Source organism: Triturus cristatus, chromosome 2_2 (assembly GCF_964204655.1).
Source record: "Triturus cristatus chromosome 2_2, aTriCri1.1, whole genome shotgun sequence".
NCBI classification, from domain to species: Eukaryota; Metazoa; Chordata; class Amphibia; order Caudata; family Salamandridae; genus Triturus; species Triturus cristatus.
This window is the reverse complement of record NC_140582.1, coordinates 304,420,221-304,564,399: the sequence shown is the minus strand read 5'-3', so window position 1 is coordinate 304,564,399 and position 144,179 is coordinate 304,420,221.

Below are 144,179 nucleotides of genomic sequence, written 5' to 3'. Positions count from 1 at the left end.
TGAGTGTGCATTTTACAAGGAATGGGGATTGTATAGCCCCAATAGAGGTGGCCAGAGGGGTGAAGCAGGGCTGCATATTAGCCCCTTCCTCTTTTTATTCTACATTAACTCCCTAGACCCTGATCTAGGGCATGCAGCGAAGACGTCCCTAGGATTGGTATGCAGGCAGTCCCTGTGTTGCTTTATGTGAATAATGTGGTCTTTTTAGCTTTTACAGCAAATGCCCTCCAAACCTTTTAAATGGCTTTATTGAATTCATGCTCACACTAAAACCTAAGGTAAATCAGTCAAAATCTTTTATTAGGAATTGTGATCCCAAACCTACTAAATCTAAAGAATTTTATATTGTGGCACCTATTGAAAAGGTTTCCTCCTTTAACTATTTAGGAATTTTGCTCAATGAAAATGGGGCATGGCATAGGTTAATAACTCAGAAATCACAAACAATGTGGGCAGCAGGTGATGCAATATTTAGATCTGCAAAAAGGCTAGACCACAAGCTGGTCCAGGAAATGGTTCAACTTTATAAAAGCAAGTGCCTATCGGTGGGCACATATGGATCCGGAGTTTGGGGCTGTGCTGACTGTACGAAAGTTCAAGTATTCGAGAATAGATTCTTGTGTAGGCCTCTGGCCATTCTCAGAACCTATTCGAGTCTTAGTGCACACCTGGAATTGGGTGTAGGGTTCATGGAGGATCAAATTTCCATGGCACCACTTTTACTGTTGTAAAAGCTATTAAGCTCCCAAAGGCAGACTTTTCAAGGAAGGTGTGATTGTTTAAAATTAGATAATATGACTGCTATCACATGGCTGGCCTATGTGCTAAACACCTTTTACAGCCTGGGGTTTAGTCATCTTTTTGAGTGACCTCAAAGTATCGGCCCTAACATTAAAATGAAAGTCAAAGGGAGCTTTGAATCATGTAAATAAGGAATTATGTATGAAAAGTCCCTAGATATGCCCTTAGTCATCAGGTATATGCAGATTTTACATCCTCCGATATGGAACCCTACTTAAAATGGATACTAGATCCTGAGCATCGATTTTATCTTACTAGGCTGAGATTGAATGCAGTTCACTTTTTAGAGGCCTTCCCCTTCAGAGGGTACTTGGTTCACTTCCCTCCCATATTGCCCATGTGATTCTGTCACCGCCCAATCAACATTACTACTTCATGCTTTTTTGCACTTTATATGATTCTCTTAGAGTGCGCTTTAAATGCCCAGTTCTTTTGAATAAGCATTTCAATTCTTATAAAGAGGGGTTGAATTACTTCCAAAGATTATCATCATTTGATGTTTGTACTGCTGTACTTAGCTATGTTGCCCTTGCGATCAAATTGAGAAGAACTTATGCATTTTAATAATTAATTTTATATGGCATCTTTTTAGAAATAATGTGATATATGTGTTTTAAAAGATGTAAAAGATTTTATCCTTGAGTTGATTTGACACAATAAGGTCATTAATGTTATGTTTTCTTAAGTTAATGCTTATTTATAGAATGCACGTATGCATAGCTTGTTGCCATTGGCTATAAGTAAGATAACATTCGACCAAAATAAAAACAGAGTCAAAAAGAATTGCATATATTAAAACGAAACGGGCAAAAACAGAGCAGTGTGACCTTACTGCTATGGCTTGATGGGGCTCTAATTTTTACTGGCACGGGGAAAGGCTTGGTTTTGACCTTGGGGCTGAAGGCAGTAAGATTTATTTCTGCCAGCGATATATAATAACTTCACTGGGGGAGTCCATTTTGACCTATGCAAAACCTGCCTACATTGGGCATACATGCATTGCGCCTTCCACAGCTGCTGCAGAATTCAGCAGTAAAACTCGTCTTGCATTGTCTCAAATAATGGCCGCATACCACTCCTTCTCCGAAGGCTGTCAATGGTTTACAAGTTTGTCAGGAAGTGAAATTAAAATCTTTGTGCATGGTATATTAAGACCTTCTGAAACGCGGCCTTCATTTGCTTCAGGTAACATGCACAACTTATTAGCCCTGTTGAATACTATAGTAAGCATTGATATTGGTTCCCGAGGATAAGTAGTCTCTTGTGGGTGGCCACTCCTTTTCTATGCCATAATTAGGTCCATGGAGTGCTCTAACGCTGCTCAATAAAGCTGAGCACAAATATGTAGCCTTGCAATATGTTTTCAAAACCCACCTTTTCTGGTATAATTTTCTTCTGTTCAGCAGGACTATCTCATTCATTCATTCAAAATTACTTTATTCGGCATAAAACAATACCATAAAAGTACAGTATTAAAAAGGTATCTCAAACATTTTCTTTTTTTTAAACCATGCTAAAAATCTTTTTACAAATAATATATAAAGTATAATTGATTCCACACAAGGTTCATCTCATGGAGCAACCATAAAATGTCCTAAAATAAAAATAATTCCTCCACAATATAATACAATGAGCAATTACAGAATAAAGACACCGATAAACCATTTTCAATAACTGAGGGATACCCTTCCTTTCTCAAAATGGCATATAGTAAATACACAGACCTTTATTCCTCCCCTCTGCTGGTTCTAAATCTCATTGCCAATCTTAGAAAATTAATTGTACAGAAAAGCGTTAGAGGCTCTGCAGACAATTTCAAGAACAATAGGGCCACCTTAGCTTGTTTGAACTTAGCGTTTCTTAAAATATCTTTTAAAAATAATCGCCTGGGGTGAGCATAAAAAGGACAAAATGAAGCGTGTCCTGCGGAGACCGTTGGTCGCAACCGCAAGGACCCTTCGACTCCAGGAACGTTATATACCCTGCTGGAACTGTCAACTTATAATGTAACAAGTTTAGCCTGAAGCGGGTCATAAGAAATCTGTCCTAGGGATTATAAATAAGGTACATATAAGGTTCAAAGCCCAAACATGACTTCGTTAGCTGGTGTGTTCTCACTGATAACTTAATCAACTCCCTATCTTCCCTATTAGATTTTACTCTATTTAAAAATTCTAACTTAATGGGGCCCTTGTCCTTAGATAACAATATTGTTGGGTGCATAAAATGTTCAACATGACCCATGGCCACCAGGTTTTCCTTAACATATTTGAGCCACGGAATATTATGGCCCTGGGCCCGGGACATGCAGTCCAATATTATCTGCTGGCTTAACATCGCCTCTGGGTTTGTCCATATTTTGATCCAGCATGCAAGAGGTTTCCACTGCAACCTGTCGCACAGATGGGCTATGCCCAGTTCCTCATGAACAACATAAGAAGAGGTACTCTGGGGGACCTTCAATACCCGACTCAGGTATTTATTTTCCTCTATTTGTAACTTATGTAGATCTATAAAGCCCCAAACCTCACTACCATATAGGATTTTGGCACAACTTACAGAACTGTAAAGGTTCAGGATTTGCTCAGGGGACCATCGACCTAACCTCTTTGCGAAATTCATAGTTGCCCCTGTGGAGTTAATTAGTGTATGACATTTCTCCTCCACAAGGGCTTTAAAGCTAAGTCGACTATCAAATAAGATCCCCAAATATGAAAATGACTTGACCTTCTCCAGTCCATGTGTGCCTATTGTGTTCTTAGTTTTCCTAGTTGGTCCTTTCCCTATCTCCATAACATATGATTTAGTAAGGTTCGGTGACAAATCTAGATTATCCATAAACTGGACAAAGCCGTCTATAAAACGCTGCAATCCGCGCGCAGTGCGAGCCAAAAGCACAGCGTCGTCCGCATACAATAACACGGGAATCCCTCTCCTTCCTATCTGTGGGCAGTCCACCCCTAAGGCTACCAGCGCCTGTGCTAAGCCATTTATATATAGAGTAAATAGGAAGGGGGCCAGAATACACCCCTGTCTCACTCCTTTTGAACACGGGAATCGGTCAGTAACATTTCCCTCCTCATCATATCTGACCTGTGCAGAGGTATTCTGGTGCAGTGCTCTTAGTATATTTACCAGTCCTGGGTCGACTCCCAAAGCCCCCAATAATTCCAACAATTTCTTCCGATTTACCCGATCAAATTTCGCCGTGAGATCCATGAAAGCCAAGTACACTGTCCCCTCACTGGCCACAGTGTACTTGGCTGCCAGGACATATAAATTGAGACATTGATCTGTAGTCGAGCGGCCATGCCTAAACCCATACTGGGTATCCGTGATAATCTCACGTTCCTCCGCCCAGTCCAGCAATCGGTTAAGAATGGCCCTACCTAAAACTTTCATGGTAACATCGATAAGTGAAATGGGCCGATAACAATGTGGGCTATTTCTATTCCCTTTCTTAAATATGGGGACTATTGTGGCCGTAGACCAGGACGCTGGCATCGTTGTCTCCACTGCGGTGTCTATTACCCTGGTCAATATGGGCGCCCAAAGTTCTTTCTGGCTCAGGAAGAGGTCTGGGGGAATCCCGTCAGGGCCCAGCGCCTTATAACGTGTCAGCCCATCGATCCCCGCCTTTATCTCTCCTAGGGAAAAGATAATCTGCGATGGACTCACACTTCCCGATTCTGCTGTAATCAAATCAGCAGTAGAACCACAGTTGTAAGGGCCCTGATAGTGCTCAAGCCAGGTTTCTGGAAGAATATGACAGGCCAACTTGGGTTTATTTAAATCCTGAAAACATGGTTCATTGATGACTTTCCAAAAGGCAGTCGAGTCCTTTGTCTCGGCTGCTTCTCTCAGGTTTTCCCATGCCTGATTCTGCAGTGCGGTCTTACGGCATTTCAGTGTCTTATTATACCGTGCCCTGCACCTCGACACCTTCATCCCATCTTTGGGTACACAGTTCAGCGCTAACTTCAATTCCCTCAGGGCGAGGGTGGAATCATGGTCATACCACCCGGGGTTACTATGGTCCCTTTTAATCTTCCTACCCCTAAGTAAACCATCAATTTGTGGGGCAACGCCCTCAAATGCCCTGATCAGGTCAATCCCCTCGACTTCTAGGTCCAGACACTTCCAGACATCGGATTCATCCTGTGTTAGTAAGGTTCTGTAAAATACTTCACTGTCAATGTTGACCCACCTTAATCTCCTACCCTGGTCAATGGCTTTCATTATGCCTCCGGCCTCCCTTCGGGATAATTGGTTTACCGAGTTTGGGTCTCTAATACATAAGAGCAGCGGGTTGTGGTCGCTAAAAATACTGACCTCTATTTTGAACCTTATGACTTGACACTTTAACGTGATTGTGACAAAAATAAAATCAATTATAGAATCCTTTCCCCTACCTTTAAAGGTTGGGGTAACCAAGGTTGGGGTAACCATACTGTTTCCCTCCCCACCAATCAAACCCATGGTGTGTGTGAGTGCGTGCCTGCCTAAGACCTTGTTCAGCGCTCCTCTATCCCTTGTATGATTCAAATGCCACCCCTCTACCATCGGGCAGGCCGGCCAGTTCCCCCCCTTCATTCTTAAAAAGGGGCACTGGTGACAATTAAAGTCCCCCGCTAATACTAGCTGGGGACTTGATGCCCCTTGCTCCTCCATTCCTGCCAGCCGGACCCCCAATTTAGTTAAACAAAGGAGGGGTTGTCCAGGGATAATAGCATTATAGAAGTTAATGAGGGTTAGATTAAGACCCTTATTGCGGTACGTAACCCCCAGTATACAATCCGAAGCCCAGCTTAATTCATCCCATCTTCCTGGCAATCTTAGGTCGACATAAATAGTCAGCCCACCTTTTGCCCGCCCCGAAGTTGACCTACGTGCTGGGACAAAGAACATTTTATATCCTTCTATTGCCCGGACATTACTTTGTACCTCCCATGTTTCTTGTAGGAGGATTATCTGGTGTTTCCTTATATAAGTTAGCCAATTATGGTTTTTGATTTTTGACAATAGACCCGCAATGTTCCAGGATATTATCTTAATCTCTCCCCCTGTTTGGCTACCTGCAATATCAATTGTGGACCTAGTATGCATTGCAGAAAGTTCACCCAGTATGCCCTCATTTTGCCCTGGGCCCCTTCCGCTGTGCTCTCTACCTCTCACATTAGAGTTGGAATTATCCAGCTGTATGTCACCCTCCTCATCATTTCCTCCTAGATGAAACAGCCCCTCCTGAATGACTTCTTTCCCATATAACAGCCTCCCTGTCAGTCATTCTATTTCGTTCAGGGCTGAGGCACAATTAAGAGGAGCATATCGGTTAGTTAGTGGGGCTATCCAATCCTCCCCTTGTGGTGCAACCCACTTCCGCCTATGGTCACCTTGCGTATTCCTATGCACCGTATTCCTATAAAAAAAGGCCAGGGGGAGGATTCTGATACTAGACCCTCCCTCCCCTCGGTATTGACCCCTCGATTGGTTATAGAGGAGGTCTCTAACTAGCTCTGGGTGTCTGAGATTTAAAATCACACAGTCACCCGCAAAGCTCTTCCTACTGGTTCCAATCCAGGCCACCCTCCTTGGCATCAGGATATGCCTGTGTTGTGTGATATTAAAACCTATATTTGTAGCTAACCAATGTGCTGTCTTATTAATTAGGGTACGCTGGGTTTCTTTCCTATCATCCCGCAAATCGGGACCCCTACTAAGACAACCGTATAGGGGCATGAGGCTGGCGGGATATCCAGTGTTGGTAGGCCCCGGGTACTCTGCACAGGGTCGGCCAATATTGGCCCTATATCACTTTCTGTTGCCCTTCTTCCCTCAGTGGCCCTCTGGGCTGTGTCAAGGTGAGACATATAGGTTGGCCCAGTTCTACTTATGCCTTGATTAATCCCACTCGATGTTCCCGGCAAAGGGCCCTTGTTGTTGACCTCACTAACTTTAACAGACTGCCCACATTCACTTATACCCCCTCCCTGGCTGTCATTACTTATGACTAGCTTTGGATGTGGTGCGGCCTCTACTACCCCTTCTTCTAGCCCCATGATTCTACTAGGCACATTTCTGTTCTGATCACAAAACAAGGAAAGTTTTTCCTCAATTGCCTTAATTTTCTCCAACACCGGCCCCAAGTGAGTGACAAAGAGCAACTCTAGCTTAGGCCATAATTGGTGTTCCGCTCCCTGATCAACCTCTCTCTTCCTACAGTTTGAACAATGTGCACTATCTGTGGGTCCCACTGAGGTTTTGGCCCCACTCTTCTTTACCACACCCCTCTGTTCTGGCTTAGGTCTTGGTGGGTTCTGCCCCCTCCCCCCCGATCGTGTACCCCGATTCCTTATGTCAGCTGACGGTGATACCAACTGTGGGTTGCCTACAGCTTTTATAGCTCCCTTTTATCTTGTGACCACCTCTCCACCCTCCCTGGCCGTGGTCCCTGTACCTAATTTGGCCCTGGGTACTGCCAACTCTGCTCCCCCCAGTTCTCCCCCATCAGTCAATTGTGCGGTTGGGTTAGAATACCCCTCCGCCTCTTCGACGATAATCTGGGACTGATCTAAATCAGAGATGGGCATATCAACAGGAAAAGTAGGTGAGCCAACCTCCTGTGCCATGAAGGGCACGTGAACTATGGCACTAGCACAGTTACTACAGTCTTCTTTCGCTTGGCATTGATGAATACTTTTATTTGGGGATTTAGACCTGGCTATAGCACCCATAGATGATCGCTTATGATCTAGAAGTGTGTCTAGCGACAATCTTTTTTCTGTGAGTTGGATTTCATGAACTAGCAGTGATTCCGCTCTCAGCAGAAATGCATCAAGAGTCCCCTTTACCCCCCTCCCTACCCCTGCAGGTGTCACCTTCCGCTTACTCATACTGGTAATTGTTTAAATTAAACAACAACCTAAATATACTTTAGAACCTAGCCTAGCCCAATCAGACACTGCACAGAGCACTAACGACTAGGCTGAAATCTACAAAGGCACTGACTCCGGGTCGGTTAATCGACTGGTGTTTTCTAACTCCAAGCCCCGGACAGTCCTCCTATCAAGACGGGGCTCGACCACAATATACACAAATCAGTCCGCTTTTACCTCTCAGAGTCTTCCATTCGTCCCTTTTAAATTGTCCCAAATATGAATACACGGGGGTGGCCCTGCCCGGCCTCCTCCGGCCTTTGACGGGTGCACACGGGCACGCCCGCGCACGGCCCGCGCTGCGAGAGCCCTGGGCGACCTTTAAGCACCTCCTGGTGCGAAACACGGCATCAGCGGCCGCAAAGGATGCTGGGTATTGTGGTCTTGCTCCCCCGGCATTAGTACAGGAATGGTGCGCAGTCCTCCGTCCTCTGTGGGCAAAAACAGCAGACAGCACACCAGGTAATTGGCAGAAAAGGACTATCTCAATACAGTGTGACCTCAAGTAACAAGGAGCCACCAGAATTTTGTATATTGTGCTTTTTACGCACTCATAACGTCACGTTATCAGGCAAAAAACAGGTTTCAGAATCATAAACTGAAGAAATCAGACTTTTGAATCTGCTGTGACTAGATGATTGTGAAGATGAAAAACATTTTTGTAAGAAAATCTGACCATTTTTCATAAATGTTTTAAAATATATAGATAAAATAGGCACCATGGTGATTATTAAATTCTGGTACTCCGCTAAAAATTGCCCCCTCAGACAGCGGAAAACCCACACATAATTCTGAGAATATTAGGAGTTAGATAAATATTTGAAATAACAAGATAAAAATAAAGGGAAGAGATGTTTCAGAATACAAAATAAAAAAGTATGGGTCCAGCAATTCTGCTTTTTTTAATGTGGTTTTATATATCACAAACTCAAACCAAAGGCATTGGTGCGCTTTATATGAGCACCAGCTACATTACATCACGGACACATTCATTAGGTCTCGCCTAGCGACGCAGCGCATGAGCTGCTTGCCTTGGCGAGATCTATTGTTGTCGTTTTTTTCGTTGGAAGGGGGACAGGAGATGCTCACGCGCCCGGACAGGTAAGGGGAACATCTCGTTGTGTACGGCTCGCGGAGTTTCAGCACGCTTGCGTGCATGACGCGAATATCCTGTTCGCCGGGCATCTCTTTTCATCACTGCGTTTTTATCACAGCGCCTGCCTCCTCCTTTCTCCCTCTTTCCTACCCTCGGCCACCTTTTTTCTGTCATCATATCTCTCCCCACTTGTTTCACACTTAATCCCCCATTTCTTTATCTCTTACACATCTCTCTCCTCCCTGGATCTTCTTTTACTTTCCTGCCTCTGCATCTTTATTATTCATCCCTCTGCCCCTCTTATAAGTTGAAAATATTTTGCAAATAAACATGTTTTTCACTGCACGAGTATGTCATTTTCTGCACTTCACGACCTGTAAAAAGTTAAAGCTACCGGTATGGGAGATAGAGAGGGTATTTCTGCAGAAGGCATTAGGCTGTGCTTTTGCCGATTAAACTTGGGACATCTCACTCCCTACAAGACTGTACAGAACTATATCTAATTAAAAAAAAAAACATGTGTATTGCATTGGCTCTTTTGTATTTGTAATCACCCCTTATCTTGCAGCCAAAAGTGCTTTAATTTAATAATAAATTAGGGATGGGTCCCTGTGCTCACAGATTAAATAATTAGGAAAATAACGGTAGAGACTTTGATTACATGTCTTGGTGCCTTTCCATTAAACACAATACTAACTTGACTTTTATATATGGTATGCTTTCACATACCTCGACTCGGAAGGATGAAAGACTGAGCCAGCCCTCCTAGGATTTCACCCATGACCTGCAGGCTACAAAATGATTCCTCCAGTTGTACGTGGTTTCACCTGATCAAATACTTAAAGCATAGCGAAGGCACTTTGATATACAGGACTTTCGGGCGGAGAGTTGTTTGACCCTGCTTTTTGGTACCTAATAACATTCTTGCTGCGCTAATAATTGTTTCCCTTGATACAGGGCTCACTCCTGAATAACAGTGGGTCTTAATCATTAAACCAGTGACTCAACACTCGATTAGGCTAGAATGGAGAGGGAGGGAGAGGTAACAGGAATGTCTCAAAATATGAGAGAAATAATAAAAGCTAAATATATCGGAATAAACATAAACTGGAAACAAGCCCTTGTGAAACACATCAGGAAAAACATATTTAAGGATTTGGAAAGATTGTATTGTCATTGCATTTATAAAGTGCCCGAGGAGGCAAAGAAGCACTTTACATGAGCATCAGATTACATTACAGAAGGTCAGATTACTTCTTTGTTTATGCACGGGGAGTTTAAGTAATTTTCCCAGAACGACAGGATATTGAGCAGATGACGGGACCCCTACCTGGTTCCCCACTTCCAAAGTTGGCAGCTCTGGTTGTTAGGCCACATCTCTACTTTCAATATAATAGTTAAAACATGTCTTCATCCTGTGCCTTATCCAAGTCGTTTTTCGAAAGGTCGATCCGGAAGTTCTCTTGTAAAAGGAATAGCAACTGTCTCCCACAGTGGCGGCTCCTCCATAGGGGCGTGGGGGCATTGCCTCACTGCTTTCTCGCAGTGCGAGAAGACAGAAACATAAAATGGTAAAACTATTTTACCATTTTATGTTTCTTCTTCTAACACTGCGAGAAAGCAGAAGTGCCTGGTTGGCTGGTCCTGCTCGAGGGCAGGAAGGGAGTGGCTTTGCCCACTGTTGTGGGTAGTGACTGTTTGGTCGGCCGCAGGGCCGAACAAAGCAGTCATGCGCACTCCCTCTTTTTCTCTACGTAGGCTGCTGCATGCAGCCTACGTAGAGAAAATGGCCCGGCTGGGGCGCTCTCCGCTGCTCCTTACCAATCACAACGCTGCCATTGCAGCGTTGTGATTGGCTTAGGGGAGGGGAGGGAGGCTTCTGAGGCAAAACGCGGCCAGGATCAGCGGCAGGCAGGAGCTGAGGCGGCGGCGCTGCTGAGCCCGAGGTCGAGAAGGTACGTTTTTTATTTTAATTACTGTCCCTCACCCCCGCTCGACCTTTCTCCCCCCCTTGCTTGCCGGCCGTGACTGCGTGGAAGGGTGGTGAAAACGTGGGATGTGACAAGCGGCTTATTATTAATGGGGAAGGGCTCTTGAAACCGAGAATTCTGAAGAAGCCCTGGGCCCAGTCTGCTTGTCAAGAGCACAAAATTAATAGCCAGATTTAGTTTGACCACAGGATGGGATTAGGAGATTGTCATTTCTTGCTTCTGAACTATTATACTGCTCAAACGAAAAGAAAACCGTTATACTTCAAATAACTTTGGATGCCAAAATCCACAACAACGTAATTTAAAAAAACAAAAACGGATGCACAGAGATTCACTTTAAAGAGGGAGGCTGCGTTAGGAGTTCGGAGACATTGTGAGTAGGAGTGCTCCATGCACAGGGGCTCTAACCTCAAATACCTCTAGTTTTCAAAACAGGGCCAAGGAAAAAACGTTTCAGATACGCAGTTAAAGTGCCGAGATAATTCCGTCAGATCTGCTTCCCTCGGACCCTGGCTCCTAGCTGGCAGGGGGTCCAATCTCAGTGCGGCTCTGGCAAGCTCAGAGACTAGGATGCTGATTGGGCCAAGTGCATATTTCTGTCCTTTTGCACGTGACTAGCACTGTGGAACCGCTTTTCTCCATATTCCGAACCGGAGGTAACAGCAGGGCGCAGCATCTAAAAAGGTGTGTAGCTGAATAGAGGTTAGACAGCGACTGGAGCAGGTAAGAATAGCCCACCTGAAAGTGCAGATGAAAACCAAGGCCTGCCACGTCCTGCTATATAAAACAAAAGCGGCACTCTGCCATGGCATTCATCATAGTGTAATGTGGGAGCCTTCAAGTAGCACACCACAAGAGGGGGATCCCAGGGGCGCATTACATGAAGCTGTGAGGGGATTTATCTGCACTATGGCGGACAGAATTAAACTCCAGGAATTATATTTGCCGCCTGTGTCCGAATGGGCCAGCAGTGTATGATAGCGTAGCTGTGTACTACTCCTAAAATAAGTGGTCTGGCCTCAAGGTGCAGCTATAGCTTTTGGTGCCACATTACAACACAGTGTTCCTCAAAGTAGATCACTGTGACAATCTTTGACTGAATGTAGACCAACCTAACCTGAATGTGCAAGGCAGACTTTACAGGTAGGAAACACTGTGTGCTTGTTTGTGTAGGTTTGAGCTTGACTTGGAGTTTGGTGGGCATTTCGGAGATTGGGGATTATGGTGAAGGCATGTTTTGTCTGTAAAATGCACCATTTGAACTCCTTATATTTAATTTCCTATTACGTTTTCTAGAAATGCATGCTGTGAAATGCACCTTTCCCCACTCTGCACACCACACCCTCTTCTTTCAGTTAGTTCCTGCTCGTTCGCATGTTCTACTTTGGTTGTTCTTTCCGTCTCACCATTTTTCCTATCCACCAGCCGCCACTGGTCTTCCACCACCCACCTCTCACGCCTCCTCTCATATTCCTTTGTCTGTAGCTCATATCTCGCCATTTATTGTCACTTTCTTTTTTAACAAAGCCACGTTGGATTATGGGCAGGAATTTATTTGACAATCCCTGCTCTATCCCCTCACGTGTCTAGCAAAATAACTCGAACCAAAGGTATCAGAGCGCTTTACACGAGCACCAGTAGAATTACATGAAAGGACAAAAGTGGCTATGCCATTCAACCACATACATATATATGTTAGCGAAGTACTGTAGCGACAATACAGTCGGTAAGAACATAGAAACCTTTTTCTTTGTATGTGGTGCTTGCTCAGTTTACAACCCTGCCCCTTGGAGTATAATGGCCAAAACACAGGAAATCTGGTTGACAAAATTCAATTGAAAAAGCGAAGCTCACACACAGTCCATTATTTGAAGTATATGTTCAATATAATAATCTTCTTGTTTCTGAATTGTGGTGTAAACAGTGCTTTATTTCTGTACAAGCATGTGGCAGTTCAGTAGTGGTACATTCTTCTTTGCATATAGGCAGCCGACAAGTGTTTCTTCCGAAGACTTCCTCAAGGCTGCAAAGTGATATTAACAAATGATATTTGTACATATGTACATCTTGTAAGGGACACAAGTAAAAACTTGATGTGGTGTCCATCACCATGGTTGCTCAATGTGATGGCATAGTAATTTAAATCATTAGTCGTGGAGAGTCCATGAGATGGTTGGTATAAGAAGAATTAAATTGTGAGTAATCCATAGAGAATTCCCAGTAGTTTGAGATAGGTAACAGAAAGAATTTTACTGCAAACTAGCATGCAGTGAGGCGGTGGCAGATTGGCTGCCCTAATTGCATGCCAAGTGGAGACAAGATTCAAGTGAGGTCAATCCGAGAGTGCCATGTGAGAAATAAAGCTGGTGCACATGGTTTGCAACATCTGTGATATGACTGTAAAAAGTGTACTAATCCAAAATTATGCCTGTTAAGAGTAAAAATATTGGACCAAATGTTGTATTTGGCATGAGAGTCATGAGGTTTTAAGCTGTAGAAGAAACCAAGAAAAAAGGAGGGAAACAGGTTAATTGTGGGATCAAACATAAAAATTAATAAAAAGTTTTTTTTAAATAAAAAAAAAACAATTGTTGAACAAAGGAGGGTAAGTGAGATTGCCAGATTGTGGGGCAAGCGTAAAAGCGTAAAAAAGGGGGATTGAACAAGGTTATATTCACCAGGTCACTAAAGATGGGCTAACCTAGCAGGCCAGAAAAAAATAAAAATTAAATCCATGGGGTATGGGTAATCCCTGGATAAAACAAGCATTAAAAATGCAATAAGTCTCGCCTTTCATTAAGTTAAAGCCATTTGCTTTGCTATACAATACCATTAGCAAAGCAAATGGCTTTAACTTAATCAAAGGTGAGACCTATTGCATTTTCAATGCTTGTTTTTGATAGGCATGGGGATATTTAGGGCCTGATTACGAGTTTGGCGGTGCGGGAGCGGGCCCGCCCCACCGCTGCACCGTGAAACCTGTGTGTGCACTGCATGACATATTATGACTTTTTTATTCACTGGCGGGCGGTTCTTTGGCATTCCCCCGGTGGTGCCTATGAAATAGACACTGCAATGGGAATGTCAAAGGCAGTACCTGTACAGCATGGACTGGTGCAGTCCAAGCCGTACAGGTACTGGGGTGCATGCTCACAGGGGGGCACAACATGTGCCCCCTGCATGCACCCCAGGCCCAGAGGCACATTTACTTCCTCTCAGCCACAGTTTTTGTGGAGGATGAACCGTGAAAGCTGGTGGAGATGAAACTAGTAATATGCTTGGCAGGACCGTGGTGATCCCGCCTAGCTTAATGCGGCATCAAAACCACCAAGCCACCCTGGTGACTGCAGCAATGCAATGGCAGTAAGACCACCCTAGTCGTAAGAGGGTGATCGGAAGACCGCTGTCACCACACCCCACAAGTCAGGCAGTGTGTAGACCACCAAACTCATAATCAGACCATAAGTGATTTGCCCAGAATCACAGGATGCTGAGCCTACACCAAGACTCGAACCTGGTTCCCCAGCTCCAAAGTCAGCAGCTCTGGCCATAAACCAATTAGATTGCACGGATGAAAATTCTTAAATTCCCTAGCTCAATAGGAAAGACAGCTGAACAGAACAAATGGTGTACAGCACTGACCTGACCCAAGCCCCTTTATGTAGGAATATGTGTATGTATTTATTATTGACGCGTTTTTATTACATGAGGCTGACGAAACAGATAAAGGCATCTTTAGGTCAAACACATAAAGGTTACATAAAAAACAGTTCGTACTTTTTATAAGTTGGCGCGAGAAGTCAGAAATTCAGCATTTGTTTGCACCGTTTTTCATTTAATAGAGCCTCGAGTAAGAACTGGTATAGCGCACAAAAGGTAATCTCGGGCCACGAGGTAGTAATAGTTGTCAGTTTGGGGCATATAATAGCAAAACACTTCCAGTAAAGGCGCCACTCAGTTCTAATCGTATGGTTGGATACCAACGCTGTAAATAAAGTAAAAAAGCGATTATAGAAGCACTCGAAGTGAGACGAAAGAGAGCAGTTTTTGTAAGAGTTAATTTCATGTGTCTCCCTGCTGAGAGGAGCCACGAGCTGAGCGCGCCTCCATCTTTCTTCTAACAGCACCTTTCGTGTACCATGGAAACCGCCTTTGTTTGCAAAGGACACGCTGTTCAAGCCCGTCTTCATTTTATATCGGTTTGTTGTTTGTTATTGTGCTATTTCGGTTCTCTTTCACAGTCTGCCTTGCAGTTGCTGACTCAGACAGACCTCAGAGCGACTTCTCCAGCTGCCTAAGGCTGAGAAATGGCATCTCGACTCTTATGCATTTCACTTGGAATGTAAGGCAACCTCTCAAGCTGGAATCACATCTGGCTCTCTTAGGGTCACACAACTCTTTAGCTAACCCTCGCCCTCATATCATGACTAAAATGTCAGGAGTGACGTCTTTCATAGGGTTAGAGCGGCACGTTTATGGACAATGGGCAGACTAAATATGAACACATGGACTCGAGGTCTCCATAAAATTGGTATTTTCAGGCAGTGAAGTGTTCTATTCAGAGGTTACGATCGTAGAATACTTTATTGCGCTATGGTCACCAAGAAGGGTATACATTGAGAAAAGTGTCATGACTAGCGGAAGTGACATCACGTCATTGACCCTCGAAGCCATCACGAGTTGTGGTGTTACTGTCCACGGACCGTTGACTCCGATGACACCACCAGAAACATCATATTACATTAACTGTTGATAACATCATAAGAAGAGCCATCACTAACAAATGTCTACAGTAAGTAAAAAATTATTCAAATAGGAAGTTTTAGATTTTTAAAGATAATACTAGGCAGCTGTGGCCCTCGCCATTTTGAACAGGTGCAATACCGAGGCTGGGATAGTACAGCGCCTGGTGCACACACATTTAAATCCTCTTCGAAGTGTTTCTGTCTAGGGCATAGTTTCTAAGGGTGTGGGTAGCTTCTCTAAACAACATAAACATGCTAGGTCAGGGCTATTTCTCAACACATGCAAAACAAAAGAATCAACGCAAAGTCAAGCAATTTGCAAATGGCCCCAGACCCTCATTTTGCTTCATTTTCATAACCTTGTTTAATCTTAAAATCATCACTGCATTGATTTAAATCAACAATACTGCATAGGATTTTCTCTAAGGAGATGTTTCCTAATTGTAGAACACAGGTTTGTTTTCACCAGCTTGCGATGCAATAGGTCTCGCTTTTGTTGGAGTTGGAGCTATTGGCACTGTAAATGGCATTTTTTTGTTTTGTTTGATTTAATACAAATAAATAAATCAAACATACAATGCTTCTAGTAATGAAATGTTTGCTTAACGTAGAACTAAAAACCTCAAGTTAGAAAAACACCACAAAGAACCTCTCTGTCACACATGCACGAGGTACAAGTAGCACTCTCAGTCAGTTCCATACAGAAAGCTTCTTCATCACACCACACTGTCTCACACACACACACACACACATCCTGGCTCTAAAATGGAAAGGTGAGATAGTGAATGAATAGGAAGGTAAATTGAAAAGTTAGGTTATTAGAGTGAGAAGTGGGGTAATAAAAAAAAGAGAAGATGCTGAGAGAGATTTAAGAGAGATAAGGGAGTGAGGTCTGAGAGAGGTAGAAAGGTGAGGTAAAGTGGCTGAGACAGAGAGACAGAGAAGGGGTAAATAAGCAGCGTTTTAGAGGTTACAGAGAGAGTGACAGTGATGGAGACATAAGTTTGCAGGAAAAGGTGAGAGTTGAGCTGCACAAAGAGGAGATGGAGAGAGTTGAGAGAGTAGATAAGAGGGTCCTATTCACGCAGGTAAATATAAAGATAAACATGAGTTTACCATTGAAGTTCCCTGTTTTATGCCTGCCAGGCATTCACAAAGGGATTCCTGCTAGGTGTAAACCCATCATACATGACAAGTTCTCTGCTTCAAGTGTGGAGTTCTCTGCACATGTAAATCCCATTCCAGGGGTAGGAAAATGGGCGACAAAAGCATGGCTAAAATACGAAGCTTGTGAACACTCACAAACAGGGACCTTTGTTGACATTCAGTTTTTCCTTATTACAGTTTCCACCCTGGAAAGGCTCAGATTTCACTAATGACAAGGGCTGGCATAAGTTCTTTTATACAGTGGGAATGGGAATGAATAAACCCCAGATTTGTCGTGGGTGTTTGGAAGAGGTTTCTCCATGGAGAAATACATTTTCCCTTTGAAGGAAAAAAAGTGTGCATTTGCACAGGGAATCCAATTCACGGTGAGTGGAGCTCTCCGCTGTGGTGAACTCTGCATAGCGGGAATATGATCCCAATGGGAAAGTCACATGACCTTTGGTGGACTATGCATAGAAACCTCCAGCTGGTGCTGCTTTCCATTTATATTTCAAGGAATGTTGGTGAACCTCAGAAAGTTGTAAATGTGCAATCACAAGTTGGTGTAAATCTGAGAGTGCATATTTACAACTTTCCTTTTAGGATCGTGCCAATTAGGTGTAGCAGTTGTTAGAAACAGATGTAAACAGAGAGGGTTCAGAAAGAATAAGCGGGGATGAAGTAAGGCAAAAGAGACAGGAAGATTATTTTGTAACGTAATTGCCATCAACTGGGCGAGAACACAGGGCTAAATTTAGGCATATAATATAAATACAAAGACCTGTTCATCCAAGGCTCCTCTTCTTGAGATTATTCATATAAGTAGAGGCAGGGATTCCATCACTCTTTTCCCTATCACTCCTCACTTTTATCAGAGGTAGTGTCCTTCCACTTTACTGCCTAATTTTTCTAAAACAAAAATATCTTGCAAATGACAGTCAATACCAACGTACCCCCTATATATAAAGGGGTGTACCTTTAATAGTAAATCAAACACAGGTTACACCAAGCTATGTGTTACCCATTCACAAAAAATGTGTGAAAAGACACGATGGCACCTCACGTGCGCACCACCAGTCGAGCTTGCTGATTGGTACTCACCAGCTATGCTCACTTTTCTCGTCATTGGAAACCATCGTGTCTCGAAAAATAAAGATGTTTCCCAAAAATTAGTGCCAAAAAATTATAATGCCACTGTGATGTATATATCACGACTACCACAAAAACAAGACCCCGTGAAGATTAAAATTGAAATAAGTAGCACAATTATCAACTTTATTCTTCACTTGTGCACCTATTCAAACTTTTAAAACGGTTGCTTTTATGCAGACCACTTTATTACTCAGCCGACATGTTTCATTGCCAACATTTCTTCAAGGCAATTTAGTCAGGGCAGGGTCATCAATCACCAATCTTGGGCACTGGTGTCGTTCTATAAAATGACTGTCAAATGCAAAAAATAAGACTTGGTTACTAAAAACAAAACTCTCACTCTCCAGAATTTAACACACATAATTATCTAGTTCCGCAAGAGTAATTACCATGCGGGGACCCAAGTCACTCATACCAGGTCTCCTCTCCGTCACAATCAGGAAGCCTCCAAACGTGAGTCCCTCCTTTTGGGCAAGTACGCAACTGTAGTACAGGTTCTAGATACAAAGGCAAAACGGATAGTTATTCACACCCCTATATTTTCAATTCATAGTCATGACGGTGACTGCCTCCACATCTTAACTTCACCGTCTTTACCATTAATTATTAAGTCATTGCATCTCCTTTGAATTGTATTACCGACAAACCTCGCCATAGCGATTACTCACTTTGAGCCCCACGCATACTGATAACAACCTTACCGCCTTCTTCACAAGGAGCGCTTCACATCATCCCTCGCTCCCGGCGGAAACGTGCCGCAGTTTTAAAGAACACATCTGGCTGCGTCTCGCGTTACGATCAGCCTGTCATGTGACTCTTATCCCTCACATGGGGGCCATCTTGGACTTAGGGGAGACCAACCCAAATGTCATTGTAATCGGGTGTACTCTCTATTATTTTATGTCAAAAGCAAAAACTTTAACACCTGTAAAAAATTTCTTTTTTTTAAATAACGCTCACGGAGCTAGTTCCATCATCATTCACTCCCGGTGTGAACGAGTTGTGACATAAGAACACATTCAACTCCTTCTGCCTCCCCTTGTCGTATAACAAATCTCCCGCTGTTCCTTTATAACATTATGTCACCCGACACAAATGTCAACAGAATCGGGTAAACGGATTTAGAAATCTGGTATTTTCTACCTTATTTTCTTTCTAAAGAATCCATGGAGTTTTTTACAAACATCTCAATAAAGGACACACATCATTTGCGCTTCTCTCTCAGGTTTCAATTATGAGATCAACATATCACACAACCCATTCCTTCCCTCAGTGGCTATACAGGAAGGAGAATAAATCCTCAACCAACTTTCTTGTGCAAGTGTATTCATCACAACCTCTCTCAATCGCCATTTTACATTGGGAGTTAGCTCTCAACAAACTTTATTATACCAATCAATTCAGCACATAGTTTCTTGTAATGTGCTGTGGCTACCCTGAACATCACAGCCGAAAGGCACTAAAACAAGTGCTCATAAAAAGGTATCACCCTCTTGGACACCAATAGAACTGTAACTTTTCAAACATGGATAACAAAAGATGTTTCATTTCTGACTTTATTCCATTCAATAAAATCATTTAATCCAATTTGATCACATTTTTCTTGGAAAATCCAACGTGCATCTTTAGTGGCCAAAACCTTATCTATACTGTAAGGATGAACAGGTCTTTGTATTTATATTATATGTTGAGAGGAGGGTGACCTGTTTATTTATTTCCCTCTATAGCTCCTTATTGATTGAGTACTAAACGTAGGCATGAAATAAGACATGAGCAGCTGGCAAATTGAAAACAAATATGCTAGATAAAAACATACAATTATCACTTAACCCTCTCTTTGTTTCCTGCTCTCTCGACAGGAGCGTTGGCGTCTTGCAGTAGCAGGCAGCACCAATCGGGAGTGGCGGGTGGGGGCAGGGGTGAGAGGGGGTGTAAAATAATAACAGCTTACCTTATTGCCACCCGCATCTCTCTTCGTGTCAGGACCCCGCTAGCGCCGAACAGAAACCAGGAAGCACTTAGGCTCCCCTGACCAATAACAATGCTGCAATGCAGCATTGTGATTGGTTTAACCCCTTGTGTGCCACGCCCTTTCCCCGCCCTGTGCCGGGCGTTGCATTAGCGGGCGGGGTTCATGACGAGCTGGACTCGTCATGGGCACAGCGCAACCGCGGCCCATGACGAGTCCAGCTCGTCATGGGCACAGAAGGGGTTAAGCACCATGGTTTGGCACTCAGACAGAGACTGGGAACCTGGGCATGTTCTTCACACAGGCGCTAATACAGAGGGCCCGCCAAACAGTCATTGCAGAGTTGGAGTGGGCTAACCACTCCTCCCCTGCCTGGCTCTGAGAGCAGGACAGACCGCCTGCTCGCAAAACAGCACAGAAACATAAAATGATTATAACTTTGTTATTATCATTTATGTTTCCTTTATTTACACTGCTTAAAAGCAGTGGGGCAATGCTCCTTCCGCCTTAGCGGAGGAGCTGCCAAAGTGTAGACAACCCTTATAGTCTTCAAGCAGGTAGCCTGGGCCTTCTAAGGCTTATCCTGAGACAACGTTTGGGTTTCTTAGACCACAAATGGGTTTCAGTGAATGAAGCTCCGTTCAGTAGAACTACTGGAGGATGAACGTTAATGCTAAGGTAATTTATGGTATGTTATGTTACAGGAACTTATAAAGCGCACGTATACCCGGGGGTGTCTTGGCGCTAGACATAACAGTGACACAATACTGCCTTGCCCCTAATGCTGAAAGAGCCAAGTTTTCAGTTGTTTCCTGAAAATCGTCAGGGAGCTGGCATTCCTGAGAGAAAAGGGAAGGGTGTTCCACAGTTTAGACGCTCCGTAAAAGAAACTGCGTCCACCCCAGTGGGCTTTGAAGATTCTTGGGACAGCAAGTAATCGAGCTCCAGTGGACCGCAGCTGTCTGGTGGGACAATACCAAGAAAAATGATCCCGCAGGAAGGACCGACCAATGCCATGCAAGGCCTTAAAAACGATGCACAAGGCTTTGAAATCGATGCGCTGGGGTACAGGAAGCCAGTGAAGATTACGGATTTCATTGGCGACTGAGTGATGTTTAGGGATATCCAGTATGAGACGAGCTGCTGAGTTCTGAATCATCTGTAGTTTGCGCAGGTGTTGCCTCTGGGCGTTAAGGAACAAACCATTGCAATAGTCCAGCCTGGATGAGATAAGGCAAGAGACTACTGTTCTCTTGGTGTGATGGGGGATGTAAGGAAAGATTTTCCTAATTTTTTTAATGAGGAAATGCGATGCCGACACTACCGCATTGGTGTGGTGATGGAAAGTGAGTTTAGCATCCATAAGCACACCCAGGTTCTTTACCTTAACCACCGGATTGGGCGGGGAGCCCAACTCGACAGGCCACCACAGATCATTCCAGGGGGGCTGCACACTGCCGAAGATCAAGACTTCCGTTTTACTGGAGTTGAGTCTCAGGCATTGTGCTGTCATCCACTTATTAATTGCACTCATGCAACTCCTGAACTGCACGGCCGGAGATTGTTGGGATTTGGAAGCTGCCACCACAATCTGGGTGTCATCAGCATAGGTGGTCAGGCTGAAACCAAATTCCCAAATAAGGGGCGCTAGTTCAGAGACGTATATATTGAATAGAGTAGGGGTGTGTGAAATTCAAATTACTTGCTGCTGCATAATTCAGTGAAAATTCTGTAAAATTATGCATAATTACGTGAACTGCAGATATATATCCATATCAATTCCAAAACAATAAATACATTTCCAAGCAAATTAAATGAAAAAAACCTTAAACCCCCCCCCCCCAAAAACAGTAAAAAAAATTAAAAACTAAATAGCAACAAGGTATAGACAAGTTAAATTATAAACAAACAGTCATAATCAATATATGTAATACATATTAGGAAAGGTGGTGAAGTCTGGGAATAATCGATATACTATTCCCACTCCAGTGAAAGTGTAGGACTTTGAAGGAGGTACATTTATTATTCCCACGCCAAACAGCGCAACAGTAGGGTTAGTGTTGGATATCGGAGCGGTAAAATGTAAAGGTCCCACTCCAGTCTGTGCAAAAGTAGGGAAAGCATTGGACTTCTGAGGGGTAAGACTTATTATTCCCACTCCAGTCTCTGCAACAGTACAGTAAGCATTGGACTATGGAGGGGTAATATTTACTATTCCCACTCAAGTCAGTGCAACAATAGGTAAAGCGTTGGACTTCAGTGAGGTACGACTTACTAGTAGGGAAAGGGTTGGACTATGGAGCAGTTAACTTTACAATTCCCACTCCAGTCTAAGCAACAGTAGGAAAAGCATTAGATTTTGGAGAGGCTACATATACTATTCACAGTGGTTATATTTACTATTCCCACTCCAAACAACAAGATATTAAGGAGCCGATTCCGATCTCGCTGGGAGAAGGCTCAGTCCGACTTGGATCCGGAGGGCTTTCTGACCAACTCGTGCTCCGGGGCTCCGAGCGCCTGAGCATGATGCGAACAAGCGCTGACGGCCACGGGTTGCTCGGAGACCCATTGAAGTCAAAGGGAGCCTGTTGTACGACACGTATATAGGCTCCCATTGACGAAAAAGGTATGTTGCGCAGAAGGGAGCCCCCTGTAGTGGAGATGTGTCTGTGCCACCCACACCGTACATGCATGTGTAGGGGGGACCCTTGGGTCCCCCCTGTGATCAACTCGTAAGACTACGGGTGAAGGGGGGTCCGGCGCGGACCCCCGAAGTCTGCTTCCCGGAGCGTTTACGTGTCAGAGGCTCCAACTCGATCCGGCTGTCCGAATCGTGCATCGTACTTGCTCGGTCGGAAACCACCTCCATTGCACGGCACGGTTTGCTTATGGCCAAGAGGCACGGAGCAGTTCGGACCCAGAAACGATTCGGACGGCGATTTTGCATTTCTCGCATCATACTTGTTCGCTCGTACAGCTGTACGAGTCGGTCAGAAAACACGCGTACGGCTCGTACTTTTTCCGGCCGGATCATGTTTGGAGCCCTTCCAAGCGAGATCGGAATCGGCCGCTAAGTGTTGGACTTCAGAGGAGTAAGATTTGCTATCCCCTCTCCGGTCTGTGCAATCGTAAACTAAAGTCTTGTACTTTGAAGGGAAAAGAGTTACTAGTCCCACTCTAGTCTGTGCAACAATAGAGAAAGCGTTAGATTTCAAAGTGGTTAACTTTACTATTTCCACACCAGACCGTGCAAGAGTAGCGAAAGCATTGGACTTCGGAGGAGTAAGATTTACTATTCCTACTCCAGTCTGTGCAACCATGGGGAAAGCATTGTACTTCGGAGGGGTTACATTTACTATTCCCAATCTGGTCTAAGCAACAGTAGGTAAACAACTTCACTTCAAATACATCACATATTTAAATAACCATATTAATTTTGAAAAAATGCAAAGCTCTTAATATAAAAATTATTACTTAACATAATATATATATTTGTGGTGTGTGTTTGTAAATGAAAAAAAAAACTAAACAATTCTCAAAATTCATAAATTATGGAATAATTCATTTGTAATTAAAAATGAATTGTTATTTAATTATTACTTAATGAACTTGCCACCCTATACCCAACAAACCTAGCAGCCCATACCTAAAATATAACTAAAATAAATTAACACAATTTACATAATTGATAATCAATTAAATAATTAAGTAACTATTACTAGTTTGTTGTTAAATAATTATTACTTTATTAACTTCCCACCCTATAACCCCACAAACTCAGCAGCCTACACTTAAAATATAATTAAAATGTATTAGACAATTTATATAATTAACCAATTAAATATGTAGTTATACATTCATAAATATTAATATTTAATTATTAATCAATTAACTCCCCACCCTATACCCCTACAAACCTAGCAAACAACAGCTAAAATGTAACTAAAATAAATTAGGGTTACTTAATGTATATAATGCATAATCAATTCTATAATTTATGATACATTAATAATTACTTGTTAATTATGTATTACTTGATTAACTTCCCACGTTATACCCCTAGAAACCCAGCAGCCTGCACATAAAATATAACTAAAATATATAATTATTCCATAATTGGCACACTTAATAATTGATTAAATAACTAGTAATACATTAATAATTCATTGTGGATAAATTATTACCAAATTAACTTCTCACCCTATACCCCTACAATCTCAACAACCTGCTACAACACTATAAATTACTATTAGCAATTAAATTAAACATTCTAAAGCACTTAAACTTACAAACTATATTTTAAAAACGTAATAACAATTGTGCAAATAATAGTAAAAGCAAAAATCAATATATAAACTAAGACACATTAAAATATTTTAAAAACTATATTTTTTGCAACTATATTATCAAAAACTACATTGACAACGATATTCTTAACAACAATATTACCTAAAAAACCCAATATCCTTGCCAATGATATTTCTGCATCACAATATTTTTGCATCATAATAGTTTTTCTGATATTTCTGTCTATCTATACTTGCAACTCAATATTTTGTCAAATTGCCCCAAAAGATAGTGACCTACAGCAGAGATCAATGGCGGCATATAGGTGATATAAAAAAACACTGTAAATAGAGAAGAACCACATACATAACTTATTTCGGGAGCCATTTCTGCAATTGGATACGTAGCATTATAGATTTATTGGTTTGAAAGTGACACGTTATTTCGAAAATCACTTTGAAAATGCTCATTTGTGAATTTAAGATTATTGTCTCCAGGAGTAAATTAGAGTCATATTAGGAAAAATGGGTGAAGCTCGTCATTTACATGTTATTGCTTTTTCACAACCATTTCAAGATTTTGCCATTTTGAGCAATTAATTATAGAACTGACAGAAGCTGTGAAGTTGATACAATAACAATGTTTTATTTTGTTTCATTTTGAATGAAATTGTGTTTTTTGTGATAAAAGCTTCTGCATGAGCAAGGCACTGAGAGCTGATGCACTATTAAGATTCATACCAGCTGATCGCTGTATCTTTTTGCTCTGTATTTGAATACATCTTCTATAAAGTCACTACTATGTAGTCTTGTTTGATTGAACATGCCTCTTAGTATTCAGCAGAATGTCTTAATAGTAATATTTTAGCCCACACCTTTAAGTATAAATAGCAGCAGGAAATCTTTGCCTGCTGATAGAGAACAAAATAAAGTAAACGTGTCAGTCAGCTTAACAGATGAATAAGCAAGAAAAAAGTAAGACAGGAGAGAAAAGGTATTGAATATAAAGCCAAAGCAGAGATGAAAAATGTGTATTTGAGTAGGGTGATAAAGGAAAATAGGTAGTTTTGTGGTGAAACTTTGAGCCTTATGCATAAATTAGGTCAGATTACTCAAATAAGCACAGTTAAAGCCATTAGGTTTAGATTTTTCTTAGGGAAGTGATTGTTAATGTGATGTTCACAGCTGTCATAATAAGAAAATTCCACAATAAGGCAAATTTTGAGGTACAAACATATGAAAGCTGGTAGTAGGGTTTCTTTGTAGAGAAGACTGCATTAGCAGAGTTAAGCTGTACCCCCAAAAAGAGTGTTATGAAAAGGGGTAAAGATGTAATTAGTGAAGAGAACAAGCGAAGGCGTCCAAACAGCATGCAATTCCTAAACAAAAAAACATAAACCAGTGATTAAAATGGCATTGGGCCAACAAAGTAAATACATCAGAGAACACACACTGGGTCTCAATTACAAGCATCTGTCGAAAGGTCACTTTCTCCTTGTAATTCTTACAGGATTTTTCTTTTCAAAGAATTGATGATGTGATGTATTCCAGTCAACTAACTATGTGTTTAGCCTTATCTGAAAAATCTACATTTTATAGTAAAAAATGATTTTTTACAATTACAAAAAATGTACAAATATTTTAAAATGGGACATCACAATACATGGTCACAATAGATTATTAAATTCTTTATACATAGATACTTTCGTACATATTCCTGATCTTGAACAAGCTTGCAACATTTATAGCAAACATTGTTTGACACCAATTCATTTCACTTGATTAGTCACAGTACGGCTCTCATACTATCCTTGTCTTGGAGTTTTCCAAAATCATCTCACATTTAATTAGTCCATTAATTTGCTTATGGTAGACACATTCATAATAGAGCGCTGTTTTAAATGTAATTAACACTCCGCCCCGGTTAGAGAATCAACATTTTCCGTTCGTGCAAGAAAATTTACAATAATAGGTCATTTTAGCACTTCTCAGAGCCATTGCAAGCCAAATCCAAAATTCCTAGCAATGCGGTTTTACAGTTTAACTCAATGCTCCAATTTCTTCTTGAAACATGAACCACCAATGAGGCTTCAAAAGGGGCAGCTTCAGGGCCTATTATATCGATGGCGTGTTTGTGACCCAACACACCACGGGCACTCGCAAAAAATATTTGAGTTGAATTTATGCAGCTTTGCTGGGTTATGATACAAGATCCAAGGGCTATGCAATTGCAAATGTGAGAAATAAAACCGATTCTGAAAAAGCAATTGATTGAAATGTTTTTGCGGAATTTGTGCAATGAAATCTTTAACCACACCAATTCATTTTCACTTGCCCATCGATCTAAGATGAGTACATGGGTGTATCCTCATACAATATAAAAGTGTAGACTGACGGAGTGAATATGTGGAACTTTAGGAAGCATAAGGCCGTTGCACTGTTTTATCAAATAACTGACGGAAACCTTGTAAACTGGGGTAATTTGGGGATATATCTCGTTCATGCAAGATAAGTAATACTTCCAAGCTGGAAGATTGCCTGGAATTAGGAATTGTAGAAATGTGTACTAGTATTATCTGAAACAAATGGGGCAGCTAGTGAACTACCATATAAGTCTGGAAGTGCCAGACCCCCCTTCCTGCCTAGCTGAACGAAGACAACGGAGGCTAAATCGTGATGGCTTAACTAGCTGAAACAATTCTGTCAGCATTTGATCAAGCAATTGATAATATGCAGTTGACAAAAAGCATGGAACCTTCTTGAGGAACAACAAAAATAGAGGTAAATTTGACATTTTACCGTTTTAATTGGAATCTCTGATAATTGCTGGAAGGCTACAAAGGTGCATCAATGGTCACCTCAGGGCCTGGCTGGGCCCTAATCCCTAAATAATTGTTTGGTCCACATAAATGCAACTGGCCGCATGCAGGATGTGGTTTCACAATTATTTTCAAGTTATCCTCTCTAAAACAGTCAACAATCTGGTTTCATTTTATTGAATCATCAGAGCTTTTCTCCATTGTTAGCCACAGTCCTCATGACTCTTCTATCCCTGATGGGCTTCAAAGTGGTCTTAAAATGGTGTCGGAAGCTCATATGAAGACAATGACAGTACACTGACCAGTCACAAACACATATGCTGTGCCACTGGTTTTGGCAGTTTTATTAGGACACCAGGACAAGAGGTTGCCACCACTAAGCTAGTTACACTGGGACACAATGCTAGAGCAGTGACCCAAAACATAAGCATACTAACAAGAGGCTATTTCCAGGTGGGTGGTGACATAAGGTCACTGACATGGGTATACTGCCACTGGAACACTGCCAGTGGGCACAGATTTCTGAGCACTGTCACATGGGTATCAACACTGACCAGGGGATTTTGACCACGGGATAGTAACACTGGAACATTGACATGTGTCACAAACATTGGCACTATTACACTAACACAGGCACTAAGGGCCAGATGTATCAAGAATTGATTTTGCTATTCCATAATAGCAAAATTTACCGATTTAGTTATTATGGAATCGCAAAATGCAATGTATTTTTTAGGTTTCGCAATAATATTTGCGATTCCTACATATTCCTTATTTGCGATTCGCAAATTGCGAGTTGCAAATAAGGAATAGCTTCCCATTCATTCCTATGGGCCTAGAGGCCCGTAGAAATAAATGGGAATTGCATGCGCAATTTGCGAGTACCCAATAGGGATGCAGACAGTTCACACAAGTAGGTATGGAATTCAATTGGAGAACCTACATCTTTGTGTAAGAGTTGTGTAAGGACATTTAATTTGACAGAGATAAGTAAGAGGGCCAAGCAGAGGATAGTAGGTGTTCGCTCATTCTTGTTGTATGTTCAGTTTTTCGAAGCTAGCAAATCAAAGTGATCAAGATGGCAAGTTTGGAATAACTTGCTCTTAACCATTATTCTAAAATCCAGATGGTTAAGAGTTGCATTTATTTTTGCTGGGAATTAATTTCATAGTCTGCAAGCCTGTACAGAGAAACTAGAGCTGCCCATGGTTTTCTTTTTGCAAGATGGAATGACCAGTCTTGATACCACTGTTGAACACAAGATCCTGGATTAGAGGTTGTAAGAAAATGAATTATCAATTAGGGTAGATGGTAGTCCACAACAAATAGTAAGGTCACTAGCCTGTTAGGTCCAGGCAAAGGTTCAATAATGTAAACCTGAGCTCAACCCGTTGTAGCTAAAGCGGAACTCTAATGCAAATTTGGGGTCCACCTGCAGGATTATCACTGATATTTGCCTTTCTTTGCTGAACCAATTTTTCTTGGCTTTTAGGACTCTGTGTACTTTAATCCTGCTAATGAGTGGTAAAGTGCTAGTTCTCTCCTTGAAAATATGGCAATATTGGCCTAAACCTGATTGGTACATCTATTTTACCTTTAAGGTCTTAGTAAAGTTTACTTCATGTAGCCAGGGTTTGTAAATTAAATGCATGAAGGAACATTGGAACTGCTTGCTTGGAACTGCTTGCCTTCACCCCACTAATCAGAGCGACTACAAAGGTTAGTTGGCTGACCTCCTGAGTGAGCTACAATGACACAACAAGCTTCAGAGGCCTCCCTTCAACTGCCTGGCTGACCTGCTGCAACTAGACCTGACTGGGCCTGCAACTAGACCTGCTTGAGCCCTTCTGCTAGCCTCTGCTGGAGTGAGTCCCGAAGAGGTGTCCACAAGGGCCAGTACTCTTGACTGGTGTTGGAAAGTGGATTATTAGGATAGGTAAGTCTGCACCTACCACTAGAACTAAGGCCACCAGTGCACTATAAGGTCCGACAAGGTCTTAAATAATTATTTCCTTGTTCAACCCTTGGTAGCTGGCAACAGCAGGCAGGTGTAACCTATGAGACAGGTATGTAAAGCATTTAAAAATACCAATACATTAAATAAGTAAGACACAACACAAATATAAATCCCACATCAATTTATAAAAATAGAAAATATTTTTCTCTTTAAATGAAAGCAAAACAAAGGAAATCCAATGCAGGGAACCGGAGATATGAATTTTTAAAGATGATACTTTTTCTACTGCTTAAACACATATAGCGACAAAAAAACGATTGTAGTTCCCTGAGCAAACTGAATATATAAGAAACTTCAATTACAATTCATAGGAGTTATTTTCGAATCACAGATTAGTGTGTTTATGAGGCCTTATCCGATCTTCATCTTCCTTTATAGTCTCTAATTACGGCTTTGGCATTATCTTTAGGAGACTTGTTTAAACAGTAGGCGCCTTATTGTCCAGATCAAAAGTAATCCAAGTCCATTTATGACTTTTACAGAACAAATTGTTTATTTCATCAGGTCATAAAAGAACAGCCTTCATTAGATCATAAAAAGAGAAGCCAACACGTGTTTCGTCTAAGGATGATATTCCACAAGACTTCCTCAGGGCCTAGTTCCAAAATATCATTAGCTTTAACTGGAAATAGCAGTTCGGGTGGCCGCAGTCATACCAGCCAACCCAACTAGACAATATTTACCAAAAACTTCCGTTGCCTCTAAATTCGAAGCACCTAGTAGGGTCGTATCCTGCCATACTCAATTGGCGTCTTGGCTAGTTGGGTTGGCTGGTATGACTGCGGCCACCCGAACTGCACATTTCAAATTTATGATCAACAGCCCACACAAACAACTTGCACCAAGCCGCGCACCTGGCCAATCACACACGCTGGAGCCAGTCACTACATCATCTCAGGTCATGGAAACAGAATTCTCCTACCTCACACCAGAGGATTGGGAAGAACTGGTAGCTTCCTACACTCTAGCCCCCCAAGATGAACCATTAGGATTAAATATTAGTGCCCCAAGTCCAATTTTGGCAAGGAAAAACCACAAGTAAAAGAAGACATCTGGACCTCTTTGCTGAACACAATGCAAATGTCCATAAATGCCATCCAATACCAATTGGACAAGATGGATCTCCAACTGTCTCTCAATTTTCGTCGCTAACATCGACAACAAGCTATCAGAGCTTAATAATCGGATCAGATGGGTGCAAGCAGAGACTCAATTCACACAGACCAACTGTACCTGCACAACAATTGTGGATAAGCTGGCAACACTGCCAACGGTAATGGATAACCTTCTCTCTGACATAAGGGAGGCTGTAAAAAACAAACCAACTAGTGGACCTGCCCAGACTAGAAATGAAGCTCGACCGACACTGGAAGTAGAAACTCCAAAGTCGATAAAAGAAGCAAAGCAGCACAGGGAGGCCACTGATATATAAAAAAGTCAGGACTAAATAACATCTCATTGAACCTAGGATGCCAACTGCCATTAAATAGCAACACAACATCACCTGGAAAGTCTCAGCAAAAAATCGACCTGACTGAAAGCATTTGTCCTACAATACAGCAGAGAAAGCAGAGGAGGAAGGGTCGCAACCAAAAGATAACATACACCACGCTATTCAGAAGGGGAATGAACAACAGCACTGGGAATGCGACATTGGAACCCACACAAGATTTGCCAGCTCAGATGAGCGAAAAGGCAGACACGGATCATGACTTAAGAAAAACGCCAACCCAGGAAGAGAGACCAAAAATCAAAAGATGTACCCCTCTTAACAAAAAACACACCAACAGCGCCGCCCCTAAAAATGAACCTGGATGCCACTCTGGGAACCCACAAGAGGCCACAATAGCAGCAAGTACTACTGGCCCAGAGACTGTTCAGGTAAAGGAAATGAGCTCCCAGGGAGAGAGATCATCAGCCGAGGATTCCCATTGACCAGGGGACGACCCAATAGAGCAGACCAACTCACAAGAACGGGCCTGCAGGCAGCTCCACAATCATGTTCCACCCGGAGTACAAATCAAAGGGAACGGTAGATGGATTAAACAGGGGAAACATCTTATGCTTACTAAGCTCCATCAACAGTCTAAAAAATCCAAAGTCCAGCGATCTGTGGTCAGTCGGATTCATTGAATCATCCGAGCATTCAGGAACAGAAGCAACAAAAACAGTATGGACCACAGCAGAATTAGCCGAGAAGGTGCTAAAAGAACAAGCTAAATTCAACACCTGGGGCATAAAGATTCGACCGATATCCAAACCTAGATACCCAGGGCCTCATTTATGAGAAGTGACACATCGCTGCATGAAAGCAGCGATGCGTCACTTCTCAGTGCGCCCTCCTTGCGACACCAATGATGCGTCATATTTATAATATGACGCATCATGTCGCAAGGAAGGACAGATACGTCAGTATAACTGACGTATCTGTCGGCGCAAAAAGTTGCGCATTGCTGGAGTTGTGTCGGAAGCCTGACGCAACTCCATCAATGTTCCTTTCACATGGAGCAAGCCCAATGTGAAAGGGCCTGCGTCACCCTTACGCCTGCCATGAGGCAGGCGTAAGGTTTTGACGCATTGGCGTCCTAGTAGTGGCGCAGCGAAATCTCATAGATTTCGCTGCGCCACTCCTACGACCCTTTCTTGCGGGTGTACGCCCACCCTGCATACATTATACCTGGCACAGGTGTAATGTAGCACAGGGGTTTACGAAGTGACGCATCTACCTAGATGTGTCACTTCGTAAATATGGCGCAACATGGCGCATGTTTTACCCCACTGGTGCATCACAAAAAGTGACGCTCCGCTGGTGCAAAAGTTACGCTGGGGCTCATAAATGAGCCCCCCTGACCCTCTAATAATTGACAGAGAACATCGAAAAGAGCACGGACAGGCCCATCCAACCTCACGATTATTCTCTGTGCTACGAGGGGCTCACAGTAATACCCCTGAGAACTCAGATCCCAGAGAGCTGTACAACAAGAGACCAATCACAACGAAAAGTTCAATTTCTCAAGACTGGAGCTAGCTCTCTAGGACCATAAACACTAAAACCGAAAATCTGTGACAAACCAAGCCCAGCGCCATGAATACCATAAACACCCTTAATCTGTGCTCTTGGAACATCACTGGTTTAGGAGACAAGCTCACGGACCCAGAACCACAAATTTATTTGCAAAGATTGGACATCGCACTCCAAGAAACGTGGCCTGACTCTTCGACAGCACTCCAGGGATACAACCTGCACTTCCTTCCTGCTATAAAGAGTGCAATATTTGACCACAGCAAGGGTGGCCTCGCTACATACAGCTCGATATGGAGCATCTACGCAGCAGAGCCCCTGGCATATAAGCTAGCTCCGCCAAATGCAATGCAAGCTTTACGAATCTCCACCCAGGAGCTGGATGAAAAGGAGAACACAATCTTGATAAATCTCTATTTACACCCGCGAGACAAAACCAGAGGAAGTCAGCAGCTGAAAGAAGAGCTCGTAAAAAAATTAAAGGCTGAGAAAAAAAATAGCCTGATTATCAGTGGGGACTTCAACCTAAATATGCTTGGTAATTCAATCACAGACACCAATCACGAGGAGGACCCATTTGTATGGGAAACAAGCTCTCAAGATAACACCGCCGGAGGCAGACACACAAAAACAGCACAGATGCTTCTTACAATATTGGAAGAGCTGGACTTTTGAGCACTTAATGGCAGATTCCCAAGAGACCACCCTCAGGCAGCAACATTCCTCAATGCAATGGCCAGCTCTACAATAGACTTCACATTCTTCTTGTGTGGTTTGTACCCATAGGCAAGGGACTTTGATATTCGCTCGCTAGATTACAGCGACCACTTGCCCCAGGAAGTCACGATTGAGGCTCTCTCAATATCTCACCCACCGTTAGCTCATGCACACAGTGTTGAATACACCGCCAACGAGAGACGGATAAAATGTAGAACGGACGACCCAAAAATTCTCCTCTTTTATGAAAAGCAGGCACTGGGTGAAATATAAGCAGCAGAACCAGACATAATTGAGAGTTGGGCGGCGGCCACAAAAACACTACAAAACAACACTGGAACAAAGAAGGGAAACCAGCGACCTAAAGGAGCGGCCCAAGCTCAGAAGCACAGCAACTATCCAAATTTCAGAAACAACGCTCAACTAAAAAAGTTAAAAGTCTCGATAAATCGAGCTCTTCAAAGAATGAGGAAAGATCCCGCTGGCAACAGGAGCTGAGACAGCTAAAGGATGACCGCAGAAAGCTGACATGGCTACTCAAAAAAGAAGCAGACAAGACTCTACAGGCTAAACTTCTACATGAGGCTAAAACCAACAACAGCTCACAGTTCTGACAAAAGATTAACAATTTGACCAACGAGCAGTGTCAGGGCTTCGAATCCCACGTCACAGAAGAGGCCTGGATAACCTTCCTCGACTCACATTTCAACAAAGCTCAAGAAATCTGACCTGGGACCAACAATCTTTAGCATGATCCTGAAGCCCGACTACTGCATGTCAACGATAATCAAGCAGCAGAACAGGAAATTACAATCATGAATGCACAAAGCTGTAGAAGAATTGCAACGGGCAGACGTGAGGGCGCGCCAGGTCCAAACGGGAACCCCCCCATACTGCTTAAACAAGATCCGGAATTCTGGGCCTCTGGATTCAAACCAATGTTTATAAAAATCTTGCAACGGTCAACAATACCATCATCTTGGAGGGGTGCAATTATTTCCCCAATTTACAAAAAGGAAACCGGAATGATCCAAGAAGCTACCGACCAGGAGCCTTACTCGACAACGAGGCCAAATATTTAGCGGGCCTATTACTTCAGGAGCTAACTTCTGCTTTCGATCATGTTAATAGAAACCTTTTGTGGCAAACATTTAAAAAGCTGAACATTCCACTGCTGCTTTTAAACCAACTAATTTTCTTGCATAGTGACACCTGGGTGCAAGTAAATCTAGGTGCAGGAGAATATTGAACAAGGAAGATCCCAACAAGTATAGGGGTAAAACAAGGCTGTGTGCTTTATGGCAGAGCTATCAGCCTTGTTGAATGAAAGCAATTCGCACGCACCCTAGCTAGGGGATTTCCAGCTATCCAACCTATTTTACGCGGACGACTTGGTGCTTATTAGCAGGACTCCCGTAGGCCTACAGCGTTTGCTGGATATCACGTTGCGATACTCGGAAACCAACATGCTCAGTTTCAACCAAAAAAACAAACAAAGTTATGTGTGTTAACATCCACAAAAGAAAAACAACAAATAACTCGTACTTGGCAATGCACAAGCTGGACACCATACTAGAATCCAAATACTTGGGGGTCTTCATTGACAATTAAGGCAACTACAAGCCCCAATGCGAGGCTATAAAAAGGAGAGCAATAATGACAGCAGTGACATTAATGAATCTAAAAAACAAGATCACTGGCCCAAGCTTCCTCCCTCTAACAAGGGTGATCCAGGAAAAAACTTAATCTATCACCTATGGTAGCGAAGCTATGAGAGGGAGGGATGCTGATACATTAGATGGCACTGTAGCGAGAGCACTGAGAATGTTCTACAAGCCAAAGAGGCCTGCCTTGCCAGACTATACTCGGAAGATGCTCTTAATCAGCTGGGGCTACGGCAACTATGGGAACAACCAGGGACTCTTGCAAGTTAAAAAAAAGTAGTAAAAAACATAGTAAAGAAAGAATCTCTCTTGCAAGATAATGCTCCCTGGCAGAGCGTGCTGATGGCTGGCTCACCGTACAATCTTACACCAAAACCATCGCCCCAAGCATTTCTCCACACCAGCTTCTCCAGAAATAAGAAAGAGAAGTTCTTGAAATTTCGTCTAGGGCTGCTGCCCTCCGCAAACTACTTGCCGCCGTGGCTCGCCCTCCGCTGCAAGCAATTCATCGACTCTGTGGGGATGGCAAAGAGAACATAGTACACCTCATCACCGTATGCGGGGAGCTACTGCAGGAACGCCAGCCCCTCCTGAGACCACTTTTCAACAAAAAACATATACGGTCCTGTAGGCAAGTGGTGCTGGCAAGCTTCCTTGGCGACGATGTCCAACTGAGCTGCCATTTGGTAAAAGTCCTTGTAGCCATGGGAGTCCACCTCAACAAACGGAAAGAAGGTCTAGAAGACAATAGCATTCCTTGATGCAGTGCGGAACCTAGCTCCACGATCCTCACCGAGAAGGTCCACGCTCACTCCATCAGTCCAGCTTGGAAGTCGGTCCCTACTGTTAATCTCTGGACCAAGGACTGAAAGCTCTTGCACTAACCACTTTTCCTGGTAGACCTGCACACTGTTACTGGCTACTCTCAATGCTGCTCTTGCACTAAGCACTTTTCCCGGTACAACTGCACACTGTTACCGGCTGCCTGAACCAAACCGCTGCTAAGCACACGATTAAGAAGCTGAATGGCCAGGCCATGCTGCTAATCGCAGGCCTGTAATAGTTGCCAGTCATTATCTTTGACTTATTTTATGCTTAATCTGGCATGAACCTTAGCTTTGACAAATAATTGCACACTAAGCACATCATGCACTTTTCCGTATTTACTAAGTAATAATTTTAACAAGCACCCAGACTCTATTGATTATAGATCTTGAGGCATTTTTGTGCATACAGACCCCGCTACTTGCTCCTAAGGTCAGCACAACATTACATGTGCCTCACCCAAGCATATAGTCTTGAGTAACAAAACTGTCTGCCTAATGCTTTCCTGGCAGCCCTACCTTTGGCCTCAAGTCACCCGCACACATGGCACTTTATTTTTTTGGTTTCTGCAGGCCTAAGATACCCTGCTGCGAAATTTTGCACTTACAGACGGGGACCAGGTCAGGGCTCAGGCTAATTTTACGCCCATAAATCATTAGCCGCATTTAATAGCTTTTATCTCTCTTATTTAATATTGTTTTGTTTTTTATCCCTGAATTGCCACAATGTGTCACGACATGTACTTTTTATTATGAAATCATGTAAATTGACAGAAGTTTGTAAAAGTTTTAATTAACTGTACAATAAAAAACTGTACTTACTTGAGATTTATTTACATGACTGATCTCGAAACTAAGTTGTACTTGAAAATATAATTTAAAAACATGAGCTGACATTCATTTTGGGAATAATTGTGATCTTTTTTACTGCATGCACAATAGAAAAATATTTTAGAACATGTCATTTCTCTAAAGTGGGTTCTTTGCTCTTTCCTAAACCTCTATGATAATAGGAAATCTTGATACATGCAGCACTGAATTTAATGCTTTTTAATTACTTCACACATAACAGATTGAAGTGCTGACCAACGGCCCACGCGCTCGGGGCTTGGCAACCAGTCACTAAGCATTTGAGATAAGTTTTAATGGGATTTAATGCCATCTACCCAGAAAAAATCACATAAATATCTTCTAGTGTTTAATCTGTGTAGGTGTTCATGCCATGCTGGAGAGAATTAATTGACCTCCGTAAATAATGAATTTTGGAAAGCATGTGAAAACAATTCTGCCCACAGTTGTACCTTATAAAGTCTATGTGGAACTAGCCAAGTTAAACAATACATGCAAAAGGAAAAAGTAGTATCCCTGTCTCTCCTTCGTTCTTTGTCTCTTCCTCTCTCCATCTTTCACTGTTTTCGTCCTTTTTCTATTTCTCTATCTTTCTTTGTATTCGCTCTCTTGCGCGCGCGCTCGCATGTGAGTGAGGAAGGGTTTAAATTAATCATCTGTGTGTCTTTAGCATTCCTTCAATCAATAGTGAAATAAATGGTACAATTATTTTGCTCTCAAACAAGAAAGGGGAAAGGGGGGGCTTTTACAATAATAAACTAACTTAATACTATTGTAGGTCCAGCATACATGCCCAACAATCAATACTAGCAAACGGGGTATGCAGTTCCTAATAATAACGCAAAGTGTGTTAGAATCACTAGGTCCCAAGGTGATGGTGTGAAAACGGTCTGATTAAGCGGAGTAGAAGATACTCCTTCTGGAAAAGAAGACCCTCACACACCCAACAAGCGGGTGTCTTGCTTCATCACCGGGTCTTTGCTCCTTATCGGGCCGGCAGTGCAATGCCCGATCAGGCACCCCGAGGGGGCCTTCCTGTCGGAGATCTTTATTTCCAAACGCCGGTGAGTAAGGTGTGTGGGGAAAACGGTTAATTGGGAAAACTGGTGTCGGTGCAAGTGGAGTGAAAGGTAAGTGTACTAAAACAGGGTAGGTGATCCACTTCAAACAAATTTAATAAAGTATGGTCAACACCCTGATTAAAAACAAACCGCACATCTCTCACCATTAGGTGTAAGAGTGATATGTGCTACAAAAATCAAAGAGGTCAACATGTTTCTTGCCTGGGTTTTAATTAAATGGCAATTCTTCAGGACCAATGTATACGGCTACCTGCACCTTTTTGGTGGTGGCCACAACCTCTAAGAGGTGTCAATGGTGGCCACACGTACAGCACCCTAAAAACGTGTGGTGCCGTGTAAACCAAGAACACACAACCTGTGAAGAAAAACACACAATTAAAAACATTGTTATTATAGACCTGGTTCGAGGCATCTGGTTCTGTTAAGGCAACAAGTGATGTCAAACATGAAACCGTGGCATGCGTCGAATGTGAGCAGATATTAAAAGGACTTTATCGAGGCAAACAGCAGAATCTTATCGGAGGACTTAAACTGCACTACTTAGTAAGCATGATACTATTGGTTATATACAAAACTCACCCCATTGGGCTGTGGAGACAATGTGGACAGGGTAGGAACACACTAATTGCTAGTGTCCTAAAAGGGAGGAAAATAGATAAAAACAAGGAAGATAGATAAAAACGAACATCAAATGAGTCAGAACAAACCGCATCAAGTGCACTCAAAATACGGTGGAGAACCCATGTGGTGGGATATCCCATGGGGAACAACAGCATATAGAGTTGTTTGATGTGTATAAAAATATATATAAGACAAACTGCCGGTAGCAAACGGCCGGAAGCTTGCCACAGTCATCACATAAATTTGGAGATGTTAACTGACATTAGATGTTGAGGCGTTGTATACCAACATACCCCAACAAGCGACCCTCCAAGTTATCGAGGATGCACTAAGCAGCAGTGAGATTAGCTCCAATACACCAGTTTCATTCATTATGGAATGTGCAAGCCTGGCTTTGACACAAAACTTCTTTGAGTATAACACACAACTGTACCACCAAACCCAGGGCACTTCCATGGGCAGTACATTCGCGCCGAGTCTGGCATGTATGTACATGTCAGCATTCGAGAGTAGGGTGATACACCATCCCTCCAACCCCTACTCTGCGAATGTACTGCTCTGGAAAAGGTTCATCGACGACATCCTGGTTTTGTGGAAGGGAGACTATATGAAGTGCACAGAATTCTGCACGTGGATCAACACTCTCAATCCCTATCTGAGATTCACCCATACCATCTCTGATACAGAAGTACCTTTCTTGGATCTACTCATCCGCCTGGAAGGGGGTACAATTTCCACTAGTCTGTATCGCAAGCCCACAGACAGGAACAGCCTTCTCTTATTCAGCAGTTACCACCCTAAAGCGTTAAGGGAAAATTTACCCTTTGGTCAGTTTTTACGAATCAGAAGGAACTGCAGTTCTGTGGCTGATTATCAGAAAGAGTCCTTAACGCTTATGAATGACTTAATTCAGCGCGACTACCCCTCACAGGTTGTGTCTCGTGCTCGCAAACGAGCGAGAAATAACAACAGAGAGAGTCTTTTGGACGTTAACACTAAGGAACTTGATCAATCCCTAACCTGTGTTACCACCTTCACCCCTGATTCTAACAGGATTAAGGCGATCATTAAAAAGCACTGGGGTATTCTCAACACTGGAGATCTAGAATTGGAAGTCCCCAGATTTGCGTTCAAACGCACGAGCAACCTTAAGGACCTTCTAATACACACTAGGCCTAAGAAACCAGCCATTGGGTCCCAGAGACTTCTTTGGAACCTACCTCCAGTTAAGGGTCATTACCCCTGTGGGATGTGCTCGATGTGTCCACAGACACAAACCAGTAAAGAGTTGGTACTCCCTAATGACGTTACATGGCAGATCAATAAGCATACAAATTGCAACTCAACAAATTGCATTTATTTGATGACGTGCCCGTGTGGCTTACCATACATAGGTATGACCACGCGTGCTGTTAAAACTCGTATGCTGGAACATAAAAGTAATTTCAGATGCGCCAAGACCAACACTAAAATGACGACCCACTATAACTTGGAACGTCATGCGCCCACCTCATTTAAATGGGTTGTTCTGGAATCTCACCCCTACATGTCAAAAAACGCCCTCTTCAGACTCGAACAACGTTGGGTCCTGAGATTGACAGCTGATACCACTGGCCTGAATGAGGACATTCCGTGGAGTAGTCTAACTTGACTTAGACTAGTTTTCTTGACATGGTATTACATATATCCTTACTCGATGAGCCTTTCTTCTGCATAATATAATGCACACTCTTTAAGACCTTTTATGATACTTTTAACAACCATTCTGGTCTTGCCCTTGTTTCTGGTTGTTCATGATGTTTTTAAGTCTGGTAGTGGTCATACAATAAAGAATGATATTACTACTCATACTTAGGGGCCGCGAGCTCTTTCCCGAGCATTATGGTTGCCAACACTGGGTGCGGGCATCCATTTTACGTTCCATCAGATTACGTTGCGCTTAGCACTCGCTGAGCTCCGCAACGCACAGTTAGACACCAACAAACTTTTCTAATAGGTGTAACGTCTGTTTGTCGTTAGCACGCGTCATCCATATGCTCCCATGACAACTTTACATTAATTAATATTTTTTTGACAATCCTCTCGAGGGGATCACTGTATTGGTTAAAGGAGTCCCCGCCCTTTCTTCTCATGTTCGCGTGTGAATGGAATTCCCTTTTTGTAAACAAAATCCCCAGAGTATCGCGTTCAGCGTCCAATACCATCTGATTAGGCGCAACGGGTGGCGGTCTAGTTGTTGGGACGTAGCCACGCCCCTTGCACCGGTGACCGCCCTTGACGTAGTGACGCCACACGCTGACCGGCTCGCATTTCTGTGAGCCTTTCGACCGGACCTTCACCAGACTTGAGCGGCTGGCGGGGTCCTAGGTTTACGGTAACGTTACTTCAACGCAACCGTGAGTACATTTTATTTTATTCTTTCCACTCGTCAAATGCTGCATGATTGGGAGAGTTGGTTTGCGGCTCTTCGAGCCGGAGTTGGTACCACGCTTCATAGGAGATACTGATCGCACTCAGCATCTACACTCTCTGTTGACGGTGGCCTCACTAGTGCTCTCGTGTCTCACGCTGAGATTAGTCCAGCTTTACTTTCTAACCACCATTTCCTTGTATTAGTTTGTTGAATAAACTGGCTGCTACAACCGCTGTGTGACTCGTTGACACACGCTTAGACCAGTTCTGCTACTTTTTAGTGCCACACACGGGGGATGTTATACAGGTACCACTGACAGCGACTTCCCCCACGCGACTAGTACTTGGTTGGCACTGATTTAACATCTCCAAATTTATGTGATGACTGTGGCAAGCTTCCGGCCGTTTGCTACCGGCAGTTTGTCTTATATATATTTTTATACACATCAAACAACTCTATATGCTGTTGTTCCCCATGGGATATCCCACCACATGGGTTCTCCACCGTATTTTGAGTGCACTTGATGCGGTTTGTTCTGACTCATTTGATGTTCGTTTTTGTCTATCTTCCTTGTTTTTATCTATTTTCCTCCCTTTTAGGACACTAGCAATTAGTGTGTTCCTACCCTGTCCACATTGTCTCCACAGCCCAATGGGGTGAGTTTTGTATATAACCAATAGTATCATGCTTACTAAGTAGTGCAGTTTAAGTCCTCCGATAAGATTCTGCTGTTTGCCTCGATAAAGTCCTTTTAATATCTGCTCACATTCGACGCATGCCACGGTTTCATGTTTGACATCACTTGTTGCCTTAACAGAACCAGATGCCTCGAACCAGGTCTATAATAACAATGTTTTTAATTGTGTGTTTTTCTTCACAGGTTGTGTGTTCTTGGTTTACACGGCACCACACGTTTTTAGGGTGCTGTACGTGTGGCCACCATTGACACCTCTTAGAGGTTGTGGCCACCACCAAAAAGGTGCAGGTAGCCGTATACATTGGTCCTGAAGAATTGCCATTTAATTAAAACCCAGGCAAGAAACATGTTGACCTCTTTGATTTTTGTAGCACATATCACTCTTACACCTAATGGTGAGAGATGTGCGGTTTGTTTTTAATCAGGGTGTTGACCATACTTTATTAAATTTGTTTGAAGTGGATCACCTACCCTGTTTTAGTACACTTACCTTTCACTCCACTTGCACCGACACCAGTTTTCCCAATTAACCGTTTTCCCCACACACCTTACTCACCGGCGTTTGGAAATAAAGATCTCCGACAGGAAGGCCCCCTCGGGGTGCCTGATCGGGCATTGCACTGCCGGCCCGATAAGGAGCAAAGACCCGGTGATGAAGCAAGACACCCGCTTGTTGGGTGTGTGAGGGTCTTCTTTTCCAGAAGGAGTATCTTCTACTCCGCTTAATCAGACCGTTTTCACACCATCACCTTGGGACCTAGTGATTCTAACACACTTTGCGTTATTATTAGGAACTGCATACCCCGTTTGCTAGTAACAATTATTTTGCTCCCTGGTGTGCATGTGTTGTCTTCTGCAATGTAGGGCCCAATTCACAGAACTAACTTAAGACAAAATCCTAAACTTACTACCATTTTCGTATTCACAGAAGGCACTTACTCATTTTGGTATTCACAGAAGACACTTACTCACTTCGGTATTCACAGAAGTTAGGAGTCCTAACCTTAGGACTCCTAAATGCCTTCTGTGAATACCGAAAGTCTTAAAATTAGGATTTTTCTCAGTTTAGGAGTCCTAACATTTGGACTCCTAACTTTACTACTACTAAACTGAGAAAAATCCTAATTTTAAGGCTTTCGGCATTCACAGAAGTCATTTAGGAGTCCTAAAGTTAGGAGTCCTAACTTTACTACTACTAAATTGAGAAACATCCTAATTTTAAGACTTTCGGTATTCACAGAAGGCATTTAGGAGTCCTAAAGTTAGGAGTCCTAACTATACTACTACTAAACTGAGAAAAATCCTAATTTTAAGGCTTTCGGTATTCACAGAAGGCATTTAGGAGTCCTAAAGTTAGGAGTCCTAACTATACTACTACTAAACTGAGAAAAATCCTAATTTTAAGACTTTCGAAATCACACAGAAGGCATTTAGGAGTCCTAAAGTTAGGACTCCTAACTTCTGTGAATACCGAAATGAGTAAGTGCCTTCTGTGAATACCAAAATGAGTAAGTGCCTTCTGTGAATACCAAAATGGTAGTAAGTTTAGGATTTTGTCTTAAGTTAGTTCTGTGAATCGGGCCCTATGTGTTTTATTTGCCTGATGAGTTAGAAAACATATCAACAAACAATCCAGTGCAGATGGAGCAGATGTATTGAGCGTTCGCATCATAGGCACAACCACGTAACTGCTGTAATATACCTTGCGAATTTGCAGTTATTTGATAACTACGGTTGCAACTGTGCAGACACAAAAGACAAGACTATAGTGTCCTGCTGGACAGAGAGGTTTTAAGCCATAGTCAAAGTGGGCCCTGGCCCAGGCCCCCAAACTTTCAGGGCACCCCCTGATAGAGCCAGCTCTGTTCTGGGGAGTATTGCCCTGATGACCGTGAATAATCCTTACACAGATTGTTTTAAATACTGTTTTCCTTTGCTTTATTTTCAATGTGGGTGACATGAGTGTCTGTTACCGACATATTGTAGAGGAATGGTGTGTTTATGTTACATGCAACAGCCATAAAAAAGTTTCTTTAAGATAAAATCATAACCTCAAATATGAGAAATGGGAGGGTGTCACAGAGATTATTTGCAATAATATGAGTGAGCAGCTGCTGTGTTACAATATGGAAAACACACATCACTATCCCTGAATATTACATGTAAACATAATGAGAATTTGGACGAGTGTGCCTGCGTACTGTCAGTGACCTGGCCAAAGAGGAAATGAAAGAGCTGAAATTGGGTCATAAGTTCAAAACTGTTCCTAACAGGGGCCCCCAAAATCTGCTTGACTCAGGGCCCCGAAACCTTTAAGATGTCTCTGCTGCTGAACACGTCCTACTGTTCAGGCATATATAGTTACCAGCCACTCCTGTACAAAGACCCCCTCTGGAGCACCAATGCATATCGACTTTACAAAGACCACCTCTTGAGCACCAATGCATATCGACTTTACAAAGACCACCTCTAGAGCACCAATATATATTGACTTTACAAAGACCACCTCTAGAACAACAATGCATATCAACTTTACAAAGACCACCTCTAGAGCACCAATGCATATCGACTTTACAAAGACCGCTGCTAGAGCACCAATGCATATGCAGCAGGTTTCATCACATGTATCATAAACCTATATTATCTTTTCTAAACCGTAGGAATTAAATGTCACAGAACATGTTCTCAGAAAAGGAGATGGTGTTGTGCATATAAACTGCTAGGGGAGGGGGACTCGCCTTCTCACATCAGTAAGGATCAGCGACTTTAGGCTTTTTAAGTGCTTCCCAGAGTCAACTTTGGACGTTTGTCAAAGCTTTTGAGTTCAAGAAAAAGAAAAGAAAAAAATATACACTCAGAAGAGCATGTTGTGTATTCTCTTTGACGCTTTTGCATTGCTAATATGTGTGCTAGCCGAAATATTTCTTATTGTGCACTGGGTGGAATGTGAAGAGTCTGTGCTGTGGAGGAACGTAGTTTACATTTTAGCAGCAGTGTCTTTTGTGTTTGTTTGCTGCCGAGCAAAGGACAGAGCCACCTGTCATATACCTTGTCAACTAGTGCGCTCCACTTAATATCAGGAACTAATCTGGGAAGATTAACGTTGGAACGCGTTCTTCTCTCTGCTGGACACGCAGAGGCAGCTGGACCCCAACAATCCCCAGGAATCATCCGATGAACACTGAACCAGAAACACCAGTGCTCATCCGATAATTTCAAAGGAAGGGGGTTTGGGAACAAACAATAAACTAAAATAATTATTAAAACAAAAAGCTAAATTAAAGAAAGGAACAACTGGTGCGCGTTTGTGCCGGTGGAAAAGCAAACTGTGGGTCACAGAACAATCTGAGACATCTGTCCTAAAGCTAGGAATGAGTATGGAAACCAACTAAAAGACATCACTAAGAACACAAATAATCAATGGCATATATCATGCATAAACTTCTGCACTGGATCACGATAAAAGAGGTCTTTTAGAATGATTAGAATAAATCAGAACTGCACTTACACCATATGGCGCCAAAGATAAATACTCACTCACACAATATTGTGCCGAAGATAAATGCACACTCACACAATATTGTGCCAACGAAGATTGCACATAAGCACACATACATTCTTATTTCAATGAGATAAGACATAATCTATATCCTTCAGCTGAAGTATGTCCAAGGCTTGAGAGCGTTACCAAGACCTTCTTTCAATGAGAAAAAACAGAGACGTAACAGGATAACAATAAACACTGCAATCATAATATACACTTCTATCAACAAGGATTATGCACGAATTACATAAATGATATGAGGAGGAAATGACCAAAATCCAGGCAAGTAGCGTAAAGTAAGCTGAGTAGGAACGAGATGGAACTGTGATATAGGAAACAAAGTCAGGAAGTCTCTGTCTGCGAAGAGTTTCATGCGCAGTTACCCAAAATCTCCCCGATAACCAGAAATGAGCCGGGAGTCAATACAATGGAATTCCACTGAGCACAAGAGTTAAATGTAGCCCAAAAAGGATTTAGACGTATATGCAAGTAGCAGCAGCAAGGATGGAACAGGACTCGTCCAACCAGCACCTGCAGAGAAGAGCCGTCACGCCGCAGGATCTTCAACAGGAAACTCAAAGCGAAGCACTGAAGATGAGCCTGGGTGAGAGTTAAATACCTTTTGCCAGGCTGATGAGTCATGGAGGTTGCTGAGTCACGAAGGCTTGTTGAGTCACGGAGACTGCTGAGTCATAGAGGTTGCTGAGTCATGGAGGCTGCTGAGTCTTGGAGGCTTGTTGAGTCACGGAGGCTGCTGAGTCATGGAGGCTGCTGAGTCATGGAGGTTGCTGAGTCAAGGAGGCTGCTGAGTCATTGAGGTTGTTGAGTCATGGAGGCTGCTGAGTCATGGGGGTTGCTGAGTCACGGAGGCTTGTTGAGTCACGGAGGCTGCCGAGTCATGGAGGTTGCTGAGTCGAGCTCTGGTGTGGTCTGGAAACAAAGATAAGGAAAACACCACCACATACCGGAGCAGAGAATTAAAGAAGTATGTCAGATTTTCTTCCTCAGGGAACATGGGGAGTAAAAGAGGGGACGAGCAGAGGGCGAGAGGCATGTGTTGAGAACCTGCTAGGAGCCCCCATCCGACAGGCAGTCTTCCCAGGTAGGATGTAAGTGAGTGAAATGCACCTAGCACCCTGGGGTTCACCCTGAATAGTTCCCCCACTACTGCTGGAGTGCCAAAGGTGGTGGGCAGTCCGATGAATCCTGACAGTTCTTCCCTTCCAAGGCCCAGTGACAGGGCCAAGTTTGTGAGGGTTACACTGATGGAATATACGCAACAGTCAGGGAGCATGGACATGAGATAGTGGTTCCCAGGTGCGTTCCTGTGGGCCATACCCTTTCCAAGCTACCAGGTAATATAAAGTGCCCCTGGTTCTGCGAGGATCTTAAATAGAACTTACTTCTTGTTCCAAGTGACCCTCCACACCTACTGGAGGTGGTGGAGCGAGGTGACAAGTGTTTGGATCAGTGGGTTTTAAAAGGGACACATGAAAGGTAGGGTGAATTTTTAAGTGAGCCGGTAAGGCCAGGCGTACTACTGATTTCTGATATAGTTTCAGAATGGGGAATGGACCGATGTATTGTGGTTGAAATTTACGAGGCCCTTTTAAGCGTAAGTGTTTGTTGGATAACCACACTTGCTGGCCCACTTGGTAAGGAGGAGCTAAACGTCGCTTTCTGTCCGCGTACTGTTTGTACAATAGTTTTGCATCTGTCACGTTCTTTTTCAATTCTTTGAGAACCTGATGTTGTAAGGTGTGTTTTTGAGCTAAAGGTTTAGGAGAGAGTGCATGCTGTGTTAGTAACGGGGAAGATCTGGGATGATGCCCATACAGAGCGTAGAAGAGTGAGAATCCGCTAGATGTATTTACTACATTGTTATGGGCGAATTCTGCTAACCAAAGGTGATCAACCCATGCTCTTGTTCGGTAACATAATTTTGTAATAATTGTTCAATCTCCTGGTTGGTTCTTTTCGTCTGCCCATCAGACTCTGGGTGATAGGCAGAAGAGAGGTCCACCGAAATGTTAAGTAATTTGCTAAATGCTACCCAGAAGTACGAAACAAATTGTGGCCAAGGTCGGAAATGAAACGTGATGGTAAACCATGGAGCCATACCATGTGTTGTAAAAACAGATTAGCTAGATGGGGGACATCAGGTATCCCTTTAGTTGGGAAGCAATGACACATTTTAGTTAACAGGTCGACTACCAACACGATCAATGTAAATCCTTGGTCTTGAGGTAGATCAACTATTAAATCTATAGATACTGAATGCCAAGGTGATGGTGGTGTTGGAAGAGGATTAAGCAACCCCGCTGGTTTTTGACGTTCTGATTTAGTTCGAGCGCAAGTGTTGCATGTTTTCACGTACTGATGGCAATCAAAATGCATGTTCGGCCACCCCTTTGCAGTATTTCAAGTGTTTTCATGATTTCAAGTGGAGTGTCATGACACCACCCCAAGGCTTCGTGTTGAAGAGCTGGTTTGGATAGAAACAAGTGTTTTTGATGGTATAATATACCCTCTACCACGTCTCTGTCGGGGTGTTCCTTTATCCATTTTTCTTGATCGAACTGAGCAGAGGCTTGTTGTATTTGTTCCAACCATGAAACATCTGTGATGTTGATGTTGTTCACAAAGTTTGTTTTATCCAATAAAAAAGGAGGTTCTTTCAGTTGTTCCACCTCTAGAATTGGTCGGGAGAGAGAGTTAGCCTTTCCGTTCTTTCGCCTGGGTCAAAATGTGATTACAAAGGAGAAATATGCGAAAAACAACGACCAGCGTAATTGCAGGGGCGTGAGCGCTTTCACTGATTTCAAGAACTTTAAGTTCCTGTGGTCCGTGTACACAGTGACTGGATGTTTTGTGCCCATAAGAAAATGTCTACACTCCTGAAAAGCGGCCTTGACAGCCATAGTTCTTTATCAAAGATGGTATTATTCTTTTCAGCCTCTGCAAGTTTTTGGGAGAAAAAAGCCCCTGGGTGGAGCTGCCCTGTGTCTGGGTGTCTTTGAGATAATATAGCACCAAGAGCAATATTCGAGGCATCGGCTTCCAGATAGAAGGGTTGTTTTGAGTCAGGGTGCAAAAGAATAGGTGCAGACGTAAAGGCCTCTTTGAGATGTTGAAAAGCCTGCTCCGCTTCCAGGCTCCACCAACATTTTTGACCTTTACGAAGGAGAGTGGTGATGGGGACAACCACTTTTGAGAAGTTTGTGATGAAGCACCGATAGAAATTGGCGAAGCCAAGAAAGCGTCGGATATTTTTCACGCAACTGGGTGCTGGCCATTGGAGGATGGCTTGTACCTTGGCGGAATCCATAGCCAAACCTTCAGGTGAAATAACAAATCCCCAAAAGTGCACTGTAGTGACATGAAAGGCACATTGTTCCATCTTGGTGAATAGTTGGTTTTCGCGTAATGCCTGTAATACTTTTTGCACATGTTCAATATGTTCGGAAAGGGAGTGTGGAAAGATCAAAATGCCATCAATGTACCCTAGTATAAAAATATCAAAAAACTTCTGTTGAACGCTGTTCACCAAGTGCTGGAAGCTGCATAGACCAAATGGCATCACCTGGTACTCAAAACTTGGTGCGAAAGGCTGTCTTCCACTCGTCACCTTTTCTCATCCGTACCAGATGATATGTATCACGTAAATCCAGTTTGGTTTAGATGGTGGCGGATTGTACTTGATCCATCATGGAGGCGATGAGTGGTAAGGGGTACCGGTTCTTAATGGTCACCTGGTTTAAGGTTTGATAGTCGATGCAAGTGCGGAGGTCCCCTTCTTTCTTATGGACGAGGAAAAGGGGAGAGGAGGCCGGTGATTTAGAATGGGGGATAAATCCATTAGCCAGATATTTGTCTAGGTATATTTTTAAGAAGTTGTTCTCCTTTTCCGTTAAGGCATAAATACGGCTACAAGGAACCCGCGCCCCTGGTTCTAGATCGATTTGACAGTCAAATTCCCGATGAGGTGGAAGAGTTTCTGCTTTTTGTTCATCGAAAACATCGGCAAAGTCTTGATATTCATTTGGCAGACCAGTAATGGTTGTGGCAATTACTTGCTTTTGAGATGATAAAGAGGTGGTGGTACTGGGTGCAGAAACATGTCCTATACGAAACTTAGAGAATTACTCGGACAGAAAGGTGACGGTTCGCTTACACCAGTCTATGGTGGGGTTATGTTTTACCAAAAATAGTCAACCGGGGGTAGTAGGGTCCGTGGGAAAGTTCAAAGACCAGCACAGATATATTCCCTATGAGAACTGCAAAACAGACTAAATTATCTGTGGGTCTAACCAGTCACTTGGCACCCTAGGGTGTCCTATACACAAGTAGAAATATATTGAACCTCTCGCTGGGACGCCCTATTTTAAGGACGGAATCCCATCACTCACCAAAAGGTGACATGCTTCATCATCTGGGATCTCCTCCCGGCTGTAAATCCTAGTACAGCCGAAGGCTACAACCCCCTCACTGTGAGGGAGGAGCTTAGGGATGTTTTCAAAGTACAACAGGATGTACTAAAATCCACCAAATGAAGAGCTACAGTTCGTTACTAGGTGATGGGTGCAGTGCTCAGTGAAAAAACGGAAAGTTTACTAAAACTAACTACCAGAAGAAAAAAGAGTTTAATATGTATCTCGTGGTGTCAAGGTTAAAACTTTGCTAGTGCAGTTTTAAAAAATAACTGCCACTATCAAGTTAGAGGGTGAGTCTCCATGTTTCTTCTATCATGACCTACAGAGTGTCTAGCATTCCTCAGGACCTTAAAGTGTAAGCTACTGCATAAAGTGCGAAAAAGATGAAAAAATAGAAAATATCTACAGCGAAGGTGAAAGCTGCTCAATGGAACAGATACAACCATACACACCAAACCTCTGTATTCTAGGCTTGTGTAGTTGTCAGACCGGAGTGAAAAGAGTTGCAAATATAGTTGCAATTAGAAACGTGTGTAAATAAAGTAACCGAAAATGAGTAAACATACTCAATAATTCAACTAATAATCTCATTTACTGTACAGAACAAATTAAGTGTCATTTGAAACTTACCCGTATTGTGTGAGTAAGACACCTCACCTCACCTGGCAACTGCTCAGTACGTGAGATACCGCTCTAGGAAAAAATGGAGTTGACAGAGAAACAAACTCGAAATTAATTATGGGTCTGTCTGTAACGTAATCATAATACATACAGACTCATCATTACTAGATTTCTAATATGTGTTGAGGAAGAGAAAACCTTTGTCCAAATGGAAATAAGCATTATATTGTACAACAAGCTATCGATGTACACCAGTATTATCAGTCACCAGATTGAATACTATGTATAATCCTATGTGGTCACAAGGATTCCTTTCACTTGGTTCATATCGCCGCTAAATAGATATTACAGCAGCGGCTCTTAATTCAAACAAATATTGTTAATTACAGCCGTTGTGATTGGATAGGGTTAGGGTTCGCTTTGGCTGAAGAGAATACCTGACTGCTAGGGCTATAAAAGGCCAAGGCTTAGGGCGTCTCAGCCCAGGCGTCGAAGTTAAGGCTGAGAGGACAAGGGTGAGTGCCTGTTTGAGCCTGTTTGAGACTGGTTGGGACCAGGGCCAGAAATGCTGTCCATTTTCCCGTTCATCAGCACACACCCTACCTAATCCACGACCAGATGTACTCCACTCATGTACTACAAACTAACCCTCTGCACAATCCAATATCTCAACACACACTACTAAACCACACAAACCACACCTATATACCCTCCTATCTAAGCTACCACACATTTCTACCATCACTTACGAACAGCATACAACTTTATCCTATACCAGTAACCAATCCACTCATCACTAACACAACCCCATTCCACACAATACTTAACTACAACCCATCCAGACACACACTCTCCACTCTAATGACCCCTAACAGACCCTCATTAATCACTAACAAACCTTTACTCAGCCTTCCATCATTTGTCCGACCAACACCCTGCTCTTCTTTCTATCACAATAACACAACCGCACAACGCATACACTCCACTGCACCACACATATTACCTATTGCAGCAATCAAGTCTAAGACAAACACTTTTAACTACTTCATACTCTCCTACACATAACATACACTGTACTCACAAACACATCACCACCCCTTTACCTTACAACTTTCACTCGCAAACAATACTATACAAACAAATCCATCACATAAAACAAATACACCAACACCACGTTTCACTACTCCTCAAAAATAAAACATATCATGCACACCAGCACAATACAATCTCTCAAGCGCAACACCTCATAATACTTACCGTCACAAAATACAAACATACACCAACATTTCAAACTACACAAATGAACAAACTCAAATGACAAGATTTCTTTCTTCCACCACACCTAACACACATACTGCATGTTAGACCTGCCTTGTCCAGCGGGTTTATTTCCAGACGTTTTGCTTTTTTGGCCTCCTGTTTTGTACCCTGTTTTTGTTGGATTTATGACTTTAGGCACTTTACCACTGCTGATCAGTGCTAAAGTGCATATGTGTTCGCTGTACATTATTATGATGGATTGGTGTTTCCATGATTGGTTATTGCTGCTAGTGGGCCTGCAGCACTGATTGTGCCACCCACATAAGCAGCCTGTGAATGTAACTCAGACCTGCCACCACAGTGTCTGTACGCAGTTGGTACTGCCTTGTCGAGCTGGCAAGTGCACCCACTTGCCAGGAACTAACATTCCCTTTTCTTACCTATTAATCAACCCTAAAGTAGGCCTGAGGTATCCCTGTGGGCAGGGTGCAGTGTATGTGAAAAGTAGGACATGCCCTGATGTGTGTGGCATGTCCTGATAGTGAAATACTGCTAATTTTGTTTTTCACTATTGAAAGGCTATCTGCCCCATAGGATAGAATAGTTTTACTGCCCATGGGAACAAGATAGAAAAATAAAGTTTGATATGCCTGAACTCAGACTGTTAAGATGCATCTTTTAGTGAGGGTGATTTTTACATTCAGGGTTTGAAAATATCCCTTTAAGAAAGTAGGTATTTTCTTGCCTAACCATCCAGTGTGCCTCTGCTAGGTTGTATATTGACTGTCTGGCTTTGGAGTGACAGAGGGTGAGGATGTTCATTCTGTTCAGACAGCCACTTGGGGGGTTGAGGTGTGTCCTTCCTTTCCAGGGTGAGTCAGGGCTGGGCTGAATAGACCTGGGCTGCATTCAGAGTAGGGGGAGGAGATTTCTTCTACACCTGAATGGGCCTGGTCTGCCTTAGACAATGCTGTCTCCACCTCCTGCCAGGAAGCTGCACCAGAGAGGACAGAACTGATTTTGGCTGGGCAAAGAGCTTCTCTGCCGCAGAGAACAAAGGATTTTGTGTTATAAAAAAGAGGGGGCAAAACTTTTAGATTACTTCTGGGAATCAAGAGGCACCTTTGCCAAGGAGAAGGCCTGGAGAAACTGAGGAGGAATACTGCCCCTGTGCTGTATGCTGTCTGGGGTAGGCCTGCAGTGGCTACTTTCTGCCAAGGAAAGGGAAAGGACTTTGCTGTGGGCTGTGTCCCCTGCTTGAGGAAGATCTCCAAGGGCTTGAAGAAGAGCTTGCCTCCTTCTCCGAAGTCTCAGGGACACAAAGACTTCACCCGCAGCTCCCCTGAACTTCCTTGTTGGGAGTTCTGACCTGCCAAGAGGTGCCTGTAGCTGTTCTGGGCCTCTGGAGGTTGTTCTGGCTGTTGGGAGCTGGAAAAGTAAGGCAACAACGAAAAGTGCGACGCATCCGTACCAGTTTCCAACGCATCGCCGAAAAAACCGACACAGCGCCTGCCCGCGGTACGAGAAATCACCGCATGCCGCATCGTGTGCACCGATCTCCGAAGTCTGAGATCACCACACCGATTCCAACGCAAGCCCTGCTGTGCAGCTGCAAGAACTCACACATCATCCCAGATCGTCATGCACCGCATCGAGGTGCCAGGTCTGTCGCATCATTGGGGGTTGCAGTAAGAAACCGACGAATCACCTCCCCAAGCAGTAAGAAACCTACGCATCACCTCCTCCCCAGTAAGGAACCAACTCATCACATCCCCTGCGCAGCAGTAAGGAACCGACGCATCACCTTCCCTGCGACCCTTTTTGTTTGTGTGCGTGATGCATCCAAGGTACTTTGTGTGAAAAGTGTTGCATCTGCAAATTGCTTACAACAGAACTATTTCTACTATTTGAAAGTCATATTTTTATTACTGTATTGTGGGTTTTTGTTGTTTTGGTCTGGTATGTTTTAGATAAAGATTACTTAATTTTTGAAACTGGTGTGGTGTCCATTTGTAGTGTTTTTACTGTATTACTTTATGTGTTCACAAATGTTTTACACACTGCCTCTGAGATAAGCCTGTCTGCTCGTGCCAAGCTACAACTTGGGTGAGTTGGGGTTATTTTAGAAGTGTATCCCCCTCACCCTGACTAGGAAGAAGGGTCCCTACTTGGACAAAGGTGCAAACCATTGCCAACTAGAGACCCCCATTTCTAACACAGCAACTCTCTTCCAATCGCCTCTCATCCTTTTTTTTCTTCTTTATTTGATTTGTAAAGCGCATACTTGTGCCTGAGGGCGTCTTGGCTCTATAGAAGGTGGGCAAAGGTACAGAGCTGTCAGAGAAGAAAGATTTCTAACAGATGGTCTTGTACCCCCTAGTCCTGTGAAAAGAGCCAGGTCTTCACTGCCTTTCTGAAGGCAAGTAGGAGGGAGCAGCTTTTAGAGTCGGTAGTAGGCTCTTTTAGAGCACAGATGTGGTCCTGAAAAAGCTCTTCCTGCTCCAGATTGTCCTCCTAAATGGGGGGAACAGTCAGGTTCATAGCAGAGTCCATTGGAAGTGTCCATTGTACAATTTAGAAACTTACTACATGACCCACATGCTGCACTACAACCCCTGACTCATACACCTTCTTCCCTAAACACACACAATTAAGTAGCGTGCTACACCTCACAACTGTGCTTCTCCATGTCAACTGCACCACAAGGTTACGCCACAAAAACAACACAATGCACCAATTCACTCTCAAACACCCTCTCCACCACCTATACATGCAGACCCATCAAAATGCCTTCTTAGCCTGCTAGACGAGGAACGCGATATAGAACAGTTACACTATTGCTATCCTCCTACTGATAATACCAGCACTAAGGACACACCAGCTACATGCTCACAAAATACTGATCACTCTTCTACAAAACAAAGTCACACTATCGCCAAAGCACATTCTCTAAACTGTCTACTAAATGCTCCATCTCTCTCCAAAAACAAACATCAATCAACGACCTTCTCACTGACGGAAAACCAGACATACTATTCATAACTGAATCATGGTTGGGAGATGATATGGCTCCAGTCCTGCATGAAGCCGTTCCTCTAGGCTATCAAACGATCACCCAAAATTGTATAGGCAAAAAAGGAGGTGGCCTTGCGGTTGTGTTCAGTCAAACATTACATATCACTAAAGTGGACGACATCTCAATAAAAGATTCTGAGGCCCTTTTCACCAGATGCAATCCTACACCATCTTCCTCCTGTAAGTTCCTGCTCCTTTAGAGACCTCCACCTAGCAAGGCGACATTCCCAGACACACTTCTAGACATGGTTTCAAACATGATAACACTACACTCTAACCTATGCATTCTGGGTTATCTCAACATTTGGTTTGACAAATCCAATATGCCCCATCCAAAAACAATAATCGTTGGCCTAGACACACTAAACCTGCATCAGATCGTCCACAAACCCACACACAACGCTGGACACATCCTAGATGTAATTTTTGCTAATACCGAACTAGTTACCTTTCAAACTATAACTCCAGTCACATGGTCTGACCACCATTTGATTTCCTTCCAACATAAAACAACACTAAGCAACGCACCTAAAACCACCTTACGTGCATCCACCTATCGACCGTGGAACAAACTCCATTTGGAACACTTAGAAACACAACTAACATCCAATAAAAATCTGGAAACCATAAATTCTAATCAAAACCTATATGAGTGGCTAGAGGAAGCTTTTGATATCCTGCTACCACTCAAAACCACACAACATAACAAAAGAAAACAGGCACCTTGAATAAATACAGAAATCAAAGACATAAAACAACAAATTAGAAAGCTGCAATGTGCCTGGCTAAAAAAACAAACGCCGATCAAGACAAACTTCGCCTACAAAAAATTCACAGAATATACAAGTCAGCTATCAAAAAAGCAAAGAAAAGGTACTATTCAGACAGAATTCAAAATGCTAAATGTTCAAATAAAGAGTTCTATAAAATACTTAATGAATTTCATAAACCAAATTGCTTAGAAGGAGCTCATCCTGTTACTCAAAATTTCACAAACAAACTGGCAAATCAGTACACCGAAAAACCAAACATGTTGGACTCATACTTAAAACAAAGACAAAGCACCAGCGCTGAGCCTTTTCCAAAACAACAATCCAAGAATACTCTAACCCAGCCACTCTGTTCCTTCCAACACATTTCACACAATGAATTTATGGACCTGGTCCAAGTAAGCAGGCCTGTCGGAAGCCCTCCTGACTCGTGTCCACCGCAAACTTTGAAGACAATTCTTCTTTTAACCTCTGCTGTCACTCCAGTAAGAATAATCATCAACGATTCCTTCCCTACTGGAATATTTCCAGAAGAACTCAAAAACTCATACATACCCCGTTACTGAAGAAAACAAACATGGGCCTGCTGAACCCTGACAACTACAGACCCATTACAAATTGACCTTTACTGGGCAAACTTACAGAAAGAGCAGCGTTCGCCCAGATGTCTCAATTAATTGAAGACCATGCCATACTTTTGGACTTCCAAATGGGATTCCGACTGGGGAGAGGCAGAGAATCTGCCCTCCTTACCATCTGGGGTGACCTGAAGAACACAGTTGGCCGCAACGGGGTTGCTGCGCTACTTCTCTTATACTTCTCGGCTGCCTTTGACATGGTTCACCATGACACTCTGACACAAAGACTCTATGAAGCCAGCATAGAGAGGACTGCTGTAGACTGGATCGCATCCTACCTTTGCAACAGAACTAATATCATCCACACCCCACCTTTCGCTTCCAAACCGTACTCCACAAAAGCAGGGGTCCCTCAGGGCTCAATCACCTCACCCATGCTTTTCAACATCTACATGAAATCATTACCGGTACTGATCAATCAACTTCAAAATGCAGATGACACGCAAATACTCCTTTGACTGGAATGCCCCAAAGACATTGGAAATTCAACACTTTTCAGGTGTCTTAGAGCCGTGGATCAATGCTTACAAAGAGGAAATACTCATGGGTGGCGATTGGAAACATTATGTCCCACTCACCGCCTGGCCTGATGAACTGGGATTACCGCCTAAAGTATTGAAGGAAGGAAGAAACCTCGGAATGACCATGGACTCCAAGCTATTGATGAATGCCCAAGTAGGCAAACTAGCAAGATCAAGCTTTGTTACTATAAAAACTCTGCAACAAATCTTCCCCCATTTGGGATTTCCACACACGGTCCAAGCTACCACCTCCTATGTTCTGTCCAAACTCGATTTCTCAATAACCTCTGCCACAGATCATCTTTAATGACCATGAAAAGACTACAACAGATTCAGAACTCGGCTGCCAGACTACTCCTACAGATCAAACTGCGAGACCACATTTCCCCTGCCTTGAAAGCCCTGCATTGGTTACCGGTTGCCAGAAGATCCACAGTCAAGCTGCTTTGTATTATCCACAAAGGGATACATGGAACGGCACCACTCTTCATCAGGATTAAAATCATCAATCACATTCAACAAAGGAACCTCCGTTCTAGAGTGGGACCTCGGCACAAAATCCCAAGATAAAAGAAAAAAACATGGGTGACACATCCTTCTCTGTTCAAGCAGCAAAACTATGGAACTCTTTACCACCACATAGAATCCACGGAAAACCACCTTATCTTCAGAAAACTACTTAAGAATTGACTCTTCACCACAAAGGCACCATACGCAAACTGAAATAGACAGCCTATCCCTCTGTATATAAGCATTTATTTGTACTATAGATATGTACCTATATATGTTTATTGCTTTGTGTAAATGTGTAGAATAATTATGTTTAAAAACAAATCAATAGAATGAATTTTTATGTACAACAACGCTTGAAAGCCGGAATTTATTTAAAGTATCTTTAATCTACATATACTTACTTTCTTTATGCATCTATATACCTTCCAGGTACTTGGATCTATATATTTATTACTTTTCTGCTAATTCAGCATATCCAATGCACTTCCCTATTTCTCACCCTATACCTCTATCAATATCTTTAATCTACATATACTTACTTCCCTTATACATCTATACAATTTCCATGTACTTATGGATCTATTTATTTATCACATTTCTCCTAATTCAGCATATCCAATGCACTACCCTATTTTTCACCCTATACCTCTCTCAATATATCTTCCACCTAAACTCTGACTCCTCTCAAACCTCTTTCTACTACTCTTTCCAATGCACTAATCTATTTCTCACCCTATACCTCTATCTCCACTCTCTCATTCATCCCAAACCCCATACCACTACTATGATCCTCAAAATAACCTACCCTACTCCTCTACCCCTCCTTGCATCATCTCATACCTCTTTTACTATACCGATCCCCCAAAACAAGCCTTTCTAAATCCTTCCCTCTGACTCTTCCCCTCCACATCCCTTTTACTCATCCCAAGTCTCCTCCTACTGCTATGACCGCCAAAACAAACCAAAAAAACTAAATCCTTCCCTCTTCCATCCCTCCACTATCCTTTTCAATCCAAATAACAGACTAACATGTCCACTCATATTTCACTATACCCATCCTTTATAGGTTCCAGAGTAGCCTGCTACTCGCCGAAAAAGCGTTTCAACACCTCATCAGGGGTAGCAATCGCTATATAAATGCCAACTTTTTCCCTATTCTATCTCTCCGCTACCCTTCTCAATCCAAATAACTGACTAACTGACTAACATATCCACCACTCAAATTGCTTTCATCTTTCAGTATACTAACTCACCACTAATCCTTTATGGGTTCCAGAGTAGCGTGCTACTTGCCGAAAAACACTTCAAAACCCAATGAGGGGTACTAAGCACTGTAATGCAAAGCTTTTTCCTTCTTCTGCCCCCCCACTCTCTTATTCAATCCAAATAATTGACTAATATCCACCACTCAAATTATTCCATATTTCACTATACTAATTCAACACTAATCCTTTATGGGTTCCAGAGTAGCGTGCTACTCGACAAAAAAGTGCTTCAACACCCCATCATGGGTAACAAATGCTATATAAATGCAAACCTTTTTCCATCTTCTATCTCTCCGCTATCCTTCTCAATCCAAATAACTGACTACTAATTCACCACTTATTCTTTATGGGTTCCGGCATAGTGTGCTACTCGCCCAAAAAGCGCTTCAACACCCCATCAGGGGTAACAAGCGCTTTATAAATGCAAACCTTTTTCCCTCTTCTATCCCTCCGCTATCCTTTTGAATCCAAATAACTGACTAACATATCCACCACTCAAATTACTTTCATATTTCAATATACTAATTCAACACTAATCCTTTATGGGTTCCGGAGTAGCGTGCTATTCGCCGAAAAAGCGCTTTGACACCTCGTATGGGGTAGTAAGCGCTATATAAATGCAATTACAATACAATACAACATCATTTCTTTATTTGTGTCCCTTCTCTGTGCTTCCTCTTCACCCTTCTCTTCATCTAATTTTGCCTCCTCTGCTAATATGAAGTGGCTGCCAATCTGTGTTGTTGAAATTTGAGCACACTGTGGTGCACCTAACCTCCTGTTACCCCTCATGGGGATGGCACTCTGACAGCTACCCCTTGCACTGAGCTGTCTTGCTTTTCTCTGTCCATGAAGTCCCTGCATGCCCAATAGCTTTCTCTGCACTTTCATTTATAAGCCAGACATATTGGCTGAAAACTGGGCCAGTACATTTTTAAGTGAGTCCTAAAATACCATTTGCATGTTCATCGGTTTTCCATATACTTTCTGTCAATTATAGTGCCTTATGTCTGTTATTGTAATGCTAATAACGAATGGACACTGGACAGAGACATTTTTTACTTCCCAAATGGGAATGTAGCAGCTCAGTAAAGAAACACTGCACAGACGCTCTAAACTTGGATGCTCAATATTCTTAGAACAAAATTCTGTAATCACATCCTGTATGCTAGCGACCTGATAACATCTTATCAAAGCTTTCGCCTTGGTGCTGTAAAAAGGTTTTAAAATAATTAACACTATTATTCTGTGGAGCGGATGGCCTAATATAAATAAAAGACTAATAACTCCATTGGCCAATGGGAGAATCAGAGACTGTCATATGAGGTAATTTAAGTTCTGATAGAACCCCGTTCTGTAAGGGTGGTCTTCCAGGTGCAGGAAAGTTATGATGCTTTTCTCAGCCCCTGACATTACCTCCTCGTGGTTTTTCCTCGCCACAGTAATTAACGCATGAGCTTTAGTCTCCCACAGAAACTTCAAAGTAAAAGGCAGCATACTACCCTCCCATCCCTCCAATATGGCCGCCTCTTACATCAGACACCTCTTTTACTCTGTCTTTTATTCCCTCCTACTAGCTGCCAGTCTTCACTCAGCCACAGGCATATCACTTTTCCAGTAGGGATTTCATATTGCCAATGTCACTTGATTAGATCCTGGCAATTTACCAATAATCCTTTGCTTAAGGGTTTCCCTCTCACTTCAGCATTCCACTGATAGGAGAGGCTTGACCAGCTCAGGCCGTCAATCTAGGAGCGGGGTCGCTTCCACATGCTTAATACCGGAAGAACCTGGGATTTTCAAGGTTAGAAAGGACACACAGCCAGGGCAGTCAGCTCTGGGACTGACTACCTGCTGCTTTCCCGCCAATTCTCCAACTCTTACTCTTTTGCTGCCTCAGGACTCCATGGTCACACCCCAACCACCAGAGCCAGTGGTACTCTTAATAATTGAATCTGCAGTCACTGTTTTACTTTACACAAGCAAAGTATTTTAACATACACAAAAAGAAATTCTGTTGGTAAAAATAAGAATACAGAAATAAAAACAAAACGTTCTAGCTCCATCCTATCCAGAGGTCCGAGTCCAAATATTATTATAGCATGTGTGGAGGGAGCTAGAATTTCCACTTAAGTAATAATTTTTGGCTAATATCAGCCTATAAAGGTGTTTGCGGTCCCTCCCCAACTTCACTAGTGTGGAAGCAGACTGTCTTTGGATGCAGTGAACCGAGGCTCGCAATATTATAACCAGTGACTTCATGCTTGAAAAATGGGCTTTAACAGGTAAGAGTGTATTCAATACAATACAGCAGCACCTAGTCCCGGTTGCTACCCTTCAAAATAAAATTCATCCGTATGTGTACCTGGCAGAGGTGTGTGCACACGACCAAACGGTTGTGAGTTTCATAGGGCTTCGATCGATGTGACTTCTACAAAACTGTTCAAGGCGAGTATGATGCCCACAAATATTCCTGAAATGGGCAGAAGAGCTCAATCTAAGCCGGGGGAAACTGTTCAATGGAGGGTAAAGGGGCAACATCTCCTGCCTGGTGCAATCCACGGGAGTCCACAAGCACAATGGCTATAGTGGCTAACTAAAACTAGTTCTTTTGCCCATACACCCAGTATCCACTATGATTGGATACAATAAAATTTGAAACATATCTTAACAAGCATTTTGCAATGCAATAGGTCTCGCAATTACGAGAGTTTGAGCTATTGGCATTGTAAATGACAATGCCTTTTATGTATGTGCTGTTTTTAAAACAGATAAAGTAAAGGCATTGTCATTTGCAATGCCAATAGCTTAATCGCTCGCAAATGCGAGACCTATTTCTTTGAAAATGCTTTTCCTGTTTGCACCCGGCGCACATGCTTAAAGATGCCCCATGGCACAAACAGGAAAAGTGCGCCCTATCTATAATTGGTCCCCAGGTTTAAGAATAAGCTGGTTCTGGCAGAAGCATTTTATGTGCTCGGCTACTGCACAGCTCCTGGGGATATGGAGGGGAGGAAATTGATGGGAAAGCAGAGGACTGCTGGCCCTCTGCACACCAACCTTGTAGGACTAGTGATGGAGCAAGGATTCATAAAAGAGACTTGCTCAGATACAATTCACTCAAATAACAAGTAACTACTTAATCAACCAGTTTGTGACTACTAATATTGAAATACACACCTTATATTGTATCCAGGGGAAGCTTTTCTATGTGTATTACTAGCAAGTAATCCGAGTGACTCAAAATGGTCGACAAAAACGCAGGATTTCTATTGCGCATGCATCTAGGTAGTATGACACAATCGCTTTTGGTGGGAAACTTTTGCAGCTGCGCAATGGCATTAAAAATGGCCGCTTTAGAGTCACACATTAACGCATAAGCTACTGATAAAACGAAACCTCGTAAGTTCTATTAAACACTAATGCCAAAGATTTGATTAAGTAAATGGGGACGCGCGTCGTTTTACTCAGGGGCCAGCGCAGGAGACAGCGCAAAGAACTACCTGCCCCAGGAGCCTGAGGGGCTGCACGAACACCAGAGGCCCCACCCCCTGCAACCGGGGATCTCATATCAGCGCCTCGCACCTCCCACGACGCGGGACGCGCGCGGGCGTACGCCGGGCTAAGCTCGGGCAAAGGGCGGGCCGTTTGTGGCCGTTAGGAGCCGGTAGAGGCCGGGCAGGGCCACCCCCCTGAAAAGCACTGCAAGCATCAAGGTACTGTGACCTGCCCTAAAAATCGCATGAAGTTATTGTTGCCTACTAGCCTGTGCATATAGAGACGTTCCCTATTTTTGGATTGCAATCGCCTTTTCTGCTTCATTTGGAACTTGTGCTCTGTCTGTGTGTAGTTGTTTGGGCTCTTCAGGATGGGCAAGAGGAAGAGCACCGAGGGAGGGTTGGTGTCCAGCAGTAAACGGGGGAAAAAGCCAAAAAATATTACACACTCTGCTATGAACTGTGTCCTGTCTAGAATTGAGGAAATCGTTAATGATTGTGAGGAGACGCTAGGGAGCGGGAGCTCGGATGCCACCTCTCAAGGGGACTGTAAAGTGGCAAAGGCCGTTCCTAAAAATGTCAAAAAGGTGATTCCCTCGATGTTCTCTAACTCACAGCATAGCTCTAACGCGCATGGCCTACCCACTACTCCGCTAAAGACCCCTGATGAGCCCCCAGCTCCTGTAGTACAGACCACCCTAACCCACCAGGCTACTGTTCTAGATCCATATACCCCTGAGTCCCCTCATAATTTAGTTCTATGTTCTAATAGATTTTCCGTACTTGACCCGTACCATGACGAACCCAGTTCACCACCTGATAGGGTCCCTTCCACCCCTCTAACCCCTGTCAGGTCTCCAGCTGGTTCCCTGGAAGCTCTACAGGCCAGGATTTTAAGGTTGGAAGAGTTGGTTACAGCTCTTAACAACGGGGTGACGAGCCTCATTTTAGATCGTGGCTCGCATCCGACCATCCCTGCGCAAGCTCCATTCTCTGGGCCTATACCTACTCCAAAGACAAGAGACCCAGCCCCTCTCGCTCACTCCTGTCCCTCGGCAACCAACTTTCTAGCAGTGCCACAAAACAGGGCCTCAGGAGAGCGGAACACCAAGCCACTCCCCACTACCAGGTCCTTTGCCGACGTTACACGTGATTTGGCGCCTAATAGGGCGTCTAATACTCACCCCCAGGCTAGGGCAGGTAGCAACGCAACTTCTTCATTTACTGGGGGTGAGTACGGCCCTTCTCCACTCTTGGTGGCCACGGGTCCTAGATACCACCAATCCCCTGCAAAACCCTTGGTTTACATGACACACGTCCCGAAAATGACCAACCCAGGTGGATTCGAAAGAAGTGAGTCATTGCATAATAAAGTCATCCATTGGTTGAGGCACACTAGAGGCTGCAGATCAATTATTAGAGATGGCATACTGAGGGTGCGGCGGCTATCTAGAGTGGACTCACCATTGGATTGCGTGGAAATCGAGCTTAGAGACCTAGCTTTAGCAGACAATCTAATACTGTTGGAATATAGGACCTCACCACCTGCACACTCTTCCATTCAAATTCGTAGCTCCTTGGTCTGGTCCCAGTTTAGCGACCAGGTGGATTCAGGCCTTAGACAGGTGGACTGACTATCCAGGTCCCATGCAAATATCCCTTTATCTACCCCAGAAAGCCCTTTACTAGAGGGCACACGATTGTTTCCTGCCCTCCCTCTGGACCCTATTGGGGTTAGCCCAGTTGTTTATGCAACCTTAGGCGCAGCTTCAGGGGGGGGTCAAATCAGGGGGTGCTCAATAAGTAGGGTTGGAGCGGTAGTCCCCTCATCCATCTCGCGCTCCCCAAGAGTTATTCAGTTTTTATCCTGGAATATTGCCGGCTTAAAAAGGAACCTCACCGATCCTGTGTGGAACGATTTTATCAGTAAATTCGATATTATCCTCCTCCAGGAAACCTGGTGCTTGGAACCCATTCATAGATCTGGGTTCATAACTTATTTTGTTCCGGCAATTAGCTCCCCCAGAGGGCGCCCATCGGGGGGCCTCCTAATTTGGGTGAATATAGAGCTGAATTGGATAGTTAAGCATAATGCCAGTCCGTCCCACGATATTCTCCATCTATCAGTTGGTGGGTCTGAATCTCATCGCGGCCTAGACATTTTTAATATATATGCTAGAGGATTGTCAGGTGCGCAAGAGAGTCCTACGCTGTCATTTCTCGAGTCCTTACTTTCAGCCCTTACCACCACCTCGGATGTTGTAGTAGCTGGTGACTTCAACTGCACCTTTGAGCCCCTTGGTGATGATGACATTTTGGACACGGAGGGGGCTGATCACAAGCGAGGTATTCCTCCACTTGGTCTTCCGCCACTCAAAAAAAGGTCAAAAAGGGCTGTTCAAATTACTGCCCTAACCCTGGAGTTTAATCTAAGGGCGACAAATGGCAGATCCCGCTCTGACATCAAGGGAGCACCCACATTTATTAGAACTAGGGTCCCTTCGCGCATAGACTATATCTTGCTGGATATCGAGCTGTGGCCGGATCTCATTGACATGGAAGTCATGCCTAGACAGGAGAGCGACCACAACCCACAAACCATGCAACTCAAGCGCGAAATGATCACTACGTCCATTGCGCCCACTGGAATCCAGTCACACTGGTCCAGAGAGGTCATTCCATCTAATTGCAATAGACGACTTAAATGGTCTAGAGTCGCCAAGCGAGAGGTAGATTTGGCCAGGATTAAAAACATCGTGGTGGAAAGCACTGGCTTGCTGGAGGCCACCCTGGCCAGCCCTCCTAATGTCACGTTATCTAGAGGCTTCGATGAGATATATCTCGAGACCATTGAAAAGGTGGGGAAGTTCTTTGAATCAAACTCTAACTGGGATTGCAAGTTACCCCGACCAAATATGGCAAACTTGTGGTTTTCGGGCGACTGTAGGGCAAGGATGCAGGAACTAGGTAGGGCTCTAAAATTAAAAAAAGCCAAGAGACTCTGGGAAGAGGATCATTGGCAGGATTTGAAATCTGCAGTACGTCGTAAAGACCAGACCCAGTTTTGGGACCTTATAAATATTAGCGCAAGGGGTGGGGCTGATCAAATTCCGAACCATATAACTGGGCGCCAGTGGTTTGAGCACTTTTCCGGCCTATATTCATCTGGGGAAGATTCTCCTTCGTTGGCCGAGGGTCCAACCCGTGAGCTCAGTGTCTCCCCAGGGGGGGGGGGGTCGGTTTAGCCTTAGTGAGATCTATTCGGCAATAAAAATCATAGCTCCGGGTAAGGCAGCTGGACCTGATGGCCTCCCTGGAGACCTTCTTCTCCACGATAGAGAACCTTGGGCTGAGTTTATCTTACAAACCCTGAATAACATCGCAATGGGTCACCCTGTCCCAGATTCCTGTAAAGGGGCAGAGGTGGTGGCCATCTATAAAAAAGGAGACAGAGGACCCTGCCAACTATAGACCAATTAGCCTGAGTGATGTGATTCAAAAAGTGGTGGGCAGGGTTCTCTTAACCAGGATTAGGGCCTGGATCCTGTCCCATTTTCAGGCTGGTTTCAGGCAAGGGGTTGGTACTATTGGTACGAAAAGCGGAAAAGCCCCAAAAGCCGCCCACGGAGCCCAAAGAGCGGAAGGGACCAGGCCCAAGGCCAAGCCACCAGAAAAGAAGCGAAAGTCCACCAGAGAACCCCAAGCAGAAGAAAACACTTATAGCCCGGCAGGGAGGGGAACGTTGCATATGGCTGGGTTCAAACTGGAATGGCATGGTGAGCAAAAAAACGATGGATATAGGCCCAGATCTCTGTACTGGGGTGAATGTATGACATTGTTCTGAATTCTGTCAATCAAGTGTTGTTTTTGCATTTGTCACCCCGAGTGAGAGGGGTATACCCAGACGTGGGTCCCGTGCTCTCCATGCCACTGGAATCAAGCTATCCTGGCTGAAGAGGGGTGAAACCCCGAAACCGGTCCTAGGATGCTTGTTTCCAGTCCAGGGAGGACTTAGCTTGGCAGTTCGGAAGGTACAGTTCGCATGAGGCAAAGGGTCAAGACTGATTTGCATATGGCTGGGTTCAAACTGGAATGGCATGGTGAGCAAAGAAACAATGAATTTAGGCCCAGATCTCTGTACTTGGGTGAATGTATGACATTGTTCTGCATTCTGTCCATCAACTGTTGTTTTTGCATTTGTCACCCAGAGTGGGACGGGTATGCCTAGACGTGGGACCCGTGCTCTCCAGGCCACTGGAATCAAGCTATCCTGGCTGAAGAGGGGTGAAACCCCGAAACCGGTCCTAGGATGCTTGTTTCCAGTCCAGGGAGGACCTAGCATGGCAGTTCGGGCTGGACCGTTCCCATAAGGCACAGGGTCAAGACTGATTTGCATATGGCTGGGTTCAAACTTGAATGGCATGGTGAGCAAAAAAACGATGGATTTAGGCCAAGACCTCTGTACTGGGGTGAATGTATGACATTGTTCTGCATTCTGTCCATCAACTGTTGTTTTTGCATTTGTCACACCGAGTGGGACGGGTATGCCCTGACGTGGGTCCCGTGCTCTCCATGCCACTGTAATCAAGCTATCCTGGCTGAAGAGGGGTGAAACCCCCGAAACCGGTCCTAGGATGCTTGTTTCCTGTCCAGGGAGCATCTAGCTTGGCAGTTCGGGCTGGACTGTTCCCATGAGGCATAGGGTCAAGACTGATTTGCATATGACTGGGTTCAAACTGGAGTGGCATGGTGAGCAAAACAACGATGGATTTATACCCAGATCTCTATACTAGGGTGAATGTATGGCATTGTTCTGCATTCTGTCCTTCAACTGTTGTTTTTGCATTTGGGATTGGTAGAACAGCTGGTGTGTGACTAACGAAAAATTATAAAGGAGGGGTCATTAGAAGAGAGTGATACTAACGTCACCAAAAGCCGCGCTAGCATTGGCTAAAACGCACAGAATAAAACGAACTCTGATTGGTTACAAATCTAAAAGACGCACTAGTATTGTATAAAGGGGTTTGAACAACTGTAAACATAGATCTTCCAAAAATAATAATAGATAAAGGATTGTGTATGTACGATCCAACATTAACCGGGAGTCGACCAGATAGAAATTATTTGGGGTTTGCTTACCAGCAGTACCTGAGAGGGAGATCCCGCAAAATGTATGGTGAAAAGAGAACAATGTCGGTTTTACAGAAAATAAATAATTATTTTAAAAAGGATAAACCCATTAAAACCAGAGAAGGAAATCTCATTCCTCCTCCGAAAACTCCCACATCCTACATGATGGTAGAAAGAGATTATCACACCTGTGTATGGTTAGAGACATGGATCGAATACACGAAAAATTATGGAATTTTTGCTTTCCCAGAATACGGAACTTTCAATGTAAGAATTTTAAATAATTTACGCACAAGAATGAATGAGTTAGAACCCAGACCTAGATTAACTCAGTATGAAGCACTAGAAGAGTGGGAAACTGAGGCATTTGAACGAGATAGACCAAGGTGCAACAGGAATTTAGGCAGTTTTTATCCAAAATTTCCACATGAGACTCGAGATAAACAGATGAAACAATGGAGGCAAGCCATGTTAACTGAAGGATTATATCCTGTATTGATGGCTGATGAACAGGCAGGAAACAAATGCACAGAGAAGAGAAAACATTTAATTGCTACATGTGGCGCAGAATCTGATGAAGATTATTTAGACGATATATTAATGAAAAATCCTCCACCATATCAGGAAGGGCCAAGCAAAATTACTCCGAGCGTTCCACTCCTAGAGACACCCATGGTGCCACAAGGAGTACATGATTAAACAATGGAAAGGGTACTTCAAGAAAAAGAAAGAGAAGCAATAAACGAAAATAGAGATGAATTAATACAAAAGATAACACAGATAAATGCACATCCTGAAGCTCTAACTATACCTGTGACTATGGGTCCGACGTCCAAGCTAGTGATTGCGAGTCGGTAATTACGTTAATGTACTTGCCAATAAGAGGGCAAATAAATGACACACCCAGAAGAGTCATGCCAGGTTGTTCAAAAGAGGTACGAATTGAGACGTCCACCGGAACAAAGAGTGCCACACTAATAACACCAGAAGAGGTTGAAAGATGGACAAGAGACATAGAGAAATCTGATCCACGACTGAAAATACTAGATATTTTTAAATTAAGAGTCGAATTGGAAGAAATGATAGCGGGAAATGTAGGGGTGGATACGTTGAATACCTTTAATGAGGAAGAATTGCTGTTCACTTGTAGAAGCATAACTCGAAATACAAAAGCATTTCATGAAAAATTTATGAATCTGGCCTCCGAAATGTGAATAAATGTAGGGCGATTCAAAGTCCTGCAAAAGCCCTATAGAGCAGAATTTTCTGATAAAGATTTGAAAAATATAAACATGTCAGGAAGGAAATTGCAGGTTAAAGAATTAATGACAATATTGCAGAAATGGGGAGACTTAGAAAGATGGAAATCAAGGTGGACAAAGAAAAAGGAGGACGCACAGATCAGTCGAGTAACATCAGAGTATTTAATGAAAGAGGGCAAAACCAAAGGGGATGATGAACGGAGTGTTGAACATTGCAAGCACTCACCCCCAGTCAACTGATCTGGGTTTAATCCATCATCATTCTTTAGTTCAATCCGCCAGCCCAGTTCGGACATGGCCATACGCAAATCAGTCTGACCCTGTGAACCCGAAACCAGTCCCAGGATGCTTGTTTCCAGTCCAGGGAAGACATGGCCTGGCAGTTCGGGCTTCACTGTTCCCATGAGGCACAGGGTCTGATTTGAATTTTGAAAGAGAAAGTGATGTGGGCTCAAAACCAGGAAAAGGGCAAGGAAATGGTGAAAATAGTGGGCGTAAACCAAAAGGGCGATTAAGCAGAGAAGAGGCAAAGAAAAAGTTCCCTTGTCATGGGTGTGGGAAATTGGAGCATTCGAAAAACGAGTGTAAGAATATACAAATTACTAATAGCCCAAATCAAAATTTAAATCCACGGATGCAGAATTAGGTGATAATGAATCAACCACAACAGGTTGTAAACCTGCAGAGTCAATTGCCACCTTCCCATATGCCAAAATTTGTGAGTCAAGCCCAATACAGTGCGGACACCGCATCTCAAGATGGAAGTGATAAGAAAATTATCTAACCTCACAGTTTATTTTGCAGGATCCATACTTTGAGGATCAAGATCAATGACGGTGCCTGAGAGGGGGGGGATGAGGATTGAATACTTGGTGCATCCTTATCGGTAGACCAGTCAGGCCCATATATAGACGGAAAGGTAGAAGGAAATGATATTACCTTCTTGTTGGACACTGGTGCTACCCGTTCTACTGTGAGAACAGCAGACATTCCAAAGCTGCCCCTCTCAGGAGAAGCGATCCAAGTAGTGGGCGTTTCTAATAAACATATTAGGACCCCTGTTACAAAACCAATTGAGGTATGCATCGGGAACCTCAAAGAAATGCACAAGTTTGTCGTGTGCGACTCCAGTCCCGTGAATTTATTAGGGAGGGATTTGTTGTGCAAAACGAATTGCACCATTTTCTGCACACCGGACGGTGTTGCTATTCAAACCCCAGATGATAAAATCATGCTAGCTAAGCAAGGAGCAGAAGTAAATGAATTATATTCAATGATAAACCAAGATGAGTTGCCCGAAGAGGTAAAATTGACAGTAAATCCAGATGTGTGGGATTTCACTGAAAAAGAAGTAGGATTAATGACAGATGTAGATCCTGTCAAGGTGACAATAAAAGAAGGTGCAGTTTTTCCCAACACCCAACAATATAAAATGAGTCCTGAAGTTAAAGCTGGAGTTGCAGCAGAAATAAACAGAATGGTCGAACAGGGCATTTTAACAGAAATCATGAGTAGTCCCTGTAACTCACCTATAATTGGCATTAAGAAACCAAACAGAAAATATAGGGTAGTTCAAGATCTAAGAAAAATTAATAAAATTGTTGTGCCCTGTTGCCCGGCAGTGCCAAATCCTGCAGTGATTTTCTACCAAATTCCATGGAATGCGAGGTGGGTTACCGTGATTGATTTTTGCCATGCCTTTTTCTCTATCCCATTGCATCCAGATAGTCCGTTTTTATTTTCTTTCAAATTCGAGGATCGTGTTTATGTTTGGAATCGTGTTCCTCAAGGGTACACAAAAAGTCCATCGATTTTTAACCAGATTTTGAAAAAATGTCTTGAGACTTTAGTAATGCCAAAAGAGTCTGTCCTAGTACAGTATATTGATGATCTTTTGGTCGCTTCAAAAACGAAGAGTGACTGTATGACAGATTCTATCGCCTTACTAAACCATTTAGCTAAAGGTGGACATAAAGTGTCCCCAGAAAAGCTATAGTTTTGCAGAAAAGAAGTAAAATATCTGGGACACCATATAGAACGAGGAGAAAGGAGAGTGACCACAAAGAGAATAAAAATAATAAAGCAAATGAAGTTACTGCAAACCCAGAAGGAAATAAGAATGTTCCTTGGTTCCAGGCAGTGGATTATCGGATTTTCCCTACTGGCAAAACCCTTAATACAGATGACAAAGTAACAAGCAAAAGAACAGATAGAATGGGACGATGAGAGCATGGCATCCTTTCAGAAATTACGAAATTGCTTGTGTGAAGCACCTGCCCTAGATATGCCAGATTACTCGAAAGATTTCACATTATTTTGCTGTGAGAGAGATAATTGTGCCCTCTCAGTCCTAACTCAGATACATGGTCTGATGCGACACCCAGTGTCATATTTTTCTGCTACCTTAGATCCTGTAGCATCCGCTTTGCCAGGTTGCCTAAAAGCTGTAGCAGCAACGTGTGTAAGTCTGGAGCAAAGTGAGTCGATTGTGCTGGGACACCCTGTAAAGGTGTATGTCCCACATGCAGTTGTTATTCTTCTAACAAGAACTCGAACTCAATATCTTACCCCGAGCAGATTAACAAAATATGAGAGGATCATATTAGGAGCAGAAAATGTGACCATAGTCCGATGTACTGTACTTAACCCAGCTACTTTGTTACCGGATCCATACAATTAAGAAGTGAAAGATGAGCCTGAACATGAATGTCTTGCCATAACAGAACTTAGCACAAAACCACGTCCAGACATACAAGATGAGCCATTAAAAGATGATGAGCATGAATTCTTTGTAGATTGTTCATGTATGCGCCATGAAGAGGTAGGATTCAGTGCTGCTTATGCTGTGTGTACGTTGGCTGAAATAGTCAAAGCATCCTATTTACCAGGAGTCAGGTCTGCACAAATAGCCGAATTGATTGCTTTAATAAAAGCTTGCAAAAAAGGGAAAAATTAGAGAGTAACCATTTACACTGATAGTCAGTATGGTTACGGGGTTGTGCACGTCTTTGGCCAGCTTTGGATGCAGCGAGACTTCCTGACTTCTTCAGGGTCTCCCATTAAAAATTGACAATTTGTCAAATGATTGCTTGAAGCAATGCAGTTACCAAAAGAAGTGTCAGTGGTTCAGTGTGCCGAACACCAGTCAGGAAATGACTGTGTGACTGCTGGAAATCGGTATGCTGACCAGGTTGCCCAACATTGCGCAAAATTTCGAATGGCAGTAAACAGAAAGATTGAAAATTGTGGAAACAGCTGCCAACTTATGCTATTGTCAGGTTTAGAAACACGGAGGGAAGTAAGAGAACTACAAGATGAAGCAGAAACAAAAGAGAAAGATGAATGGGTGAAAATTGGTTGTAAGCAAAGGGCAGAAGATGGTGTATGGGTTTACTTAGATGACAGACCCGTATTGCCAGACTGCATGCTTGCACCAATGGCTAGAATGTATCATGGAGACACCCACATAGGTAGAGATGCAATGATCAGACTTTTCAGACAAGATTGGTTTAACCCAAGGTTTAGAAATATTTCAGAAAGACTATGTCAAAGATGTTTGACATGCCAGCAAATGAATCCAGGCAAGAACACATTAGTCTATATTGGGAAAATTGGAAAAGCTGAAGGTCCCTTTATGAGACTTCAAATCAATTTCATTCAGATACCTGCTTGTCGAGGATTAAAATATGTACTTTTCATTGTATGCTTATTTTCAAAGTGGGTGGAGGCATTCCCCACCAGAAGAAATGACAGCTTAACAGTAGCCAAACTCTTACTAAGAGAACTCATTCCATGATTTAGTTTTCCAGTAACTATTGAATCAGACCGAGGGTCTCATTTTAATAATGAAATAATTTGATTAATTTGTGAAGCATTTAAAATTGAGCAGCAGCTGCTCTGTGCATATCGCCCAGAGGCATCTGGAGTGGTAGAACAAATGAATGCCACAATTAAGTCAAGGTTGGGAAAAGTGTGTGCATCCACTCCTCTGGACTGGCCAGATGCCTTACCTCTTGTTCTGATGGGACTCAGAAGTATTCCAGACAAGAGTACTGGATTGAGTTCCCATGAAATAATCATGGGAAGAGCAATAAGGTAAGGCATGTAAACCAGGACACAAGTTGTTGAATAGAACTGATGATTTGGTACTGGAGTATTGCAAAGAGCTGGCTGACCAAGTGCGTTCTATCTCTCACGAGGTTGAAGAAGACGCAGTTCACAGGCAGCCGAACCAAGCGCATGTTCTGAATCCTGGTGTCTGGGTTGTAGTGAAGAATCACACTTGAGAAACATGCCCAGCACCAAGGTGGGAAAAACCACATCAGGTTATATTAGTTACAACAACAGCAGTAAAATGTGCAGGCTTGCCTAATTGGATACATGCAAGCCATACAAAAAGAGTACCAGCACCTGACGAGGAGGAACCTCAACTGACTCAGGCGGTTGAGGGGGCTGAAGGTTGCACAGCTGAAGGATCTCAAGTAGTAGATTCTGAAGTAGCTGACGAAGAGCAACCAAGCACCAGTCAGGATGGTTGGATACCTGTAGTGGATATACCATAAATAATTATAAGAACAAGGAGCCAGACAAGACAAGCTAGTCAGGAAAGGAGTGAGGGGCAGATAGGCACAGATGAAAGTATTCAAGAAAAGGAAAGTACGGTTGTGAGTGAACCTTAGCAGGACCAGATAGGAAAGATCACAGAAGTTCAGGTGAAAGAAGAAGAAACAACATTAAACATAAAACCTGAACAGGGTCAGTATAGTAAAGAAAACCGTATCCAGGAAGTTGACTGTGAGTTAAAAGGCTCTGGACAAGATCAGATAGTGTAAGATTCTAAAGGCGGAAATAACCAAGTTGTGCCTCAAATCAACGAGAACAAAAGAGCACTTAAAGAAGGTGAAAGTGCAGTGCAAGCTAAAAGAATCAGAAAAGGTGATAATAGGCCAGGCATTATCAAAAGATTGAAGTATCACCTTAAGACAATACCAGAAGAACCAGAACAGGTAGACGAGGTATCCAGTTGGTCTGGGCAAACAGCTGAAAACTCAAAACGAAGAAGCCCCAGAGCAAAAATTGTAAATAATAAATTTAAGGGTCCTGAATGGACATACGTAATTCACAAAGATTTTGAGAATTTGGAGATGATTGAAGAAGAAATTGGAAATTTAAATGCAGAGCAAATTGACGAAAAAGTGAGACCACCTTGAAATAAGTTTTTCCTCCTTATAACTTTGTTCCGAAGTTGAATCACTTTAAAGAAGGGAAATCTTCATATCACATTTGAAAATGGCTGACAATAGAATTGCTGGAAATCCAAAATGTTTCAAAAATTGTTGTAGATTGTGTATATGTAGCACATTTGTAATACTCATAATGTGGTTAGCATTAACAGTGGGATACCTTGTATAATGGTCAAAAGTGTACAGAATAACACTAATATACATGAAAAGGTAGCTACTATCAAAGGAGATAGAGTAGAATTAGAAACACCAGATGAATCAGATTTACATCACACCGTGAATAAAAATGATACTGATTTAAATGTGTTTACCAACCTGTTAGTGCAATATGTAAAAACTATGGAAGTTAGTGACTGTTATGTCTGCATGATATTACCTGCATCTGTAGCAGAAGGAGTGACCTATCATCATTTACCATTAACGTATGGTATCTCCTTTAGTGTTTTAGCAAGCTTATTTTATAGAATAGGAAAATTGCAATATTATTATACAAATGCAGATGTGATTTTCTCCGAGGTTCCTATGAGAAAGAGCATGAACCCTGTACTTAGTACGAGAGATTCTGAATTTATTGGTTAAAATTTTTAACAATGAAAACAATAGATTCAGCTGAAGCACATAATCGCAATCTAACATGTAAATTACGCGAAGAAGAAAATATTTTTGAATTTAGTTGAACCAAGGAGACAGGAATTCCAACGATGAGCTTCTAAACCTAACCTCAGATACCTAAATAGGCTGAGGAAGAAGAGCATTTTGCAAGTGGCAAAACTCATGCTGCTATGTCTCTAGATTTTGAAAAGAAAGGGAAAATCTGTCTCCATAGTTTAAAAACAGACTATAACAACATATTTATTGGTTCCAGTGAATGTGAGCATAAGTTCCTAATAATCGGGGGATGGGGACTAAAAGGAGGGACTGATCCAGTATGTCCTGGAATTTATTATGTGTGTGGCAATAAAGCCTACTTTAGGCTGCCAGATCATTGGTATGGGAGTTGCTATTTTAGAATAGTATTTCCTAAGGTTTATCATGTAAAAAGACTCACTGGAAACAATGAAGACGTAAATGGACTAACGCGTGTAAAAAGAGCTAGTTTTTCAAAAATTGTATGTGATATTTTTGGTGCACTGATACCTTCAGTGGGAGCTCTTCTTAATTCACCAAACATTTGCCAGTTATCTACAGTAGTTGATTGGTTATTCTTCTGACACTGCTGGAGGATTTCTGCTCATCAACACTGATTTAGTTGCGGTCAGATCGATGGTTATACAAAATTGACTTGCCCTTGACATATTATTGGCAAAAGAGGGTGGAGTCTGTAAATTATTGAAAATGCAACATTGTTGCACGTATATTCCAGATAAAAGTGTTGAAATTGGGAAATATATTAAAAATATTACGAGGTTAGAGGAAGAGTTCAAACCACTGGAAGTTGAAAGTGTATGGAATAAATTGACAAACAGCCTATCTAGCATAGGTAGTTGGTTTTATAATTTAGGGATAGGTATTCTAGGTCAAATAATACTGCCCATAATGGGAATAACCCTCGTAGTCTTAGCAATAATGTGTTGGCACAAATGTTGTAAAAGAAGAAATAAATATGAGGTAGATGAGAGGGGAAAGAAAAGAAAACTTGAAGAAATACAGCTAGAAGAATTGAAAGGAGACGACTTTTATAAGAGAATGAGAGGATAACAATGCAAAAGGGAAAAGAAAAAGAATGAAAAGGTTGAAGAAGAAATAGAGATGTTCTAAAGTTGGCATCTGTTTCAGTAGAAAATTGATGATGGCAAGAAATGCCATCAGAGTGGGGATTGATGGAGCAAGGATTCATAGAAGAGACTTGCTCAGATACAATTCACTCAAATAACAAGTAACTACTTAATCAACCAGTTTGTGACTACTAATATTGAAATACACACCTTATATTGTATCCAGGGGAAGCTTTTCTATGTGTATTACTAACAAGTAATTCGAGTGACTCAAAATGGCCTACAAAAACGCAGGATTTCTATTGCGCATGCGTCTACTGCATCTACGTAGTATGACACTATCGGTTTGGGTGTTAAACCTTTCCAGCTGCGGAATGGCATTAAAAATGGCCGCTTTAGACTCACACATTAACGCATATGCTACTGCTAAAACGAAACCTCGTAAGTTCTATTAAACACTAATGCCAAAGATTTGAAAAAGTAAATGGGGATAGAGTAGAAATAAGTGGTATACCGTGAAATCACTTGTTTCTGTGGTCTAACGTGTTTTTTCTGACTTTATTATTAGTTCTTATTTGGGCCTCGGAGGGTGACTGAAAATCCCTATCCCATCTGACCTGCGCGCACACGCATAAAGACTGGCCGGAAACCCATAAAGTCACTTGAAACCCATCCAAGGCCACCTCAAGCTGAAGTCGCCTGGGAAACTGAACTTGTGGACCTAAAGCTTGAAACAAAATGATTGTTGCAAATTCTTATTGAGCATAATGTGAAATGCGGGTGGGAATAAAGCTATGGGAAAGGAAATTAAGGGGCGGGTACATAGAACAATTGCCCTAAGAGAAAAACTTTAGTATGGTGTGATGAACTCACCTCCTCGCCCTGACCAATAAGAATAAGGGAAAACACAAACTTTGATACTTTGGGGGGTGGTACATGAAAAGAATAATATAAAAGAGGTAAGTTAGTTAGAGAACTTGTCCGACTTGTCAGATCTGTCATTCCGACTCGTCACTGACCCAAAGGGTATGCTGCTCCAGATTCTGTCCGAGACGCTGTCTCAGACCCTGCTGCTGCCGGAAACTCTGCTCGAGAGTTTGAGATACTGATCGATAATCTGACCATCTAGAAGGGATTGCAGAAGAGGGACATCCGAGGAGAGTAGCACCAGAGAGGGGTGCAACGCTGGCATTGCACATTAGAAGAGGTCACCTTCCCAGATCTGAATCTGCCTGTTCTTCTATCTGTATCCTGCCCTGGAGACTCTGTCTGGCCCCATCTTTGAGGAGTTGGGTTCATCTTTGACCATAGGTAAATATAAATCTGAAAAACTGTCTTTATGTCTGCTCTCCCCTTTTAATTCAAATTTCAGGTACCGTTTTCATTGATCATTTGTACTTTTTGCTATAATTGACTTTACTTTGCCTCTTGAGGTGAAGGTGGTTACTGTAATTGATTCTTGACTCACAAATTATTAATTTAGATAAAGGTTTTCAAAACGTCTTGAGTCTGTGATTATTAAAGTAAAAGTTAATTTCATTCTACCTTAAACTAACTCAGCAACCTGATTCATTGAGGAAAGTAAAATACTGTTATCAAGTTGGTAAAACTTGGTAAGAGTGAATATTGGAAAACAGGTAATTACACAAAATTGATGCCAGCGGGGTTTGACTAGCTTATTGTGTGAATGTGTCTGGGCCCAGGTGAGTATTAGAGGTATGTGTGACCAGAGCTGGTGACCCGCGCTCCAACACTAGTAATCCCCAAAATTGCTCCGGTAGGCCAGTGGTCCTGTTTGCAAATCCCAAAGGTTAGGGTCAAAAGTCATGTATGGACAGATGGGTCATTATCTAGACTCAGTCCAAAATATTTCAAATATGTTGATACGCTTGTGTTGGGCTTCTGTATGGCTTTTGAGGCGGTTGTCCGTCAAACAGAACAGGCAGGTGTCATGCCAAAAGCATTAAGACTGGGTGTTTGTCCTTTGACAGGTTGGCAAAGGCTACACTGTGAACAACATGAGTTGCCATAACATACACAACCTTAGAGGACATTTACCATACTCGGGGAATGTAGCAGCAGTTCAGATACCTACACTTGTTTAAATAAAAACGTTATATTTTTGAGAAAGGGTAGGAAAGCAGTGCTCTTCGTTGTATTTTGCCGTATGTTCTTCTTGCAGCTGTTCCAAAGCCTAACAACTGTGCCAGTCTCGTGTGCAAAAGAGAGCGGCTGATAAATGTTCTGCATTACAAAAGTGTGTACGATCGCTCAGAAGGTACTACGGGTTTTTTCAGCCTGTGAGAACGCAAATGCAGTAGCACCAAGGGTTCTTAATATAAGAGAACTACTGCACCCCAATTGTGGCTATCTTGTACTATCGATCCCGGAGGCGCGGGCTCATTTTCCTTGCTTACCTTAGGACCCACGGATGAATTGCTAAGCATTTATGGGCAGATACACACAAATGTCAAGTTTTCTGAGAACGGCTCTTCCATTTCCGGTTTTTACTCTGCACTCTGGTGTCCAGTTTGGGAACACTACAAATACCAGAATGCAAAGCAAAAGCACCTCTAGACTGAGCGCTCCACTTACTGACTTACAGGTGAAGTCACTCACTGAGTCGCCGCCCTCATTGGACAGCGAGAAGTCTCCAGGTTGTTAGGGCAAAACCGTAGTGCATCTCCACTTCACCCCCCCCAGTCACGTCCGCAGCGGGGTACGCCTGTACCTGACTCCGTGTGCATTTGGGCTCCACTTGTCTCCAGTCCTTGGTGACCGGGGGTGGATCAGGGGGTTCCGGGCTGGTGGTGGCACCTGAGGGCAGCAGCGCTGAGTGAGTATCCGGCCCTGAAAGTGAAACTCTCGGTTCTGCTGACTAATAACATCTGCCTGAGCAGCTGCCTAGCCCACACCCGGGGCATGATGGGAAGGGTAGTGTTTACCATTGACGTCACCCTGGTCACTTCCACGGAGTCTTGTCAACCCTTACAGCATACATGTGTAATTGTATTTATGTAGCGCTTACTACCCTGCACTATATAGGAAGGTCCCATTGCCTCGGGTGCAGTATTTGCTGCCCATGTGTGATGAGGGTCCCAGGTGCCCCTCCATAGAAACTTCATCACATAGTGCAAACCGAGGAGGAATCTGAACTAAGAATGATGTCACCTTTGCACTCAAGTCTCGTTTGTGCAGCCATCCCCAGGGTACAGGTTCACCCCGGGTGCAGGGCTTAAAGTGGGATGAAAAAACTGGGGCGTGCCCGATGTAATTAAGGGCGTGGCTTAAAAACACGTAGGCTAGAAATCTGTATGTGCTTAGCATAGTGTGCCTCCCGACTGGAATTTTGCTGCCTCTGTCATTGCATACAGATATATGATGCAAGTAACATTACGCCTACAACAAGCCAGGACTATTGGCTTTGTCAGATAAATAAGCAACTGTGGCTTTGTTGTATATAATATTGAAAATGCTTCAGTTCTTAAATTATGAGTCTGAAAGAACTATACCGAGTCTCTGTGAAGTTACCTCAAAGGCAGTGAAATGTGGCACTGCTGCAGAGTGAAGATTTATTTTTCACCCCAAGGTTGAGGGCAAAAATTGAGAGCCTGATAGGGACCCGTCTCGGTGGCTGCTTTTTACAACTGCTCCGGCAGGACCCGGCAACCTTAAAGGCCTGCCCGGGTGTAACTCAATGTCTTGAAAACCTGATCTGTTTTGGGGAGCGCTAATTATTGTGCCCACCTTCAAAGAGTGTATGTACTCTAAAAAATTCAGCGGGGAGGCGAGGGACACACAGCCATCGCGTAGTGCAAAGAAAGGCAGGTCCATTAGACAAAAATTGTTCTCTGAAACTACACATCAGGAATTGCAGTGAAGGAAACCTGAAGTTAGGCGGTGCTGCTCTGCCTAAAACAGAAGTGACGTTCCATTATGTTAACCACTTAGGATGCTGTAACTAACAGAGACCCTGCAGGGACCCAATCCCAAGCAGCAGGCAGCACCGGCTGGGATTACACCCCGTATAGTGTTTACTTTAGGTCTTCCAGGCAGCGCATGCACGCTGCCTAGGCGAGACCTAAAAATTGCAGGTCAAGGTTAGGTTTTACTGGTGGGGACTGACTCTAGCAAATATTTAGGCAGCCTGTCTCTGCGGTACAGACGGGGGTTCAAATGTTTGTGTTTCTTATTCTTTGGAGAGGATTTGGATGTGGTTTGCAGCCACTGATTCAGCACCTTCACTTCTAGTTTTGTTCCCAATAGCCATAGGCCAAGAAAGAACCAAGTGGTCCTCAAGCTCTGTGGAGGCAACTGAAGGGTGCACACAGGTTGCCTTGAAGTACAGCAGATGAAAAACTAGGTAGGCTGAATTTAACAACTCACCACCTAGGCCGTGAGTGATGCAGGCAGATGGTGTGACAACAGCTCAGGTTCGTGGACAGGTGGAGATAGGCTGGTGAACTCCCTCTCTCAGGCAGGATCTTCTGGGAAGGATGTAGTCCAGCGTTCCCTTCCAAACTATCATATTACAAGCGCCTGGATACCCTCTCGGGTGATTAGTGCGATATACAAATCGAGATAGCATAACATAACCTCAGGGTACTTTTCCGTCACCGACAGTCCATCAGTGGCCCAGACTTGATGCTAGATACGCAGGCAACATTAGGCAGAGAGCAGGAAAGAGCAGTTGGACAGACTCTCCCTGGAAAAGAGAACTCAACTGTACTGGTGCACAACTCTGTCCTTTAACATGAGGTATTGTAGGACAGGGTACTGGTGCAGCTGTCCAGTATGTTTTGACTGGACTGCCCAGTTAACTCGCTTCCACTTTTCAATTTGGAGGGCTCCCCTATTCAAACCCTGCATGGTCAGTGCATGATCAGCTCATGACAAGGCCATAGTCAGCTGGAGCCTCTTATGGTCTCTTCCGAAAGGCCCAAGTACAGATGTGTATTGGGCCCAGATAGAAGGCAACATTCTTTGTAGATGCAGATAAGGCAGAAATTATGAGGGGTGGGGTAGCATTGCTCTGGCAGAGTCAGAGATACAATCTTCAAAGGGAAGAGTTCAGGACACATCTACCTACAAAAACACGTTATCATCCACAGAGACCCTGGGAGGGCAGGGAAAAGCATAAAAGGTGGGTTCCTTCCTATGTCTCCCGTGTAGCCTCACAGATAGCCCTTAACCATCTTATGTTACAATGAGCTATGGAGAGTCATCTGACATTAGTGGTATCACTTATCTGCAGCTCAGAGTCCAAAGCCTTTCATGTTGCTCAGAAAATCAAAATACAGAGTGATACACGTGTCAAAGTGCATAAGGTGGGTGGATGGCAATCACTCGTGTGCCAACATTTCTCCCAAACCTGTTTCACCATCTGCGCTTGTCAACACACTCAACCCGCAAAATGGATAAAGTATACACACACCTTGCACACATACCCCAATAATATGTGAGTGAAAGCACCATTAAGGGAGACCGGTGGAGCCTTTTTACATGGGGGAATCAAGTACGAAAGTCTCCCAGGAAAAATGGCCTGTCCCGTAATTACCTATCATGATTCCACCACTTTGGTACCGACAAGCACAGATAGAGAGGACTGTAGCAGCTCTCCTAAGAGAATGGTGCACTTTGAGTGCCTGCTCATCCTCAGACCACCACTCGGTGGTCTTAGTCCCTTTTGAAAGGGAGGTTCCTCAGTGTGTTCACTTCTTTTGGACTCACAGGAGTGAAAATTAGAAGCCACAGAGTCTCTACAGGAAAACAACATAAGACCTGTCAGTTCTCCCGCTCCCTGTGGGCACACTTTCCACATAACACTACTGCTAACAAATTGGTGGATGTTGGCTAAATGCAGCATCACTTTGCAAATGTACTCACGTTGGTTACGCCTATTCTTGACAATATAAAAAATTAAAGTAGGCTCCCAGCTACCAAAGGTGGAGTCAAAGAGAATACAGGACTGAGCTGACAGGACACCATTTCTTGAATTCTGTGGGATTTGGAAATTGCTCTGAAGTCTTCCCAGTCAACCAATAAATTGTCAGTACTTTTAGTCAGCTTACAAATCCACAGGTTGGCCTGTAACTCCCAAAATTGACAGGAAAAGTTAGTGGGTGAACTCTCCTGCCTCCCAAGTCTATGCTTCACATGTGGTCGCAGGCTGAATCCCTCCAAAGCTGATTAATACTTCATAGGCCATAGGTCAACAGAATGAGAGCCAATAGGTTCAGTAATGATGACATCTATCACTACAGCACTTAGATATCGTAGTTAATGTTAAACGATGTAGAACACTGAGGTAATTAGCAATGAAATGTAGATAACCTAGGTGTATATATTAAAACTGCAATTTGCATTCAGCTGCCCTCTCCAGTATACTGAGGCAACATATTTTGTCAGACATATTTTCAATAATTTAGGAAATATGCCTTATTACTGCATTCTTCTTTCAAGCCACACAATGTTGCGAGCAAATTTCCACAGACATTTTAATAATAGGCCTTTTTATATCTCACTATTGTGCAGTTACCTTACTCACGTGGCAACGTATTCCTACCTTCCAATTTATGTAGGTCTATTAATGTATTTCTTTGTATTTTGCCTTTGACAGTAAATAGAAAGCATAATAGTATAGTGCAGTGAACACTTTTCAGATGTGGTAACAATTCCTATGGCAACTAATGAGCGCTAGGTGTTTCTGTATTTTAACATGAATTTACAGAGCTGCATGTCAGCCTCCACACACCTGGTGAATAGAATTTCACTGCAAACCATATATCTAAGCTTTTAAAAATATCTAGCAGAGGAAAACTTCAAGTATTGAGAAAAAACAGTTTTCTGTAACACTCCAGCACCCTTATGCATCAAGCCAAAATCCAGTCGGTAAAATACCGATTCCTTATTAGCTCCCGGTATTAAGTAAAAAATACCCAATCCCAATGCATCAACCCAAAAGCAGAAATCGGTATTTAAGGAATCCTTAAATAGCGATTCTTTAAATAGGGATTCCTTAAATACCGATTCCTTAAATAGCGATTGCATTTAAGGAATCCCAAAGTGAGATTCCTTAAATGCAATGCATCAAAGTTAAAAAATTAGCGATTTCGCTAATAAGGGGAGCAAATTACCATGAAGATGAACTGCATGGTAATTTGCAAAAACTTTGAAAAATGCACTTTTGTGCATTTTTCAAAGTGTCATGTTGCGCACACACATGCCCTTAGAGCATGTGTGTGTGCAACATATGTGCACATATCATTTTCAGGGGTGCAACAGGGTGTCCTTTTGACACCCTGGCACCCTTGAAAGTGCTCCAGCTATTAGCGATTCGGTAATACCGAATCGCTAATACAGAATGGCTTTACATTCATTCCTATGGGCCTCCAAGGCCATAGGAATGAATGGGTAGGTATTCCTTATTACCGATTCGGTATTACCGATTCGGTAATAAGGAATGTTAAGGAATCGCTATTTGAATAGCGATTCCTACATGCATAGCCTTTTGCTATTCCTTATTAGCGATTCCTTATTTTTCGCTAATAAGGAATCGCAAATGCTAATGTTGATGCATATGCCCCTATGAGAGCATTCTTTGCTTAGAAGCTGATAGTTATATGAATAAATAACTAGCTTCCTACCATCTAGTAATCATCCACTTGTAAACGGTCCTTCAAAGAGTGACTGTCAACAATTGCCGCACTTAATGAGTAACGGGTATCCTGATGGGATGTCATCCTTTGGTATTCCAATATGGCACCTTAGGACACATTCTTTCTTCATCACATGGAAGCTGTCTGTCAATGATAATTCTTTATGGTTGCTTTGCTTAGCTAAGAGTTGAGGTTCTTACAAATATAGTGGCTAGATTAACTTTTCTTTGACTCACAGCAGGGCTGCACGAAAGTTACTGAGCTGCCTTGCTTCAAAGAGAAAGAGAGAAAAAACTTGCCATATCTACTAAAATATGGTTTATTTTTTCTCTCCTCTAGAGCTGAAACACTTTTGGCAGCCATGCGCCAACGCAAACACCCTTGCGCCAAAGTGTCAGTGTGTGTGCGGTCTCTGAAGCATAGGTTTTTTACTGGAAGTTCAAAGCTTCGGTTTTAAGGCTTTTTCCACTTCTTATGTGTGCTGTACAAAGTACAATGCAAAGTTGAAAAATAAGGAGAAATTAAAACATTTCTCCTTCTTTACACCTGCCTCAAGCATTGGCGTAAAGATTTTGGTGCAAATCTCTGTCTTCCATTCTTTGTGGATTGAGATTTGTGTCCAAACCCAAGGGCGGGTGCATGAGAACATCCCATGATGCACCTATGGTATGCTCCCTTGACACAAAGTAACACAAAGCTGTGCATTGCACAACTGTGAGTTACTTTGGGATAATGCCCAACACAAATTCTGATTTAAGTTGGATGGTAAATCCCACCCTAAAACATTGTGTCAGGTTTGCATCTCAAACGTGACTCAGACCCAGCACAAAGCTTTAGTAAATTTGTTACGCTGTGTCTACGACACTTTAGGTAGGGATTTTATGTTATTGAATGAATTACCTTTGTGTCCTCCTTGGCACGCCCACCCACACTGCATTTAAAAAATGCCCCACGAAATTTCTCAGGATTGCATGTTGTTCCTCCTGACCTTGCGTGTACCAGAAAGCAACTATGTAGCATGAAGAAATATGCGCAAAAGTAGTTAGCCTAAACAGAGCACGGAACTGCTACAATAAAGTTTGCTATTTTGCATTTACCTTAACTTGCATGAAACGCTTCCGAACCATTGAGATTTCCAAACGTTTTCCGAGGATAAGAGGTTTCGTTAAGCACTGTCATCTTTTTGTATGTAGTAGTATGTGAAGTCTTTATCCAATAAACTCTGCAGAATTATTCTTTTATTTAATTATTCAATTTATTATTCATATGCCTGCACAAGCAGGCCAAACCTGACCCAAAGGAAGACTTGCCAAGTGTCTGTCAGGAGTCGACAAGGAGAATGGGTCAAATTGATTCCCTTTTGATCAACAAACATGTGTTGACACAGAAATCCGTCTGGTCCTGCATTTAATGCACTGCTGAAGAAAGGCATGAGCCTGGATAGTGACCAGTCATCCATGGCAATTACTTATTGACAAATGATAGAAATCCTGTCATTTTAAGGCTCTTCTGGGTTAGTGTCTTAAAAGACTAATGTATAATAAAACTATAATAACAGTTAATATTACCACTGAGGATGAACCTACTAGCCTTAATGAAGTTGGTTATCTTTTTGACATACAGCAACATGTGTATGACTAATAAGGGCTTTTTTACTAATGATGTTTTGGGGCAATTTCTGCATCAAGTAATTCATTAGCATATGAGCAATAACAATGGCATATGAAATGAAAGAGTCATTCCACATAGTTTGTTGAATAAGTATAAAATATATGATTGCCTAATAAATTCCCCATATTTTCTAAATGCTCTCTAGCATGCCCCACTCAGTTGTAGGGCTTGCTAATGAGAACACACCTTAGGTAAAGACACAGAGATGCTTGCTGGCACTACAATGATTTAGCTCATCTGGATCCTGGAATATTTGTGTTGACAAGTAGAGTATCTGTATGCTCTCAAAATGGTGAGCAAGATGCAAGACATCTAGCAATAATATTTGCTCTTTGATCTCACTTGATAACACATCGCTTCTCTGCATCATCTGAAAACTACTGCTACAGCGTAGGGTTATACTCTGAAGTCTGGGATCTACCTTCAGTTTGTGCCCTGATATCGCACAATTTGTTCTTCTGGGCACATGCCCTGAGAGCAGCTCTCAGTTGTGTGAGAAGTGATGTGGCTACTGGATACTTGGGTGAAGAAAATCAGCTTCAATCATAATTGGCCAAGACATTTGTTTAACTCTGGGTCTTTGATGCTTGTTGATGTCCTTTCCTTCTATGCTTAAGGTTTTGGTTTAAACTATCTCCATATTCGTTTTGCTATTGTAATTGTGTATATTGTTCACTGTATACTTATTCTGTAGGTCTTGTGGGTTGTGTAGGGTGTAAGTCTCATGGGCTATGTAAAGATTCTAGAACGTTAGATCCAAGCTAGGGAAGAGCAGGACATTTGGCCTAACAGCTAGAGCTCCAGCGTTGGAACTGGGGATCAAGGTCTGATTCCTGGTCTCAGCTCAAGATCCTGTGAATCTAAGCAAATTGCTTAATCTGTGTTAAAAAAATGTAATGCATTTTGATACTCATGTAAAGAACTGTAATACTCTTGGGCTAAGTTTGTGCCATGCAAACATGCCAAAAATACATAAAATGATCAGTTAGGAACAGTTGTCAAGATTGTAGTTTGCCCAACTCTTTGCATGCTTGTTTTTTGTACTTAGGTCAGCACATAATTTTAATATATCCTTTTGTCATCCTGTTGTCCAGATTTACGTATAGAACAGTCAATGACAGCTAGTAAGGAACTAGGACCCTGATGTACGAAAACCAAATATACTAATTCCTAAATTGTATGTACCTTTACTTTACGCAAATAGCGATTTGTAACCATTCTGTAGTGTTCAATGCCAAATCGCAAAATACGATTTGGTATAAATCGCAATTTGCAAATTTGCTGCAAGTGTGGGCCACACCCAGTACTGGAAGTGTATTTACTTGGAAGAAGCCACACCCAGACTGAGTTTATCTCCCAAACTAGGTGTAACTCCCATCAAAATCTCCAGCCAGCAGTGACAGCATGTGGCGGGGAGCAAAAGAAAAAAGGAAGTTTAATGATAGAGAGCTGGAGAATTTAGTTGAGGAGTGTGTGGGTGAGCATGACAGACTCTTTATGAAGGTTTCAGTGTCTGTAACAGAAGACACCAGAAACAGGTACAGACACAAATACAGCAATGATCAATGCTGTTGGAGAGAACAAAATGGTTGTAGAGGAAATATGGAAGAGGTGGTATGACCTGCACTCTCACACCAAAGAGAGTAGCAGATAAACGGAAGGAGGCAGCAGCGACAGGTGGAGGACAGAGCAAATAACCCCAATCCCACCTCTACGGAACAAATGATTGAGTCCACGTTGCTACCAGATTCTGTCCCAGGAGTGTCTAACATTGACACTTTTCTCCTTAGATTAGATGCTCTAGGTCAGTTGATTACAATTTACTTTCACAAAACATATAGCCCCTTGTACACAGTTTGGACTAAACATTTTAAATACTAGATAACAAAATTATACTTTAAAAGTATTTTATTTCATTCATTACCAATTTTATATATTTTCCAAGAACCTTTAATAGCATTGACTAAGGTATAGATTTCACATTTTTATAGTGTTCAGTGTAATGCATTGTGTGTCAGTGGTTTCCAGCATTAAAAGGGCCAATTGATGGATTGGGCTATGCGTGAGTCTCAAAGAACGAGAGCCCTAAGAATAAGTCATGTAAACCCAGATTATTCAAATAGGAAAATCCACACAAGACAAAGTTCAAAATCCAAACCATGAAGGTTTAATTACAAAGTTAGTGTCAAATACAGAAGGCAAAAAAGCAATGGTTAGTCACTCAAATGAAAATGCACATAAATGCGGCATATCGTTCGCAGCAGAAACTAAGCCCAAATCTCATTAATAGTCAGCACCAATTACAGTCTTGTACAAATCAAAGGAGAATCAAAGATCATTCACCATAAGGACTGCGCAGTTAGAAGCAGAGAAGGAAATTTAGAAAATATTCTAAGTTTTGATCAATGAAAGGCTTGACGTGAAGAAAGAAGTGGCGGAAAATCTGTGGCTTATGTTTTAAACTGTGAGTTTTTATACTCTTTTAGACAGAGTTACTGTACCGTTACTGTGGTATGATGGAGAAAGTTACATTGAGCCATCTAATAGTAAAACAGAACATGCATCACATGACTTTTACTCTACATCTATTGAATAATTCTGTATTATGCCCTATAGCAGAACACAAAAGCACATTCAAAAATATAAAAGAGCACCTCTGTTCCACCTAAGGAAGTGGCTTCAGTGTACACATTTGTAAATACATTCTTTCCAGGATCACCATAAGCAGAAAATAACACATTTTAACACTGTTACAGTGCAAAAAAGAGCAAGACCTAGAGCAAACTGAATTTTAATTAATCAAATAATGAAGACCACATTGGAGGCCTCTCGATGCACAGACAGGAAGAGAGAAAAGAAGTTAGTGTCAGGTGCTGCACCTCACATGCCTTTGAAATGTGCCGTCTGAAAGTGGGCCAAGGCTTACTAATGTTAAGCTTAACGTTGTCACTATATTAACCACAGTTAAAACTTTGCACTGGTGGGGGCGGGTGTGGCTTAGCAGCCAAACTTGGCGGTCACTCTCTAGGGAGCTCTGCTGCACCGGCTCTGACATTCGCTGTAGCTGCCGCTCCCTAGGGCAAACCTACTCGGGTTGAGCTGTCATAGGCAGCTGACATGCAGCACTATACCTGCACCGACTGTTGGCCTGCTACAAAGGAGAATGGAGCACAAAAGACTGCACCTGGCATTTTCGGTTGAGCAGGCCTGCGGCCAGAGGAGTAGCGTGGATGCTGAGATACCAGCATGTTAGGGGCACATCAAAAGCAGAACTCCCCTATCAACGCCCGCAGCCCAGCCACTGACAAAGTGGGGTAGGGCAACAAATGGGGACTCATTTTCCCAGCGGATTCGCCCGAGGCAGCAGCGCTCATTCCCAGAGGTGGGGCATGGTGAGGTCTGATAATGGTAGTTCAGGCCCGGTGAAGCCAGGGCTTAAGTGGTGTGCTCCTCAGGGTGGCCATACGAGGTGGAAGAAGCAGCGGCCCATTGGTGGCTGCTGAGAGGTGAGTCATGCTGGCGGCGCTGCACAAACAGCATTAGGGGGGCCATGAGGCTACACTGCAAGGGGGCTATGACCTCGCTCTACACATCGGCAAAGGTAGGTCCCAGATGGTGACTGGGGGCCCGCCTAATGTTAAAGACAGGGGAGGAGGGGAAGGGACGAACCTTCCCCCACATGGAAGGTGGTGAAGGTGAATGGTCATCCCGATGGGAGTCCTGGGCCTAGACTGTACCCTCTGGGGCCCATAGATATACCTTGGCTACAATTCCGGAATCTACCTACTGTTGGGCCCTGTTTCTATGGGGAGCTGCACCACCTGGGCACCGTGATGTCCTGAACTAGGCACTGAGGCAATTGGAGGCTCCAGCCATAAACCAGTACCAAGGGGAACATAGAGGGGGGCCGTGGGAGTGGCCTTGTACATTGGTGCCTCTGTCTTCCTCCTCTAGCTCCACTTACCTCCTGCGGTCACTGTGCATTTGTTGTGTGTGATCTGCTTCTCCCCTCAGAGGTGTTAGAGGAACACATAAGGGCCACCTAGCTGGACTCATCTTAGCTCAATGGAGTTGGACTCGCCTCACTGCACATCTGGCAAGAAATGGCAACGTAACTAAATATATCTAAGATAACTAAAGTCTAATAGATAGCACCACACATTTGTAATATAGGTAGGAGAACTTGTTGATTAAAGTTCTTCCTGAGAAGTACCTCTTTCCCTATTTTTTACCTCACACTTTCACACCTCAACACCAGTCTTCTCATTAAGCCCCCACACCCACACTTCACCAAACGGCAGACAAGAAGATCTCCAGCAAACAGCCCCTATTGAGGGTGCCAATCGGGCATTGCAGAGTCAGCCCAACGAGGAGCAAATGCCCTATGATGAAGCATTACACCTAACCAGGTGTTTGAGGGCATTTGATTCTTACAGGGTCACGCCCACTGTGTACCCTACAGAATAGTCTCTGACCCTTATAGGCACTCATTCTTCTTTGGGAACTGCATACGCCACATACATTTATTATATTATTTGGAGCACATATGCTTGACCTTGATGCTCTTAAGTCCCTTCCTTTGTTAGACATGATTTGCACGATGGCACAGCCCTGGGACTAACTTTAAAAATAGGAAGTAGCTTACAAGCATTCCATTTAGGGTGTGATTTGATTACACACTCTACAGACACACAATACATTTAAACTAGTCGAATAAACACCACCACCATGTCCATCCCCTCCAATTATGGATGAAAATCTAGGCCTAAGTTTCGTGAACAAAATAATCTATGATATCCTACCAACACCATTGTTGCTAGAATCTGACTGGTTCATTCCCTCCAATACCAACTCAGGAGATTGGAACAGCCTTATCGCTATGAAAAAGCAACTGATTAAGATCACCTTACACAGGGCCATTATGACCGAATATCTGAGAGCAAATATTTGCCCAAATGGACTGGTAAGGGACAACACTCCTATGATCTTCCTTGAAGATGGCATCTTCAAAAAAGAATGGTCACAGGTGGCATGGAAATGCACCAGAGACTGGTTAGTGATAATAATCAACACCGCAAATTGCCTTGCTGACGCATTGATCATCAAGATTAACATTGCTGAAGGTGCACTTAAAACCAGCATTCAGTTGACCTCCTATAAAACGAGATTATCAGAAATCAACAATGAGATTACCGAGAGCATGGAGTACCTGATCAGACAAAAAATAACAAAACTACAGACGGATATTAAGAAATTCAGTATAGAAGAGATATACCCCTAACTGAGAGCAGATTATATGGAAAACACAGGAGATATCTCATCTGATGACAGTCTACCATAACACAGGAGAAAGAATTCTTCTAATATCAACACCAGCATGGACAGTTGGAACAGTAACCAGAGGTGGAACCCCAACAATAGTAGAAGGAATCCACAGCATCCTGGACAATATGGGCATGGAATGATGCCCTACCAAGGACTGCCAATGTGGCAATATCCAGTATACTCTAAAGGGCAACAACACCCTTTCGAACCTCCCTACAACACTCCTTTTTTACACAGAGGTTGGAGCAGAGGGAGAGGAACAAGAAGAGGACAACAAAAGAAATTAGTACAATGGCAGGAACCACCTACGCCACAAATGACACTGAGAAGCCACTCGGGAAGAAAGACTAGTTGTCAATTCATCCCCAAATCAACTTACCACAACTGAAGTAGAAGTATTACAAAAAGGACTGGGTTACGTACCAATACCCAAAATTGAAGAATTCCAGAGGACTCACGAATTGCACCACTTCTTTTGAAAAATGTGTCTAAAAGCATACTTTCAAGGTAAACCAGCACCTGTTCAAACTGATACAGGCTTACAGAACCCATCAAGCTTCACCCCCAACATGGCTATGATACCAAACGAATTGATAACATTTGAACAGGCTGTTCTTAAAGAAGTAGGGAACCAATGCTGTGCCCCAGCTTTTCAGAACACATCTAAGAAAGAACTTGAAGCAACAAAAACATTGGCCAATGACAAAGAAATAACGACCAAACAAGCTGACAAGGGAGGTGTGACGGTCATTATTGCTACCACTGATTACGAACATGTGTGTCTTCCCCAATTGGCTGATCTCAAATACTACAGACATGATCCGACAACAAGGTTAAGACACGAGGCTGGCTTCCTAATAGAGAAATACCTGAGACTCCCATACTTCTATACCTTGGCAAAAAATTAAAAAAGGAATCCCCCCGCCATCAGGTAGACCCATAGTTTCAGTGCTCAGTTCACTTTTGGAACTGCTTTCTAAGTTCTGCGATGACTTTTTGCAACCTTATGTGAAAAAAACGCCTTCCTATATCCAAGGAACACAGGATATGCCAAACATAATAAAATCCAGTAACAACACACATCAGATAGACCTATTGGTCAACCTAGATGTAAATGGACTTTACACTAATGATAAAGCTGGATTCTTATCTTATAGTATCTACCATCTCTAAGAATCCTCAGGTCGACTAGATCTTTTTTCCTGCTGAATAGTGTGAAGAGAAGAAAATTCAGGTTCTCCATATAGCCAATTAAACTTCAACTTTATACTTCAAAAATCACTGACTCCGAATTCCAAAATTTAGGGTTTATTACAAAGCCAAAAATAGTTGCACATACAGGCACCTCATCACGAGGTTAAGAAAATAAATGGGTACTAATACAAAGAATATCCTAAGCAGGAGTCTCATCCAGAAGCATCAGGCAACCAATAACTGCTCCAATCTCTATGTTAGAAGTCATTAACCTAAAAAGAAAAAGCAATTAGTCTAGCCCTACACTGTCTCTAAGGTGCCATCCCTGCTCAGCATTTTCCCCAGGCAAGAGAGTAAAAGGTGTCAGTAGTGAAGATTTCCTTAGCAGGTACACTCACTTTGTTTAAGTCAGCAGCCAAAGCTATTGCGCTCGTTCTGAGATGCTCCTCCTAGCTTCCCCTCTAATCCTCGACTGCTCAAGCCCCGGCACTGTCCCTAATTCAAAATCACAAAACAGTAGACCACGCCCTCGTTACACCTCTTCAGCCAGGTCTTCCTTCTGTATTTTTCCATCTAAACTCTTACTTCATCCAAAGACCGTTGGAGTGACCTTGGGTCCCAGGCACCCTCTCCGCTGAAAGTATCATATCTGCATTCCAGTGTACTCCCATGGTTGCTTCTCCTACCGTCCTAACTCCTAAAACAAAAGGGTTAGTCTTCCTAATGAGCTATGTGTCCTTGCACCTGCAGCAGAAACGTATAATCGAAAAACTTTCCACTTGCAGAATTTGCTGACTGCTTCTAACTGAAAGCTTTCTCAAGGGAACACCTCTTGATCTACAAAATTCAGCTAACATAAGAAGCGAATAGGCCTTTCTCCTAAACGTATATGCGATCAAGCCTATACGCAATTTACACACACAATTCTAAAATCACATTATAAGCACTGATTACATTATATTTCATACATGAATAAGCAAACTACACGGGCAGACTTTAATATGGTGCACGTTTAAACCTAATACATCACATCATACATGAACTAATTCAATCTGCATTATTAAAAATACTTTCTCGATTAAACACTGCATTGATTTCCATAAATGACATGATTACATTTCTATTCGGACTATTATATGCTATTTTAGTATTGCATTTCTAAAACCCCACACGTTAATATATTTCCGCTAAATATATGGGTGCAGACTTCCTGTCATTATGATGCACACCTACAACTTCAGAATAACATGACGCTCTACCAGTTCCCCTCTTTGATGACCAGTGTCATCACACCTTTACAGAACTTCTTGGAGAAAGAACCGACCTAAACAGAACTTGTTGCCATTCTCCCCCGTCGGAGTCTCTCCACATTCTTAAGGTTCTGATATTGACTGTCCTGCAGTCTGACCATTCTCATCTCATTCTCCCTAAGAGCTCTCTCAACTCTGTTTCCTTTATACCACTTATAGGCTCTGACAAATCCCCACAAGCAAACCACACAAACCATAATGATGATGAGAGGTCTCAATACATAGCCAAGAAACCCTCTCCCCAAATTTGCAAACCAACTTCCCACCTGACTGAATCCTTTACCAACCTTTTCCCAAACTCCTTCTTCAGTCAAATCCTCTATCATATGATAGATTGTAGTGATGTTACTATTGTCTGCTACATAAGTACAGCACTCTTGAACTTTCAATAATTTACAGACCCCGCCCTCTTTTGCTAATAAAACATCTAAAGCAAGCCATTTCTGCAAAACCATTGTCCTTATTGACAACATCTCTCCATCCACAAGTAACAGCGACATTGCTGTATTCGACAACTCATCAACCACAGTCGCCAATCTTCTAATTTTCACATCATTCAGAATTACTCCCAAACTTGGTATGATTGCTCCAAAAACATCTCCAATCACTGCTCCTGCAATCTCAGCTCTTTTCGCTCTTGAATGCTTTCCACTTTCCAAAAGCTCCAGATCCTCTGCATGGTAGATATTTGGAAAAATAATCCCCAAATAACACGTACCATACCAATTCACAGGCAATCTAACATAAGCATTCTTTCCACACACATAATATACAGTTGGTATCACTTGTACAGAACCTTGCAGAAAGTTCTTAGCAGAGTCTTGCATAGTGAAAACGTGATCACACATAATTTGTCCCACTGGGACCTTCACGTAATAGGTCTGATATCGTCTCACACACAACTTTCCTCTCTGACCCTTGTCCAATGCTATAGGACCATAACTCTCCTTTTCTCTGTGAGACCTTTCTTCTTCAGTCCAATCTACTGGACTGGCTCCTGTATCTCGTGTCTGTGTTATTTTCCTGTATCTATCTTCTACCTGATCCACAACATTTTTCTCTACTTGTGATAATGAACACGTTAAATTGTGTCTATGACCATATGCTGTATCTAGTTCCAAAGACGGTATGAAACACTTCCTAAGCCTATCTTCTTGTTTATAGTAATCGTACTTGTTCAAATGCTTGTAAACTGGAACCTCAGGAAGCACTGCATCATAATTGGAAAAGAAATACTCAAACTGACCTCTTTCATAAAATATACTGAGCAACAAACTACATGAACTCCCATACGTCAGTGGAAGGTGATGATACCTAATGCCCTCATCCACTGAAGCTGGTAACTGCATACACACATAGCAATCTTTCGCATCCATCGCATCCACATACTCATATAGCAGCCTGGCGTACGCATTAAGCTTAAAATCACCTCTAGATAAATCTATGTGAAATCTACGACTCTCTTTGATTAGTAAAGCTCTTTCAACTCCTATGGTGACCTCCTTTTGGCTAGGAGTGGTGGGTGTAGGGGTCCCTTGCACCTCTACTGCCTGCTCATGTGGGACTATATACGAAACCACATCTACTATGATTGTGGAACCTATTACTCCACCTACAAAGGTACCTACTACTAATTTGGATCTACGGTGTGTATCTCCAGCCTCCATGATTTCGGAAAAGTTCTCAAAAGTTCTTGGTTTCAGCAGCAAACACTCAAGAGTCTCTTCTCTCTTCCACACGTCGCTTGCTAACCAGTTTGCACAATAATCTGAAAAGCTTGGAATCCCCCTTGTACTTTCAGTTCCTTATTTACATAGTCCACAAAAAGATTTCCCTAGCTCTCTTTCGTTGTCTCTGTGAAAAGTCCCTAGATGTATTCTTCTTCCACTCTGGCCTAGGTTATCTTCTTTGTAGACTCTTATTTACAACAAAGTTCACTCTCAATCCAAAATAAGATCAGCTCCAAGAATCTCTAAAACATGCTGCAAAAGTTCAAGATGAAGAATTATTGTTTCGCGAGGCGGTGGCTCAAAACCAAACGTCGGAAAGGTCAATCTGTGCAATATCAGATGGTGAACTCTACTCGGAAGTGGGGGATTCGGAATCGTGAGAGTCAGCACTCCTTCAATTTCAAGTCCTGGAACCAACAATCCCATGTCAATTTTCATGTTAGGAATCTTGCTGATTGCTGTCACGGACCTCAACCTCCCTGAGCTCACCACTCCTGGCATCGGTCACAATGTACGTCCACTCCGGGGTGGTGTACCTCTGACATGGCACTCTTGTTCTCCTCGACCTTCTCAGACCTCCTTGAACCTGTTCCCTGTCACTTGTTTCCGATTCAGATGTCTCAGAGACTGGAGCAGGGTCTCTTTCAGGTGTCAACCTCAGGTTCAGTCGCCTCTGACTTGCGGGCCAAACCTCGTCTGCTCTGATCGCACTTCTGCTCTCTCCCCGAATACCCTGTGCACCGCTTCCTTCTTCTGCTGAATTTGACTCTATTCCACCAACAGCAACACCTTCAGCTTGTTCTGGTGCACAACCAGCTGTGTCAGCGACCCTCACAGCTTGTCTTGCCATCTCATGTGGCCCTGCCACATCAGTTGGATTTTCATTCACGAGAGGGGCTGTTTCTTCCAAGGGTGCTGGCACTCTGCGGGTATGGGAGGCATGCACCCAGTTTGGCAATCCTCCGCACTTCACTGCTGTGTTCGTTACCAGTATCACCTTGTTAGGGCCTCGCCACCGAACATCCAGACAACTCTTCCTCACGTGATTGCAAACAAGAACCCAATCCCCGGGACACAGGTCGTGGCATAGGTCACTCGATACTGGAACAGTTGCTGCTTGCACCTGCTGAGACACAGAACGGACCACATCAGCTAGTCCTTTGCAGTAATCGAGAATTAAGTAATCGGTGATGTTAATCAAAGCTGTAGCTGGTACTGCTGGCAATCGCATCGCCCTCCCCATCAGGATCTCATGTGGGTACAACCCGGTTCTCCTGTCTGGAACACTGCGGATGCTCATGAGCACAAGGGGCAATGCATCAGGCCACTTCAGGGGGATGTGCACACTTTTGCCATTCGAGCTTTCAAAGTCCTGTTAACCTGTTCCACAATCCCAGAAGCCTCTGATTGATAGCTGCAATGTAACCTCTGGTCCACATTCAATGCGGCACAAAGCAACTTCATGATTTCACTGTGGAAATGTGTCCCCCTGTCTGATTCCAAAGAGGTCGGAAAACCAAACCTTGGGATAAGCTCCCCCAATTACAGCTTAGCTACAGTAAGAGTGTCACACCTAAGTGTTGGGTAAGTATCCACCCATTGTGAAAAAACACACACCACCACCAGAATATACCTCAACCCATTACACTTAGGCATCTCAATGAAATGTAACTGCATCCTATTGAAAGGTCCTACCGGCCTCCCAATGTGACTCAAAGTAACCACAGTCGTCTTTCCAGCATTCAAGTAACACACCTCTGACACGCTGCTTCAGCAACCGCACAAAATTTTGGGTTGTACCATGTCTGTCTAAACACTCGCACCATTGCATCTCTGCCAAGATGTACTACACCATGTATCAACCTTGCCATTGGGCTCAATACATTTTCTGGTAACACTGCTCGACCATCACTTGAAACCCAAACGTGAACATCTCCTTTTTCACATCCTTATCTGATCCATCCATCACGTTCCTGTTCGGTAACCTCATCCTGCAGTCGTTTTAGTTCCTCCCAAGTGTCTGCCATGGGTAACATCATGCTGAGCTCGGTTTTTTCTTGGCTTTCTCCTGTGTAATCTCCTGTAAATATACATCCTTGCTCTGCACAGAAACGGGCAACTTCATCAGCGTAATTATTGCCATAGGAGACAAAATCAGTCCCCTTCCCATGAGCTGCACATTTTACAACTGCTATTTCCTTAGGACATTGCAGTGCATCTAATAGCTGTCTCACGTACTCCCCATTCATAATGGGTGAACCAGAGGATGTCATGAATCCCCTCTGTGACCATAACTGTCCGAAGTCATGAACCACACCGTACCAATACTGGCTGTCAGTGTAGATCGTGATTCGGATTTGCTCAGCAGCCAAACAGGCACGAGTCAAGGCAACAATTTCAGCTACCTGTGCGGAGTGTACTCCCTCTAGACAAGCAGCTTCAACAACTCCTGTGATGGTACATACAGCAAATTCTGCTCTCAACTGACCAACATTGTCTCTTAGGCATGAACCATGTACGAAGAAAATTTCATCAGGGTCAGGAAGTGGTTCATCAACAATGTCAGGTCTTGGCTTGGTGCATAGTTCAGTCACATCGAGACAATCATGGTCCTCACAATCTTCACCATCTGTATTCGGTACAGGCATCAACATAGCAGGATTCAAAACAGAACACCTTTTCAGAGTCACATTCTCTGCGGCAAGTATGACTTGCTCGTAGCGTGTTAATCTGTTGTTCGTTAGGTGCTGTATCTTGGTCCTTGTCATTAACAATTCAACAGAATGGGGTACGTACACAGTCAAGTGATGCCCCATCACAATGTTCTCACATCTTTCAATGCTGACACCTGTTGCAGCAACGGATTTGAGACATCCAGGCAACGCAGAAGCTACTGGATCTAAAGTAGCTGAGAAGTAGGCAACTGGTCTACTGACACCTCCATGACTCTGAGTCAAGACTGCCAATGCGCAACCTTCTCTCTCACAACAGAACAGCGAGAAAGCCTTGCTGTAATCAGGCATTCCCAAAGCCGGGGCACGACACATGGCCTCCCTCAGCCTTAAGAACGACATCAAACAGTTGTTGTCCCATGGTACCGGATCGCTCACATCCTTGTGCGTCAGCCTCTGTAAAGGCTTCGCCTCAAAAGAGAAGTTGGGAATCCATTGACGACAGTAGCCAACCTTCCCCAAGAACATTCTGACCTCCCGCTGAGTGGTAGGCACAGCCATATTCATAATTGCCTCAATTCGGTCTGGTGACACCTTCCTCTTGCCTTTTTCAATTCCGTGGCCCATTAACTGTACTTCGCTCATGCAGTATTGCAACTTGTTAAGAGACACCTTGTGTCCGTTCTCTGCCAAATGATTCAGTAGGGCTATAGTATCAATCCTGCAAGCGTCTTCCGTTTCTGAGGCAATGAGCAGGTCATCTATATATTGCACGAGAACTGAGTTCTGCGGCAACACAAGACTCTCAAGATTCTTCTTCAAGATCTGATTAAAGATCAATGAACTCTCTGTATACCCTTGAGGGATACGACACCATGTTAACACACGATTTTCCAGTCGCAAAGAAAAAAGAAATTGGCTTTCCTCATGGAGGGGTATCCAGAAGAATGCCTGGCATAAGTCAATCACTGTAAACTACTCGGCTTCGCATGGGATCTGAAACAATATCACTGATGGATTCGGTACCACTGGACAACATGGAACAACTATCGTGTTAAACTTTCGCAGGTCTTGCACGATCCTGAATTTCCCGCTCGGTTTCTGTAGTCCCATGATAGGTGAATTACATGGGCTACCCATTATCTCCTTCAGAATCCCCTGCTTGAACATAGACTCGATTACAGGTTTAATCCCTGCAATTGTCTCTGGTGACAAAATGTACTGAGGCGTTTTAGGGAATTCTACATTCTGTTTGACCTGAATCTTCACTGGTTCTACCCCTTTGATCAACCCAATCTCTTCTCCGGTAAAGTCCCACACTTCATGTGTTCACAGAATCTCTCAGATCGAGTGGAAGCTCTTCCACTGTCAGCGCTGGGTATATTTCTACACACAAGTGCTGACTGGCAACCTTAAAGGTAGCATCGTCGTCTTTCGTCTGTACTTCAACCCCCTTGGGTGTGCAATAGATGATATAATTTAACTTGCACAATAGATCTCTTCCTCACAGACAGACTGGACTCGAGTCGCACACCACAAACTGATGTCGGTTCCGGAAAGTTCCTATTTTCACAGGGATCGGTTCTGTCAAGGAGTTAGTCATTTTCTTGTTTGTTACTCCAACAACTTGGATCGATTGTCCCGAGAGGGGTAGGTTAGGAACTACTGCTGATCTTACAGTAGATCGGGTAGCACCAGTGTCAACCAAAAAGGTGGTAGGGTAACTGTCAACATCTGTTCCACAAACAGTGCCCTCTGGTCTACCTCCAGGACTGCTCCAAGTGTGCAGTCCTCCTCCCCCCTCAGGCACCGTCATGCCAACGGGTCTGGGTTGTACTCATCATACCCTTCAAAAAGACGCATCTGCTGATAGGTCCGAGTTCCCTGTGGGACCCTCGATGGCTGGGAAACTTGTACCTACGGACTGAACATCCCCCTTTTCATCGATCTCGGCCTTGTCACTGCATTGACCACTTCAGGCACAGGTACCTGAGCTACCTCTACCTCCTGCTGCACCTGGTTTGTCGGATTCAAGGGACACTCGCGTTTCCAATGTCCGATCTGGTGACAAAGATGTCACGCAGTGGTCTTCCTCAATGTTGCCACATCTATTCCCGTCTTAGGGTCCACAGGTTTTCCTCTTCCCTGACCTTGCACATTCTGATTCCCTTGATTATTTCCCTGTCTTCTTCCCAGCGTCCCTCCACTAGGTTGGACCTGAGCGGTTTGCATTTGGACAAGCATCAATTTGTCTATCAACTTCCGGTGCGTCGAGTCTACCTCATCACTATAGTACCTTGCATTCCGCGAAATTTCATGTTCTGCCAACAAATCAAATGTTGCTATATTATGAGACTAACCTCTGGCCTCAATCCTAAAACAAGCTTTGAAATGAACTGGCCCATATCCTTGAGGTCTAAGGTGTCTAACCCACTGTACTGTTTGAAGGCTTGTAAAAGACGTTCGTAATACTCATGCACCGTCTCTTTCGGTTCCTGAACAGTTCGGTCTATCTTAACCTTATCAATATCTTGAGGTGAGATCTTCAACTTCAACCATGTAATCACTTGTTCAAACTTTTTCATAACTATAGGTGACGGACCATTCATGACAGGATCCCTGTCTGGTTCAGAAAGCGGCCATTCAACGGCAACCTTACAAGCTGACCATAAATCACCTGGTACTACAATATCAAACAATGTGTTCAAATCAATCCACAATACTTTCGAGATTTTAACAAAACGGTCAACCTGTTTGTAACATTCTACAGGTTTTTCCCTCAGCCGAGGAAAATCGTTAATAAATGCAGCCAAATCTCCCCTACTCCAAGGCACATGCACATTTCCCCCATTTTGCACTTCTCGCATAGGGTAATTCTCTACCCCTAACATCCCTCCACCCGGAGGCGGCATCTCTCCTACAGTCTTTTTGGAGCTCTTCTTCTTGGACCACCTTTCCTCCCATTTATCAAGCATGATCCATGCACGCATCCCTACAATCAAATCTCTGATGTGTGTCCTCAATCCTATGACCCTCTTTTCTTCCAGCTCTATGTTACTATACTGCAACCTATGGCTCCCTTGCAACACCTTTGTCTTGGACAAGTCCACCTCGTACTCTTTTGCCAGGTCTGTCAGTTTCTCATGCGCAGTCCTCGCTTTGCGAGTCACGTCCTTTGCTACAAAAAGCAGCTCATCTTGTTCATACATTTCTATCCTGTCCAAAGGCAGATTTCCAATAATTATTTCATCTACCTCTGCTTTCAACCTCACTACATCCTTGCCCTCATGGCACCTCTCAACATTTCTCAACAAGAGGCGCCATTCTGTTCATCATACTCGCAGCTCTGGTCTCGAGATCTACTCTCTTTGGCCATGTTCCTAGAGACTGGTCTGTTTCCTGAATCATATTGTTCACTATTCCCTGTCGTCCTACCATTCTGATTCCTCGCAGGTGGTACCCACATTCTCAGATCTGATCTCGACTATGCCAAAGACCTTGGTCTCACCGGTCTCACATCCACCAGTCCTTTAGAGGAGTCTGCAGTGGCTGACAATGGCGTACTCCATTCTATAGGTCTTGGAGCCTGTGCTATTTCACTCACAGTGCCATTCCCTTCGGTGTTGATTCTCTCTCCTGCAGTTGACTGTGCTAGACTGCCAGTTTTCACTTGGTCTGAGTCATATACCGATACTATGGGCCCAATGGTAACCGGTACTGTTAAAGCATCCGGTAACCTCACAACTCCCGCTGCTTCTGTACCTCCTGGAGACTGTATTTTCATGGGCTCTGTCCCTGTCGAGATTTTCCCTACTACTCTCACCTTTGACTGAGTCTGTGATCCACCAACCCCTTCTACTGGTGTCGACTTTTCATCATAAGAATCTGGATTAAATGAAGGTGGTCTGTCTGACAACAATCTCTCTACCATGCTGTCATCCATATCACTGTCATCTTCTTCTACGCTCTTTGCCTGCGCACTTCCCGTTTTTTCCATTAGCGGATATATTCTATCCCCCTCAATCATTTCCACTCTCCACCTTTTCTCCACTGCATCCCATCTTGAATCCTGGAATGCCCTGATCGACTTCTTCACTCTTTCCTGACTTCTATCTCTTTTCATGTCATACACTGCTCTAATCCATGCATGTAGCGCCTCAAATTGTGTCGGTCTAGGCAGAGGTCGCAAAGAAGACATCACAGATTTCAACTGGTACAACACGTCTAACCTGAAAGTACCATATCAGGGGGAAATCAATTCTCCCTCTCCTTGAGTCATTTTATGCCAATTTTCAAGCCAAATTATGGTATGCAACCCCACATTCTTAGCCTTGTAATGTGCTGGAGTATCCTCGGGAGGGGCTTCTTCTCCTCCCCGAGTAACCACATGTCTATCTCCTCTACCAAATTCTCGTAAAACTTTAAAACATTTCATGATGAACTGATTTTCGTTCGCGCACAGTAATTTTCGTTTACTTCCTGATGTCAATCCACCAATACCAGCGCGACTCACACCAACCGACCTATCACAGCGCGGTACCGTCTGACGTCACCCTTTCTCCGCTCGCAGCAGTTCCCCTCCTTTACAATTCGCTTCTCACCCTTTCACGTGTCTCATTCACACCCTGAAGTCATTATCTGTCCACGAAACGACCGGACAGTCTCTCGAAACTGTTGACCTCAATTCTGGCAACTGTCTGTCCGCAAAACGACCGGACAATCGCCTCTAAATCAATAGATAGGATTCAAGCTCTCGATGTTCCACATACCACAACCTATGACCAGCGTCGGTTACTCACGCACTCACACATACGCACCCTATCATCCGTGGGTTGTCAACAACGTCTCATGACTCCCACAATCTCTGGTCAACAATCTCAACTCTGGGTGTCTTCTACACCACAATCTCTTATCCAGGGATATCAAAATCAAATCTCTTGGCCCGCGCGCGCTCAGGGTCCAGACCTCAATCACACGACTCTCATTCCAACTCCGCAAGACATCACACAATCAAATCAGCACCGCAATATAGCAAACATCACCCTGTACATACTCACGCTACCATGAACTGCTACTTCCACCGCACCGCTACTCTTCGTTGGTTTCCATCAACTGCCATCGTCCTCCGCTTACAATCCAATGGATCACCATCGCTCGAACTCTATGGGACTCAGTAATCTCTTATCCTGATCTAGATCTCCCCTTACTATCAGAGATAACCATCCTACTCTGCTACCAACTGATAAAGCTGGATTCTTACCTTATCGTCTCTACCATCTCTAAGAATCCTCAGATCGACTAGACATTTTTACCTGCTGAATAGTGTGAAGGGAATAAAATTCAGGTTCTCCATATAGCCAATTAAATTTCAACTTTATACTTCAAAAATCACTGACTCTGAATTCCAAAATTTAGGGTTTGTTATGAAGCCAAAAATAGTTGCACGTACTGGCACCTCATCACGAGGTTAAAAAAATAAATGGGCACTAATACAAAGAATATCCTATGCAGGAGTCTCATCCAGAAGCATCAGGCAACCAATAACTGCTCCAATCTCTATGTTAGAAGACATTAACCTAAAAAGAAAAAGCAATTAGTCTTTCCCTACACAGTTTCTAAGGTGACATCCCTACTCAGCATTTTCCCCAGGCAAGAGAGTAAAAGGTGTCAGTAGTGAAGTCTTCCTTAGAAGTACACTCACTTTGTTTAAGTCAGCAGCCAAAGCTATAGAGCTCGTTCTGAGATGCTGCTTCTAGCTTCCCCTCTAATCCTTCACTGCTCAAGCCCCGGTGCACTGTCCCTAATTCAAAATCACACAAAACAGTAGAACATGCCCTCGTCACACCTCTTCGGCCAGGTCTTCCTTCTGTATTTTTCCATCGAAACTCTTACTTCATCCAAAGACCGTTGGAGTGACCTTGGGTCCCAGGCACCTTCTCTGCTGAAAGTATCATATCTGCATTCCAGTTTACTCCCAATGTTGCTTCTCCTACCATCCTAACTCCTAAAACAAAAGGGTTAGTCTACCTAACTAGCTATGTGTCCTTGCACCTGCAACAGAAACGTATAATCGAAAAACCTTCCACTTGCAGAATTTGCTGACTGCTTCTAACTGAAAGCTTTCTCAAGGGAACACCTCTCGGTCTACAAAATTCAGCTAACATAAGAAGCGAATAGTCCTTTCTCCTAAATGTATATGCGATCAAGCCTTTACGCAATTTACACACACAATTCTAAAATCACATTATAAGCACTGATTACATTATACTTCATACATGAATAAGCAAACTACACGGGCAGACTTTAATATGGTGCACGTTTAAAACTAATACATCACATCATACATGAACTAATTCAATATGCATCATCTAAAATACTTTCTCGATTAAACACTACATTGATTTTCATAAATGACATGATTATATTTCTATTTGCACCATTATATGCTATTTTAGTATTGCATTTCTAAAACCCCACACGTTAATATATTTCCTCTAAATATATGGGTGCGGACTACCTGTGATTATGATGCACCCCTACAACTTCAGAATAACATGGCGCTCTATCACTAATATATCACAACAAGCAACTCTAGAAGTCATAGAAAATACTTTACTAGCAGAGAAGTGGACCTCGAACACACCATCAGTTTAATCATGGATTGTGTCACTTTGGCGTTCACGGAATTTTTTTTCGAACATGGAACACAGTTATACCAACAAACGCAGGGTACTTCCATGGAAAGTACCTTCGCTCCCAGTGTAGATTGTCTTTACGTGTCACACTCTGAGGAGCAATACCTCTATAACACAACCAACCCATATGAGTCCAACATCCTCCTATGGTGTAGGTGCACAGATGATATCCTCATTTTCTGCAGTGGAGATAAAAAAAACTTCTGCAAGTAGGTCAATACCCTTGATCCATATTTGAAATTCTCAAAGACCATCACAGATAAGGACAACCATTCCTGGACCTGATGATAAAGAAAAGGGACAATGAGATAATAACCAACACATATAAGAGGCCGAGGGACAGAAACAATCTGCTACTTTACAGCAGTAACCATGTGAAAGCCCTACCTGATAATTTGCTTTATGGACAATTCTTACGTATACGACTACAATACAGTGCAGGATTTTGACACACAGTCACAAACACTAGTGGAAAATCTAGGGAGCAGGCAATACAGGAAACACCAAGTATACACAGCACGCAAAAGGGCATGGAAATAATGATTTGAAAATATTTTAATTGTATTTTTACTGTACTTTAATGTGGAGAAGTGTGGCTCAATGATTAGAGCGGCAGACCCTGATGCAGAGGTCTAGCCCGGGACCAGGGTTCAATTCCCCGCCTCGGCGGGTCTTGGGCTAAAAAATTCCACGGACCTGATAATTCTCGCCTCGGTGCCTATTCCAATTATGGAGTCCCACTCTGCAACTCTGGGCAATAGCTTGCTTAATCTCCACAATGGCCCCCACAACGCTAAGGATGCCTGGCCTCCACCTTGGGTGTGCCCAGGAGTGGATGCCTCACAGGGAAAGCCAGGATGGGTTCAACAGCAGTATTCGTACAAGTGCCTTGAGACCCTTGCGGGTGAGTAGTGCGCTATACAAGTATCAATTTACATTTTTTTTTTTTTACCGTGTACTATGTGTCTTTGAACTACATGTGATTGTTAAATAAATCACAAATCAATACCGAAACCAAGGTATCTGTGATTGGGAGAAAATCAATGAACCCATACATAAAAAATTCAATCACTAAGTAGATAAGGTTGATATTGGTCCTGATGAATAGCTACTAGATCCTTGTTTTGACTACACAGGAGCTAGAAACATGTTGACCTATAGCTATCTAGGAGAACTAAAATCTAATAGATAGCACAACACATTTTTAATATAGGTAAGAGAACTTGTTCATTTTAAGTTTTTCCTGAGAAGCACCTCTTTCCCTATATTTAGCCTCACACTTTCACACCACAACACCAATCTACTCCTTAAGCCCCCATACCTGCACCTTACCAAACGGTGGACAAGAAGATCTCTGGCAAAGAGCCCCATTGAGTGTGCCCGTCGGACATTGCAGCAGCGGCCTGACTAGGAGCAAATGCCCTATGATGAAGCATGACACCTATTCAGGTGTGTGAGGGGATTTGACTCTTGCAGGGTCACGCCCAGTGCATACCCTACATAATAGTCGTTGACCCACATAGGCACTTGTTCTTCTTTGGGAACTGCATACCCCACTTACATTTTTTAAGAAATGGCAAGGACCTGCACAGAGACCGGGAATCGGCTGTGAAGGGACCCGGGGACCAGGAAAAGGTCTGAACAAGAGCAGCTTGCAGGAAGTGGCCCCAGTGTGGTGTCGGTCTGCTAGCACCTGTACTCCTTACATCAACAGGTACAAGTGGAGGCTTCCCCCAACCCCTAGTGGATCGGCCTTTGCGCTCCTCACTTTCCCCCCCTTTGTTTTCCCTCCCCCTCATTGATCCCTCAGAAACCCAAGAGTGGGTTTGACGCTGCCTATTGGCCTGCATTGGAGGCAGTAATCAAGCCTCAGGGTGGGGGATGGGAGCTGTGGTCGGAGGAGGGAGAAGAACCTTTCCTGATTAAACTTTGAGAGGTACTGTCTTGCACCCCACAGGGATGGGGTGTCATAACAGGAGATCCCGCTGCAGCTTCTCGTTACACTATCTTGGGCACGGCCTTCAATTGACCACATAATTTGACCACATCATGGTAAGAGACAAACCGATGCCCTCTGCCTCCCAACACAGATCGACATATTTACCAAGCAAACAGTCCCCGCGAATGAGGCTGGGAAGCTAGCTGCAGCCCTTTGAACAACGAAGGGTCACAGCCCTCCTCCATACTACATGTAATTTAAGATCTTAAAGTCACTTCAGAGGGCAAGAAGGGTGAACTGAATGTTGATTTGGCCCTGATCAGACAAGACTTGCAAAATACAACTCACAGGATCACTGAAGTAGAGAGCAGAGTGTTTGAGAACAAAGATGCAGTCACGTACCAATTAACTCCCAGGATAAATCTACAGTGCCTGGTGGGACAACTAGAGACCTGCGCAGATGCAGAAGAAAGATCAAGACGCAACAAACTGTGCGTTGTAGGCACCCCAGAGGGCGCAGTATGGACTACGCCCACGGCGTTTATACACAACTGGTTGCTGAGCTGGGTTCCCACAGGTGAGATGTCAAACTGTCATAATTGAGCAGGCCCACAGGTCACTGACTGCCAAGCCCCTGGAGGATACTCAACCTCGTCCGTTCATAGTCCGGGTGCTAAATTACGCTCATCTGGATGCTGTTCTTAGAACGGCCCGCAAGACAGGATCTCTCACCTGCCACTGTTCTACTGTGATAATCTTTGCGGATTATGCTTTAAAGGTCCAACAGCAAAGACCATCCTTTCAAGGTGTGCAGCAAAAACTAAGGGCCATGGGAATTACCTATATGCTTCTCTTCCCGGCTCACGTGGAGGTCATTTCTCAGGGCAAGACACTCTTCTTTGACACTCCTGAAGCAGTCTGGGACTGGGTGGAGGAGCGCCCTACACTGAACACTGGAGACTCTCCGTCGCAGAGCGGGCTCAGAGGAGGAGGTGAGGTGATCAGGGTCCTCCTAGAGAATGACACACAGCTTTGAGATGGCTTCCATGCCACAGGGTCAGGAGAGCTCAGTCCTTGAGACCAGAATGATCCCCCAGGCATGATAACGTTTTGGCAGCAGCAGAAGGCTTAGCCACCAGGCTGTCAATGATGACTCTTCACAGGCACTGCCAGACACTCTGTGATATAAATATGGGTGCAGTTCGTTGGTGCCTTTTCAATATTCAATGAAGGTATGTGGTGGATTTGCACACCTCACAAGCTAACCGTCTCTTTTTTTCTCTTTCTCTGCCCCCCTCTTTTATTTTTCATTTCCTTCTGTTAGGGGGTTTAGGTTGGTTTTAGTTGGGGTGAGGGTATGCATGGTAGGGGTGATGTACATATCAAGCTAGCCCCGTTGGCTAAGGTCCCTAGATGCACCACGACCGGTACTTTCAGTTCACAAACTATTGGGTGGGAGTTGTGGCGCCAGGTGGGTGCTTGGGAATGGTTTATGGTTTCTTCTCATTCGACACTATTAGACACAAATACACAGCAGGCAATGGTGACAGGTACTTATGGTTCATTGACATGGTTAGAGAATGACTGATACATAGGAATGCATGGCTGAGAGAGACACAACAGCAAGGTTTCTCAGGTAAACTTACACTCCTCTCGTCGAATGTTAACAGCATGCTCGACAAGATCAAGAGGGGGGCAGTACTCAGGGTGGCCTCAAAGGCAGACACTAGCATTCTGAAGCTCCAGGATACCCACCTTATCGGCAATCATTGTCCTTTCCTAGCCCGCAGGGGTTATGCACAGGTCTACCACTCAGTTTTCCACGAGGTACCCGAGGCACGTCCATCTTGATATAAAAACGTACACCCTTGGTGGTGTCCAAAGTATACCATGATAATCTGGGCCTGTATGTTGCAGTAACGAGCACCCTACAAGGGCTCCCAATTTCTTTGATTTGTATCTATGCACCCTCCTTTTACAGCAGGATTCTTAGAAAGGCTGGGGGCCTTTTATAAGAGCTTCTAGAGGCACCATGGTTAGTGGGAGGGGTTCTTAATGGAGTGTGTGACCCAGACCTCAATTGCTCCTCTATCCCCTCAATGACTAGCCGAGGGTCAATGCACTTGTCAGCTTTTTTAAACACCCTGACCATGGTTAACCTATGGTGAGCACATCATCCTGGGGTGCATCTTCTACTCCGGTGCTCACCGATTTTTCTATCGACTCAATCATTTTTCATACCCCATTCTGAAGGCCAAGTTCACTTGCCAATGGTGATGAAACTGGCCTGGAGTCTGCTACGGCTGAAAGTTGGCACCTGAACCACTGGTTTCTTCAGAATGAGGAGTTTAGAGATATGGGTCAGCACAGGTGCCAAAGGTTCCTAGCCGAAAACCAAGGATCGGTGAACTCACAGAGCACGATGTGGGAGGCCCAAAAGGCAACCATCCCTGGGGATATTATAAGTTATTCCAAGAGTCAAAAAGACCATGCCCAATGAAAAATTATAGATCTTGAGGAACCGGTGCTTGATCTAGAGAGCTATTATGTGGAATCAAGAGAGAAATCCCTCTTGCGGGTTTTGTTGCATACACAAATATATTTCAGGGGGGAGCTCACGCAGGAGGCACGAGAGGCCAAGAAGGCGACTCCAAGTCAAATCTATCAATGGGAAGACAAAGCTAGCAAGACCTTGCATTGGTTATGTATCCCCAAGAAGATCAGAACCCCTGTGGCCTACTTTGTGGCCAAAAGTGGTTCATGTGTAACTGGCAGCGATCGCATTGCACATGCCTTTGCGTCTTGCTACTAAGACCTATATAACTCTGACCCCGTAAGCCCCCAAGCAGACCTTTGTCAATTTGTTGCGAGTTCCTGGAAGCCAAAGCCACTTGCAAAGAATTACAGGCGGCCCTGGCGCAGCTTCAGGCAATCAAGGCATCAGATCCTAATGGATTCCTGGCTGAGTTTTGGCATTTGGTATGGCCCGAGACTGTCTTTGGCTTTGATGACTCTCCGTATGCATTGGAGGGATGGGTGATGGAGCATTGAAACCTCCCACATTTGCTATACGGTGGAGGTCCCCCTCAGAACCTGCCCTCTGCCATGAAAGTGGCAGTGGCTGTCTAGACTGCTGCTGGGATATTTATGGCCTGGGCGGGTAGTTTGACGTTGGAAACTCCATTGTGGTGAAGTAAAAGCCTCCCACAAGTCGCTGGTTCCCTGCTGCTCTCATTTGCACACTGATTTTTGCACAGGGGAATTGTAGGAGGGAGGGGGATCGAACCGCCGACCCGCCATTTCATCGGTTAGCGGTCTAGTGGTTGACGCTGGGCTATTTAGCCCACTTGCTGACGCGGACGCGCAGAGGACGCCGAGCGGATGCACGCAGCAAGTGCGCCACTGGCTCGCCTAAGGCAAGCCCGTCTGCACCCGTCCATGCACCGGCAGGGCACAGGGCCAGTCCCCCTGGCAATTTTTCCCCGATTATTAAGAGGTACACCAATGAAGAGCTGCATAGACTGAACTCTGGTAAGGGTAGGCCATGCTGTCCCTCTGTGACACAAACTGCAGTCAATAATGGCATGGAGAGCAATTCCTGCGTTAGCTGCTGGCAACAATTTCCTCGCATCCTTAACCTGCCAGCATTTGGTCCTAGCGTTACGATAGGTAAGAAGAGTGATGCCACTGATGTAGGCCCCTTAAAATGCATTTTTCTCAATGCCAGACCCTTAATTAAGCATAGCACGGAATGTGCTTTATTGTTGGAGGAATTTGATGTAAAGCTGGCCTTCATTATTGAATCGTGGACAGACAATGCTTCTGGACCTGACCTAGTGACGGCAACCCCCTCGGGTTTCATTGTTATACTTTGGACAGGCCACTTAAAAAAGGGGGAGGGCTTGCAGTCATTTATCATGACTCAGTGGAACCCAATTTTCTCTTTGCCTCTAACATGGCATGTGAGGCCTTAGCTTTTAATATCCATTCAGTAAATCATAGAACCTTCAAAGGTATACTACTATATCGCCCACCGGGACCTAAAATTGGGTTTTTGGATACATTAGGTACCTTACTTGAGGAAGGACTATGTCTAGAGTCTTATACACTATAGGGAGATTTTAATTTCTATTTAGAAAACCTGTCTGATCCTGACATTAATCAGCTGGAGCAAATTATGGGGCCAGGGGGCCTTCAACAGCAGGTGAAGGGACCAACCCATGAAAAAGGACATACCCTGGATGCTATTTACTCTAATAATTGCAACCTAGTTTGTACCTCAGTCCTCTCGATATCGTGGTCCGACCATTGTGCCATTCAGTTTGAACTGAATAGCCATGGGGGCCATCTAGCTAGCACTAAATCGGCCCAGGAGATTGTGACCAGAGCCTGGGGAAAATTGGACATTAAGAAATTTGAAAATTCCCTTCGGAGGTCGATGTGCCCTCTTCCGTTGGGAGTGGATGATGCCACGGTTGCTTATAATCAATGGCTATTTATAACTTGCAACCAACTAGCTCCTGAAAAAAAAGTGGACTCCCAAACGGGCTTTACCTTCAGCTCCTTGGTATTCGGACGAGCTTAGAGCCAAAAAAATGGATTGTAAGCAGTTAGAGAGGGTATGGCTCAAAAAGTATGCTGATGCCGATAAGGAGAGATACAAACTGCGCATCACTACTTATAGGCAATCGCTATTAGAAGCAAAAAAAAAAGTTCTTTTCACCTCAAATAGCACTAGCCAAATCTAACTCAAAGGTACTTTTCAAAACTATTAAATAAAACTGTCTAACTTGAATGCTTCTAAGAGCCAGGGCAACCCAGAATTCTGCAACAAAATTGCTGATTTCTTTAAACACAAAGTTGAAATCATATTTTCTTCTTTTACTAAAGCTAATAAAATGGCACAGATGAGCGCCAATATGAAGGGACTAGACAGTCGTGGCTCTCCACTGGTATTTAACCAATTCTCACCCCTGGAGTTATCAGAGACAATTAAGGTCCTGAATTCGATCCGTTCAGGATCCCCTAACGATCCCTGCCCTGTCCGGGTTATTAAACAACTTCCAGAAGTGATTGGAATGGCATTGACCCCCTTGCTGAATGCCGTTTTTGCATCTGGCATATTTCCCAAAAACTGGAAGAAAGCTTCTGTTCTTCCATTATTGAAGAAACAGACCTTGGACCCTAAAGATCCCAACAACTACAGGCCGATCTCACGGCTTCCTTTTCCAGCCAAAATCTTGGAAAAGGCAATGAACATCCAACTCAGTGCATTTCTTCATCTCAACAACTCTCTGGACCCATCGCAATATGGGTTCAGAGCATATCATAGCACTGAGCTGCCCCTGCTGAAATCCACGGAGGAAATTAGAGAGGCCGTAGACAGAGGAGGCAATGCGGTATTGATTTAATTGGACTTGTTTGCGGCCTTTGACACGGTCCATCATACAGTATTGATGGACCAGTTGTCTGAGATCGGTGTTAAAAACTTAGCATGGAAACTTCTACAATCCTTCCTATCTGATAGGTCGCGTGGATTTATATGGCAATGCATCCAAACCTTTTTCACTCCCTTGTGGGGTGCCACAGGGCTCATCACTTAGCCCAACGCTTTTTAACATATATATGGCACCACTGGCAGGAGTTATTAGGTCCTTTGGCTTCCAAATCACCTCCTACGCTGACGACACACAAATAGTGTTGTCGTTGACTAAGGGAGGTGAGAAGGAAATGGGGGAACGCTTCCATGGCTGTATGAGCGCAATTTCATGCTGGATGTCCTCTAAGTGTTTAAAACTTAACTCCAACAAGACCGAGGTCTTAAAGTTCGGAAACAATCCACAGGTGTGGTCACCGGAGTGGTGGCCGGAGGACCTTGGTTCCTGCCCCATACCCACTAGGAAAGCTAAAAACCTTGGGTTATTAGTGGACAATACACTTACCATGGGTGACCAAGTAAGCATGGTGATCTCAGCCTTCTTTATGGTTCTTAGAATCATAAGGAAAATTAAGATCTTTTTGACCGAGAGCAATCTCAAGACAGTGGTGATGGCCCTTATAATGTCGTGTTTGGATTCTTGTAATAGCCTATATCCTAATGTCCAAAAACAGCATATGAATAGGCTCCAACTAGTCCAAAACGCAGCGGCCAAATTGCTGTCTGGAACGCCAAAATTTGTTCCTTTGAAAGTTGATCTCAAGAAATTGCACTGGCTCCCTGTGAAACAAAGAACCCGTTTCAAGGCACTATGTACCGTTTTTAGGGCCATCAATGGAACTGGTCCTGAGTTTCTTAGGCATAAGTTTCAATGGTATGTCCCTGGCAGAATGCTATGGTCTACTAGTGCCAAACAAGTGCAAGTCCCTACATTTAAAAAAGTCAATTGGGGAGGTAGGAGTTTCACTCTCTGTGCCTCCAGAGCTTGGATCAAGCTTCCTTTTTTTCTTAGGATTGCCCCGGATCTCCTCTCCTTTCAGAAGGGTTTGAAGACATGGCTCTTCTCTCAGTAGTATACACTCAATTTCCCCAGGTAACCAGTACTTAGCGCCAGGACACCCCGGGGTAATCACGCACTCTATAAGTGCAAATAACATATCATAACAAGTCGTGACCCTCCAGGTTTTCGCTGCTTGGGACAACATAGACATCTCTGCATTAGGTGATGTGATGCACAATGAGATACTAAAATCCTTTCAGAGCTTGCAAATGGAATATGACATGCACGGCACACAGTTCTTTCAATACCTTGAGCTCCGTCATGCACTCTTAACAACTATACTGTCCAAGGAAGACATCCCCGAATACTCCTCACTTGAAGAGAATTCTCCTCACAAACATCAAAGACCACAGTCATCTGACATATATAAAATGCTTCTCCAGACCTGATGGCTGGGGTGAAGATGGCGTGGGAGGGGGATGTGGGCCAATGGATGATGAAGATTGGAGGAGGCAGAGGAAGCCCCTAGAGAGGCGGTAATAGCCTCCCCATTTCAGGTAAGTGCCTTCTGTGAATACCAAAATGAGTAAGTGCCTTCTGTGAATACCAAAATGGTAGTAAGTTTAGGATTTTGCCTTAAGTGAGTTCTGTGAATCAGGCCCATAGTAACTTTGGCAAATTCAGACATATGATGATCATTAATACTAGATTATTCCTTTCATTTTATTTTATACTACTCACCCTACTCTTATTACACAAACATATCCAGAGGATATGGGTGAAACTTAATTTCACAATGAAGTCAAAAATGCAGAAAATGTAGTCAACATTCCCACACATACTGAAAGTGGAACAAGCAGTCATTACAATGCATTTACATTAGTTGAGCAGGCGTGCAACTTCTGCAGAAACTGAACCCCAAACTATACCATCATTACCTAAAATGCATAGAGAGAGATAGCCTCTAAGACCTGGTGTAAGGTCATGTCGTGTAGTTCCTATAAACCTATATAGGATCTGCGCGTTTAGAAAACATATACTGCAGGATTGGAGTCAGACTGATTCTGGACACCCCTACCTGATATGTCAGCCGGTATACCAGCTAGCTCAGAGTGCCACTAGAAACTCCTCTTACCAAGGAGAGAATAGATAAGCATTTATTGAACCAGCGTCATTCTAGTGTAAAATAGGTGTGATGAAACAACCATTAGACAATAACAGATATAGATGATTATAAGCACTAATAAAGTAAAAGGATGGTTGATTTCTACCACTGTGCTAAAACAATGAATACAGGCAAGTATATGGAATACATGACAGTAAAATGCGTACTCCTACGATGCGTCCCTAACTAGATGTACCAGAATGTACCTAGCATGAATGTGGGTGTAAAGCCAAGAATCCCTCTAGGATAAATTCAACCTCATTACCTGAAGTGAGAGACTGAGGGACCCCATCATGGTCTCAAGATGGACACCCCGCAAGGGATGTCAGATCACTGTGAGCTAGAGTGTCTGCATGCAGGAGCCTCAGAGTCTCGCGTCAGTGTGTCGGCATGGAAGTCCTTTTCTCCTCTGTCTATCTCAGCAAGAGATGATGTATATATACCTAAAGAGGTAGCCCCTGGGATATACCTTGCTGTGTCATGTTGAACATAGGATGACGGAAGGAATGACCCTTATACATAGTTATTATGCAGGAGATGGTAGGCCTGCTGTGATTCCAAGAATCCTCATGCATAATGAATGAGGCTTAAGCTTTTTGGAGAAAACCCCATGTCATCTTTGGGCATTACCGAACTAGGTAAAAGATCAGTACTAAGAATCGTTATGCAGTGTAATGATAGGGAGAATATAGGTGAAGGGTTAGGTGACTACCTGAGCCTATATAAGGGTACCTATATGGAACATAACAGTCTAGGATGCAAGAAGTCCGTGAAATTTCACCTACTTCTGAACAATGAAAGAGGGTGCCCCCAGAAACAGGGCAACATCAGTACGGTGTCGAAGGGTTGCCGGGTTAGAAAGAGCCATTCCTGAGGCCAATAAAGTAATGAGATCAGGCTTTGATGACTTTTTTATGGCAATTAAGAACTAGTCATACAAATGGCTCAAGCTTAAGCATCACAGAGGCATCCACAGAGACTCAGCTGCAAACATTTGGTGATTCTATTGAATGACTGACTACAGTGACCTCAACTATGTGTAGGGGGACTGCTAACATGCAACCCCTGCACCACAGTGGTGATGGCTCAAAGACACTTGCACACATACACTTGAGAAAATGCAAATTGCTGATGCAGGAAATATGTCACAAAGGTCTGTTGAGGATACTGAGAAGGGCTCAAGTGTGAGCAGTATTTCTGTTTGCCTACAAACTACATCAAGGAGTGCTGGTACCCAGAGTATGGAAAGTAAAGGAATGGCCATCCAGCATTCTATTCAAAGACCAAGAACTGGACAATCAAGGCGTAAATAGTGAGTCAAAGTTGGACAATGTGTCTTGGATCATAAAGAAAATATTTTTATATTTACTTGTTAAAATTACAAAAGCCTATGTATCCAAAAAAAGCCTATGTATCCAAAACAACACTTGAGTATATTTGAGACATTGTCCATCAATAAGATAATAAATGAATAAATAGAAAAATGTATGCTTAGTACTCAGCATATTTTGTGTTATGTATTTCTTCACATTGCTCAATTATGTTTCATCTACCGTAAAAGTAGTTGTTTGTGACATCATCCTTGTACGCACATCCTTCTACAGCTCTTGCAGCGTTAAGTCTTTGGGGTGGCAGGCAAGGGGGAATGTCATCCTTATCATCATCGGAGAATCCTCTGTGCTGCGTCAGATGGCAAACTCCTATGCACTACTAAGTTGTGGAGCATTGCACGTGTGGTTATAACTTTACAGCACATTTTAAGGGCATACTCAGGATGGCCCACACTTTTATGCAGACATCTGAATCAGCCCTTACGTAGATCAAAGATTCTCTAGATAATGCTCCTTGTTTGTCTGTGGGCAGCATTGTACCTCCTTTTTGTAGGGGTTTAAGGCTGTATGTAGAGATTCATAATTCATGGCCTTAAGGATTATGCCCTGTGACTAAAATTTACTAAAGAGGTTTTCGTTTTGAGGGAAATTATCTGTGAAAAAATACCTTTACATGTGAGTTAAAATTACCTAATAAACAGCCATCTCCAAACTCTCCTCTAGATGGCTACTCATACACTTCACCATGTCTAAATCTGTAGAAGTCATGAATTCTCCCAGAGTATCATGCAACTAGGTCTGTGATCAGACATTTTGCATTACATACAATCTGTATGTTTAAGGAATGTTGGCTCTTTCTGTTATGATAAACATACTCTGTGTCAGGGGTTGGACAAATTAAAATATGTGTAGTATCTACACATCCACGCGCTATTGGGAAATGGGCTACTACATAGAATTAGATTTTGGTAATTTCCAACTATGCATGGGTACTTTTTAAATAAAATGTGGGTGTGGAATCTAAACAACATTGCCTCTAGGAGAGGCAAGATGGCGACCGCTAGCTTAGCGGTGTGAGTCGTCTCCGCTCCCGCTAATCTGCTCCCTGACCCAAAGAGAAACGGCGCCAAGGAGGACTGACCGATCGATTTGGGCTTCTTCCCGGCCCGCAGTAAGGCTGAAAGGCTCAGGGTCGAGATTTGTGTGCCTCCCGAGAAGGAATTAAGGAAAAACGCTGAATCTATTTATTGCTGTGTCCACGCTGACTCTCACACGCCGACTGGGCTTCCTCCTGCCTGCGGCTTGCGGTGCGCGGCCGGCTGGCTTTTCCCGGCTCGTCCTCGCTGACGCCGAGCTGGATCCTTTCCGCTTGATACTTTGTTGCTGCATTCTTCCCGGATTGTTTCAGGACTGTCTCTGTCTCATTTTGGTCAAGTTTCATGTGGTTTATCCTCCTCCAGCCCCCCCGGGTCCGCTGTTTCACCCGGTGTTTTCCATTCTTGTTCCGGCGAGCCAGATATTCGGTGCCTTGCTTTGCTCTGCGGTTCCATATAATGCCCCCAAAAAACATCAATCAGTTGGTGAAACCTCTGAATACTCGGAGTGGAAAGAGCAAACATGCTCCAACTAACGAGGAGTTTGAAGCAGTTAACCTCACGCGTGGGATCGCCAAAGCTGGTGAGTCTATTTCTACTTTTTCTGCCAAAAAGAAACGGGGAGAGCCTGTCGGTAAGGGGATAACCCAAACTGTACCAGAACTTTTTGAGAAGCACGCTGTTAAAAACACTATTAAACAGCCCCATTTGGCCTCAACTATTCCCCCTGCACTACTAGAAAAAGGACATGACAATACGGCTACAGACTCTGTAGTTAATGATATCGCATCAAACCCTGACTCTGAATTAGTTATGATCCAAGCTCCTGACCCTTTAACTATATCTAGAACACTTTCACACAGCATTCTGAGACCTGAAGTTTCCAATACCTCGATCACTCTCGGTGGAACCGAAATTGGTGGGGAGCCATCAAGTGATAACGTATTTCCTCTCACCAGTCCTGTGAAACCTACAGAATCACCTGTGTCTGCTCCCATTGGAACTCTTCTTCAAGATATTATTCTGGACCCCACTGAGAAATTTTTTTCTATGTCCGATTTAACATCCGATGAAAGCTTGGATAAGGATTGGGCTGATTATCCTGAGGACGGCAGTTTGGGTGATGAGACGGGGGCAAGCGAGACTTCTCCAGGCTCTAGCATAACCGTTAAGAAACACAGGGTCAGGCGGTCATCTGCATACAGGAACAGGTCTAACGGTCCTGAGGATTCTTTATCTGTACAGCCTGATCCTCTAGATGAGCAAGCCATCTGTGAAGAATCTCCCTCTGATCCTTCTGATCCCTCTTCAGTAGTGACTCTTTCCATGATTTACCAAACAATGCTGGCACACAGATCGGACACCAAAATGGAGATCGCCCGTACACAAGGTACCTGTCAAAAAGTAAAAAATGCTGTCCGCCGCTTCACCAAATTCTGTACTGATATAACTGCTAGAGTGTCAGAGGCTGAATCCAGGATCTCTATCTTAGAAGACGAAGTCGCTACACAAAAAAAGGAACTTGCCTTGGTTAAGGCTCAACGGGACGATGTCAGCTTCAAGCTTTCCGAGTTGGAAAACCACTCGAGGAGGAATAATTTGCGTATTTTAGGCATCCCTGAGAATCTTGGGGGTACAGATATCCGGAAATTTATTTGTGATCTTTTTTCTGCTGCATTTCCGGAACTCACTTCTTGGGACTGGCCGCTAGTTATTGAACGTGCCCACCGGTTTCCATTTCAAAGCAAATCCCAGCTTAAAGACGGAGAGTACCCGAGAGCCATTGTGGTTAGATTTAATAATTTTTTAGCCCGAGAAGCTATTTCTGATTTGGCTAGACCCAACAAAAAACGCTCTGCTAATGGCTGTTGTTTTTTTGTCAGGCCGAATTTTGCCAATCAACTGTCACCAAGCGATGGCAGCTACGACAATTAATCGCCGGCTTCCAAGAAAAAGGTGCTACTGTTTATCTACAAAATCCAGCCAAACTTAAAGTTATTTTTAGGAACCAAACAAGATTTTTTGTTTCTGAAATTTTGGCCAAAGAATATTTAGATTCTTTATAATTGAATGCTAACGTCATTACAGTACTGTTCTTATTATTTTCTTTTTCTGCCATTCAACATGTGTATCAGGTGATATATGTGTATCAGGTGTTAGTTTTTTTGGCCAAACTGTCAATTTGTTACTGTTTGTTGGCTGGATTAGGCTGATTTTTTTGAATTTTTTTCTTTTTTTTCTCTTTGTGTCATCTGGGAGGGGGGCGGGGTGGCACTCGCTGATCCCAGGGACTGGCTGTCCCTGTGCCTCATAAGGTGGGTAGGGGTGGGGGGATGGTGTTAGGGGAGGGTTTGCTGGAGGGTTTGCTGGGGTGGAGGGGGTGGAGGGGGTGGTGGGGGTGTAATTCAACTTCAGTCAGAGTTGAGCAAGATTGTTCGATTGGTTATTCTTTGGTTACGGAGTCTAACTCAGATTTGTTTTCTATTAATGTATCATCTGGTAAAGCATTGGAATTTTGTTGTATTTTAAGTGGTCTCCTAGCCTATAGGAAGTCATGTGTGATAGACCACAATTTTTGTAATTTCTCTTTTGTTTTTTTTCTTTTTATTCAATGCATAAGATAATCAAAATTTGTTCTCTCAATGTTAATGGTCTTAATGATTTAAAAAAGAGAGCTATGTTGATTAGAATGATTCATTTGTTACAGATTGATATACTCTGTCTCCAGGAGACACATTTATCCTGGGAGAAAAAAGATTTGCTTAAGTTTCCTGGATTTGACTTGTTAACTGCCTCCAGGCAGACTGGCATTAAACGAGGCGTAGCCATACTTATGCGCCGGAATCTGGGGACAGTTATCAAGACTTCTGCTGATAATTGGGGCCGTTGGGCAATGGCAGAACTTCTTGTTTTTCAGTGTAGGTTTTTACTTTATTCAGTTTTTGGCCCTAACCTTGATGACTCTGAATTATTTAACTATTTAAATCAGGAGCTAGCTCTTAGCAATATTTCCATTATTTTTTGTGGGGATCTTAATATCCATTTTGATGCTGATTCTGATATCAGACAAAACTCAAGATACAGTGGCCTGAAACCACGGTCTTTTAGGGCGTTAAGGTCTCTGTTGTTAGATAATGCTCTATTCGATGCTTGGCATACGACCCACCCAGACGAGCCTGGTTTTACATTTTTTTCTGCCCCACATAAGAAGTTTGTTCGTATTGATTATATTTTTTTATCCCAGTTTTTTCTGGATAAAATCGAGGTTGAAGTTCTGCCTAGATTGTTATCCGATCATAATCCTCTCTGTTTAAAGCTTAGTCTGCCGTTAGCTGGACAGACACATAAATCAACCTGGACATTTCAACGGAATTTACTTCTACAACCTGACTATGTTCGATTCATGTCTAATGTCATTCAGGAGTTTTTTGATTTAAATAATGACACGGCCTCAACCCCAGTAGTTTGGGATACATTTAAATCAGTCGTACGGGGAGAGACTTTAAAATATGCCAACTTCCAATTAAAGAATAAGCGTAACAAATTCAAAAGCGACTGCGATATGGTTCTGAATGCAGAGAAACGGCTTGCGGAGAGTATCAAACTAAATAAAGAATCCCAACAAGATCTCTCGATTAAACGTAGCTCCGTTTATGCTCATATAGCCGACCAGGTCGTCGCACATCACAATCAACATCGGACAGAAAGTTATGAACTTAGTGAACAAACTGGGAAGGTTTTGGCACAAAGGTTACGTCAAAGATCCACGGCTAGCGAGATTTTTAAAATTCAAGATCTCTATGGCGAGCTCAAAACCTCTAAAACTGACATATTAGCAGCATTTAACGAATTCTATCAATTGCTATATCATCAAGCTGATACAGTATCTGGCCCTGAGATTAAACATTTTCTCGACCAGATCAATATTACTGGAATGTCGTCAGATTTTTTTGAATGCCTTAGTACCCCAATCACCTGGGATGAGATTGAACTAGCTATTACTGACCTTCCGGCTGGAAAAGCTGTGGGCCCTGACTCTATTCCTCTAGAATTCTATCACAAATTTAAAGGAATTTTAAAGCCGGAGCTGATTAAGATTTTCTGCTCTGCTTTTACAGGTAACTCACCGGAATCATGGTCCCATGCTATCATCGTAATCTTTAAAAAGAAAGGTAAAAATTCTGAAGAATTAGGTTCATATCGACCTATTTCCCTTATCTCTACTGATAGTAAGATCTATTCTAAAATTCTTGCCAATAGACTTAATCCCTTAATGCCTACTCTTGTATCTCCTAGACAACACGGCTTTATATTGAAAAGAGATACTACAGACCATGTTAAAAAGATGATAGCATTATTAGATTGGGCTCAGATCTCTGAATCTCCAGTTGCGGTGGCCCTGTTGGACGCTGAAAAAGCGTTCAACAGGGTCTCTTGGGAGTTTTTATGGTCTGTTATGCTCTGGATGGGTTTCCCCATTGCATTTATTAATGCAATTAAAACTTTATATACTCACCCCAAAGCGGTTATCAGAATCACTAACTCTCTCTCTAGGGGTTTTGTAATAACTAGGGGGACTAGGCAAGGCTGTCCTTGTTCGCCCCTCCTGTTCGCATTATACCTAGAACCATACCTCCGCAATTTATCTTCCGCTTTAGATATTATCCCAGTACAAATTAACACCAATTTATTTAAAATTTTTGCATATGCAGATGACGTAGCTGTCACCGCTATAGATATTAGACGTGCATTACCTAAAATTATTTCTCTTGCGGAAGAATTTGGTCTCTTATCTGGCTACAAATTAAATGTGGCCAAAACTCAATTAATTCACTCTGACTTTGGTCGACCTAACGAATTAGTTTTTGATGCTCAGGCTCAATATTTAGGGATTACGATTTCTCCCAGGGTTGATGAGATCGTACGTTTGAATATTGAACCTATCTTGAATTCTTCTAATAAAACTTTGGAGAGACTAAATAATTTACATTTCTCTCTCTATGGTCGAGTCAACATAATTAAAATGCTAATTTTTCCCAAGTTTTTATATCTATTTCGAACAATACCTCTCTTGTTCTCTGCACTCTATTTTACAAAAATTGATACAATGATTTCTAGGTTTCTGTGGGGGTACCGTCGCTCTTGTCGAGCGCTTAAATGGTGCTTTTTAGCCAGACTGAAAGGGGGCTGGGGAGTCCCCAACTTCCGGTTGTATTACTGGCTTATCTCAATAAGATCTTTTGGCATACTTATTTTCTCGGACACTGTCACTGAAAATTCTCTTTACCCATCTGTCTATGAACTCTTATTGGGTCAGATGGCCCCCCAATGTTTAGTGATAATCATTGAACCCAGCTATTATAAAAAAACCAAATTTAAAATTATTCTAGCATGTGCTGCAATCTGGCGACAATTTAGGAAAAAAATTCTTGGTTTGGGTTCAATTAGCTATTACTCCCCTATGCTCAATAATTCTGCTTTACCACCTGTTTTTCATGATCAAATTACAAGAATATGGTTTCTTTCAGGTATACAGACTCTTGGTGATTTATATCAAGATACCCAATTTTCCTCTTTTATCGTTCTTCAGAATAAATTTGGCCTATTACAACATCATTTTTTAAAGTATCTTCAGATTCTGAGTTTTCTAGAATCAAAAGGCCTTCTTGCTCATTCCTGTATGAATGCTAATAAGATATTGGAGGCCATTTGGAAAACAAGGAAAATTGGCCCAGTCTATCAAATGACAACTAATTTAATTGAAGATGATCTATTTTTGGTTGAGAATAGATGGCAAAGGAAGTTAGATGTACCAAATATTGATATGGGAAGATCAATTGAAATATCTATGAAAGTACTTTTTAATGGATCCCTTCAAAGCCAACATTACATGTCCATTTTTGATCTTTATTATTCTCCTGTCAAGATAGCAAAATGGAAGGCTGGGGGAGATTCAAGATGTAATCGCTGTGCGGAGGCGGATGCAGACTCTATCCATATGTTTTTCAGATGTGAGAAACTTTCTCACTTTATTATTAATATTGAATCTTTTATTAACAATACTTTGGGTATTGTAGTGAAAATATCTCCCGAACTGGTAATTTTTGGTTTTCAAACAGATCAGTCCGGGATAAGATCTAGGGCTGAAGAAGCATTCCTATTTATTTGGATGTCTGTTTTTTGGTTCTGCATCACCTCCCGCTGGATTGATAATGAACCCCCAACCTTTCATCAATGGCAATGTAAACTACTTCATATTTATCATATTGAAATAGCTATGTACAGGCTTAAGGGGATAAGGAAAAAAATGCAAGGCATAAAAATTTGGGATCCAATTATTAATTGGATTTAATGTATCTTTTTTCTTTATTTCTGTATTATTGCCGTTTGTTTATCCTTTGTTTTAATTTGTCTTAAATTTTCTTTGTTCTCTCATATTGCTCAATGTTTGACTGATTGTTGAAATAAAAATTAAAGAAATTTAAAAAAAAAGGAAATTTCTGAAAACCCTGCATAATGTACTTTGTGATATACCTCCTGCAAAGGCTACAATATATTGGTGACTACCAGAAGCTAAGCGATGGAAGCAACACAGCACCTGAATTATGTGCAAGCATTGCTACATTGGGTAGGCCTGCTTAATACAGAGTCCAAATCTTTAATTAGTCTAAGAATGACCTGTTTTGTAAACATGTATCTGACATAAACCTCTGCATCAGTTTGGCAATAAACTACAGTAAAAAGAAAAAATTGCATTGGCATCTGTATTCACAACATCTATAACGAGTCACAGGATATAAATAACTTGGAGTCATAATAGACAATAGAGGGTCTTTTAAATTTCAAATTGAAGCTCTGAGACGGAAAGGCAACACAATAATATTTTCCATGAAGTCTCTAAAAAAGGTACTTCCTGGTCCTTCTTTAGCACCTCTACTCTAGGTCCTCCAAACAAAACCCCATTCCGACGATAACCTATTGGAGTGTGCCAATGTATTGAAGAGATGCAATTACCATGGACAAAATCATCACTATGTCATTCAGAACGATCTTTTATCTTCCAAACCATACCTACCCTGCACAAATAAGGTTAGAATTTCGACTACCGAAACAGACTCTGGCTAGAAGGGGCACATTTATAGAGTTGGATAGAAGCAGAACAAGATTCACTTACCTGGCATCTCTGGGCTGAACCGTCACTACATGGAAACTCACCAACTGGTGTGTATCTCAGAGACTCCTTACTCCAACTAGGTCTGAATAGTCTGTGAGAGACATCAGCAACTCAGACAAGATTTAAAAAAGCAGGCTCTAAATCCATCAAAGTGATCTCCATGGCAGAAGATAAAACCGCACTAGTGAAAAGGGCACATGGCTGGTTTATACTTAATAACTATATTGCAGCCAAACCACAAACGTGTCTGAGCGCCGGATTCAATATACTAGTGAAGGAGAAATTCCTAAAATATTGGCTGGGCATACTGCTGATCCTACCCCATCTTCCTCCATGGATGAGGAGATCGAGAGATATCAATTGCCGCCTATGCAGCCGTGGAAGAGAAGATCTTCCCCACATAATATGCACCTGCACAAGTCTACTGAAAGAACAACATTTACTTCTTCGTGCCATTATCAACCAAAAAGGCATTTGCTCTTGCAGACTGATCGTGCTGGCCTGTTTTAATCCCACCAACATGCAATTAAATTGCCACTTCACAAAATTCCAAAAAATAGCAGATAGGAGACTGCTTTAACTCTCATCCAGTATAGATAGAACTCAATTAAATTGCCACTTCACAAAATTCCTAAAAATAGTAGATAGGAGACTGCTTCAACTCTCACCCAGTATAGATAGAACAGACGAGTAATCTGACAAAACAGATAAAACACAATATTGCTAAGGGCGAAAGTAAGACTTCTTGTCACAGCTAAGCCAAACAAAATATTGGCACATTTGGTTAAATATCAAGGACCTAAATGATTAAGTACAGCTCGTGATAATCAGTACAACTTACAAACCTTGATAAACTCAGTAAGCATGCCAACAGGCGAACACCTATTGCTCAAATCTGAAACTATGCTTTTTAAAGACTATTTTGCATAGCAAAAATTTGCACAAAATACATCAACATTCAAAGCACTGCCACTTCAACCAGGACTATACTGCAATCCTCATGGCAGATGACCCTGACCTGGGACACAGGACACTCTACAGCATAACTAACTGATTGCCCCTCCTTCAGAACTATGCACACCAGGGGAAATGTGTCTTTTTACATTTTTAAAATATTTTTTCATGTCACTACAATGACATTACTGGCCAAAATTAAGAAAAACTGATATCGGATATTCTCACCCTGTTTAGAATCCCAAAATTTTATTCTTGGCTATTTTCCCCAAAACAAGGCTTTTATTTCCCTTTTTAAAAGACTTTGCATACATTATTGTATAATCCTGAAACAGCTGAAAGGATCACGCAGGAAGCAGGTAGAAGTATTGATATTCAGATTTTATTCTTAGTAAGAAGAAACCCATCCAATTCCCAGCCACTACAAGTCACAACCTCCAGTCCTTTGAACCAATACAATTCCATCACCTGGGAGACCAGGATCTGTCTTGAAATCCCTTAGAGTAAAGCAAATATCACAGTACCTGATAAAATTAGATGTTAGGGCTGTTGGGTTCTTCTTTCCTTTCTCTTTCAGCTGCCGACTACGCCAGTATAAAATCCTGAAACAGCTGAAAGGATCATGCAGGAAGCAGGTAGAAGTATTGATATTCAGGTTTTATTCTTAGTAAGAAGAAACCCATCCAGCCAATACAAGTCACAACCTCCAGTCCTTTGAACCAATAAAATTCCATCACCTGGGAGACCAGGACCTGTCATGGAATCCCTTAGAGTAAAACACCATAACATCAGAAGGAACTGGGATATGCAGATGCCACAATTATGTTAATGTATGTACTATGTACATGCAACAGTTTCATGCATAAAAAAACTTACTTACTCCCTTCCTTACTTTCCTCATCAGTTTGGGCAAACAAAGTCCCCTCTGTTTGAATATCCTTTCTCTCCTCCACCTCATCTGTTGAGCTCCAATAATATCTATCCTTCTCACTGCAACATAGAGTGCAGCCATTGTAAAACATTGCAAGGAATGTTGGGATCCCTTTTATACTTTACACCTGGTTATCACCTGCTCTGGAATCAACAGTATTATGCACATGCAAAACGCTGTGTTTTACTGAGTTTCCTATGTGTGAATGCTTAATACATCAAAATAGTATCTCGTGATTTGGAAATCGTATTTAGCATTTCGATATTTCCAATTGCTAAAAAGAAAAAAAGCAATTTTCCTGGTGCAATGTGCTATTTTTAGAAACACTCATTTATAAAGTTCTCATAGATCACAAACACCAAGTTGCGACTGGTTATGGACTCACAATTGTTTTGTACATCAGGTATTAACTAAGAATAAAAGTTTAATTCAACAGAAAAATAGTCAATATGTTTAAAATTAAACCAGATGTAAGTTATTTGAAAAATTAACTTCACAAAACGGGAAGGTACTGCTTTGTTAATGTTATTCACCGTCAATGGTTCAGCCAGATGCAGAAATTGTAATAAAATTTGCAAAATGTGTTATTTTTTCATGTGCAGATTCACTAGCAGAACAGTAAAGATGAATAGTATGCCAGAGCAAAGCAATAAAACAGAAAATAATTTTGAAACTTTGGTACATTCTGTTTATTTAGAAAGTTAAAGCAAGAAACCAATTTGCAAACTTGTGACAAGTACAGAGGTTACATTTATATAACAGCAGACTCAGGCTCATCCACAACTAAGTTGTTCAATAAAAACATTTGATGAGACATGGTTTTATGTTAAATTGCTTCCACTAGATATTAATCCATTGGCCTTTGGAGGAAAATCTAATGATGTGTTGGGATACTATGAAGATGGGGTTAGTGTCGAAGCATGGCAAATCTTCACAATAATATATCCGGCTATCTGGATATATATATGTATATATATTCACTGAAAAAACCATAGGTTTCAGGCCTGATATAGTTAGGAATTAGCATTTAAAAAACCTTAGGAATTCACTGAAAAAACAATAGGTTTTAGGGGTGTTATAGTTAGCTGGACATTTCACTCGAACAAAACCATTGAAATTCCTCCGATATAGTTAGTTGTACTAACTACATCTTGCGCGCCCGCAATCCACTGCTGATGATGTCACATATTACATCATTCATGACATGGTCAGTGACATCACTGATGACATCTCAAATGACATCACTGATGATATCACTGATGACATCATCCAGTGAATGTGGTTTGGTTCGTTATTTAAATATTTATTATATATATAGCAATTTACATTGAAGAATGAGTGGATATATAAATACAAATATCTGGAAGGAGAATTTAGTAGCAGTGTGATCGACTGTTTACTTGACTAATTTATAGTGTCTCACCAAAAATATTAGATAGTGACTAAACTGCGTGAATATCTCTATCACTTTGTCAGTTGTTGTGTTAACTGCTTGTCCAGTTGGTTACTAGCTATGTGAAAGTCTATATTATTTATTGATTAGTTAACTGAGTATTTGTATGGGAGAGTGAATGTGTGTGTGGTTCGGTGGGGGGTGTGTGATTGCCCAAAGATGTGTGAATAGTTGATTCAGTAGGTATATGAAGTTAAAACTACATGTTATAACAGTTGTTTGGGTGAGTGAATATCGTTATGGGTGTGGCGATGAGCCAATATATGTCTTAATGGTACATGTCCAACAAACTAGGAAAGTAAAAGCCAGTCTATATGTCAGTTGTTGTATATAAATAAGTATATATAAGACTCAGTGATTGTATGAGTGACTGTATGGATAACTGTATACTTGTAATAGTTTTTTTATAACACACTAAGTATGAGTTATTATCTATATGAATATATTAAGTGGTGTTTTTATAAGTGTATAGCTAAGTGAAAGTAAGTATGATCCATTTTTGCATAAGTGAGTAGGATGACTTCATAAGTGATTAGGATGTGTGCTGGTGTGTAATGTCAATATAGGTGTATAAGTGATAGTGTTCTATTGATCATTGACAGCATGTATGAGTGAATCTATAGGTAAGTGAATAGGTGTGTGTATAGATCTAGGAATCACTGAGTGGGTGTTTAGAAACTTGTATTGGTGTGTCAATGGTTTTAAATTTGGCACTCTGTATTTTACAGTGAGTGATCAAAGGTTATAATAGTGTATGATGAGGTGTATCTGATTGTCACATGGATGATGGCATCAGTGATGTCATCAGTGATGTCATTTGAGATGTCATCAGTGATGTCACTTACCATGTCATGAATGATGTAATATGTGCCATCATCAGCAGTGGATTGCGGGCGCGCGAGATGTAGTTAGTGCAACTAACTATATCGGAGGAATTTCAATGGTTTTGTTCGAATGAAATGTCCAGCTAACTATAACACCCCTAAAACCTATTGTTTTTTCAGTGAATTTCTAAGGTTTTTTAAATGCTAATTCCTAACTACATCAGACCTGAAACCTATGTTTTTTTCAGTGAATTTCAAAGGTTTTTTAAATGCTAATTCCTAACTATATCAGGCCTGAAACCTATGGTTTTTTCAGTGAATTTCAAAGGTTTTGTAAATGACAATTTTTAATGTATTCATTGTTATACTGATTATTTTGATACTGATTTACTACATTTTGTAAACTGTTTATTTTTAGATATTTTATATTTTTTAATTACATTATACATTACAATACATAATATACTTTCTCAGAATGAATTACTTTAGTTTAAATACTTTGCAAATAGGCAATAGACTTTTAAGTACAGTAGTTACGTTTTTTTTGTTGTTTTTTTTTATTTCTTTATTGCGGTTTTAAGGTTCACAGCACATAATAAAACAGTGCTATTTTACAAAAAATTCTGAATTAGAAGCCTCACATTCGCTGTCCAGCAACAGTTAGTCCAATTAGGGTTGCCTTTGAAGTGTGCACCGAACCAGCAATAAGCATGAACATTGTCATTAACCATCATATGAACTTGTAAGTGAACATCCCCCCCTCCCACCCTCACCCCGCCCCCCCTCGCCGGGCCCACCCACCTAGAGGTTCATCTAACAACATCTCACTCAGGGGTATCCTCCCGTCTTTCCCCCTGCCTGGGGGATTCAATCCCCATATGACTACCATCTGTCAACACTGTCTGTGTAGAATTCGGGGAGCTCCTTCCTATTTCCTGGACCATTAGCCCCCACGCCTGCAATACTTCTGGGAGTTTGGCATCCCTCCTAGTGCTGCGCATATGCCCCTCCTGTGCTAATGCCCATTCCTTCAGGTCCGTCTTCCAGTTCGCAACCAGCGGTCCACTCTGTTGCAGCCAGTGGATTGCTATTCGCCGCCTAGCTATCACAAGTCCCAACACCAGGAACTTCCTGCTGATCTTACGTTTAGGGTCCTGGGGAATCAGGCCAAGGAGACAAGTACGCAGCTCCAGGGCAACTCTCCATCCTGTTATTCTGTGCAGGTCCTCTAGGATAGCTGTCCAGTATATCTGGATCAACGGACACGACCAAACCATGTGTGGGAAATCTGCCTGTGCATAGTGGCATCTGGGGCACCTTGGATCCCTCAAGCTATCAATAGTGTGTAGGCGCTTGGGTGAAAGGTATGTCATGTGGACCATATTGTACTGTATCTGCTTAAATCTATTGGACACCGCCACCTTACATACACCCTCGTGAATTTTTTCCCACTCCAGTGGTGTGATCTCCTGTGGGCTCACTTCCTGCCATCTACCTTCTATTTTGAGAGGTGCACATTTTCTGTCTTCCCGTAACGCCCTGTACAGGTGAGTGACAAGTTTCCGCCCTCCCGCCATGGCTATCATCTTGACCGGAGTATGCGTGTGTTCCGGGGCTTCCGGGAATGTAGGCCATAGTTGTCGTGCTGTTGCCGCTATTTTGGCGTATTGCAAGAATTGCCCCGGACCCAACTCAAAAGAGTCCACGGCATCTTGGTATGTTATGAACCGTTGGTCAGGGTAGAGGTCTGACAGCATAAGACACCCTCCCGCCTTCCATTTGTCAGTAGACATGACCTGGTCAATGTGCGCGAAACCACCCTAGCCCAGATGGCAACCAACAATCTGCCCAGTGGAGGACATCGGTCCCGTCGCCCTTTCGTCTGCCAGAGAAGCGCCCCCAGCTGTCGATCCCCATATGTGTTCGCCAGGAGCAATCGTTCCCATGATGGGTCTGTATCGAGCCAGGCCACTGCGTGCTGTAATTGGGACGCAAAAAAATAAAGTTCAATGTCCGGGATTTCTAAACCGCCCCTACCCCAAGTACGTTTCATGACTTATAGGTTCACCCGACAACGTTTTCCATTCCACAATAGTTGAATAAGCATTGTATCGAGATCCCTGAAGACCTGGTGTGGTAGTTCAAAGAAGGAGCCCTGCATTGTGAAGAGACATCGAGGCAACACCACCATTTTAATCAAGGCAATCTTCCCCATCAGCGAGAGACTGAGTGTGTTACAGAAGGCAATGCTGCCTCGGAGACCTCTAAGAATCCTCCCCATATTATGTTGGTAAAAAACTTCTCTGTCCCTACTGATCCAGATCCCGAGATAGCGCAACGTATCTGTCACCCATGGAAGCTCCAGCTCTGGGAGTGGAACCCCTCTCCTCCCAGCCTCTGACCCAACCGGATATAATTCTGATTTAGTGTTATTGACATAGAGTCCAGAGGCCTCGGCAAACTGACCCAGAGTTGCCAGCAGTTTCGGAATCGAGTGCGTTGGTTCCCGTAGATACACCAGTGCATCATCTGCATACAGTGATACGATATGTTCCATGGCCCCAATTTGGATACCCTGCCCCTGTAGAACCCTACGGAGATGGCACGCTAATGGCTCCATTGCCAGGGCGAACAGCAAGGGGGAGAGCGGACACCCCTGTCGCATCCCCCTGGCTAGTGATATCGCATCTGAGACATAGCGTCCCGTACGGACCCTCGCCACCGGCTGAGTATAGAGAAGTCTCACCCAATTCACAAACCCCTCACCAATCCCCAATTTTAGGAGCACCTGCCATAGATAGTCCCACCTGAGCGAGTCGAACGCCTGTCCGATATCTAGGAATACCAGGGTGTTCCGTTCGGCCCTGCCCTCTAGCGATTGCATGACATGGGCGAGACGGCGGATATTCCGCAGCGCGTTCCTTCCCGGAATAAAACCGGACTGGTCGTCGTGTACCAATCGCCTGAGATACGGAAGTAATCTGTTGGCCAATACCTGACTAATGATCTTAAGGTCTACATTGAGCATTGAGATTGGCCTGTAGGAGGTGGGGAGTAAGGGGTCCTTCCCTGGCTTGGGGATCATCACAATCAGTGCCTCACGCATGGAGGCAGGCAATACGCCAGTCTCACCCGCCTCCAAAATAATGTCCAGGAGCCTAGGGGCCAGGACTCCCCCAAATTCCTTATATAGCTCCGCGGCCATGCCATCCATTCCGGGGGACTTAGCTGTCTTCAAATGGGCGATCGCGGCTCTCACCTCCTCCCCTCTGAAGGGTGCCCCCAGGGATTCCTGACTGTCTGGGTCAAGGCAAGGTAGATCCATCTCAGCAAGGTAGGCTTCCAAAGCCTGTGGGGCAACCCCAGATTTGAGCTCGGAATATATTCTTTGGAGGTGTGAGGTGAATACAGCATTAATCTCATACTGGGTATAAACCATTCTGCCTTGACCGGCTTTAAGGGCCAGTATCGGGAGAGGCTGAGTCTCCACCCTGATCAAGCGCGCCAAGAGGCGCCCGGCTTTATCACCCTCGGTGTACCATCGACGCCTACTCGTGGTCCTATTGTACTTGCCCAGTGACTCCCACAGATCCCCTATCATTTGTCGCTGCTCCATCCATTTGGCCGGCCCCTTTGGGTCTGTGTGAAGTTCTACCTCTAGGGTCTGTAAGCGTTTCTCCTGTTGCTTTAGGTCCCGCTCTAACACTCTCCTCACCCCCACCTCCGTAGACATACATATCCCCCTCAACACCACTTTCATCGCATCCCATTCGACCACCCTGGAGCTAGCCGTGTTCCAATTCGTCTTGAAATAGCCTTAAAACCCGGTCGCGATCGCCTCCTTGTATACCGGGTCCGTCAATGCCTCAGTATTCAATCTCCATAACGGTACTTTGGAACGCTGGCGGCCCAAAGTGTAGGCCACCAGCAGGGGGGAGTGATCGGACAGATATCGGGCCAAGTACTGTGTCTCAAGAATTCGACCAGCCGCTGTTTCCTGAATAAAACAATAGTCCAGCCTGCTATGCATATTAGCTGCCGGAGTATAACAGGAGTATACCCGACTATCGGGGTTATGGTGCCGCCATATATCTAGTAAGTGTTAATTGTTAATCATCTGGCGTATGGATTCCCGTGTCTCGGGTTTAGCATCTACCTTTGGGGGGTGCCTATCCCGTTTCCCATCCAAAGCACAATTAAAGTCTCCTGCTATAATGAGTTCCATGTCAGGAGTCAGGTCTAATTTCCCCAGGACCTTAGCCAAAAATTCCCCATCGTCGGTGTTTGGAGCATAAATATTCACTAAACACTTGTGTCTCCCATCCAGTGTCCCTTCCACCACGACGTATCTCCCATCGGCGTCAGGACTACATTTTAGAACCTTAAAGGGGACTCCAGACGCCACCCATATAAGTGCCCCCCTGGCAAACCCCGAGTAGAAGGTCGCGAAAAACTGGCCCCTCCACCGCCATTGGACATACTTCAGGCAGTCCCCCCAGAGGTGCGTCTCTTGTAGAAAGGCCACGCTTACCTTATATCGCCTAAGGTATATTGCTATCCGAATCCGTTTGACCCTATTGTTGAGCCCCCTAACATTCCACGTTATAAGTTTATAGGTCTGCTGATCGCCTGCCATAAATAAAAAGTTTCGGTTGACCGCAATACCTGATGCAGAAGTGGTAAGAACCACAATGTCTAAGAATTGGAACCCCTCTGAAGGCTCTCATGACCTCTGGTGACCCGGCATAGAACATTCCCCTCAAAGAACAATAAAACAAAACAATGTGAACCTTCCCCCCCCACCCACAGGCAGTAGAACCTCATTCGCACAACCCAACCTAGGTCTGAGAACTCAGGACTCCGCCCCATAACCACCACCCTCCCCTGAAAACCCCCCGCAACAGTGTAAACACCAATAACAATCTACAAAAGGACGAACCTCAGTCCTTGTTGTACAACCACACTGCCCGGTGCTGCGCAGCCCCGCCCAACCAACGGCCTAGCCGAGCTGGCACAGCACACCGCAGCTGAGATACCTAGACTGCAGTGTGGCGGAACAGCGCCCCCCCAACAGCTACGCTCCCACCCCCCCTATAGTCCCTGAGATTAAGGGCCCCCCCACAGGCGCTCCACAGTAGAGTTAGGTTACAGTAGCGATGAGGTCCTTACTTACAGCATCTAGTGCAGCCCCGCCGACCACCATCCCCCAATTGGCAGTTCCCATACTTGCAAATACGTGGCTCATGAGCCACCAGCTAGTGGGTCAGCAGTGCCTTCCATTTCCGATTGAGTTTCTTGGACGAGGCATAATGGAGAAAACTGATTTTGCGTCTGTATGCCCCCCAACTCTTCTCTCAGGGTGCCATCGGGCCCCACCATGATGCGACCTCCGTCCGGTGTCCCCTGTGGCGCGGACCACTGTCCTCCAGTGCGACCAGGCTGAGTACGCTGTCGACCGCTCCATCTCTTCCGTTCCTGCCATTCGTGATGTTGAGCCTGCCCCTCCAGGCCCATCGAATCCATCCAGTCTGTGGCCTCCTGTGGATCGTTGAAAAAGTGGACCCTGTCTGCATACTGTACTCTGAGCCGGGCTGGAAACATTAGGCTGTATTTTAAATTGAGATCTCTCAACCTCCTCTTGACCCTCAGATAGTCGTTTCGCAAGTTTTGCACCTTTTTTGTGTAGTCCGGGTAGATATGGATCTCTTGGTTCTCAAACCGGGGGGTTCCATTCTTACAGATGAACTGTAGTATCGCATCCCGGTCTCTAAAATTGAACAAACGAGCGATCAGAGTTTTAGGCGGGGACCCTGGTTTCGGGGAGGGGCCCAGGGAGCGGTGGGCTCTTTCCACCGCAAACATCTTAGATAGTCGAAGACCCGGGAGGGCGGATCCGATCCACTCCTCCAGAAATGAGTCCGCTGCCGGCCCCTCCACCTTTTCCAGAAAGCCCAAAAAACTGAGGTTGTTTCTCCTCGAGCGCCCCTCCGCGTCTTCCGCCCTGTCTTCAAGATGAGAGGTGTGCTCCTTCAACGCAGACACCGTCGCTTGCAAGTGTTGGATCTCCGCTTGCAAGGAGGTCAAGTCCCCCTCCGTAGTAGTGACCCGATCCGCCACCTTCCGAAGGTCCAGGCGCAGGTAATTAATGTCCATGGCCATACCATCCATCTTGGACTCCAACGCCACCCGCGAGTCTCTAATGGCCACCAGGATATCTGCCTTATCTTGTGCCGCTGATCCCTGCGGCGGTCCCTGCTCAGGGTTTGGTCTGGTACGCTCCGCCGACGTTGGGCCCGGTACTGTATATTGCATGATTTTGTTCGCTTGTGCTCCTCTAAGGGGTCTATCTTTCCCCATTTCCAGTGCGAGCAGGTCCAGCAAAACCGTCACGGGGCAACTCGGGCCCAGGAGGCGTGTGTGTGGATCCCTCACTGCGCCCTAGTCTATCAGTCGGCTGTGTCGCATCCGGGCGCGTGTCCTCCAGCGCTCTACACTCCGGGCACTAGGGCATCCGAGGACCGTCATGAGGGTCGCAGTCCAGCCGGGGACCAGCCGCGGCCCCCCGAGGTCTCCTACCGTGAATGTTGAGTGGTCACTGCACCGACCAGCAGGGCACCCCCCACCATCGGCGGTGGCCCCTGGAGTTAACGGATCGGACCCCTGTAGGAGTGTGTCGTCAAGTAGAGGTCCAAGCTCCACTGCTCAGCAGCCCGGCCACACGGACCGCTCCCACGACGCCAACGGCCCTTCCAGGTGGGAACACAGCCCCAGTAGGCCAGGACCGGCCCCTTCGATGCACCGGGCTCGTGAGGCACGCACTCCCGGGTGGCGATGGATCAGCAAGTCATTACTGCGTCGCATCTTTGGCCGCAAGCCTGAAGGCCCAGATCGTCCTCAGCACGATGAGCTGCGTGTTGTCCATGCTGCACAAACCCTTGTGATCAGGATACACCCGCACAACCAGCAGTGCGGCCGAGACAGGGCCCAACAAAAATGTCCACACACTGCTCACACCCCATATAGTCAACGAGCCCCTGTATCTGGGTCCACAATCTGTAAAGCACTGCTCCACAACATTAGAGGACACAGGGTGCCCCGATGGTAACAGGTATGCGCTCCCCCTCTGCAGCTGCAAACCAGTGGGCGTACGCCAATGCCCGTCACGAAAGGGAGCCGCCGCAAACAATACGGATCACCAATCCGGTAAGTAAACCCCTCAGGTCCAGGGCCACTCACACGCCGTTAAATCCCATCAAGCCGGGGGGGGAACCATTGATGCATGGCACCCCCTCACCTCAGCTACAGGGCTCCAGCCTTCAAGCTCCGGCTGTCCACTCTGGCTCACCGCGTCCTCCGTTGTCCCCACGCCACTTCCCACCGCTGTCCACAGTAGAACCAGTGGGTTTCACCTCACCAGCCCCTCTCAGGCCTCGCTCCTGGCCACAGATTTTATGTGGGGGCTCTTCCCCTCATCAACTAGGCGATGCTTGTTGGCCCTTGGGACTGCATATTGCTTGACTGGCCCACAAGCAGCCCTCATTCTGCTCCAGGCCCCTCCCGCCGGGGTGCGAGGAGGCCGCACCACACCGGCCTCGCGTAGGCCCCGGCCTCAGTATACGCCACTACAGGGGGAGGCTCCTCACCTCCACATCCAGGCTCCGATTTTCGCCGCAGGTGGTGGAACTGTACTTTCACGGGCCCCCAGGCGGCCCCTCGCGTCACTCCGGAGCACTTCCAGCACTTTCAGCGGGGGCACCCACAGGGCTCACCGCATCGGCCTTGCGTGAGACATGCCCCCGCCCGTTGGAGCCCCGCCGATCCGGCAGCCACACACCGCAGTTACTTCTTTCCGGCACTGCCTCCTGGGGCCCAACAGCGGTCCAGTCTCAGCAGTGGGGACCCTCACAGGCCCCGGGGCTTCTTCGCTGCACCCCGATCGACACCTCTCACAGCCGCGCGAAGGCTGCCATTACCGGAGCCAGGATCACAACAGGACTCCAGTTGCCCTTCACGATGTTCTCCAGTGACGGACCGTTTTCGCAGCACCGCATCGGGACCCTTGGAGGTAGGGGGGCGTCCGCTGCTGGTTCGGCTTGAGAAAGTTACTGATGCGCCAGGATTATGCAGGATTTAATATTTTTGGGGCAGGAGCAGAGCTAAAACACGTCTAGCCGGCCATCATGTCAGGCCACGCCTTACAGTAGTTACAGTTGTTGCAATGGGCAACACAATTTCAAACACAATGCAACATTGAGCTCAATGTGAATTTCTAGTCAAATGCAATTAGTTACTTTATGGATTACTTTTCTAACCACAGGACTGGATCCTAGATTCAGTCCTTGGACATCTCCTGTAAACATTTGAGTAAAAGCGTTTCGGTAACAGTAGTTATTTTTAAGGAATATTATTGTATTTTAAAAGTTGACACTTAGAAAATGTTTCACATAGAATCACCAATGTAATCCCATGGCAGAAAATTCACTTAGCAGGTAAGTAGTGTTATCGTTACTTTTTTCTTACTAAGTGGTGGATCCTGGATCCAGCACTGGCCAACCTCCTGTAAACAGTTGAAATAATGTGTTTAAGTCATTCAGACGATTTTTTAGGAATATTTTTAGTTTGTGAAAATAGACACTTACAAACTTTTCTGCTGAAAACCACACAATGGATTCCTATGGAAGGAAATACAAGTTACTGGTAAGTACGCTTAGAATTACTTTTCAGAGTCAGTGCTGGGCTAAAAGATGCAGCCCTGGGATCTCTCCTGATTACAGGTGAGTAAATCGGAATTCGTAGTTCGGCTGATTTTAGAGGAATATTTGTACGTTTCAAAAATGGACACTTAGAAACATTTCTGCTGAAAACCACACAATGGATTCCTATGGAAGGAAATACAAGTTACTGGTAAGTACGCTTAGAATTACTTTTCAGGGTCAGTGCTGGGAAAAAAGATGCAGCACTGAGTTCTCTCTTGATTACAGGTGGGTAAATCGGAATTCGTAGTTCGGCTGATTTTAGAGGAATATTTGTACAATGGTGAAGGGAGGGGGTGGGGCCTGAGGTGAGGAGTGCAAACACGCCCTGTGGCGCATTTTAAGTTGGGGAATTAATTCCTCTTCAATCCTGAGGTCCCCTGGGGGCCAACTAGCCCACCAGGTACCTCCAGTATGCGCCAGGGAGCTGCATTGCAAAGAGATGTTCAGAGGCCACGCCCCTTTTTACAACACTCTGCAACGCAGCTCCGTGGCGCTTACTAGAGGTACCTGGTGGGCTAGGTGGTCCCCAGGGACCCTCAGGATTGAAGAGGAATGAATTCCCCAACTTAAAACGCGCCACAGGGCGTGTTTGCAGACATATCACCTCCGGCCCCGCCCCCTACCTTCACCACTGTGCAAACGCACCCCATGGGGTGTTTTAAGTTGGTGGATTAAGTCCCCTTGAATCCTGAGGTCCCCTGGCGGCCAACTAGCCCACCAGGTACCTCCAGTATGCGCCAGGAAGCTGCGTTGCAGAGAGAAGTTCGGAGGCCACACCCCTTTTTACAACACTCTGCAACGCAGCTCCGTGGCACTTAGTGGAGGTACCTGGTGGGCTAGTTGTCCCCTAGGGGACCTCTGAATTGAAGAGGAATGAATTCCCCAACTTAAAACGTGCCACAGGGCGTCTTTGCACAGTATCACCTCAGGCCTCGCCCCCTACCTTCACCACTGTGCAAACGCACCCCGTGGCGCGTTTTAAGTTGGGAGATTAAGTCCCCTTGAATCCTGAGGTCCCCTGGGGTCCAACTAGCCCACCAGGTACCTCCATTAAGCGCCACAGAGCTGCATTGCAGAGAGGTGTAAAAAGGGGCGTGGCCTCAGAACACCTCTCTGCAACGCAGCCCCCTGGTGCATACTGGAGGTTCCGGGTGGGCTAGTTGGCCCCCAGAGATCCCCAGTATTGAAGGGGAATTTGTTCCCTCTCTGCAAACGCGCCAGGGGGCGCGTTTGCAGAGTGATGAAAGGAGGGGTGTGGCCTCCTCCTGATCCCGTTATATTTTTTTTTCTTTTTAAGAACGGGGACTGTGTAGCCCCCCTTCTTTTTCTTATTTTTTGGCCCTGGGGACCCCATCTCCCAGGACCTGCCCCTAATTTTATTTTTTATTTTAAAAGTGTGGAGGGGGATGCGTGGCCCCCCTCCCGAGGCCTTAATCTGCCCTGGGGACCCCATCCCCCGCGGCATGGGCTTTTTTTTAACAAAATATATATTTTTAGGGAGGGGTCTGCGTAGCCCCCCTCCTGTGGACACTAAAGGCCCCGGGGACCCCATCCCCCGGGCCGTTTTTTCCTATTTTTTTTATTTTAGGAGGGGGGCCGCGTGGCCCCCCTCCCGGACCACTACTGGCCCCAAGGACCCCATCCCCCAGGGCCTGGCCATCTCGTTGGGGACCGTGGGGGGGTCCCAATCCCCCCACGGTCCCAGCCGGCACCCGCTTCCTGTGGGAGCCGGCATTGCCTTTCCACATGGGGAGCAGCTAACATGCTGCTCCCCATGTGGAAAAGCAATCATCTTTGCTTCATTGAAGCGAGAGCAGGTTTCCCTGCTCTCGCTTCAATGAAGCAAAGCAGTGTGCAATGACAGGGCGGGAGCCGCGAGGCTCCCGCCCTGTCATTGCAAACAGCAGTGTCCCGGGGGTGGGCACCCCGGGACACTGCAGGAGCCGGCCATGGGGGGTGGTGGTTCCCAGGGCCATCATTGGCTCTAGGGGGGGCCGCGTGGCCCCCCTCCCACTTAATTTAAAGGCTTGGGGGTCCTTAATGGACCCCCTATTTTAAATATTTAGTGCCCCGGGGAGGCGGCGGTCCCCAGGGCATGTGGGGGGGCTCGAGCCCCCCACACAGGTTTTAATTTTAATTTTAAAACAAAAATGCCCTGGGGGTGGCGGTCCCCGGGGCTGCGGGGGGGCCCTGAGTCCCCCCGCATACATTAACTTAAAGCCCCGGGGGGTGGCGGTCCGCCTTTGAGCCCCCCACCCATTTATAATGAAGCCCCAGGGGGTGGTAGTCCCCGGGATGCGGGGGGGCCATGAGCCCCCCGCATATTCAATCTTGGAGCCCCGGTGGGTGGCGGTCCCCGGGGCAGTGTGGGGGGCATTGGGACCCCCCACACTTTTTTTTAAAATTATGCCCCTGGGATTTGGCCCCCAGGGGCAAAATAGAATATTCAGCCCGGGAGCCCGAAATTGACACTTGGTGCGCGAATCTCGCCGATTTTTAAAAAAAAAGTATATTTTTTTGGGCCTGGGGGTCCTACACTCAGAGGCACACTCCTCTACAGGCCACCAGGACCCCGCGCAAAATTCAGTGAAGACATCACGGACTTCATCACCCCACACGCGCTCCCCTCCAAAGAATACATCCTTCTGGGAGACCTAAACTTTCACCTCGAAAAGATCAACGACCACAACACCGCCACCCTCGTGGACAACCTCGCCAACCTCGGACTTAAACAACTGGTCACTTCCCCCACCCACATCGCAGGTCACACACTCGACCCCATCTTCACCTCCAGCAATCATGTCTCCTTCAGCCACACTACGGATCTCATCTGGACTGACCACAGCTGCGTCCACTTCACCTACAACAAGCCCAAACCCACCAACCACCTCCAACCAACTCTGCAAAGAAACTGGAACAAAATCACCACGGACCAAATCTCCGCATTACTCCTTCAAAACACCCCAGCCCTCTCTTCTAACGTTAACGAAGCCGCCGCCAACCTCACCCTATGGCTATCCAACACCGCTGATACCTTAGCTCCACTGAAAAAACGTCAAAACAAACCCGGCAACAAGAAGGCCTCATGGTTCAACGATGAGCTTAAGAAATCCAAGAAACTCTGCCGCTCCCTCGAAAAGGCCTGGAAAAAAGACCCTACCACCAGCACCAAGGACGCCTTCAAAAACGCCACCCGTACTCACCACCAACTAATCCGAAAAGCCAAGAAAACAGCATTCAAGGATCGACTTGACAACAACGCCCACAACAGCAAGGAACTTTTCAACATCGTCAAGGAATTCTCCAATCCCTCGGCCAACTCCAACGACATCACCCCCTCTCAAACCCTCTGCGACTCCCTAGCCTCATTTTTCCACAACAAGATTGCAGACATCCACAACAGCTTTGACAACCAACCCGGAAACCAACCCACCCCACCATCTGCTGTACACCTTCCCCCCGTGAACACCCTTAACGCCTGGAACCCAATCTCCACTGAGGACACCATCCGCCTGATGAATTCCATCCACTCAGGATCCCCCACAGACCCATGCCCTCACCACGTCTTCAACAAAGCAGACTCCGTCATAGCACCGCACCTCCGAGACGTCATCAACTGCTCCTTCAACTCCGCTACCTTCCCAGAAGACTGGAAACACGCTGAACTCACTGCCCTCCTGAAAAAACCCACAGCAGACCCCACCGAACTCAAAAATTACCGCCCCATCTCGCTTCTTCCATTTCCGGCCAAAGTCATCGAGAAAGCTGTCAACAACCAGCTCGCCGCCTTCCTCGAAGCCAACAAATCCCTCGACCCCTCACAATCTGGCTTCCGAGCAAAACACAGCACTGAGACCGCCCTCATCGCAGCAACAGACGACATTCGAACTCTACTGGACAATGGAGACACAGTCGCCCTCATCCTCCTTGACCTCTCTGCAGCATTCGACACAGTCTGCCACAGCACCCTTTTACAGCGCCTCAGAAACATCGGGATCCAAGGAAAAGCACTTGATTGGATCACCTCGTTCCTCACCGGAAGAACCCAGAGAGTCCGCCTTCCACCATTCAAGTCCGAGGCCTATGAAGTCATCTGCGGCGTACCACAAGGATCCTCACTCAGTCCCACCCTCTTCAACGTATACATGAGCCCCCTCGCGGCCATCGCACGCCATCACAACCTCAACATCATCTCTTACGCGGATGACACCCAACTTATCCTTTCTCTCACCAATGACCCCAGCACCGCCAAAACTAACCTACACGAAGGAATGAAAGAAGTTGCCGAATGGATGAAACACAGCCGTCTGAAACTGAACTCAGACAAAACTGAAGTACTCATTCTAGGTACGTCCCCCTCTTCATGGGACGACTCCTGGTGGCCGGAAGCCCTCGGAAAAGCACCCATCCCGACGGACCACGCACGGAACCTAGGCGTCATCCTGGATTCCTCACTCTCAATGAACAGACAAGTCAGCGCCGTATCCTCTTCCTGCTTCAACATTCTTCGCATGCTCAGAAAAACATTTCGCTGGATCCCCACCGAAACAAGGAAAACTGTCACCCACGCTCTGGTCACGAGCCGACTGGACTACGGAAACACCCTCTACGCAGGTACTACCGCAAAACTCCAGAAGAAACTCCAACGAATCCAAAACGCCTCAGCCAGAATCATATTAGACATCCCACGCAACGAACACATCTCTGGTCACCTCAAAGACCTCCACTGGCTACCCGTCAATAAGAGGATCACTTTCAGACTGCTTACCCACGCACACAAATCACTCTACGACATCGGACCAGAATGCCTCAACTCACGTCTGTCCTTTTACACCCCCTCCCGCCAACTACGCTCTTCCAGCCAAGCCCTCGCCACTATCCCTCGCATCAACAAGACCACCATGGGAGGCAGATCCTTTTCTTACCTGGCTGCTAAAACATGGAACTCTCTCCCCGCATACCTTCGCCTCACCCAGAACCACCTAGCATTCAGAAAGCAACTTAAAACCTGGATATTTGAAAGGTAATCCTCCTCCCCTTCCTAAGCGCCTTGAAACCCTATGGGTATGTAGTGCGCTATATAAGTTTTGTGACTTGACTTGACTTGACTTGTGGGACCCCCTGAGCAAGCCTAGGGGGCCAGGGTGTTTCTACCCTGCCCCCTTGTCGCTTTTTTCGCGTTTTGTTTTTAGGTTTCTTGTACCTCAGTTCTACCGAGGCACAAGATGGCTTCCTGATCTGGAGTGTTGACAGCCAATTAGCATTCAGCTCGTGCACGGCAGGGTGCGCGCTGGGTTCAGGGAGGGTGCGCGGATCCTACCCTGCCATAGATATCACTAACTTTTTTACCCTAATTTTCTCAGGAACTACTGAACGGATTTACACCATTTAAGAAAATGGCACGAGTCTGAACTAAGGACTACCTCTTTGCCAAATTTGGTGTAATTCCGTTCAGCAGTTCGGGCTGTAGCTGCATCAACAGGTCCTATGGGAAAATGCATGGGGAAAACGCGTTTTGGGACTCCCCTTTTTTCTTGGCCCCCGCTTGTGGAATCACCGTGAAATTTTCAGGATAGGAGCACACCGGAGCTGGCCAAAAGTTTGGAGAATGTCGCGAAGATTCGTCAATCGGCGCCAACGTTATTCCAAATAGAATGTTGCAGATTTCCTATGGAAAATAGGTCCTAACTATATCTACCTTCTGGCGATACTGATATATATATCCTTCCACCAAAGCCACACAAACACTGATGAATTCTTCAGCGGGTGCTTCCATCATGAGATGATGAGATGTGGACTCACACAAATATTGTTCAGCAAATAGTGCCCCAAGGAACCAGTCGGAGCACTCACGGACTGTAATCTTGAATTTATCACTCTGACCGAGCATTTTGTCAATCAGCCTTAATCATGTCAGTTCCTTTGAAAATGTAAAAAATACACTATTAGATACCAGTTAATTGATTTCACATTATGATATTTCATAAACAACAGCAGAGGACTCACAGCTCTCCCTTAGAATGGTTTGTTGTTTTTCCGCCATTACAGCGTTTACCTTTCAACAGAGTAGTGCTCACATCTTTCTTTGCACCTTAGTAAACATGTCCTGGATCCAGCACTGGCCAACCTCCTGTAAACAGTTGAAATAATGTGTTTAAGTCATTCAGACGATTTTTTAGGAATATTTTTAGTTTGTGAAAATAGACACTTACAAACTTTTCTGCTGAAAACCACACAATGGATTCCTATGGAAGGAAATACAAGTTACTGGTAAGTACGCTTAGAATTACTTTTCAGAGTCGGTGCTGGGCTAAAAGATGCAGCCCTGGGTTCTCTCCTGATTACAGGTGAGTAAATCGGAATTCGTAGTTCGGCTGATTTTAGAGGAATATTTGTACGTTTCAAAAATGGACACTTAGAAACATTTCTGCTGAAAACCACACAATGGATTCCTATGGAAGGAAATTCAAGTTACTGGTAAGTACGCTTAGAATTACTTTTCAGGGTCAGTGCTGGGAAAAAAGATGCAGCACTGAGTTCTCTCTTGATTACAGGTGGGTAAATCGGAATTCGTAGTTCGGCTGATTTTAGAGGAATATTTGTACAATGGTGAAGGGAGGGGGTGGGGCCTGAGGTGAGGAGTGCAAACACGCCCTGTGGCGCATTTTAAGTTGGGGAATTAATTCCTCTTCAATCCTGAGGTCCCCTGGGGGCCAACTAGCCCACCAGGTACCTCCAGTATGCGCCAGGGAGCTGCATTGCAAAGAGATGTTCAGAGGCCACGCCCCTTTTTACAACACTCTGCAACGCAGCTCCGTGGCGCTTACTAGAGGTACCTGGTGGGCTAGGTGGTCCCCAGGGACCCTCAGGATTGAAGAGGAATGAATTCCCCAACTTAAAACGCGCCACAGGGCGTGTTTGCAGACATATCACCTCCGGCCCCGCCCCCTACCTTCACCACTGTGCAAACGCACCCCATGGGGTGTTTTAAGTTGGTGGATTAAGTCCCCTTGAATCCTGAGGTCCCCTGGCGGCCAACTAGCCCACCAGGTACCTCCAGTATGCGCCAGGAAGCTGCGTTGCAGAGAGAAGTTCGGAGGCCACACCCCTTTTTACAACACTCTGCAACGCAGCTCCGTGGCACTTAGTGGAGGTACCTGGTGGGCTAGTTGTCCCCTAGGGGACCTCTGAATTGAAGAGGAATGAATTCCCCAACTTAAAACGTGCCACAGGGCGTCTTTGCACAGTATCACCTCAGGCCTCGCCCCCTACCTTCACCACTGTGCAAATGCACCCCGTGGCGCGTTTTAAGTTGGGAGATTAAGTCCCCTTGAATCCTGAGGTCCCCTGGGGTCCAACTAGCCCACCAGGTACCTCCATTAAGCGCCACAGAGCTGCATTGCAGAGAGGTGTAAAAAGGGGCGTGGCCTCAGAACACCTCTCTGCAACGCAGCCCCCTGGTGCATACTGGAGGTTCCGGGTGGGCTAGTTGGCCCCCAGAGATCCCCAGTATTGAAGGGGAATTTGTTCCCTCTCTGCAAACGCGCCAGGGGGCGCGTTTGCAGAGTGATGAAAGGAGGGGTGTGGCCTCCTCCTGATCCCGTTATATTTTTTTTTCTTTTTAAGAACGGGGACTGTGTAGCCCCCCTTCTTTTTCTTATTTTTTGGCCCTGGGGACCCCATCTCCCAGGACCTGCCTCTAATTTTATTTTTTATTTTAAAAGTGTGGAGGGGGATGCGTGGCCCCCCTCCCGAGGCCTTAATCTGCCCTGGGGACCCCATCCCCCGCGGCATGGGCTTTTTTTTAACAAAATATATATTTTTAGGGAGGGGTCTGCGTAGCCCCCCTCCTGTGGACACTAAAGGCCCCGGGGACCCCATCCCCCGGGCCGTTTTTTCCTTTTTTTTTTATTTTAGGAGGGGGGCCGCGTGGCCCCCCTCCCGGACCACTACTGGCCCCAAGGACCCCATCCCCCAGGGCCTGGCCATCTCGTTGGGGACCGTGGGGGGGTCCCAATCCCCCCACGGTCCCAGCCGGCACCCGCTTCCTGTGGGAGCCGATATTGCCTTTCCACATGGGGAGCAGCTTACATGCTGCTCCCCATGTGGAAAAGCAATCATCTTTGCTTCATTGAAGCGAGAGCAGGTTTCCCTGCTCTCGCTTCAATGAAGCAAAGCAGTGTGCAATGACAGGGCGGGAGCCGCGAGTCTCCCGCCCTGTCATTGCAAACAGCAGTGTCCCGGGGGTGGGCACCCCGGGACACTGCAGGAGCCGGCCATGGGGGGTGGCGGTTCCCAGGGCCATCATTGGCTCTAGGGGGGGCCGCGTGGCCCCCCTCCCACTTAATTTAAAGGCTTGGGGGTCCTTAATGGACCCCCTATTTTAAATATTTAGTGCCCCGGGGAGGCGGCGGTCCCCAGGGCATGTGGGGGGGCTCGAGCCCCCCACACAGGTTTTAATTTTAATTTTAAAACAAAAATGCCCTGGGGGTGGCGGTCCCCGGGGCTGCGGGGGGCCATGAGTCCCCCCGCATACATTAACTTAAAGCCCCGGGGGGTGGCGGTCCGCCTTTGAGCCCCCCACCCATTTATAATGAAGCCCCAGGGGGTGGTAGTCCCCGGGCTGCGGGGGGGCCATGAGCCCCCCGCATATTCAATCTTGGAGCCCCGGTGGGTGGCGGTCCCCGGGGCAGTGTGGGGGGCATTGGGACCCCCCACACTTTTTTTTAAAATTATGCCCCTGGGATTTGGCCCCCAGGGGCAAAATAGAATATTCAGCCCGGGAGCCCGAAATTGGCACTTGGTGCGCGAATCTCGCCGATTTTAAAAAAAAAAGTATATTTTTTTGGGCCTGGGGGTCCTTGTGGGACCCCCTGAGCAAGCCTAGGGGGCCAGGGTGTTTCTACCCTGCCCCCTTGTCGCTTTTTTCGCGTTTTGTTTTTAGGTTTCTTGTACCTCAGTTCTACCGAGGCACAAGATGGCTTCCTGATCTGGAGTGTTGACAGCCAATTAGCATTCAGCTCGTGCACGGCAGGGTGCGCGCTGGGTTCAGGGAGGGTGCGCGGATCCTACCCTGCCATAGATATCACTAACTTTTTTACCCTAATTTTCTCAGGAACTACTGAACGGATTTACACCATTTAAGAAAATGGCACGAGTCTGAACTAAGGACTACCTCTTTGCCAAATTTGGTGTAATTCCGTTCAGCAGTTCGGGCTGTAGCTGCATCAACAGGTCCTATGGGAAAATGCATGGGGAAAACGCGTTTTGGGACTCCCCTTTTTTCTTGGCCCCCGCTTGTGGAATCACCGTGAAATTTTCAGGATAGGAGCACACCGGAGCTGGCCAAAAGTTTGGAGAATGTCGCGAAGATTCGTCAATCGGCGCCAACGTTATTCCAAATAGAATGTTGCAGATTTCCTATGGAAAATAGGTCCTAACTATATCTACCTTCTGGCGATACTGATATATATATCCTTCCACCAAAGCCACACAAACACTGATGAATTCTTCAGCGGGTGCTTCCATCA